The sequence below is a fragment of the Vipera ursinii genome (assembly GCF_947247035.1).
Source record: "Vipera ursinii genome assembly, chromosome: 6".
In the NCBI taxonomy this organism is placed as follows: Eukaryota; Metazoa; Chordata; class Lepidosauria; order Squamata; family Viperidae; genus Vipera; species Vipera ursinii.
In genome coordinates, this window is record NC_139515.1 from 67,693,442 (window position 1) to 67,808,623 (window position 115,182).

General features: G+C 40.6%; 3 protein-coding genes across 9 annotated transcripts; 2 read left to right on the forward strand and 1 right to left on the reverse strand.

Annotated features, from left to right (window-relative positions):
• Positions 1-14,218: 14,218 nt before the first annotated feature.
• Positions 14,219-45,806, forward strand: ALDH1L2 (aldehyde dehydrogenase 1 family member L2; the record flags this gene model as incomplete). The annotated part of the gene is made up of 23 exons (XM_083365697.1): positions 14,219-14,269; positions 17,411-17,555; positions 19,103-19,337; positions 20,204-20,369; positions 21,905-22,006; positions 23,479-23,568; positions 24,140-24,274; positions 24,506-24,631; positions 28,614-28,705; positions 29,232-29,379; positions 30,307-30,426; positions 33,927-34,054; positions 35,516-35,666; positions 37,018-37,088; positions 37,209-37,314; positions 38,009-38,096; positions 38,366-38,459; positions 38,907-39,006; positions 40,182-40,280; positions 41,583-41,748; positions 43,005-43,110; positions 44,016-44,215; positions 45,722-45,806. 23 exons carry the CDS (start codon positions 14,219-14,221, stop codon positions 45,775-45,777), a joined length of 2,775 nt encoding a protein of 924 aa, XP_083221823.1. The 3' UTR covers positions 45,778-45,806.
• Positions 29,172-53,990, reverse strand: NOPCHAP1 (NOP protein chaperone 1). 6 transcript variants are annotated; one of them, XR_014492840.1, is made up of 7 exons: positions 53,583-53,969; positions 52,538-52,624; positions 50,931-51,067; positions 47,877-48,037; positions 43,024-43,193; positions 41,564-41,691; positions 40,794-41,488 (listed from the first exon to the last, which is right to left on the reverse strand). XR_014492840.1 is itself a non-coding variant. In XM_083365706.1 (5 exons), exons 1-5 carry the CDS (start codon positions 53,650-53,652, stop codon positions 29,220-29,222), a joined length of 507 nt encoding a protein of 168 aa, XP_083221832.1. In that variant the 5' UTR covers positions 53,653-53,990; the 3' UTR covers positions 29,172-29,219. The 6 variants fall into 6 exon arrangements, 3 of the variants coding, with proteins under 3 accessions (XP_083221832.1, XP_083221833.1, XP_083221831.1); XR_014492841.1 differs by having other exon boundaries at positions 40,794-41,691; XR_014492842.1 differs by having other exon boundaries at positions 40,794-42,351.
• Positions 53,991-68,992: 15,002 nt separating this feature from the next.
• Positions 68,993-112,136, forward strand: SLC41A2 (solute carrier family 41 member 2). 2 transcript variants are annotated; one of them, XR_014492839.1, is made up of 12 exons: positions 68,993-69,271; positions 81,226-81,932; positions 85,856-85,963; positions 88,843-88,914; positions 91,800-91,944; positions 93,124-93,270; positions 95,491-95,638; positions 99,252-99,331; positions 100,892-101,023; positions 101,911-102,059; positions 104,649-104,742; positions 107,052-107,238. XR_014492839.1 is itself a non-coding variant. In XM_083365699.1 (11 exons), the coding sequence occupies exons 2-11, from the start codon at positions 81,375-81,377 to the stop codon at positions 107,235-107,237; spliced, it is 1,725 nt and encodes a 574-aa protein (XP_083221825.1). In that variant the 5' UTR covers positions 68,995-69,271; positions 81,226-81,374; the 3' UTR covers positions 107,238-112,136. The 2 variants fall into 2 exon arrangements, 1 of the variants encoding a protein (XP_083221825.1); XM_083365699.1 differs by lacking the exon at positions 104,649-104,742 and having other exon boundaries at positions 68,995-69,271; positions 107,052-112,136.
• Positions 112,137-115,182: the final 3,046 nt, after the last annotated feature.

The window sequence follows — 115,182 nt, forward strand, 5'->3', positions numbered from 1 at the left end:
AAATTGATTATCTTGTGACTGTCATCTTTGGTCTCAAAGAAGGGGAAAGTTACGGTTCTCGTTATTAATAGTCAACCCTCTGTAAAATATGCAGTTTCATATAAATAGTCAAAAATAACAAAAAAAAGCTTCTTTCAACATATAAGAAAAAAGAAAAAAATTAAGGAAATGATTGGTCCATTAGTGGGGGAAAGTGGCAAGAAGGTGACAAGCAACAGGGAGAAAGCAGAACTATTTAACTCGTTTTTTGCATCTGTCTTTACACAAAGGGAAAAAACAGTCCAACCTACCAAAACCAGTGCCATAAAAAGCAGAATAGAAACGCAAGTTAAGATAGGCAAGAAAATGGTAAGTGAGCACCTGTCCAGCCTAGACGAGTTGAAATCACCAGGACCAGATGGATTACACCCCAAGGTTCTCAAGGAACTGGCAGACGTGATCTCAGAACCACTAAACTATATTTTTCAAAGATCCTGGAGCACTGGGGAACTACCAGAGGACTGGAAGAGAGCTGATGTAGTTCCCATCTTCAAAAAAGGGAAAAAAGCAGATCCAGGAAACTACAGACCTATCAGCCTGACCTCAATACCTGGGAAGATTCTGGAAAAGATAATCAAACAACAAATCAGCGAACACCTTGATGCAAACAAAGTTATCACTAAAAGTCAACATGGGTTTGTCAAAAACAGATCATGCCAGACAAATCTTATTGCATTCTTTAACCAAGTGACAAAACTAGTGGACCAGAGGAATGCTGTAGATATAATTTGCTTGGATTTCAGTAAGGCATTTGATAAAGTAGATCACAACCTACTACTTGATAAGATAGAAAAATGTGGGTTAGATAGCATCACCACCAGATGGATTCATAGCTGTCTGACAGGCCGTACTCAGCGTGTGGTCCTCAATGGAACTGCATCTACATGGAAGGAAGTGTGTAGTGGGGTGCCCCAGGGCTCTGTTCTGGGCCCAGTGCTCTTCAACATCTTCATCAATGATTTGGATGAGGGGATAGATGGGGAACTCATCAAATTTGCAGATGACACCAAGCTGGCAGGAATAGCCAATACTCCAGAAGATAGGCTTAAGATACAGGAGGATCTGGACAGACTCGAACACTGGGCACTATCTAACAAAATGAAATTCAATTATGAAAAAGTAAGGTTCTGCATTTAGGCAGGAAAAATCAAATGCACAGGTACAGTATAGGTGGTACCTTGCTCGATAGTAGTAACTGTGAGAGGGATCTCGGAGTCCTAGTGGACAATCACTTAAATATGAGCCAGCAGTGTGCTGCAGCTGCCAAAAAAGCCAACACAGTGCTAGGCTGCATTAACAGAGGGATCAAGATCGCATGAAGTACTAATACCACTTTACAATGCCTTGGTAAGGCCACACCTTCAATACTGCATCCAGTTTTGGTCACCACGATGTAAAAAAGATGTCGAGACTCTAGAAAGAGTACAGAGAAGAGCAACAAAGATGATTGGGGGACTGGAGGCTAAAACATATAGGGAACGGTTGCTGGAATTGGGTATGTGTAGTTTAATGAAGAGAAGGGTGAGGGGTGACATGATAGCAGTGTTCCAATATCTCAGGGGCTGCCACAAAGAAGAGGGAGCCAAGCTATTCTCCAAAACACCTGAAAGCAGGACAAGAAGCAATGGATGGAAACTAGTCAAGGAGAGAAGCAACCTAGAACTAAGGAGAAATTTCCTGACAGTTAGAACAATTAACCAGTGGAACAACCTGCCTCCAGAAGTGGTGAATGCTCCAACACTGGAAGTTTTTAAGAAGAGACTGGATAGCCATTTGTCTGAAATGGTATAGGGTTTCCTGCCTTAGCAGGGGGTTGGACTAGATGACCTCCAAGGTCCCTTCCAACTACTACTACTTCTTCTTCTTCTTCTTCTTCTTATTATTATTATTATTATTATTATTATTATTATTATTATTATTATTATTATTATTATTGTGTCAGTTTATAATACAAGGTTTGTGTCTGATTTAAAATGAGCCTAATCCCCTCCTCGTGCATTAAACAATTCAAAATTCTCAGCTATTATATCCTGCTTGGCAAACAATATACACTGGAGAAAGATAGCAAACCTTGACTAGATCTTAGTAATAATAGTGATTTCCCTCTTTGAGTTATTAAACCTTTATCAAATAAATATTTGATACAGTTGACTACAAATGTTTGTTTGGTAGGGAAAGTGATATGTCAAAGGCAGTAAATGGAACATGTGCTTTAAATGTTAGTGTCCAAGAAAAAATGATGAGAAGCTGTGAGAATGCTGAAAAATGATTGAAGGCTTCTGCAACAAAGGGAAATTGTTTAGTAGTCTAACTGTTGCTTTCCTGCTTTTTTGTAATCAGGTTTTGCACCAGAGAAATTTCATGCAAGCTTGGGAAACATCTACATGGATGGGATTTACTGAAAGAGGGAATAAGGGAGTGTACAAGAATGATTGATGTCTTTCTTATGATGTAATGGCTCTGTTGTCTGATTTTCATTGGCTAACAAAGTTTATAAAGCAGTGCTACCCATTTTCTATGCGTGGTACTTCGGGATGTAACTCTGCCAGTGTTCCAGATCGTTGGCCACCCAGCTGCTTAATTTGATCAAATAAAGTGCTGTTTGATCAAGAAGTTTCTGCTTGGGTTATCGGATTAGATTGATATGGTATCTCAAGTTCAAGTAAAGGACTGGGACCTTACATTTCTGGCGCACTGAACAGGGACTTGAAAAAAGTTTTTTCTTCAAGGTTGTTTTTCATTAAAACTCCCTGTGAATGAGTTCCGTTGTAACTCACAACTTTCAGGCATAACATACAGGAAAACTGGCGTGGCCAAAAGATAAGGTCAAGAGCGCTCCCAGACTTCGTGTCTGGTGGCTTTTAAATTGGCCAGCCCAGCAGACCTGAGTTTGTCTGAACCCTGAATGTTTACGGAGACTTCCATCTCATCCCAGTGAATGTAGGAGGAGACGAGAAAACAGGAGAAACTTGGTAAGTAAAAACAAGCATTCTGGAATTAGGGGGAGTGGGGAGTGCTGTTTGCATGAATGAAAAATGAGATGGAGAAATTCCTGTTAGAGGTCTGCTCCAGAGCGACAGGGAAAGTGCTTGTTGAGTTTCAGGCTGTTATCAGGCAGGGCCTGTCCGAGAAAAAGGGGGGCCTTAGCTAGCCTTGATCTTGATAAAAAGACCAAGGAGAGTGACAACGAGAGAGGTGACAATTCCCGAATACAGGAGCACACGGACGGATGCAAGGCAACTAGAAGTAATACGGCCAATTGGGGTGGGTAGACCGGTAACTCGCTCAATGAGCAAAGTGCAAAAACAGCCGATCTTATAAGCAAGCTTCCAAACCTCCAGCATTTTACTCAAACAACATTGGCAGTTAGCCGACAAAAGCTAAGTTTATTAAACAGTTGGTTTATATTTATCCTGGTGTTCAACTATTTCTTTCGTAACATGGATGTGTCCAGGATACGTATTTTTAATGTAATACATACACACACACACACACACACACACACACACACACACTGAAAAATAAGTTTTTTATCTCTTTATGAATGTTGATTCTGGATAGAATTACAGATAAAGGTTCAGCCTGGTTGTTTATGGATAGACAGTTATGGCAAAGTTGATAAGAAAGAGACGTGGTGGATGTGGGATGGGGAGAAGAGAATGTTAGGGGAGCCTGGGAGGGGGGCTTTCCCTCCCTGTAGTTCTGGGTTCTGTGCCAGGCTAAGAAGGAGAAGAGACACGGATAGTTTGGGATGTTGAAAAGAAAAAATAATAGTAAAAGGGAAAAAGTTACTCACGTAAAGTTGAGAGAAGAGAACGCACATGGGAGGCTGAAGGCAGGTACACGAAAGAAATGGATGTTGAAGAGGGGAAGGAGTTATGTGTTTTGTTTTTGGCTGAAGTTGTGGATGGTACACAATGGCTGGACAGGTTGTGACATCTAGTGGTGAGGCCATTTCAATACAGGCCTCAACTCTGGAAAATTTGCCTTGCCTGTTTGAAATGATGGATGGGAGTTGCACGAAGGTGTTCAAGAATGTCAATGAAGAAGAGAAGAATGTTACTCAGTATTTGCATAATCTGGCGCAGGTTTTGTCTTCTATTCCAGTACAGGCCCAGGCTGCCCTACCACCTGTCTCTGACAATTGTTCCTGGAGAGTGGGTTCAGGTGAAAGAAACTATAACCCTATAACTTCCAGTCCTGAGTGGCCCCAACCATGCCAAGCCTTCTTGACCTCAACTGCAGTGGGAGTTAAGGAATGAAAGCATGAGTCCATGGAAAGTCCCATCATTCCCTCTCCAGTGACAAACTCCTCAGCTGGATGGCATGAAAGTGAAATTTCGACCTGCTTCGCCTGTTGAACTGTTCCTATCTAACTGTTCTGTACCAGCCTGCTACCGGCCCTACAGAAAAGGCAGGGACAACCCCTTTACAAATGGCAAGAGGCTGGAATTACGCCTGCCAAATTTATAGCTACAAAAACAAGACACGAACCAAGAAACAGGAGCTTTAAGAAACACGAACTATCCAAGCGGTTGCCTTCAGCAAACCAGCCCTCCCCACACATTCCCCTTATATAGAGTTCAGGGCGTGGCTTCTCTCTGCCTCCTTCTGAGAAGCCCCATTGCCTTCCTCTGTTTACTCCTAATTGACTGCCTCCTGCGTCGGGCGTCCTTGAACAGGGCCAGCTGTGGGTCATCTTCATCCACGCTGTCAGGCTCACACAGCTGGGTCTCCGTGGTGACCAAGTGGGAGGGGCCTGGCTGAGGGCTCTCATCAGCAAGATCTTCAACCCCCTCAGCAAGGTCTTCAACACCCCCCTCCTCCTCCTCTGAGTCGTCCGACCCAACTGCCGAACCCACAGGCTGACCCTGAATCACAACACTAACTAGGAGAAAAGCTTCAATGGACTGGACTACCCCAGAACTTGGGTTCGTAATATCTAGACTGTGTATTGCTACATTTTTGTTGCTGCTGTTTCCCTTACACCTTTCTTCAGACCATGGGTCCAGTACTTAAAGGAATAAAAGGGAGTTGTGTCCATAACAAGACTACGTATTCCACTTGCAAAGTGGGGGATAGAGTCATTTGTTATGCTCCTGTCAACACAGTAAAGCCCTACCAACAACTTCAAACCTGGACATATGGGGGGACACACAGACATTACCTCTTTTGAAAGAATAACATGAGACTTATGGACAAGTGCCAGGATCTCTTTTGAGATATGTACAGCTATTGACTATAATCAAGCTAAATAAACTAAGTACAGAGACAGGCTTACTCATTTAATACAAACTACATCCTACCCAACCTGGCACAGTCAAAGAAAATTCAATATGATTAAAGGAATCAGCACATAGTGCAACTCTGATTCCTGCAACCTGGTGTCTTTCAAGATAACCAGACCAGCAGACTTCTCAGCATCATTTGGACCAGCTATCCATTAAACCAGGCATAATTATGGGTTCAACTTGACACTATTATGCCAGTGTCCCAAAAACATTTTCGAGTTTTTCATTCTTTTTACGATGAACTGGAAACCACAACTGAAATTCTCTCAGCAAAAAAGAAACTTTTTATTGATCTGGCCCAAAAGAATTGCTTCATCTCTAAATGTGACTAACTGTTATATGTGTATGGGTACTAACATGGGTGAACAATGGCCTTGGGAAGCATGTGAAATAAATTTTACTGCCATGACTAGTCAAAATCTCACTGGGAAAAGCCACCAATAGACCCAACGTGTGGACTCTGTCCACTTCCATAGTGGGAAGCCTCTGTTTTAAAAAGAGAAGGTTCTGGTAAAAACCTTGAGGAGATTTAGGTGTGAACACCTCTTGTAGGTGAGCACCTCAGTATCCTTTTGGTAGATTACCACCGATTTGGCCTAACCTCCAAATCCCAAGGCAAACATTACCCAACTGTCTACCTCATGGACCAATCTAACAGATGCCACCCTCAACTGGACTGCCCCAGATGCACCTATTACGCGGCAAGAAGATGGAATGTATAAGTAATAGGACTCTTGTTTATATGCTTAATAGAATTGTTAGACTGCAAGCTATATCAGAAATAATTACAAATCAAGGGCATTTAGAATAACATAATGCTGTTTTGCTTCTCTATACTATGCTTGTGCAGGAACCTCCATTAGCCCGAGGCGAGAAGTACACATTGTTGTTGTTGTTAGTTGCGAAGTCATGTCCGACCCATCGCAGCCCCATGGACAATGTTCCTCCAGGCCTTCCTGTCCTCTACCATCTTCTGGAGTCCATTTAGGCTCACGCCTACTGCTTCAGTGACTCCATCCAGCCACCTCATTCTCTATCGTCCCATTCTTCTCTTGCCTTCAACCTTTCCCAACATTAGGCTCTTCTCCAGTGAGTCCTTCCTTCTCATTAGGTGGCCAAATTATTTGAGTTTCAACTTCAGTATCTGGCCTTCTAAAGAGCAGTTAGGGTTGATCTCCTCTAGGACTGACCGGTTTGATCGCCTTGCAGTCCAAGGGACTCGCAGAAGTCTTCTCCAGCACCATAGTTCAAAGGCCTCAATTCTTTGGCGCTCAGCCTTTCTTATGGTCCAGCTTTCACTGCCATACATTGCAACTGGGAAGACCATAGCCTTGACTATATGCACTTTTGTTGACAGGGTGATGTCTCTGCTTTTTAGTGTGCTGTCTAGATTTGCCATGGCTTTCCTCCCCAGGAGCAAACGTCTTTTAATTTCTTGGCTGCAGTCCCCATCTGCCGTGATCTTGGAGCCCAGGAAAATAAAATCTGTCACTACCTCCATTTCTTCCCCATCTATTTGCCAGGAATTGAGAGGGCCGGATGCCATGATCTTGGTTTTCTTAATGTTTAGTTTCAACCCAACTTTTGCATTCTCCTTCTTCACTCGTAACAAGAGGCTCTTTAGTTCCTCTTTGGTTTCTGCCATTAGAGTGGTATCATTTGCATATCTTAGGTTGTTGATATTTCTTCCGGCAATCTTAATTCCAACTTTTGATTCATCTAGCCCTGCCTTTCTCATAATGTGCTCTGCATATAAGTTAAACAGGCAGGGTGACAGTATACAGCCTTGCTGGACTCCTTTCCCAATTTTGAACCAATCAGTGGTTCCGTGTCCAGTTCTCACTGTTGCTTCTTGACCCACATATAGGTTTCTCAAGAGACAAATAAGATGGTCTGATACGCCCATCTCTTTAAAAACTTGCCACAGTTTGTTATGATCCACACAATCAAAGGCTTTAGCATAGTCAATGAAGCAGAAGTAGATGTTTTTCTGGAACTCCCTAGCTTTCTCCATGATCCAGCGTATGTTGGCAATTTGATCTCTAGTTCCTTTGCCTCTTTGAAATCCTGCCTGTACTTCTGGTAGTTCTCGATCCACATACTGCTCGAGTCTAGCTTGTAGGATTTTAAGCATAACTTTATTAGCATGTGAAATGAGTGCAATGGTGCGATAGTTTGAACATACTTTGGCACTGCCTTTCTTTGGAATTGGAATGTAAACTGATCTTTTCCAATACTGTGGCCACTGTTGAGTTTTCCAAATTTGCTGGCAAACGGAGTGTAGCACTTTTACTGCGTCTTTTAAGATTTTGAATAGCTCAGCTGGAATACTGTCACCTCCAGTAGCTTTGTTGTTGCTCAGCTTTTCTAAGGCCCACTTCACTTCACATTCTAGGATGTCTGGCTTGAGGTCAGTGACCACCTCATCGTGGTTATCACGGACGTTAAGCTCGTTCTTGTATGTGTAATTTTGCCACCTCTTCTTAATCTCTTCTGCCTCTGTTAGGTCCCTGCCATTTTGGTCCTTTATCATGCCCATTTTTGCCTGAAACATTCCCTTCATCTCTCCAATTTTCTTGAAGAGATCTCTAGTCCTCCCTATTCTATTGTTTTCTTCTATTTCTTTGCACTGTTCATTTAAGAAGGCATTCTTATCTCTTCTAGCTATTCTCTGGAATTCTGCATTCAATTGGGTGTATCTTTCTTTTTCTCCCTTGCCTTTCACTTCCCTTCTTTCCTCAGCTATTTGCAAAGCTTCAGCCCCTGGTCTTGTTTTTACTCACTGTATAGAGCTTCTCCATCTTTGGCTGCAGAGCACATAATCAATCTGATTTCTGTGTTGACCGTCTGGTGATGTCCATGTGTAGAGCCGTCTCTTGGGTTGTTGGAAAAGAGTGTTTGCTATGACCATCGTATTCTCTTGACAAAATTCTATCAGCCTGTGCCCTGCTTCATTTTGTACTCCAAGGCCAAACTTGCCTGTTATTCTGGTTATCTTTTGGCTTCCTACTTTAGCATTCCAATCCCTCATGATGATAAGGACATCATTTTTTGGTGTTAGTTCTATAAGGTGCTGTAGGGCTTCATAGAACTGGTCAATTTCATCCCCTTCAGCACTGGTGGTTGGGGCATAGACTTGGACTACTGTGATATTGAATGGTTTGCCTTGGATTCGAACTGAGATCATTCTGTCATTTTGGGGATTGTAACCCAGTACTGCTTTTCCTACTCTTTTATTGACTATGAAGGCTACTCCATTTCTTCTGAGGGATTCTTGCCTGCAGTAGTATACCTGATGGGCATCTGAATTAAATTCACCCATTCCTGTCATTTTAGTTCGCTGATTCCTAAGATGTCGATGTTCAGTCTTGTCATCTCTTGTTTGACCACGTCCAGCTTGCCTTGATTCATGGATCTTACATTCCAGGTTCCTATGGAGAAAAAATCTTTACAGCATCGGACTTTCCTTTCACCACCAGACATATCCACAGCTAAGCGTCCTTTTGGCTTTGGCCCAGTCGCTTCATTTTTTCTGGCGCTACTAGTACTAGTACTAGCACTTCTCTTCCCCAGTAGCATATTGGACGCCTTCTGACCTGAGGGGCTCATCTTCCAGTGTCATATCTTTTTTCCTTTTGGTACTGTCCATGGGGTTTTCATGGCAAAGATACTGGAGTGGCTTGCCATTTCCTTCTCTAATGGATCACATTTTGTCAGAACTCTCTGCTATGACCTGTCCGTCTTGGGTGGCCCTGCACAGCATAGCTCATAGCTTCATTGAATTACGCAAGCCCCTTCGCCACGACAAGGCAGTAATCCATGAAGGGGGAAGTACACATACAGAAAGATAAATAAAATTAATTGGTTAAAATAACACTACAAAAATAAAGGGGGGTATGGCTTTCCTTTTACATGTTGCTACCTCTTTGTGTGGAGGAAATACACCCAGCTTTTTCAGAAACCTGGACAGCTGCCATGAAAACAAGCTGGTTTGGAGACATCTTTGGTGATTGGCGAAGGGAAAATTTTCTGGTTATGTTAGCATTTAGAGTCTTTTGATTTTGCCAACTTTGATTCCTGTTATCCAAAGAACAGTTACTTCTACCATCTCGGGGATGAAGGTCATAGCATCTTCTGTAAGTAGTGATAAATCCTGTAAACCAACCAAGTTCCTGATTATCAACGCAATAACAAAGGAATATACATCGTTGGTCACCAAGTAACAGAAAGCATTCTGTTACAAAAATAAAGGGGGGAATGAAGGGTTCTGGAACAAAGGGAAATTGTTTAGTCTAACTTGGGGGTAGGCAACTATAGGAATTCCAGGAGTTGAGTCATAAAAGAGCCAAGGTTGCCTACCCCTGGTGTAACTGTTGCTTTCTTGCTTTTTGTAATCAGCTTTTGCACCAGAGAAATTTCATGCAAGCTTGGGAAACATGTACATGGACGGGATATACTGAAAGAGGGAGTATGGGAGTATACAGGAATGATTGATGTCTTTCTTATGATGTAATGGCTCTGTTGTCTGATTTTCATTGGCTAACAAAGTTTATAAAGCAGGGGTGTCAAACTCAATTTCATTGAGGGCCGCATCAGCATTGCGGTTGCCCTCAAGAGGCCGGGTGGGTATGGCCAGGTTGGGCATGGCCTACTGGGTGGGCGTGGCTAGAGTGCGTATGGCCTACTGGGTGGGCGTGGCCAGCTCTACATCGTTCGCATCAAGGGTGCCTATGGGGGCCTGGGCAGGAGTGGGACAGATCTGAGGGTCTCTGGCAGAAGGAGGGTCTCTGGGTCAGGGCCAAGGCAGTGGGGGCCGTTCCCTCACTGTTTCCAGGATGGCTTCACGGGCCACATGAAACCACTTCACGGGCTGGATCCAGCCCCCGGGCCTTGTGTTTGATATGTCTGTTATAAAGCAATGCTACCAATTTTCTAATGTGTGGCACTTCTGGACATAACTCTGCTAGCATTCCAGATCGTTGGCCACCCAGCTGCTTAATTTGATCAAATAAAGTGCTGTTTGATCAAGAAGTCTCCGCTTGGGTATCTGATTAGATTGATGTGGTATCTCAAGTTCAAGTAAGGGACTGGGATCTTACATGATAATGCTAGTCCTGAAAAAAGTGTTAAAATATGAATGAATTCTTATGGGAATAGAGGTTTCACATATATAAAACTGCATTTGTGCCGGACGATTGGAAAAGTTATGCTGTTGTTGCTGTTAGCAAGAATGAATGCAAAAGTTAGAGGGGGATTAGATGAAATATATGAATGTGAGAAAATTTATAGTATAGTTGCTGAAAAGTTAGAAAAAGTTTCTCTAATCCTTAATGCATCATTTTGCAATAGCTCGGACAAAAATACAATAACTTTAATTTAATTCCTCAAGAGGGGACAAATGTTGTCTTTAGGAAATAGAGGTTGAAAAAGGCCAAAGTGTTGACTACAACTGTATATACAAATCCCCATTTCTCTTTATATGTGTCGCGTATGTTGCCTATTTTAAAGGGGGGAGAATGATTTACCCACAGTGGATGACTGAGCCTTAATTCCAAATGAGGTTTTCTAATTAGACTTTGAAATAAAGTATTTTTACTGATATCTGAAAACAGTCGTTCACCTACAATTACTGCTGCTTTTCCTGGATATTTTTTTTTCTTAGGAACAAAATACACATTCACATAGTTTAGGAAATAAAAGTAGAATACCTACACCACACCTTTTAATTAACAGAACTAGGAATTGTGGGATTCTTTAGGGTAGTCAACTTCCCTAAATAATTTCTGTTTATAGCTTGCTTTTTTTATAAAATAAAGTTCAAACATCTCATATTAAGCAGTGTAAAGGAATCTTAATTGTGATTAAGACCCCTTCTTGCACTAGAATCCAAAACTGGGTAATACAATTCAGTAGGTAATTCTGCCTCAGCATGAAGTAGAAGTTTAAGGTAATAAAAATAACTTGGCATGAGACAAAGATTAATGTGGTTTTTAATTCAAGTAATAATCTAGATAATACCAAACATCAAGTAATACAAAAACTACCACAATGGGGGAGGGTGCAAATTCTTCGTTGTGCAACCCAAGTGCAGTAGAGCAAAAATAAATAAATAAATAAATCAGAACTAAAACAAGAAAAACAAGCTGCCTGTGAAAACTTGCTTAAAAGGCTTCTCCCAATGGTGGGAAAAATACTATTATAGTGGATTGTCAGAAGATTAGTGAGAAATCGTGGTAAACTGTTTTACAGAGTAGGCAAGCGAGATATCGCATTCACACTGTAGGTCTAAAGAAATGTTCTGCAGGGGAAGACCACCATGTCTTGTAGTATTCCCGGCTTTCTCCAAGCTGGTACATTCCAAACATATTGCACTACACAGGTAGTCTACAGGTAGTCCTCAACTTACAACCATTCATTTTGTGACCATTTGAAGTTACAACAGCACTGGGAAAAAAGGTCTTATGACCATTTTTCACACAGTTGCTAAAGGAAGCAGTGCTAAATGAGGAGATACTGATGGGCTGGATGCCAAAACAAAGCAGGATTAGGCATACACTTCAAAAGAGTCCAGGAAGTCTGTAATTGGGGAGTTTGTCTGGTAAGAACAAAGAATGCTTATTCACAAGGAATATGCAGGTGTAAAGCTTGTAACAATTCTGGGTGGTTAAAAAGCTGATAAAAGTAAAGACTTAGGCATCTTGCAAGCTCAGCTAAAAGTTAGGAATAGAGATGGCCTGGAGCAAATAGGATGTGTATTAGATCAGGGGTCCTCAACCTTGGCAACTTTAAGACTTGTGGACTTCAACTCCCAGAATTAAGCTTTGCTGGCTGAGGAATTCTGGGAGTTGAAGTCCACAAGTCTTAAAGTTGCCAAGGTTGAGGACCCCTGTATTAGATAACTCCTGAAGCATTCATTAGCCAAGGCTTAGGAATAGGGATGGCTAGAGACCAATACAATAATTGTTAGATTATTATTGAAATGTTTATTAGATGATATTTCCTATATATTCTGCCTTATCCCACCTTCTACTTTAGTGAAAATGTATAAAGTTTCTTAATTCTGTGGTTCTTGGTTCCTTGGCATTTTGGCCAGGATCCCTTTTCTTGGAGTGCTTCAATAAAAGACCACAAAACCCGCACCTCGTTTCTGGTGTTCTTCATCGGCCTCAGCACCAGGCTCAGACCCAAACTGGGGACAATTGCTCTTCAGGGTTTTTTTGAGAAACAGGGACAGGCTACATGGTGCCTTTGGGTAGACCAGATATTTAAGTATTTAATTAATTGGTATGGAATTGCATTGGAATCTATGCCCCCCCTTCCCTTGTCCAGAATAGAGGACAAAGGTAGGCAGGAATTGTGTGGAACATTTTTGGTCAAAACTGGGAACGATCTAACCAGTTTGTTTAATTAACTGTTCCTATAAAGACCAAGCAAACTTTTTTCCTCTCTGTTTTGAAGACAGGAATAATATCTGCCCTTCTCCAGTCCTCTGGCAGCAAGATATCCTCTGTGATTTCTCAAGTAATAACCAAAAAAGACACCAAGGTGACATCTGTACATTCCTCCAAGACTCCCTGTTGTAATAGAGCAGGGGTCTTCATAAGTGGCCCTTTGATGACTTGCGGACTTCAACTCCCAGAGTTCCTCAGGCAAGCATGCCTGGCTTGAGGAATTCTGGGAGTTGAAGTCCACAAGTCATAAAAGGGCCAAGTCTGAAAACCCCTGTAATAGAGGGAGCGTATTCATGATATAGAGCCTTGGTGGAGCAGTGGGCTAATGCCTCCTTAAGTAACACCAGCTGCCTGCAGTTAGTGTAGGTTCGCATCCCACCAGGCTCAAGGTTGACTCAGCCTTCCATCCTTCCGAGGTAGGTAAAATGAGGACCCAGATTGTTGGGGGCAATTAAGCTGACTTTGTAATAATGCCGCTTGTGTGTGTGTGTGAAAGCCCTAATAAGCAGGCATATACATAGAATGAAGGCTACTGCTAAGCTTGTAAGCCGCCCTGAGTCTTCGGAGAAGGGCGGGATATAAATGGAATAAAAATAAAAATAAAAATAAAATAACCAGGTTCTCCCTAATTAACTCTTGACTATGTTGACTTCTTCCTTTTGTCATAGCTAGATCCAGATGTAAAAAAAAATGAGCAGAAAAGTAGATCTTCCCCATCTGTAATCTGCACTATGCAAATCTAATAACAGCTCATTCTCTCCTGCATCTTAGGCACTGGGACCGTCAGAGCAAGAAAAGCCAGGCCTTAGAGCAGCGTTGCCCGCTTGCTGTCCTCCAGATGGATTTCATTTGCACACAATTCCTTCCACCCCCAGCCGGCCCGACTCAGTGGATGAAGAAGATGGGGATAGTCATCTATCCTAGTAAGAGGATGCTAGCTGGGAAAACTCTCCCGCCACCCGCCGCCCCTAGGCAGAAGTAGGTGAACAAGACTGTGCTACATCATTGGCCTCTCTTGGTAAAATCTGCACCTGTTGAAATTCTGCTCCATGATTCATTCCCAGCCGAGCCTAACCCAGGTTCGGAGGCAGCCTCCCGGCTCTAAAAAGGCCGCGTTCAGACAAGCGCTTCCCCGCCCTTTGTTTCAGATTCAGGTGGTTTTCGGAGAAAGGCCTGGCCGCCACCAAGCGCGCCTCCGCCTCTGAATCGCGGGCCCCCCGTTTGCGCGTCCCCGCCAAGCTCGCTTTTCTCTGGCTCGGAACCAAAGGCAGCCCGCTTGGGTTGCATCAGACTAGCTGCTGCCGCCGCCGCCGCCGCCGCCGCTGCGTCCCTTGCTCGCCCAGCCTTTCAGCTCAGGCTTGCGCTCCCTCTTCAGGTGATCGTTCGTTCCCGCTGGGGCAAGCGGGCGGCTGGTCCTCGGAGCTGCTCTCCTGCAAAATGCTGTCCAAAAGCAACCACTTGCTTAGGAAATTCTCGACCACAGCCAGGGTGAGTAGGAAGGTGGGGACGTGGACAGGGGGCTTCGGTCTAAAGGGCAGAAACGAAGGATGCTGTCCACTCCTCTTCCTCCCCTCCTCTCCCCCTTGCTGCCCGGCTGGAGAAGGGGAAGGCAGGTGTTTCTCAAGAGGCGGAATTTTGGTTTGCCAGAGGATTGGAAAGGGCAAAGGATGGGAGGTGAGGCAGGAGAACTGTTGTAACGTGAACAGACCGTATTTTGTTTGGCTGCTTGGTGTTGTGTTAACAAAGAAGAAATTCAGCACAATTTGGATGCTGGTCTCGTTCCAAGGATTGCCAGAAAGTTTCTGCTTATGTAGGACGCTCTCAGTCTGAAAAAATAGCTCAGCATCATGACTGTTAAGGATAATCCATCCACGGGGATAAAGGCCATTACCTTAGACTCCCTGGGAAAGATGGGATGGTTGGATTTTTTTTCTGTGGGTTCTGTGTGTGTGTGTGTGTGTGTGTGTGTGTGTGTGTGTGTGTGTGTGTGTGTGTTTGTGTGCACGTGCAGATGCATGCAGCAAGTAATCCATTCCCATACATGTGTCCTAATTCCTGGAAATGTTCAGGAGAATTCCTGCTTTAGACCAGAGATGTTCATTTTATGTCTAATTGGTCATTTAATGTTTCACTTAAGCTATTTATCACATTGTATCCCCACCATTCTTCTTCAAATTGCACAGGGTCCTTCACATCAGCCTTGTGAAAGAGATCAATTCAGTATCAGCCAACGAGTTTCATAGTAAAATCTGCCTTTCTAATAATTCCCCACTTTCTGCAATTTGAGGCCCTAGAGCAGTGGTGGCAAACCTATGGCACGCGTGCCAGAGGTGGCACTCAGAATCCTCTCTGTAGGCATGCACGCACGCCATTGTTCCAACCCCGCCTCCCCTGCAGCCCCCTCCTCCCCAACAGCCCCTCCGGAGGAGAGTCGTGCCTTGGCACAGCCCACGCAAAGCAGTGCAGCTAAGGACATGGCAGCTGGGCAGCAGGGACAAGACTCCGCCCTCGCGCCCCATTGCGTGCAGTTGAGGCTGCTGGGTTTCCTGGGCGATCTGTGGCTGGCTGTGGAGGCGGTGAGTGGCCCTGCGGGTGGGCAGGGGCAGGGTGGGTGGGGGCATAGTGGGTGGGACCAGGGGTGGAGCTGGGGCAGGGCAGGTGGGGGCAGAGTGGGCAGAATGGGGGGGCAGAGCGGGGGCCAGGTTTTTTGGGGCACTCAGTCTCTAAAAGTTTGCCATCACTGCCCTAGAGAGTACTGGGGATTAGAAATCTCCCAATTCCACGCTGTCTTGACCCCTTCTGACTGGGAATTATGGATCTCTTTCCAAATTGGAAAAAGTTATATTATACTGTACTATTTTCTTACTGGTTGTGGAGTTAACTGTTCTATTTTCTCTTAGCATGTTAAAGCATTTTGTTTGGAGCCTGAGCATTTTCCAAGTGTTTTTTGCACAGAAAACACTTTGATCCAGATGTTTTAAATATTGTGTGTGCATGAGAGATGAAGTTCTACCATCACTATTTCTTCTGGAGACATACCATGCAGTATGATATTGTCACAGAAAATTCAATGGTAGAGACATGACTGATGCCCTAAAATGTAACTTCTAGTCTGCTTGTGGGATTTACACTGAAAGTCCCTTTAGTTCTTTTCTTACTAGATTCACAAACTTAGCCAAGTATCTCTTGCTTTATTGGAAGTGGCGTTGCATATGTGCTCGACAGCAATGTTTAGTGAACTGCCAGCCTCCTAAATTAAAAAAACAAATCCACATTAAGGAACGAATATAGTAAGAAGGCTTCATACGAGCTGCTTGGATTGCATCAGCAATGTTAAATATGAGAATGAATGACTGACGACAGCACGTTGCCTCTGGATAGACTTTACGAGCTTTCCAGCTATAAGCAGAACAGCCAGCAGACGTGGAAGCGATCACATGTCTTCTTTTCAGATGCTTTAACCGCATAAAGACTCTTCCAAACAGCCATATATTGCAGCCAAAATTCTATATACTTAGCTATGCACTGGAATTCTACTTCCAAGAATCACAGTATAAGCCCTTGTGCTTAAATTTGGTTTCTTAAGACTGCTGTCCAAAAGAAAAAGTCTTAGTTTGCTTTTTTCCCCCTCTTGTGGGTTGCCTTACTGACAACAAGGAAATTAAATATGACCCACATCCAGACCCATTTAGATTCCTGACTAGATGCCTTGCCATTTCTTTATATATTCACCTCCCCACAACTCTGGCACCAAGATGCCTTGTGAGTCATCCTCTAAGGACATACCTGTAGCCTTTCCCTCATCCTTGGCCCAAGGCTAAGTTTAACTAGGAGTTTTTATTTTTACCCAATGTGGAAATGTTGCCTTTCATCATCTTCAGCCTTGCTGTGTGCACATTATGCAGATATGCCGATAATGTAATTGGCTGAGATATGTCCAGTTTCTATTGGCTACTTTGGACTGTGGCATTGTTGCCACATGGATCTGACAGGCAGGTTTTTGATGCAACTTGTCTGGTAAAGCCATGTAGAAATAATTTCAAGACAGGCAGATTATTAAGGCAGTTAAAGCAAGTGACAGTAACGCAAATGACAAACGCCGTTGGTCTAGCACAGTGTTTCTCAAACTTGGCAGTTTTAAGAAGTGTGGACTTCATCTCCCACAATTCAGCATGCAAGCTTAGGAATTCTGGGAGTTGAAAGCCACACGTCCTAAAGTTGTCAAGTTTGAAGAACGCTGCTGTAACATAATGAAATCAGGGTTAAGAGAAGCGAACATAAGCTACACTCACAAGGTAAGAGCTCATTTATGATTCGGGACCTGAGTTCCAGGTTTTGTTGTTGTTTTTACTATGCAGGGTTAATGCACTTGCTATATGTACTGTACAGGCATTTGCTTGTCCTGAAAGAATTTGTTGACCATGTCCACGAGACCACTGGACAGCCACTTGCCAGAAATGGTATAGTGTCCCCTGCTTGAGCAGGGGTTTGGACTAGATAATCTACAAGGTCCCTTCCAACTCTGTTATTCTGTAAGAACTGCTGTAACTGGAACAGAATGGTTATAGGGAAATTAGCTGATCTTTGGAGGGTTTTTTTTAACTGAATTTGTTTTGCTTTTGTCAATAGGACTACTATCAAAATAAACTAAAGCTAGCTTTAATAGGCCAGAGTCTGTTTGGACAAGAAGTCTACAAGCATTTGCAAAAAGAAGGGCACAAAGTGGTTGGAGTGTTCACAGTCCCAGACAAAAATGGAAAAGCTGATCCTTTGGGTAAGTAGATAATCTCTAATGGCTACAGCCGTGGTGGCAAACCTATGGCACGGGTGCCACAGGTGGCACGCAGAGTCCTAGTCCTTCAGCTGGGTGTTATAAACCCTTTTTGCTTTAGGCCTCCGCCACCATGTGTAAAAAAAAAAGGTTCAATCAATCAATTTCAACTTCTTGCAGGGAAAAAAAAAGTTGTCGCAAAGTTGGAATTGATTGATTTAACTTTTTAGTCCCACCCAGTCTGCCATTACCACTGCAGCCACGCCCACCCAATGGGCCACGCCCACCCAATTGGCCACTCCCACCCAAAGGGCCATGCCCATCCGGCACCTGACGATACATAAGTGGGTTTTGGGTTGCAGTTTGGGCACTCGGTCTCTAAAAGGTTCGCCATCACTAGGTTACAGTATGGGCCAGGCAGCATTTGAATGCAGAATCAATTGTACTTTTCTTAAGATCTACTTTATGTTCTCAAACCAACCTCATCAACTATGCCTGAACCCATGTGGCTTAGATATCTGACAGTAAAGGCCATTGTGGTGTTAAAATAAGATGATGAGAGTGCAAGCTTTCTTGGCTATAGTGCTACTGTAATATCTGAATGGGCTGCTGATATGTTCCTACATATGTTACTAACATCTGTTTACTCAGTTGAGAATTTATTGCTGCAGGAGTTCAGGCATTAAGCTAGAAGCAAGGAGACCATGAATTCTAGGCACAAAGCCATCTGGGTAACCCTGGACCAGTCATTCCCTCTCAGCCCTAGAGATTGAGAGATTGAGATTTATTAAATTTATATGCCGCCCTTCTCCCCAAGGACTCAGGGTGGCTCACAACAATAAAAAATTAAAAAACATAAAGTACAAAATTTAAAAAAGAATTAAACAATGTATAATAAGTATTTATTTATTTATGACAATTTAACCCAATAAAAGCCAAATTTAAAATTTAGAAAGGAGATGCAAGTAGTCCTTGACTTACAACTGTTTAGCAAACATTCAAAGTAACAACAGCCCTGAAAAAAGTGACTTATAACAGTTAACAACCATCGCAGCATCCCCACTGCCATGTGATCAAAATTTGGGTGCTTGGCAACCAGCATATATTTACAATGATTGCAGCATCCCAGGGTCATGTGATTGCCATTTGTGACCTTCCCAGCTGTCAAGCAAAGTCAAAGGAGGAAAGCTGTATTCACTTAATGACCACAAGATAACTGCAGTGATTCAATTAATAACCATGCTCAAAAAGTTGTAAAATCGGGCATGACTCACTGAACAACCTTGTTTAGCAGTAGAAATCTTGGCCTCTATTGTGGTCGTAACTTGAGGACTATCAGTAATGGCAAACCTCTTCTGAAAAACCTTGCCAAGAAAACTGCAGAATTTTGTTCAGGCGATTGTCAGGAGTCAACACAGACTTCAAAATACACATAGACACGTACACAAATTTGTTAAATGGCTTTTATGACAGTCGTTTCAACTCCATGCTGCATGTTATATTTTAGTTCTGACATCAAGAAAAATACTGACAAGCCATTTTTTCCCCAGCCTCAGCTGCAGAAAGGGATGGGACTCCAGTGTTCAAATTCCCAAGGTGGAGAGTTAAGGGCAAACCTATCCAAGAAGTTCTTGAAGCCTATAACTCAGTTGGTGCGGAACTGAACGTCCTTCCATTCTGCACCCAGTTCATTCCAATGGAGGTTATTGACAGTCCAAAGCATGGCTCTATTATTTACCATCCGTCAATCCTTCCTCGCCACCGAGGAGCATCTGCAATCAATTGGTAAGCAGGCTCAATTATAATTTATCTGACAGATGGAAGGTCAGAGAGAGGTAGTGTCTGAGATGTCCACAGTCCATATTACCTAACAGCAGTGCTTTTTTTGTAAAAGAAAAAGGTGCTGGAACTCACACACATCATACAACCCGCCTCACCTACCCTACAAGGTTCCATCCAAAAAAGGTGCTGGAACTCCATTCTGAGCGTTCTATGAGAAAACAAGCCCTGCCTAACAGTAAGGCCAATGTTGTGACCTTGGTAAAAATAACTATGCTCAACTCCAATAAAGTTTCCTGACAAAGGTTTCCCTCTGTAATTATTTTGCCTTGTTAATGGAATTTTATGGGGAAGAAGTTCTCCAGGTTTCATCTTTTCATCTGTAACTTTTCCCAGTTTCCATCTATTAAAGGAAAAACATGACAGTTGTTGATTTAATAGTAGCGCAAGTGATCTAGCTAGGAAAATGCAATGTTTCCCCCCCCAAGCAATATACACATGTAGTAAGGAATAAACACTGCAGTATTTTTAAATGGAACATTTAATACAAGAATGAAAAAATAATAATTGTTCAAAAGATTCAAATCTTTTGCCAAATTTGCAAAGCTAATACATTTGCTTTATAAAAGTAAAGACTCACTAAGTCAGGTTCATCTCACAATGACTATATCCATGTAGTTTTATTTGTCAAATTTATGGGCATGCCTTGAGTTGCCTTCTTTTGGGTTTGATTGCTCTGTCTAGTCTACAGTCCTGGAATCCAGATCTTAATCCAGATTAAGGCAGTCCCTGATTAATCTCTGAAATCAGGCAAAATTGACCAAAGTAATGAAGAAAGCAGACATTTTTTATTACGTTTTACTTATTTTCAGGACTTTAATTCAAGGAGATCAGAAGGCTGGATTTTCAGTTTTTTGGGCAGATGAAGGTTTGGACACAGGACCAATTCTTCTGCAGAGGGAATGCGATGTTGGCCCAAATGAAACTGTTGATGACCTATATAATCGTTTTCTTTTCCCAGAGGGAATCAAAGCTATGGTGAGACATCTTGACTAATCATAAATAGCTAAAAGGTTTCACTGTACTGAGCTGTGGAGAAAAGCAGTTCAGGAAGTGAGAGCTTATTTAAACAATCTCTCTGCTGTGTGAGGAGGGAACGAAAAAGGATAATGTACTAATTGACTGTAATGGTGAACAAATGACTGAGAGAGAGATACTACAAAGGTTGCAAATGCAGCCATTGGTTGCAAAATTGTTTTTGCATCACTATCATAAGTGCAATTGGCCATAGTAATGTCAAGTAATCATGAAACGTGTGCTTTAGCACATCTGAAGGCATCTAGTTGGGGAAAACTGCACTAGAGGCCTCACCTCTGAGTCTGGAACTAAAGTAATTTTTAATCCTGTAAAATATATTGAAGGTTAAATTGACAACTGAATATGAGATTTCTTAGAGTACATTTATAGAAATATGGGCATGAATCTTGGAATACCACTCGACCCTGTTCTTATGACATTGCAGCCTTTCAACAGCTGTTCTGTACCTAAATCAATTAGTAGGAAAAATAAACCCCAGTTGCCCTTTGAAAAAGCAGCTTTGGGACAACCATGACCTGGATGACTGAGAATCTCCACAGACATTTAGATAAATGAGCATCTGTGTGGCATATGAAAAGAGGAAAGGGTGTTTGGCAAAGACGGGGATGTGAATAAAGTCTGTCTCCCTTTCCAGCAGTCCCATGTTTAGGAAGCTGTGTTGGGAGCTAGAGTTTGCAAGGTGAGGAATGTTGAATATGTCAGTAAATAGCTACCATGAACACCATGTATAAGAACCGCAAAGCAACATTTCCAGTAAGCTGCGGCAGGAGAAAGCATAGTTGATTTTAAACTTGAAGGATGTGAGAATCCTGCTAGGGGTAATCAACTGTTTATAGAGGCTTCTTTCCTAATAAAGAATAAAGATTCTTTATTAACCATACCATGTGGCTAATACAGGTAGTCCTGGATTTGCGACTTCAGTTGAGCCCAAAATTTCTGTTGCTAAGTGAGACATTTGTTAAGTGAATTTTGCCCCGTTTTACGACTTTTCTTGCCACAGCTGTTAAGTGAATCACTGCAGTTGAGTTTGCTTGTCAGAAGGTCACAAAAGATGATCGCATGACCCCAGGACACTGCAACCGTCATAAGTATGAATCAGTTGTCAAGCATCTGAATTTGATCACATGACCTTGGGAATGCTGCAACAGTTCTAAATGTGAAAAATGGTCGTAAGACACTTCTTTCAATGATGACGTAACTTTGAATGGTCACTAAATGAACTGCTGTAAGTCGAGGACAACCTATAGTGAAGCTGCAGTCAGGGTTAAGCCAGTAAAGGGAGTGGGGCTGACAGTGCTTATGGATGGATATGCAGATTGTATGGCCATTCATATCCTAGTGTTGTGTATTTCCAAAAATTCTACAGGATTCAAGAGCTCACCTAATGTCAGCATTTCTTCTGACCTGTTAAATAGTTAAGAAAATGTTTGTTTTCCTAGATCAATCAAAGCTGCTTTTTCATTGTTGTTGTTTAGATAGAAGCTGTGCAGCTAATTGCTGATGGCCAAGCTCCTCGAATACCTCAGCCTGAAGATGGTGCTACATACGAAGGCATCCAGAAGAAAGAAAATGCCAAGGTATATTGAGCAACAGAACACTGTTCTTTAAAAGCCAGGCATTTCATGAAGGAGGAATGGGCTACAACACACTGGCTGGTTTAATGCTTTGCACTAAGTTTTCTCTGTTGAACAAGCAAGCCATGATTGGCAGAATATGCTAATCTGCAATGTTTGGTTTTGTACAGCATTCCAAGCCCCCAAACGAACCTCATGTTGGTTTACTGGGATGTAGGTTATTTGTCTTCCAACAGACTAACACGGTTATCCCTCTAGAGCAATGTTTCTCAGCCTTAGCAATTTGAAGAAGCGTGGACTTCAAATCCTAGAATCATCCATTCAATGAGAGTAGTGTTTTTCAACTTTTCTAACTTGAAGTTGTGTGGACTTCACACATCTTCTTCACACATTGAGGACTTTGAGTTCAAGTCCTCAAAATTCTCAAATCAATACAAACGAGTTTTCATTTTAAAAAAAACCCATCTATTTGTATTAAGGAGAAATACCAGTTTGTCCACGATTTCTCTGCTGGTTTTTAACTGTAATAGTAATTATTTATTAGACAGAAAAAATGTTTTGTCTTTTTATTCATGTTTTTGAGTGAAGCATAGTGACCTGCTTGGCATTTCCAATGTAGGATCAATTTCTATAAAATAGCATATCTTTCCTATAACAAGGATCAGCTGCACAATGCATATAGAATTTTATTTAAACATTCTTCATGTGAATTTTTAAAATGTAATTTTTAAACCTGCATACCAGTAATAATGTAAACATTATGGCACATTTGCTTCAAGTGATCACATTTTAATAAAGGAACTATTAATTTACATCCTCCCTGTATCAATGTATTCATCGTTCATTACCATCCAATTTTCTGTGTATTCAAAAACTGAAATTCTGCATTTGTTTTTGCCTGCATTTTTTCTGTCATATATATTTTGGATGCACATTGCAGGGAAATTTCTTTATAATGATGCTGTATGAAACTTTCCATATTATATGCTTTTGATTTGTAGATAACTTTTCCAAATGTAAATGGTTCATAAACAATCTTAGGTGAAGAAATCCAGACCCTTGTGGGTATAAAGTATTATTGCTGTCCACGCTGTAAAAATTAAATTGGCAAAAGTTCAGTATTTCAGATGAATGTAAATAGTGATTGGTGTTAGCTATGGTTTGTTGTAATCAACCGACTTTAAACGATGGTTTGAAAGCAGATTGTTATAAACAAATTATAAGATGCACTGGTACCTAATGCATTGTTTGAATTAATAATTTGTTGTAATAATAATAATAATAACATATTAAATTCATATGTCACCCAACTCCCAATCATAAGCCAGGATTTGTCTTTCAGACAAGCATAGAAATGATCTTTGTGAGGGGGAGATAAGGGGGGTCGAGGTTGTTCTGTCTTGTTTTGTTTGTACTCTAAAAGCCACTTATGTATATAAATAGGAAGAGACCAACTTTGCCTCTTGGTTTCCTAGATTTCTTGGGATCAACCAGCTTTATCTTTGCATAACTGGATCAGAGGACATGATAAAGTACCTGGAGCCTGGGCAGAAATCAATGGCCAGGTAAAACATTACAAATTATAAACTTACTTTATCTACCTTAGTGATAATGTAAAGGTCATGGGTCCTAGTTATATCAAATAATGATCAGAAATTCATCATCTTACTATGTTATTATTGGTAGTATTGTTTGTTAGATGCATGCTACATTTCTTCAGGAGCAACAGCCCTTTGTGATTGATTTAGTGAAAGAGTGACTGTCTCAAGGTCACATTCCTGACGGTGGGCTTCTGATCAGATTTCATTGCACAAACTCAAAAATAAATTACTAGAAAATGAAGAATAATTTGATAATATAATGAGATAAATTTTAGTAGTAAAATATGCTGATGACCAAAAAAAGTCAATAGTATGCCTTTTCTCTGGAATCAAACTTTCTTCTATAGGACTTTCATTTAAGATGTAATTGGCTTTTTAATGTGCACTTTCAGTAACAATTTAAAGTCGCCTTTCCATTCCAATTGAAGGAAAGAACAAATATTTTACTTCTATTGAATCTTTTCACTTGCACAAAGCTATTCATTGCTCCTACTGTTTGCTAAACCATACATAATAAAGATTATCTTCTTCATAGATGGTTACTTTCTATGGCTCATCCATTCTTGATGGCTTAACATCTCCAGGTGAAGAGCTGGAAATAAAAAATGCTGCAAAACCTGGTCTGGTAACTGACAAAGGCCTGGTTCTCTTTGGCAATGATGGAAAGATGGTAAGCTTTTAAAGATGCAGTACTATTGGACTGAAATAAAAGATGCAAACCAACTAACTCTATAAAGATTTTCTTACAGAATGTTTCTGTACACAATTTCTATGGGCCTCTTGGATAGGGCCAAAGCCTCGACTAAGTTCATGATAAGAAATTATGCTGAAAGTATTGAAATGAAGCAGTAGCCCTCATTTTTTCCACTGTTGCTTGCTTTTTCTGTTACTTATTCTGCAGTTGCTAGTAAAGAATCTTCAGTTTGAAGATGGAAAAATGATCCCAGCATCTAAATATTTCTCTACCGATGAGGTAGCTGCAATAGAACTTACTGAGGAGGAGGAGAAGTTGGCAGAAAATATTAAGGTAAAGATTTGATGGGAGAAAAATACAAGAAAGTGAAACCTATTTTAAAATTGATATCAATTTATTTTAAGCCTGTAGTGAGGGACTACATTCGTTTATGCTAAGCATCACTGGATGCTGCACATTAAAATATGCTCCATTTTTAGTGTTGTACATTGCAACTCAGGGTTGCAATTTAGGATGGACAGCCATACAAATATGTTTAATAAAGTCTTTATTTTATTTATTAATTTTTTATGCCAATTGTCTCCTCTATAAGGTGGCTCTGGGTGATATACAACTTAAGTCATAATATATGATAGTATTGGCATACCTTGCATCTCATCTGCCAGTTAGTATCATTTTAGGACCCAGGAAAGGTAACCTTGCTGTTTTCACATCTGCCCTCTGGAACTATCTCTCCTTGAGGTCTGAATAGTGTTAGTTCTGCTGTCCTTCTGAAGACTCATGAAGTCACAACTCTTTCCATTGGCATTTGGACTGGAGCTGTGTATGAACATTCCTCTGGCATGATTGGCTTTTATTTTTATTTTTTATTTAAAAAGTTTTACAATACATTTTGACTTTAATCCCCCCCTCCCCCACCCCTATCTAACCCTCCCTATCCCTCTCCCCCTTCCCTCCTCCCCCCCCGACTTCCCAGAGCTAAATACAGGGTATAAAATCGAAAAACAAACGTAAGCACCCCTATGTTATCAACAATAAACTATTAATTCTATCTCCCTCTAGCTCATATAAAATGAATACAAACAATATTAATATTACAAATAAAGTAAAAAAGAAAAAGAGGAAAGCAGAAAAAGAGCTTTACTCAGAGTAGATTTTCTTAATCCCAGTCCTTATTCATATTAATTTCAAAAAAAAAGAAGAAAAAAAACTTTCACCTGCTATTTGCATTCTCCCACCTTTCTCTAGTTTCTAAACAAATTCTCAGTTACGCGCCAAAAGCGCCTATCTCTGTTAACCTTAATAATCTCCGACCAAACTAAACTATGATCAAAAATAGTTCTTGCATATATCACGCCAAATGTCTCACAGTTCCAAATCATCCTTGAGTTCAAATAAAAAGAGTTAAAAAAAAAAAGGTTTAGGCAGTCTCTAAGACAACTTGTTGTTAATTAGGAGCTTGCGTACCCATTCTTAGTTCAACACATACTTTTAGTCCATAACCCTAATATACTTTTCTAGCAAGCAAATAACATCAATCTTAAATTGTGTTAAATATTAAAAAAAACTTTCTTTCTCCTCTATAATAAATTTACTCCATTGACATTCTAATTTAAAAATTTAATCAGCAATCTTGACGCCCCAAAGCTTTTGGAGCACGTCTGTCATGACCCCCAAAACTTCTTTAGACCGCTCCCCTCCCACATCTTCACTGTAAGCACGCTTTGGAGATTCCATAACTTTCTGCTGGTCTTGCTCTTGCTCTCGTCTCGCTCTTCTTAGGGCGGCACGCGTAATCTTCTGGCCTCCTGCAACCACCGATGAGACTGTGACTTGATCCCCTCCAACACCATTGTCCTCTGTCTGTCTATCTGCAACATCTTGAAGCTTTCCCTCAGCGTATCCCTTCCAAAAATGATAGGGGGGTTGCTTTTAACACATTGCTATAAAAGTCACGTGCTTGAGCCACAGTAACCAAACGATGTCTTTTACCTTCGTGCGTCACCACCAGTCCAACTGGAATCTCCCATCTAAACTTAATATCACGTTTCTTAAGTTCCTGTACTAGAAATGCAAAATCTTTCCTTCTCCTTAGGATCTTCGGAGGAATCTCTTTTAAAACCAAGACTTCTTGCTCAGCCACTACCAATTTGGTATCATAAGCAGCTTGAATGACTTCATCTCTAATTACTCTCTTTGTAAAATAGACCACCACATCTCTGGGTAACTTCCTCTGTCTTGCAATCCATGAATTTACACGAAAAACTTTGTCCATATTTCCCTCAATTTCAGATGCTGGCTGGCCCAGTACCCCTTCCAGAGCCTCAGAAATCAGCTGCTTTAAATCATCTTTACCATTCTCCTTTAAACCCCTGATTCTAATAGCATACTGCATCTGATGATACTGAACAAGGCTCAATTCTCCGTCCATTTTATCCCTTATATTTTCATTTTCTAATACTTTTGCTTCTAATATAGAGTTCTTTTGACTGAGATCCTCCACTTTTACATCCAGCTGTTGCACACATTCAGCTACGGATTCAATCATAGACAACATGTCCACCCTCATTGCTCTAAACTTCTCTTCCATCTTCTTCTCCAATTTCTCCATTTTCTCCTCCATTTTCTCCTCCAGCTTTTTCAACTTTTCATCCATCATATCAGACATCAATTATGAATGCTTTCCAAGAGCATCTTGTAAATCCTTAAGCGTCAATACCGGAGGAGATGCAGGAGGAAGCAAAGCTTGCAATGAGGTCTGTTGCACCAGGGAAGACCCCGCATTCCGAAGAGCTTTAGAAGTTTTAGCCGCCATCTTCCCCCACTTTCACTTATTGCGCACTTTTACTTTAAAGCTATAAAATCCATTGACCTAGAGAGTAAAGATAAGAGTCCACATCACATTGACCTCCTGTACCGCTCTGCCTGCATCTTGATAATCAAAGGTATTTCCTTTTGGCAGGGGTGGTTGCTAACGCCTGGCTCTGCTCCAAAAATCCCGGAGCAGAGGCGCTGCGCAGCTCGGAGCAACCCAGGCTTCGGGGGGGCTCATCCTTCAGCCGCCCAAACTCTCAGCTCAGGCGGCCCCGGAGAGCTCAACCCCTACCTGGGGCCTCACCCCCTCCTCTTTTCCCGAGGAGGGGGCTTCAAATCCATCTAAACAGCTGATCGGCGCTGTTTACGATGGAAATACACAGCTGCGGAGCGGGCAGCCCGAAAACGGCTGTCTTCAGCGTCACGTCGCCACCGGAAGTCCCACATGATTGGCTTTTATTGTGTATGATATAGATATTATATATAATATAAATATAATATATCATATTGTTTAATAAGCTACTCAGAGTCATCTTGTAGGGAAGATGGGCGGCATAAAAAAATTAATAAAATAAATATCATTTGTTTTGAGTTCTTGTAAACAGTATAGATTTATATGCAAGTTGGCAACCATTCAGACTGGATTGTAAATATAAGAAACTAAATATTTTAAAATACAATGAACCATAGAGCTAGCTAGGAAACATATTGGCATATACTTTAAGGAAATGGTCTTCCAAAGAGGTGGTGACATCCTAGAACAACCTGATTAATAAAAAATGATTGTCCACCTGAGAGGAACTTTCTTGGGATAATACATTCTCTCAGGTTTTTAATCTTTGTAGAATACCTAGAAAAAAAGTTGCTTTCCAAATAAATCAATTTGTTAGGAATTTGCAGCACCTCAGATTTTATCCCCCCCAAAATGCTTTGAAGTCTGCAAGAACATAGATGTAGTACCTGTCTCCAACACACTAAGGAAGTGTGTGTCTTTTCCTGCGATTGTGCAGCTGCCTTAAGATGCAATTGGAGAAAGATATTATTATATCATGTCTGGGAGATCAAATCTATATATACCCTAGTATAGATAGATACTAGTTCAACCCTAGTATCTATAATAATATATTCTAGTTGGATTAAAAAATAATTGGAGATAACTGCAAGCACCACATCTTTTGATGGTATATTTCACAGTTACTTGTGCTGTGTGAAGAAAAATATTCTTTTCTCCGTACAAAAGAAGTTCAGGATTACTTTTCAAAGTTTTTTTTTTAAAAAAATTGTTCAGATATCACATCTTTGGCCTGACATATAGTTATGAATCATCAGTCCAACCCTGTTTTTCATCTTCATGCTCCTCCAGCTTCATGGTGAGGAGTGTAGGTACTGTAATGCAAAATAGGGAGATCAAGGTTCTTTGATGCTAACCTTAAGGCCATGTGCCTTATTAGTAACTTGGGTTATTTGTGTCATTGTCTCGGGGAATTTCCATCTTTTATAGTCCATTTGGAAGGGAATTTTGAGCAACGTGGCTGAAATTGAGGACACCACTGACTTTTTTAAAGCTGGAGCAACATCGATGGATGTGGTTAGGTAAGTCACTGTTCTCTAAGACACTGAAGAGCATATAAGCATCTCACACAGCAAAATTTACTTTTCATATTATACCTTATGGAAGAGAGATAGTGATATCTTGGCTACAGTATTTTTAACCTGAGCAAAATGAATCAGATGACTCAAGCCAGAAACTCCTGTATTGCCTGTTAGCCCTGGATGTTGTGTTCCCAGTAAGCAATTTTATCACTCAGAACAAGCAAAATTGTTTGTTGACTCTGATTAATCTGTTAATGTTTTTATTTAAAACAGTAATGTTCCAGAGTGCCAATTCAAAGACATATGCTGTAGAGAAAAAGGGGAAGGGGTGGGAAAACCTCGGTATACATTATCATCCCACAAAGTTTTCTGCCAGATCAATGTTAGACAATTATCTATTAAAGATTCTTTAATTTGGATGATTGCATGGAGCAGAATTATTCCATTCTCACTCTGTGATTCTTTGACTCTGTCCATTTCTGCACTTGACCAGTTTTTTCCTTTTTCAATGTCTTTATATCTTAAGGGTGATTGAAGAGATCAAGCAAAAATGTGCTGGACTTGAACTTCAGAATGAAGATATTTACATGGCCCCCAAATTTGGTGATTTTGTTCAAATGGTAGTCAGAAAGCACAGAGGAGAAGACAAGGAAGAAGAATTAGTGATAGATTATGTGAGCTGGTTTGTAAAATGTTATAGTTATGTACATTTGGGTAAATTCTATGCAGCAGATTGGTAATAAATAAGATAAAGGTAAAGGTTCCCCCGCACATGCGTGCTAGTCGTTTCCGACTCTAGGGGCCGGTGCTCATCTCCGTTTCAAAGCCGAAGAGCTAGCGCTTGTCCGAGGACGTCTCCGTGGTCATGTGGCCGGCATGACTAGACGCCAAAGGCGCACGGAACGCTGTTACCTTCCCACCGGAGTGGTCCCTATTTTTCTACTTGCATTTTTACATGCTTTCGAACTGCTAGGTGGGCAGAAGCTGGGACGAGTAACAGGCGCTCACTCTGCTACGCGGCACTCGGGATTCGACCCGCCAAACACTAAATAACTTCATCATAAGCAAAATCACAGTACTTTCACTTCTGTGATGTACATATTTGTTCAGTGGTTGAAATGTGTTTTAATATTAAGCCATCAGATATTCGTGTGTGAGTGCATGCATATGCACGTGCATACCTTTGAATCAGTTTGACCCTTGGTGACTTTCTGGTGAAGGCCCTATAGCTTTCTTAATAAGTTTTCAAAAATGATTTGCCATTGTTTGCTTCCTAGGGCTGAAAGAGAGCGGCTGGCCCAAGGTTACCCAACTGGCTTTATGCCTAAGACAGGACTAGAACTTCAGGTCTCCTGGTTTCTAGCTTGATGCTTTAACCACTACAAATTGGTTCATTGATATTTGCAGACAGTACAATACAATAAATTAGTATTTGTTATTTGCCTTGTGATGGAATCTAAAGATTGCCTTCAATACAATGACTTGAGCTATAATCAGTTGGGAGGATCTTCAGGACATATGCTTGTTACGCATCATGTTTTCTGTAGGAAAGCATTGTTTCTATGATACATTGCTGAACAAAATCGTTTGTTTTGTCCTAGGTTTCAAAATATATTAACCATATGACTATAAAGATGCCATGTCAGTGCTTTATCAATGGGAAATTTGTAAATGCTGAAGGTGGAAACACATATGACTCTATAAATCCAACAGATGGATCAGTGAGTAAACCTCAGTACAGTAACACTTCCCCCCACCCCCGGAAGCACTCGTATTTGTAGCAATCATATCATGCTGTTGATGAGTTTACCAATGTGTTCAGGTTTTTTTTTTCAAAAGCAGAATATAAGCAAGCAAATGTTGCTTAAAAAGTATCAGCATTTTGGTGAATTGCATTGCGTTGGGCCTTTCTTGTGACCTTTAGAGCAGGGTGTCAAAGTGGTGGCCCGTGGGCTGGATGTGTCATGTGTAGGCCACGCCCACTCCAGCTCTGCAAAGGCAAAAAAATGTCACACTGTCATGTGACATGATTGAGTTTGACACCTGTTCTTTAGAGTGTATGACAGAACAACGGATCCAAAATTTAATAACTTGCAAAATAACCATCTTTTTCTATTGAAGATAATGCCAAATTGTATATTACAATGTTGCCTGCAAGTATGTAAGGGACAACTCTGCATACTGATGTTGTAGTGACATTTCATCTCCCTCCTATGGATACACTATGCAAAATCAGATTGACAACCTGTCACCATCAGGAGCATAACAAATATGTGATAGAAGGAGTGTTTTTTCTATTATGAAACTGGTGGGGGGGAGGGGAGTAGAGTAAGGCTCAACTGTTTGCTGATAACAGGTGAGCACATCTTGGTTGAGAATTTCTTTGCCCATCAATTGGTCAGGAAGGACAAGCTAATTGATCACTGATTGCCAGGAATGCAAGCTCACCACCACTGTAAATGTACTTTTCCCATAGAATTCTGTAAACTTAAAACAGAGCAAATAGTTTGATGATGGCTTGGACCATGATAAAGACTTGGGCAACAAGGGGGAAAAATGATCATCTGAAAATGGCTCTCTTCCAGTTCTTGATATTACACTGCCACAATTTCCAAATACATATGTTGATAATTGATATCCCAGCATATCATAAGATGCGGCTGGAAAAACTTGATATGTACCATTGCAACTAATAATAGTTAATATCCAGAAATTGCCTGCTCAGCCTGTTTGAGAGATTAATTGAAGTCCTAATAATAATTTATAGGAAGAAGTAACAAATATTCAACACCCTTTTGTTTACTTGATTGTATTTTAAAGATCAAGGTTAATTAATTCATCCTAATACTGGCCAGTCTAGGAAATTGTAGCCTGTGTTAAAAGTATAAAACATATTTTTGCATAATTTTTGCAAAAAAAATTGTTATAGAATCAGAGAACTCTGGCAGTATGAACTGAACAAAACATGTTGTTAAAGCCAGCAGCTCCGTTCAGACGTCATATTTAATTTCTTTAAAATTTTGGCTTAATCATAGAACTCAACATGCTTTGACTTAGTTTTTCTTTGCAATCAAGAGCAATTAAACAAACATTACCTGCATTTTCCTTGGTTTATTTAAAGCTACCTGCAAACTCAGACATTTGATTCCTCTGAGAAAAATAGGCAGATTTCGTAGTTCTCTCTCACGCTCTTTCTCTCTCACACACACACATACGCATACGCACACACACTGCTAAACAAACCCTGGAGTTTATATACGGTAAATGCTCCTACAAGATGGAGAAGCCAAGCGTGAATAATCCAACAGCACAGATCCACATGTCTTACATTTAGGATTAAGCCAGAATTCTAATGAATGAAGGTGGTGAGACCCCTCCTCAAGAAGCCTGCCTTGGACCCAGCAATATTAAACAACTTTCGTCTGGTCTCCAACCTTCGCTTTCTGGCGAAGGTTGTTGAGAGCGTGGTGGCGCAACATTTCCCTTTGTTCTTGGATGAAGCTGATTATCTAGACCCGTACCAATTGGGTTTCAGGCCCGGGTACAGCACGGAGACGGCATTGGTCGCGCTGGTGAATGATCTCTGGCGGGCTCGGGACAGGGGTTGCTCCTCTGTGCTAGTCCTTTTAGACCTCTCAGCGGCTTTTGATACCATCGACCATGGTATCCTGCTGCGACGTCTCAGGGGGTTAGGAGTGGGAGGCACAGTTCTCCAGTGGTTCTCCTCCTACCTTCTGGGACGTTCGCAGTCAGTGTTGGCAGGAGGGCAGAGATCGACCTTGAGACCTCTCATTTGTGGAGTTCCTCAGCGATCGGTTCTCTCGCCTCTCCTGTTCAACATCTACATGAAGCCACTGGGTGAGATCATTCGTGGCTTTGGAGTTGGGTATCATCAATATGCTGATGATACCCAGCTTTTTATTTCGACCCCAAACCACCCCAGTGATGCTCTCGACGTGATGTCCCGCTGCCTGGAGGCGGTCCGGGTCTGGATGGGGAGGAACAGGCTTTGACTCAACCCTGACAAGACTGAGTGCAGGCATCCCGGGAAATTCCGATTATTCCATCTCTGGCCATGGGGGCCATGGGGGGTGAGCTATTACCCCCCGTAGATAGGGCTCGCAACTTGGGGGTCCTTCTAGATTCACAGCTCTCTTTTGAAGAGCATATTGGAGCTGTGACTAGGGGGGCCTTTGCCCAGGTTCACCTGGTGCGCCAGTTGCGGCCCTATCTAGACCGGGATGCCTTGCGTACAGTCACTCATGCGCTCGTGACTTCTCGTCTAGACTACTGCAATGCTCTCTACATGGGGCTGCCCTTGAGGTCCACCCGGAGACTTCAACTGGTGCAGAATGCAGCCGCGCGAGTTGTCTTGGGGGTTTCCCGATACTCCCATGTTACACCTTTGCTCCGCGAGCTGCATTGGCTACCGGTTGCTCTCCGGGTGAGGTTCAAGGTGTTAGTGATGACTTACAAAGCCCTTCATGACATGGGTCCGGATTACCTACGGCAACACCTGCGGCCGGCGTCAACTTCCCTCCGTCCAGTGCGCTCCCACAGAGAGGGCCTCCTCAGGGTGCCTCCGATCAAAGAATGCCGATTGGTGGCCCCCAGGGGGAGAGCGTTCTCTGTGGGCGCGCCAGACCTATGGAACTGCTTACGGTTGAGCTCCGGATGGCCCCCGACCTTCGCTCCTTCCGGCGCGATCTCAAAACCTTCTTTTTTGAACAAGTTGGCCTGGTCTGACAGGAAGGGGTTGGGTTTTTTATAATTAGTTTTAATTTTTAATATGTATCAATTACTACGGGCATAGTTGTTTAATCACTTTTTAATTTTTGTATCCTGTTTTTTATTATGTATTGCCCTGTTCACCGCCCTGAGTCCTTCGGGAGAAGGGTGGTATACAAATTAAATTATTAAATTAAATTAAATTAAATTAACATGTCAGAACATGATCAGTGAATTGCTATCTAACAGTTTTATCTATTTTTATTTTTTGCTCTCATTTTCTTTTTCCTCTTCTTTTTACTTTTGTCCCTTTTCCATAAAAATTGTAACAAAACATTTATACTTCATGTACTATCAATCTAAAAAACCAAAGATGGAAGGAAGGAGACACAATGGAATGAATGGAAAAAAATGGGAGGTTTGTAGTTGAATTAGTAAAAACCGATAAAGCGGTTGTTGTTTTTAAGTTAGCAACTTCTTATCTTTATGTAAGGTGATTGCTAAAGTGTCACTGGCTACAGTGAGTGATGTTGACAAAGCGGTGGCAGCAGCAAAGGATGCCTTTGAATACGGTGAATGGGGAAAGATGAATGCAAGAGAAAGAGGGCAATTAATGTACAGGTATGGCAATGCAGAATATCTTACATTCTTACTTTTACTTCTGTTCACTCTGTGATCTCTTAATATGTCCATTTGATAGTGCAAACGTATTGAGAAAACAGACAATATAAATATGACTTTTTTATTTCTTTTTGTGCTGTTAAGTTAGTTTTTGAATCTGGCAATTGCCTGAACTCATCCTTGCAGTAGTTTGGAAGTGGTTTGCTCTTGCTTCCTTCCTTCCTAGGGCTAAGAGAGAGTGACTGGCCGAAGGCCATCCAGCTGGTTTTGTCCTTAAAATGGGATTAGAACTCATGACCTCCCAGTTTCTAGCCTGGTATCTTAACCACTATACTAAACCACTTCTAAACCCTGAATATCATGTAACCCCTCCCTCAAATCCTGTATACATTTATTTCAAAGATGTAGATAGCAGTTTTCAAACTAAGAGCCAAGCTTGACTTCTGAGCAGCTCCCAGACAAGAAGGGCAGAAGATGAAAGCAACTAGGCCAGGACAAAACTAAATTTGATTTGACTTCATGTATTAGTTTAATTATTTATTTTATTTTTTATTTTTATTACATTTATATCCCGCCCTTCTCCGAAGACTCAGGGCGGCTTACAAGCTTAGCAGTAGCCTTCATTCTATGTATATGCCTGCTTATTAGGGCTTTCACACACCCCCAAGCGGCATTATTACAAAGTCAGCTTAATTGCCCCCAACAATCTGGGTCCTTATTTTACCTACCTCGGAAGGATGGAAGGCTGAGTCAACCTTGAGCCTGGTGGGATGCGAACCTGCACTAATTTAATTAAATATAGGCAATGTCCATTTAAAACATTTCCCACATCTCTGATATTAAAATGTGCCAATGTCCTTGGAAGTATTCTTGAGAGCTGCATCCAGGACTTTGGGACAGGTTCATGTTGCAAGTCAATGGCTAAAATGTGATGCTTATACTTGAATGTACTAATTACTTAAATTATTGGAATACTAATTTGCCTCTAAGGAGGTCAAGATGATATACTGTGAATTCTACACCCTCAGAAACATTATCTTTATAGCAATCTTGTAAGCTTCAGGTTACCCAGATTTAAAACTTCCTAGGTTTTTCCAGATAATATCATATAGTTGTTGTTCTTTCCCTATGTTTCTTAGGAATTACATTCACATTAAACTGATTTTCAATCATGGTTAATTGTAAGACATAATAACTGACAGATAACACTATGGTAAAAAATCAGTCAGCCACATCATGACTTATTGCAGTGTACAAAGCAGGCTTATGAAAGCTTTTTCCACCCCTGATTTCCAAACTATTACATAATAATGCCCTGATTTTCCAATCACCCACAATTTTCATGTGACTTAAATTCAGTAAACTTACTTTCCAGACTAGCAAGTTTCAGCATGAATTCCAACATTTAAAAACATGTCATGTTGTCTTTTTGTTCTACCGTCTGTATGATTCTATTGAAAGACTTGCGGATCTGATGGAAGAACATCAAGAAGAGCTGGCAACCATAGAGGCTATTGACTCTGGAGCTGTGTACACATTAGCTTTGAAGACCCACGTAGGAATGTCAGTGCAAACATTCCGATATTTTGCTGGATGGTGTGACAAAATACAGGCAAGCTAATATTTGAGTTGGTGTCAAATCTTCAGTATTGTATGTGACATTATTTAGACAATTCAATTAGTACAGAGCACAGTAAAAATGCACTTCTTAAGGTTTCCTCAAAGACTGATTATCTTGCAGAATTATTATGTGGGTCAGACCTAATTCTTGCTAAAGATAAAGGCACCCCAAACCAAAACTTAGAACAATAGCAGAGTTTCTCAGCATTGAAAGGGGTGACTTGTAGCTGAAGTCCATACTTCCTTGCTTTATGCATAGCTAATTTCACAGACATATGAATTCATTTCTGAGAAACCAGGAGCTATCCTTACGTTAAGACTGAACAACTTTATGATAGCAAGCACTTCACTTAATGGGATTGTGGGTAAGTATCCCAAATGGCAGAGCTACATCACATACTGGACAGAGTTGAAATCTCCAATGCTTTGTACTTGTGGGCTAGTTTCTGCAATCCAGGGAGATATTTATAAAGTGTCAATTTTTAAAAACTGCTTAAAGGTGGAAAACTACAGTATATCCTCAGTTGTCAGTAGTAATGGTCGGGTGTGTGTGTGCGTTGGGGTAATCATAAAAGGGGGAAAATGCAAGCCTGATTTATAGTTTACCAACTCCTGTCTTATGTAGGCAATTGTGTGTGAAATGGTTATAGGTAATCCTCGACTTACAGCCGTTCAGTGACTGTTCAACGACATTGAAAAAAGTGACTTATGACTGTTTTTCACACTTATGATCATTGCAGCATCCCCACGGTCATGTGATCAAAATTCAGATGCTTGGCAACTGACTCATACTTATGACGGTTGCAATGTCCCAGGGTCACATGATCCCGTTTTGTGACCTTCTGACAAGCAGAGTCAATGGGGGGGACCAGATTCACTTCACAACTGTATTACTAACTTAACAACTGCAATAATTCACTTAACAGCTGTGGCAAATAAGATGGTAAAATGAGGCAAAACTCACTTAACAACTGTCTTGCTTAGCGACAGAAACTTGGGGATCGGTTGTGGTTGTAAGTCGAAGACTACCTGCATTACTTTTTAAAATAAAAATATCAGTTCGACTTTTTTGTTTAATGAAAAGAACTCTGCTTTCAAACTGATTCATATGCAAGGTTATCAGTGAAAAAAGCAGCCCCCCCGAAGAGATACAGATAATAGTAGATAATGTCCATGTATCTTCCTCACTACCAGTATTCATGTATATTTATCAGCATATGGGATGTTGTAGGAGACATTCTGTAACTGCTAACAGGTTATTCAGACACATGTGATGATACAATTGATGCCGCTTTCGTCATGACTGTCATTTAAAAAAAAAGGATAAGTGTTTTTTCATTTAGGGTTCTACCATTCCAATAAACCAAGCACGACCAAACCACAATTTAACGTTCACCAGAAAAGAACCCTTAGGGTAAGATCCATTGTCTTTGTTAATGAAACCAGACTCCGATTAATTTTACTCATAACATGTTTCTCCTGTGTTTTGAAATTCAAATTTACTTTTGTGTTTCTTTCTCCCTGGAATCTGAAGAGTCTGTGCTATTGTTATTCCATGGAATTATCCACTGATGATGCTGGCATGGAAGAGTGCGGCATGTTTGGCTGCTGGCAATACCTTGGTTCTGAAACCAGCACAGGTAACATCAAGCTGGCCAATGATACCTTGGAATACAACATTCCTTGCATTAGTAGTTTCTGCCTGGCAGAGGTACAGATGTAGAATGTCTTTTGACCAGTTGATCAATCCGTTGTGGACCTTAATGGAAAAGCACAGATAAAAATAGCAATAGCACTTAGATTTATATGCTGCTTCTTAGTGCTTTACAGCTCTCTCTAAGCAGTTTACAGAGTCAGCATATTGTCCCCAACAATCTGGGTTCTTATTTTACTGACTTCGGAAGGATGGAAGGCTGAGTCAATCTTGAGCCAGTTAGGATTGAACTTCTGGCAGTGGGCAAGGAATTAGCTTGCAATACTGCATTTTAACCACTGCACCACAACGGCTCAAATAAAAGTAGAATGTTTGTGAACAGTATTAAAGTACAATAACATTCCCAACCTGGTGCCCAGAGGCATCTTGCTTGCAACAGTAATGGGAATTTAGTTATATATTTAAGATATTTATAGCCTGACTACTCTCCAGAAGATCTTACTGTGCAATACATTCATGCAAGCAAGCCTAGGCAATAAAGCCAAAAAAGATAAGTGAATGCACATAGTAAAGTGTGCACATAATTATTGCATGGGACACTATAATGAAATTAAAATATATTCTATGAAAACATGCTTATGGTGTACCTCTACAATCTAAATAAAATTGTTTTTATTTAGGTAACTCCGCTGACTGCCTTGAAATTTGGAGAGCTCTCTCTGAAAGCTGGATTTCCTAAAGGGGTTATCAATATTTTACCTGGTTCAGGTACAGTGGGAGTGTAAATATTTATAGTCTTTCCTAACTTTTGCCCTTCAGATGTATTGGAAGTATGAGACCCAGAATTTTTAGTCAACATGGCCAACAGCTGAGAATGATGGAATATGCATTATCACGTGTCTAGAGGACGTCAACTTGGGTTCAAAGAATAGTTCAGGTGGAAAGGGGTACAGGAGCATTAAGTGACATTCTGCCTCAAAATCTCCATCTCCCAGTTTCAGTAAAATTCATAGTATTGTATCTCTTACATCATGTAGGTGGTTTAGTAGGACAACGCTTATCAGAACATCCAGACATCCGTAAACTTGGGTTCACTGGCTCAACACCAATTGGGAAACATATCATGAAAAGGTAATATTTCTCAGTGCAAGATCTTATCTTTTGCTCAGTGGGAAGTTGTGTGAATTCTACTTTACCTGAGAATCTCCATGTTGTTTACCAGCATTGTCAGAATAATACTGAGTTAAACACTGATATTGATTTGGATGCACCAAACTTGCTTGTGTGAGTACTTTCCCTGTTTTTGTATACTCCTTTCCACTTCCAAAATTTGCTACTACAATTTGGGTGACTTTTGCAAATTTAGCTAGGATCCAGTAAGAGAAAAATGTTGCCAAGATATAAATTGTAATGTACAGTAGTTTAACTATGTTTACTATTTAACTTATTTTTGGGAAATAAGTAAAATAAGTATATAATAAAGTATTTACACCACAATATGTCTTAATATCAGTAAGAAATGAGGAAAATGGTATCTGATTTTCAGGCTTCTGTCATTTATCGTTTTATTCGTTGTAGCTGTGCTGTCAGTAACCTGAAGAAGGTTTCTTTGGAGCTGGGTGGAAAATCGCCACTGATCATATTCAATGACTGTGAGCTTGACAAAGCTGTGAGAATGGTAAATAATCTTTTAAGCTCCATATAAAATTTTCTTCAGAAAGAGTATGGTTAAAATGTCCCATAATACACTGTGCCTTTTTACTAGTGTTCTAGAGAAGTGTGTGCAACCTGCATCTATCTCTACTACACTGTGAGCTTTTTAAATTTTAAAATCCCCCTCAAGCAATTGAGGCACATAGGAACACCTGCCATTTGGGCAGGAGAGAAGACAAGAAAAGAATTGGGCAGAAAGAGAAAGGCGGAGAGAGAAAGACATCTCAGAAAGGAAAATTGGTGGTTTCATCCTTTTTGTTTCTGGACCTACCCACTCTTTGCCCATATATTATTGCAGGTCCACAAATTAGTCCCAGGGGAAAGAAGTTCTCAATAGTAAATATTCAGTATTTCTATTTCAATATTCGTAAAAGATAGTATTTTGTAGGGATAAGCTGCACAGTACCTACAGACCCACTCTTTGATAATCCTCAGGCTCCTTGTACTATGTGACATTTTCTAAATTTAGTTTAGAAAATTTTAAAGGCTGCCTCAAGAATCAGATTTATTTGTAACAATACCTTCTGGCCTCACAAAACTCCCACAGGGATGATACAGAGCATCCTGAAAGGCTGATTCACTTTCTGGTAAATTAGTATTTTAGGACCACCATCCTCAGTAAGGGCTGGTTTTTCATGGCAGCCTGTCTGAATAAATAGATCTTCCATCACTTTCAAAATTCAAAAGGGACATCCAGCTTTAAAGTCTGACTGTTTTATATTATTAAATTTTGTTAAGTTACTAAATATGTATAATAAATTTATTTATACAGTACTGCATACTGTAGTCCTTCATTTATCAGTCATCAGTCATCACTTTTTTATGTCATCTACCTTCCATTATATGCAGAAGTTCCTTTCTCATTTTTGATGGATATGTTACTCTTCTCCAAGCTGGGGCTCTCCAGATGTGGTACAATTTAACCCACATTATTTCCTGACAGCAGGGAGAGCTGAAGAGCAACACATCTGGAAAACATTAGGTTGGAGAAGCTGAGCTACACAAAGAGAGACTGAGATTTAGCTTTACATTATGGTCTCATTAAAAAACTGAGTGAGTTTTTAGACAGAAAAAGATTTAAAGGCAACCATAAAAACCAAACCAAATCAAAAATGGTATATTCTTTTTCTTATGATTCAGGGCATGGGAGCAGTATTCTTCAACAAAGGAGAAAATTGCATTGCAGCTGGTAGACTGTTTGTTGAGGAATCTATTCATGATGAATTTGTTAAAAGAGTGGTAAGAAACTTAAAAAGAGTGGATGTTGAAAAATAATCCTGACGTACCAATTGTAACTTTGTACAGGTAGCCCTCAACTTACAACATAATTGGGACCAGAATTTCTGCTGTTAGACAAAGTGGTTGTTAAGTGAGCCATGCCCCATTTTACAAATTTTTATCAATTTTTTTCACCCGTGGTTGCCAAGTGGAATCATGTGGTCATTAAGAAATCTGGCTTCCCTCATTGACTTTGCTTGTCGGAAGCTGCCTGGAAAGGCGGTGAAGGCAATCACGCTACCCTGGGCTGCTGCAGCCACAGGAAATACACGTCAATTGCCAAACACCTGAATTGTTGTAAGTCACTTTTTTCAGTGCTATTGTAACTTCAAACGATCACTAAGCGAATGGCTATAAGTTGAGAACTACTTGTAGCGATAATAATTTTCACTGATAAAATGTGAGTAATGGAGTGAAGCCCTATTTTCTCAGTGTTCATTGATTTTCTGATGTGGCAGAGTTTCGGGTTTGTTTAGTTTTGATCAAGCAACTTTTATTACTTTTCAAGCTCTGCTGACCATGTTCTACAGAAGGCACTTTCTGTTCCCACTTCCATTTCATTAAGCAAGGTGACACGGATCTGCATACCAGCAAAAATTACTGATACACTAGCTTTCCTCAGCATCAGATGTTATGGATATTAAAATGTGAAACACAGCATCCAAAGTATACCAGACTGTTTCCTTGTATTTGGCTTGAGCTTTAGGAACATATTAATGTTACATTCTACAGGACTTTATATTTCTTCTTCTTCTGTGTCTAGATTGAACTTTAAACTGCCAGAATGAAGCCACCTTCTTGTCTTTGTTGCTGGTCAAAAATTAAGTTATTATTGGTACATGTTTCTGGTAGTAACCAACATATCAGCCAGAATGGGCCAGGCTCTGTGTCTTTCCACATTCACGTAGCATGTTGTTATCCACTAAGAGCCTCCACTCAAGCATATTGATTTTACATACAGTCATTCCAACTCTCAACTATTCAGGGTCCTCCAAGTAGTATAAGGGAAGTCAGATCCTTCAGCCATATCCTCCTTTAATGTTATTCCTTGCTCGATGGTCTCCTTCCTCCATCTTTTAATTCAATGATGTTCTTGCGTACCCTCAAGAATGTTCTTTCCGTATAGGGCTCTGTACAATATAAGGTGAACCAACAGAGGACAATGTCTTCTAACTTTAAAAATCCTAATTATATGATGTTATCTATAAAATTTTGGCTGATATATTACACTATTTAATCCTCACTTTCTTTGGTAATCTTTAGGTGGAAGAAACCCAAAAGATGAAAATAGGTGATCCACTTGATAGAGCTACAGACCATGGACCTCAAAATCACAAAGCACATTTGGAAAAGCTTCTGGAATACTGCCAAACTGGAGTAAAAGAAGGAGCAACTTTAGTATATGGAGGGAGACAAGTATGTAGACCAGGTAAGTAAGATCTAATATAGGACTACACAATTACATTCACATTAATTACAAGTATACTGCAATTCAAACACATGGGACATTTAAAATAAAAATTGTTCATGATGTTAAAGGCAAGAGAAAAATTAAAAGTGACAAACTACATTTTGGGGGGGAAATCCTTGCCTGTTCTGAATAGCTGCAAGAAGTGAATCTAAAATCAATTTGATTTTTATTGTTTTTATTTATATATTGGATTTGTTAAGGCTGCCCAAATCCAAGAAGACTCTGGGCAGCATGCAGTAAGTCTGCTATGCTCTGGTTCCAGAAATAATCTCCAAGCAATTGCAACAGAAAGATTGCAGCATCAGGTCCAGTTGGGTATAAATCCTAAATTCAGGATGCATCTGCCTGTTATTAGATTTTTATCACTTTTCAGTTTTGTTTGCATCTGAAGCTTTTTTTTCCAATGTAAAGAAAATCATAGTATGGCACATTATATAAAATTTGAGTAAGTGGAGAGACAAGGGAAATAATAGCAAACATACTGCGCCAGGAACTGGACCACCATAGATATGCCAGAATCTTCCTTGGCTGATCTTGTTTATCACATTTTTCCTTTTCTCTCTTTTTTAAAAATAATATTGTTATTAAACTTCGACATCAAACATTAAAATACAAACTAAGATAGAAGCAAAATGGAATAACAAATTATGTGACAAAAATACATGAAACAAATTTATAACAAAAGTGACTTCTGATTTTCGTTTTAGTTCAATTATATTCAGTTGGTGACCCACCAAAATGTATGTTGCTGTTTTAACAATAACTAATTGTTCAGTTTTATTCCTGCAGTCATGGTATTATCATAAGGGACAAGTAATTATGAAGCATGTAGAGTAGGGGTCTTCAAACTTGGCCCTTTTATGACTTGTGGACTTCAACTCCCAGAATTCCTCAGCCAGCAAAGGGCCAAGTTTGAAGACCCCTGATGTAGAGGAAGGAGAGGAGAAGAGGAAGAAGGTAACTGATTGTAAAATACACAACAGAAACTGTAAACCTAACTCAAAATGACCTCTTTTTGACACCCTCAATGTTTGGAAACTAAAATATATATTGAATGGGTGCTTTTTTAAAAATAATCAATTGGCTAAAAATTAAAGTCCTTGTTTATTAGCCAAGTTACATATAAAATGCATTGCTGAGGATTGATAACGTATGACCCATGTATCAAGATAGAAAATGCTGGAGATTGTAATTACCCATTTTTCTTTCATTAGGCTTCTTCATGGAACCTACCATATTTATCAACGTTGAGGATGACATGCATATTGCCCATGAAGAATCCTTTGGGCCAGTGATGATCATTTCCAAATTCAAAGATGGGTATGTTCTGTTCCAATTAATGCTGTTGTTGGTGCAGCAGTTACAAGCTTTTCAAACCCTGGATCCTTGCAATTAATAGTCATCTGAGAAGACAAAATGAACCTGCTTCACTCCTTTTCTCCAATGCAATTTACATACTGGAGGAAAACTTCTGCGAAGTAGATTCCACCCCTAATTTGGAATCCTGTATGAGTGTGGTGGCTCATGAGGTTAGGATGCTGGCCTGACGATCAGCAGGCTCGTTTTTGAGAGCTGGTTGCTGCCACGAGGCAGGGTGAGCTCTTACCACACAGTTCAGCTTCTGCTGATCCAGCAGTTCAGGTGGGCAATCAGAAGTAGACAAATGAGTACCACTTTGGTAGGTAACTTAACAGGGTCATGAAAGGAGCCCCCAACTGGGCATCCCCCAGGCAATGGTGATGTCACTGTCCAATTCTTTCAACCTGGAAGCGCTTCCAGCATGACTGTAGTATTTGGAATCCTATTTAATTACTACTGACATTCTCTCCCAGTCTATGACCTTAAGAACCATGCAATTTTTAATTTTGTGGATTACGTAAATATCATTGCTATATCCTTATATTTAGGGATATTCATTACATACATTCTAGCCAAGTCTCAAAAATACTTCACAAAAATACCAGATTGGATATACAGATGGTTCTAAACAATGTTGTGTTTTAATCAATTAAATTCCAATGGGAGGTTTGCAATTCCAGACAGCTATAGAATATGTTTTATAAACCACGATTCTTAAATTACATGCTTCAATTGAAATAAATTTAATTATGGCTTAGCACAATATGAGAACACAATATATGCTACAAAAATATGGAGTGCTAAATTTAGCATCTTTGGTATATTTTGTGCTGTCAATATCTTAGAATGTTTCTTTATTGCCACAGAGACATCGATGGAGTGTTAGAACGAGCCAACAGAACAGAATATGGTTTGGCTTCAGGTGTTTTCACCAAAGACATAAGTAAAGCACTATATGTCAGTGACAAACTGGAAGCTGGAACTGTTTTTATTAACACTTACAACAAAACTGATGTGGCAGCACCATTTGGTGGATTCAAGCAGTCTGGTTTTGGAAAAGATTTAGGTAAGCTGCATTTCATGTTTTCTCTCTAGACTCCAATTATACTTGCAAAGTGACATGTATTAAAGGTAAGAAATTTATCACGTTCCAGAACTCTTTGGCTCCTATTTTGAATCAATATCGTGAACAACCATGAATGATGGGTTTTGAAATGTAATGAGAGAAATTATTGTTATAGACTACTTGTTCTCTAAAACCCTAGTAAGACCACACCTGGAATACTGTGACCAATTTTGGTCACCATACTACAAAAAAGATGTTGAGACCTTGGAAAAAGTTCAGAGAAAAGCAACTAAAATGATCAAAGGCCAGGAGACTAAAACATATGAAGAATGGCTGCAGGACTTGGATTTGGCTAGTCTAAAGAAAAGAAGAAATATGGGTGACATGATAGCAGTATTCTAGTATTGAGGGGCTGCCACAAAGAAAAGGGGGTCAAACTATTCTCCAAAGCACCAGACAGCAAGACAAGAAACAATGGTTGGAAACTGATCAAAGAGAGAAGCAATTAAACTTCCTAACAGTGAGGATAATTAACCAGTGGAATAGTTTGCCCCCAGAAATTGTGGGCACTCCATCACTGGAGATTTTTAAGAAGAGACTGGACAGTCACTTGTTTGAAATGGTATAGGTTCTCCTGATTCCTATCCTATCCTATCCTATCCTATCCTATCCTATCCTATCCTATCCTATCCTATTCTATTCTTTCTAAATCCTATTCTACAATGTGATTTTTGTAATGGAGCAATTGTCAAAATGCATTTGAAACGAAGTAGTAAATAAAGTTGTGCTATTTTACCCTTAAAATCAGAGCACACTGAGCTTGTCGATCAAATGGTCGGCAGTTTGGCTGGTCGAATCCCGAGTGCCACGTAACAGAGTGAGTGCCTGTTACTTGTCCCAGCTTCTGCCAACCTAGCAGTTCAAAAGCACGTAAAAATGCAAGTAGAAAAATAGGGACCACTACAGTGGGAAGGTAACAGCGTTCCGTGCGCCTTTGGCATCTAGTCATGCCGGCCACATGACCATGGAGACATCCTCAGAGAAGTACTGGCTCTTTCGGCTTTGAAATGGAGATGAGCACCGGCCCCTAGAGTTGGAAACGACTAGCATGCATGTGCGGGGGAACCTTTACCTTTACTTAACCCCATGTTAAAAGAACATGCAATTTAGAACCTTACAAAATACAGGATTCTTTCAGAGTAGAGGCAAGCAATCTTTTAACATGAGGATGAAGGTTCATTCTCTGAGCTAGTGAGTTGGTTTCCGAATATTTCATTATAAGGCTAGGTAACATCTTCAACAAAGTTTAGGAGTTTAGTTTAGTTCCCCTAAACTCCATATCAATCTGTCTCTTGTATTGCATTTTATTCAACCAATCTCCATTATACGGAGGGTTTCCTTGGTTTTGAGTTCTACCTTGCTTTTTGCAAACGCTCCCACTGTGAGGAGAGCGTTTGGAGACTCCTTGGAGACTCCAGCTACTCAAGACTTTCTTATTCCTTTTAGGTGAAGAAGCTCTTAATGAGTACCTGAGAACAAAAGCTGTAACTGTGGAATACTGAGCAGCTCAGCCAAGAAGCCCCATTCTTCCTCTGACCCACAGCAACTACAGCATTACAAACAAACGACAAAGTAAAAATGCTTCCTGGCATGAACATGCCAACCAGTGTCTCAGTGCAATGATCCAATTAAGCACATTTGCATTTATTCACAATAGGATTCCTCAAAGGAGTTCAACACTTGCTACAGATTACTGTGATCATAAATTCTTCCTTCCTATAACTATCATGTCCATCTGCTGACATTTAGGTCTATCTGAAGGCGAGACAGAAATCTAGAAACCATCAAATTTCTCATATTTCGTCTCTGTGAACCCTTTACTTAAGTTGGAAACGTGCTATAATTTTTTATTTGTCCTAAGTCACCATGTGGGTCTTGGCCACGTTACACCAGCATCATACTTTTTTCCTGCAATAAACATTTTGCATATTTGAACTAACTCAGAAAACCAGTATACCATAAACATGGTTTATGTATCCAAGGAAGTGCACTTACTATGAATCTGTACAATAGAGAATTGAACATCTGTGTTATTCCCCTAAATACAAAAAAGTTGTAGAACTATTTTGTAATTTGTTTGCTATTGAGTTGTATGTAATCTCTAATTGTGGGTGCCAATTACATTAAATAAATGCTTTTTTGATGTCTTGTAATATTTCATGACCTAGTATTACATCTGTAAGATCACCTCTCGCTCTCGCATACATACACAATGCTTTTAAGTCATACCGCACATACTAAGTTTTGACTCACAGAAAAAGTCTAAATACAACCATTCTGAATTATTAAACAATTTAAAGCCATGGATTAATGCAATTTGTGAAGACAACCATGCCAGGTTTTGAATGTATTTACTACTTGCAATTGCAAAATATTTATTGAAAACGGCGTACAACATTGTGGTATAAAATACGATGAACAGAAAGATAAGACTATAGCAGTTTTTGTCTAAAAAACAGTATTGGAAATTATGAACAGAAAGATACTTTTCCCTTTGTATCTTGCTTTCCAGGAATATACTAGAAAACCTTATTGTACCTAAATTTTATTTATATTTATGTACTACAATTATCAACTCACATCAATTCATGAAAGATGGTCCTCTATGAATGTAGGTTATGCACCATAATCTACCATGTATAGTATGAACTATTAATTATTGCTACTTCCAAAGTCTTCAGCCTATTTAACTTTTCATGTCAAACATTCCTGATTTGCATCCAACCCTGTTTTCAAGTAAGCAATAATAGCTCAAAAATTATTTATTTGGGAATAAAGTCTTATTCAGTGAATTGTACGCTCCAGTAATAATGCATAAAATAAAACTAATTTCAGTTCAATTTGACATGTATCTTGCAAGTTGATGCCTTTTACAGTATAAAACAAATACTGTTCATCTAAAAAAATCTTTTTTATTTAGCTTAAATAAACTTTATGAGAATACAAGGCATATTGTAATTTCAAAGATGTAACATGTGATCTCACACTGGCTGGGATTTGATTTGTAACATATTTTGGACATTAAAAATATACCAGATTCCCAATGGCATTCCTCATTCTCCATTATGAATGCTTCTTATCAACCAAAATATTTCAGTCTAACACAATTCTTTCACCCCTACTGTAAAGGACTATTCAAGCAAGGTGAGTAACCTTTGGCACAAACAAGCATGAATCCCAACCAGACTTGGGAGTTAGGAATTAGTTCATTTGGGAGGCCACTACTATATCATAAAACAGCGAGTCACCAGTCCAAATACTTCGTAATTGAAACAATCTAGAGTAACTGATCTTTTTTACAGAGACACTGTCATTTGTCTGTATGTAACCCAAGAGTTGGTATTAATATGTAATGTTATTACAAATTAACTCATAAATAGTTCATAGCTATTGATTCTTCTGTTTCTGTCTGGTCCAATTATTCTTTTGCTTTTCTCTCAATTTTACAAATGAAATCCTCAGCAATTTCTTCTGACTTGATAGCAGACCTACAAATGATTTTTATACACCTCTCAATCTATGAACTTTCCAAGAGGCCTTGAAAAAATGAGGATAACATCTAGATATTGAAATGGCAGGAAAATAAGGCTAATTCACCTACTCGGTTTTACCATCCAACATTTCTATTCGTCCTTCTCTTTTTGATAAAGAAAACTTAATATTTTCTTCTGTAACTTCTTCACAAACAGAGCTGTCCTCACATTCGGAATCATCTTCTGATTCTGTTGTATCACAGTCATTCAGTTCTACTAAGGCCACATTCTGTAAGAATTTAATAATGAAAGTAAGATACTATTAAGTGCACAATGAGAATGCAGAAGTACATCAGTTTCAATGCTGGACTATGAAATCAAAAACAGTCAATTTTAAGTTTCAATGACCATTATCTTAGACTTAGAAAATATCTCAACATCAGTTCATTAACTATTCCCACCAGTACCAGTGAAAATGAGTGCGGAGTCCCAACCTACCAGATCCAATAGGCATGCTCAAGGTTCCCTTTATTAAAATGTCATTTTGTAGGAACAAGGAGATTTGCCTTCTCTGTTGTGGCCCCTGACTATGGAACAGCCTTCCCTGATCTTCTTGGTTTTCTAGAGAGCCATAAAGACCAGGCTTTTCCCCAAGTATTAGGCCCATGTGTTAAGGGAGCCTAATATACAGATGTATATTTGGTGAATTTGTTAATGTTACCTCCATTTTTCTTTTTATTGGATTTTTTAAAAACTTAGTTTTTAGTTAGGGCATTCTATTTATAGGTGGTCCTCAAATTACAACCATTTCTTTAGTGACCAAAGTTACAGCAGCAATGAAAAAAGTTTTCACAGTTATGATCATTGCAGAATCTCCAGTCACGTGATCAAACTTTGGGTGCTTAACATCAGCATGTATTAACAATGGTTACAGCATCCCAGGGTCTTGGGATTATCATTTGCAATCTTCTATGGGAGCTTCTGGCAAGCAAAGGCAATGGAGGAAGCCACATTAGTTTAACGACCCCATGATTCATTTAACAGCTTCAGTGATTTACTTAACAAAAATGTTGCAAAATGTTGGCAAAAATGTTGCAAAAAGATTCACTTAACAACCGTCTTGCTTAGCAATGGAAATTTTGGATTGAACTGTGATCAAGGACTAAGTGTATACTGGTTTTAGCAAAATGATTGCTTTCTGCCCTGATTTACCTATTTCAGATGGTCAACCATCTAAGATCGTTGGCCACGTTGTTGTTGTTGTTAGTTGCGAAGTCGTGTCCGACCCATCACGACCCTATGGACAACTTTCCTCCAGGCTTTCCTGTCCTCTACCATCTTCTGGAGTCCATTTAAGCTCACGCCTACTGCTTCACTGACTCCATCCAGCCACTTCATTCTCTGTCGTCCCTTTCTTCTCTTGCCCTCAATCTTTCCCAGCATTAGGCTCTTCTCCAGTGAGTCCTTCCTTCTCATTAGGTGGCCAAAGTATTTGAGTTTTAGCTTCAGGATCTGGCCTTCTAAAGAGCAGTCAGGTTTAAGAAATGGTTTAAATAAAGAGATTATTTGTATGACAGTCACTGTCAAGAAAAAAATAGCCAAGAAAAAAATTAGCTGGATGGATTAATCAATTAATTGCCTTCCCTGATCAGAGGCTGAAAACACTTAGAAAAGAAATGCTGAAACAAAGCACCACAGAGCCAGTGGCTCTCTGCTGCTTAGGCAAATCTTCTGGGCTTGAGTTGGCCACCTCCATCAACAAGCAATGCAAGATCAGTGTTGAAAGGAATTTTGGAGACAAGGTAGTCAAATGTCTTCAAGTAGGGGAAGGTGCTAGTTTAGCAACCCTCCTAATTTGGGACTCTTCTGCATGTCTGGTGTATAACATGAAGAGTTTGTAGCAAACCTTGTCCCTCTTCAGGCTGATGGGTAATTTTGAGAAATACAACCCTCAAACATCCGGACTGCATATGGGAAACAGAGCTACTTTGACACTTTGCCTGAAAAGTTTTTATATGCTTAACTGAAAAGCTTTGCAATGCCCATCCCCTTGGCCTCCCAGAAATATTTCTTTTATATAGCAATGCAAAATTTTTAGCTTGTAATTTTAGTCATGATCTTATTTTTTTAATTTGTACCCTGATTTTAATACTTTGCTGTTTAGTATCTGGCTAGTTTCTGGGGGTCAAATAAATTTGATAAATAAATATTTCAGTCATAGCACAGAAGTCAATTAAAAAAAGATGGTAACATCCAGGTAATATCAACAACCTAAGATATGCAGATGATACCACTCTAGTGGCAGAAAGTGAAAAGGAACTAAAGAGCCTCTTGTTGTGGTGAAGAAGGAGAGTGCAAATATTGGCTTGAAACTTAACATTAAGAAAACCAAGATCATGGCATCTGGCCCTCTCAATTCCTGGCAAATAGATGGGGAAGAAATGGAGGTAGTGACAGATTTTAATTTCCTGGGCTCCAAGATCACCACAGACGGGGACTGCAGTCAAGAAATTAAAACATGCTTGCTCCTGGGGAGGAAAGCCATGGCAAATCTAGACAGCATACTAAAAAGCAGGGACATCACCCTGCCAACAAAAGTGCGTATAGTCAAGGCTATGGTCTTCCCAGTTGCAATATATGGCAGTGAAATTTGGACCACAGGCTGAGCGCCAAAGAATTGAAGCCTTTGAACTATGGTGCTGGATAAAACTCCTGCGAGTCCCTTGGACTGCAAGGCGATCAAACCGGTCAGTCCCAGAGATCAACCCTGACTGCTCCTTAGAAGGCTAGATCCTGAAGTTGAAACTCAAATACTTGGGCCACCTAATGAGAAGGAAGTACTCACTGGAGAAGAACCTAATGCTGGGAAAGGTTGAGGGCAAGAGAAGAAGGGGACGACAGAGAATGAGGTGGCTGGATGGAGTCACTGAAGCAGTAGGTGTGAACCTAAATGGACTGCAGAAGATGGTAGAGGACAGGAAGGCCTGGAGGAACGGGTCCATGGGGTCGCGATAGGTCGGACACGACTTCGCAACTAACAACAACATCCAGGTATTATTGTGGATAACAGTTTTTGAAGAGGTCTAGACACTAAAGAACAAGTTTTTCTTCTTTGAGTGTACCATAAACATGAACGTAATGCTCCATGCCAAGGAATTAATTAGAAACAAAAATATATTCACCATTTCAATTATCTTTTCCATCGAAGGATCTACATTTTCTATGTCAAACTCTTGGCCAGGCTTGCTGTCCATTTCTCTTCTCAGTTGATTATTTGCACTAGCCATCTGGGGTAGAAAATTCTGCACCTTATCTAAAACTAATGTACAGAAACATGTTTATGAAGATATTAATATGCTTCAAAACATGATTTAAAGAATTAAAAAACCCACCACTGATTAGGTGATAGTATAGGAAGAACATAAGGACGGCCAGCAACACCCCACATATAGGAATGAAAATAAACATAGAAAGTAAATATAGAAATGTGCTGTTAATCAACTGCCATATTGCAAGATAAAATTATTATGAAATATTTAAACTTAAATCATTAGAGGAGTTAAGACAAGAAAACATTAGCTACTCTTGGTTTCAATATACCCAATTGAAAGCTAGGTGGAAGTCAGATCAAAAGATTGCCATCACAATTACAAATCAAAATGTAGTAAAACAAATTAGAGATTTAAATTGTGCACATATAAAGAGGATATATAATGCTTTAATTGAATTGGATTCGGAAACGGAACTGGTTAAAGACTGTATGATAAAGTGGTCACAAAATATTCAGGAACCAATTTCGTTGGACACTTGGGAGATAATTTGGGTTAGAAATGTCAAATTTACTCAGGCTCAAAATTTAAGAGAAAATTTTTATAAAATGTTTTATAGATGGCATCTGGATCCCAAGAGGTTGTCTAACATGTATCCTAATTTACAGTCTAAATGTTGGAGGTGTGGTAGTTTAGAAGCTACCTATTTTCACATGTGGTGGACTTGTAGAAATATAAAAGCTTTTTGGATCAAAATTTGGTGGAACATTCAAAAGATTTTTAAGAGAAAGATAAAGTTTTCTCCGCAATTGTTTTTATTGGGTATTGTGGTAGATTGTGACGTTAAAGAAACTAACTTGATGTTGAACATGATAACAGCAGCACGGTTACTGGTGGGACAATATTGGAAGAAGGATAGTTTGCCCACTATAGAAGAATGGGTGTTTAAAGTTTCGAATCTTGCAGAAATGTCTAAGATTTCTGCTTATTTGAAAGATCATTCACAGGAAAGATATATTTCAGTTTGGAGGAGATGGATAAATTATATTCGGAACAAATATGGGACTAAAAAGTTCCAAAAATATACTTCATGATATTTAGTTTAACCACTACTAACTGTTGAGTAGTAGGGAAACCAATTTTAATGTTCGCTCTCTGCTCTGCATAAATAATAGAAAATGCATGGTTCTTTTCAAAGATCTCCACATATATTTAAGCTTTAAATCCTTTGACATTCCTGAGGATACAGCCCCTTCCCCCCAAAGGCAAGACTTTATGATTCTTATTTTATAACATACATATAATTCAGGAAAGACACAATCCTCTAACTCAGTGTTTTTTAAACTTGGCAACCTTAAAATGGATGGACTTCAACTTCCAGAATTCCTCAGCCAACACACTGAGTAGAGAATTGTAGCAGTTGAAGTCCACACATTAAAGTTGCCAAGTTTGAAAAACACTGCTCTCAAGCCAGGGCAGTACTCTTAACTCACTGGTAATATATATAAATATATACTTACGGTTGCTCCTGGGCAGCCTAGTTGTCTGTAAGGTTGTGGCTTTCTTTTTAGCATGTTTTGACCTGAGCAAAAGTGTTTCACTGATACCTAGAAATCCAGAAGTCCTGCTTCAGTTGAAAAGGCACATACAACTGATTTTACTAGTACAGTATTTCTCTTTATAGGCACTTTGAACTCTACTGCAGATTAGTTGATGCAAAGCAGTTTATTCTAATAGCTACATGCTCTACTGTGAGAAGCATGGCACTTTTTTCAACTCCATGCACTACAAAAAGCAAATATGATAATATTGTAGAGACATGCTATAAAACTAAGCAAAACGTTTTAGGCTATTGTGCATTTCAAAAGTGGAAGGCACCATTCTCATCGACATTTAGGCAAGCATTAATATGTAAAAAACTATGAAATCAGAGGTGAGAAAGTCGAGATAGAAAGGAATTTTTTTTCAGATGCAAACTTTCACTAATTTTAGCAGGCAAGTGTATTAACATTTTCTTAAAAGTTTCCAAAAACGTTGCACCTTATTTTTGAGAATATTTGTACGTGATGTTTATTCGCGCAAGATCTCACGAACACCATGTCCCTACAGGACTTTTATATATATATACTGTATTTTCCTTTTGGCAGTTACTGTTCAAGCCTACAGATTTTGGAAGCAACGCAAGGAAAAAACAAGTTACAGGTATTGCAGCGTTTCTCAAATTTGGCAATGTTAAGAGGTGTGGCTTCAACTCCCACAACTCCCGAACCAGCCACTGGGAATTGTAGGAGTTGAAGTCCACACATCTTGATGTAGCCAAGTTTGAGAATCACAGGTTAGTGCAGGGGTCTTCAAACTTGGCCCTTTTATGACTTGTGGACTTCAACTCCCAGAATTCCTCAGCCAGCGTGCCTGGCTGAGGAATTCTGGGAGTTGAAGTCCACAAGTCATAAAAGGGCAAAGTTTGAAGACCCCTGGGTTAGTGGGAAAAGACGAGATCAGGAAACACGACATTCGTTCCTTGCCCTGCGGCTGCTCTCTTTGAACACATTCATCGCCAGTTACCTCCGCCGCCGCCCACGGAAAGAAGCACCCGAGATATCCCCGGATCCGCGTTGATATCCTTCTCCGCCATTCAGCTCAATATGTGCCCTACTCGCGGTAGCGACGCATCCCACCTCCAAGAGGAAGCCGGAACACACGGGAGGGAACGGCCAAAGCCAGAGTGGCTTCGCGAGCGTAACAGCGCCCCCTGGGAGCACAGAAGACCTATACTAGGCTCGACAGGACTTTATAGGAAAGCTGTATCAGAGTAAATTCTCATATATATATTCACGTTTTAAGTTCCGGTAGCCGTAATTTTCTTCTTGCAATGAGATGAACCTTTATTGTCAAAGTACAACTATGTGTACATTGAGATTAGCTGAGCCTCTTTTATAGATTCCAAGTGGCAGTTTGGGGTCTCAGTTACAAGCGACTACACATTTCCTGTCCTGCAAAGTTATTACAATGGCATTCTATAGATGATCCATGCAATGAAATAAATTATTGATAATTTTGCATTATCAAAATACCGAGGGTTTTCATCAAGCCCCCAAGTATTCCCTTCCTATTTAGATTTCTTTTTTTAAAAAAATCGGACAGTTTAACCAACCATTTTGTAACAGTTCTAATAAAGGTGTTATCTTACTGATAATTCTCCCAAAGATTCAGGATAGGGAGAGTATTGACACTTTTGAACTTTGGTCTTGGAGAAGACTGCTGAGAATACTATGAACGACCAAGAAAACAAACCAATGGGTTGCTGAACAAACCAATCCATCCCTTGAGGGACAAAGCACCAGGTTCAGACTATCCTACTTTGGACACACTACGTGAGGACCAAGCTCTCTGAATTTAATTTAATAATTTAATTTAATAATTTAATTTAATAATTTAATTTGTATACCGCCCTTCTCCCGAAGGACTCAGGGTGGTGAACAGGGCAATACATAATAAAAACAAGATACAAAAATTTTAAAGTAATTAAATAGCAATGCCCGTAAAATAATACACATTAAAAGTTAAGATCGATTTATAAAAACCCAACCCCATCCCATCAGGCCAGGCCGGATTGTTCAAAAAAGGTTTTGAGATTGCGCCGGAAGGAGCGAAGGTCGGGGGCCGTCCGGAGCTCAACCGGCAAGCGGTTCCATAGGTCTGACACGCCCACAGAGAACGCTCTCCCCCTGGGGGCCACCAATCAACATTCTTTGATCGGAGGCACCCTGAGGAGGCCCTCTCTGTGGGAGCGCACTGGACGGAGGGAAGTTGACGCCGGCCGCAGGTGTTGCCGTAGGTAATCCGGACCCATGCCATGTAGGGCTTTGTAAGTCATCACTAACACCTTGAACCTCACCCGGAGGGCAACCGGCAGCCAATGCAGCTCGCGGAGCAAAGGTGTAGCATGGGAGTATCGGGAAACCCCCAGCACAACTCGCGCGGCTGCATTCTGCACCAGTTGAAGTCTCCGAGTGGACTTCAAGGGCAGCCCCATGTAGAGAGCATTACAGTAGTCTAGACGAGAAGTCACAAGCGCATGAGTGACTGTACGCAAGGCATCCCGGTCTAGATAGGGTCGCAACTGGCGCACCAGGCGAACCTGGGCAAAGGCCCCCCTAGTCACAGCTCCAATATGCTCTTCTAAAGAGAGCTGTGAATCTAGAAGGACCCCCAAGTTGCGCACCCTATCTACGGGGGGTAATAGCTCACCCCCCATGGCCAGAGATGGGATAAGCGGAATTTCCCGGGATGTCGGCACGAACAGCCACTCCGTCTTGTCAGGGTTGAGTCGAAGCCTGTTCCTCCCCATCCAGACCCGGACCGCCTCCAGGCAGCGGGACATCACGAGGGCATCACTGGGGTGGTTTGGGGTCAAAATAAAAAGCTGGGTATCATCAGCATATTGATAATACCCAACTCCAAAACCACGAATGATCTCACCCAGCGGCTTCATGTAGATGTTGAACAGGAGAGGCGAGAGAACCGATCCCTGAGGAACTCCACAAATGAGAGGTCTCAAGGACGATCTCTGCCCCCCTGCCAACACTGACTGCGAACGTCCCAGAAGGTAGGAGGAGAACCACTGGAGAACTGTGCCTCCCACTCCTAACTCCCTGAGACGTCGCAGCAGGATACCATGGTCGATGGTATCAAAAGCCGCTGAGAGGTCTAAAAGGACTAGAACAGAGGAGCAGCCCCTGTCCCGAGCCCGCCAGAGATCATTCACCAGCGCAACCAATGCCGTCTCCGTGCTGTACCCGGGCCTGAAACCCGATTGGTACGGGTCTAGATAATCAGCTTCATCCTGAATAGAGCCTTGGTGGAGCAGTGGGCTAATGCCTCCTTAAGTAACACCAGCTGCCTGCAATTAGTGCAGGTTCAAGTCCCACCAGGCTCAAGGTTGACTCAGCCTTCCATCCTTCCGAGGTAGGTAAAATGAGGACCCAGATTGTTGGGGGCAATTAAGCTGACTTTGTAATAATGCCGCTTGGGGGGGTGTGTGAAAGCCCTAATAAGCAGGCATATACATAGAATGAAGGCTACTGCTAAGCTTGTAAGCTGCCCTGAGTCTTCGGAGAAGGGCGGGATATAAATGGAATTAAAATAAATAAATAAATAAATCCAAGAACAAAGGGAGCTGTTGTGCCACCACGCTCTCAACAAACTTCGCCAGAAAGCGAAGGTTGGAGACCGGACAAAAGTTGTTTAATATTGAAGAAGGCTCTACAGCTGGGAAAAGTGGAAGGAGGAAAAAGATGACAAGCAGGTGGATGGACTTAGTTACAGTGGTGATGAGTGCTTCATTGGAAGACCTGAAAGACCAGATTAAGGACAAATAATCATGGAGAAAAATTATGTGGTGATCAAGAGTTGACAAAGATTTTAGTGCCCTTTAATCAAGCAACCCTCTTGAAATGTGTGCTCTACAATTAGAAGATTGTAATAGTGTGATTGCAAGCATTATGTAAATCTTTTCCATTTATTTTTTTTCTATAATATTTCAATAAGGTCACCATTATCTTGTCAGAAATTATTTTTCCTTTCAAATTTATATTTAATAGACAAACTTGCTAGTCAGTTTAGACGTTCCTTTTTGTTTCCATGTTTAACATTGCTACTTTGTGTGGCTGTGGGGCTGTTGGAACTTCTTCCCCATTCCACCACTGAAATGTAGAGTGTATAGGATAAGCAGGTAACTTCTTCCCCGGTCTTTACATCATCCTCGTGGTCCGTTTCTTATGGCATTTTATCCTTCTTATCAGCTGTCTGCTCTTTCTATGTGGGCACATGGAAGCTATTTCTTGAAAGAGCCTGTCAACCAGAACAATCTCTTCCACCTCTCAGACTACAAGTTCCCCTAAGTACACACATTCCAATTGTAGAGAATGGACCGATTCAGTACAACTGCTTCTAGCTCAGGGGTAGGCAACCTCGGCACTTTTATGACTCATGGACTTCAACTCCCAGAATTCCTGAGCCAGCTGCCTCAGGAATTCTGGGAGTTGAAGTCCATGAGTCATAAAAGAGCCGAGGTTGCCTACCCCTGTTCTAGCTGCTTCCAGCAAATGTAAGATCTGCATAAAAGAAATAATGATTTGATATTAACACAGTCATAATGTTTTTATTATTCTGCTCTGCAATGCTGTTACTGTTGTTACTCTCCCTTCATTTCAGACTGTTCTTAATTTTGTTTTGATGATTACTGCTGTGCATGTCAATCATGCTGAGCTTGAATTTTATGGCAGAAAAGCAGTCTTGCTCAAGGAGGGATCCTTTTGTCACAGCCCTTATCAGTATTTATTGTCTTACAATATTTAACCGATTTTTATTCTACATCAGCCAAAAAAGGAGTCTGATAGTTTGAAAAAAGTACAGTGATTAAAAATAAACAATGCCATTTCATAATCCATTGGGGAAGAATAAAAGCCAGACTCATAAAATATGAATGTAATATATCCAAGGTGTGAGTCATAGTCCAGCATTCTACAGGGCCTGTCAGGCACACGTTATGAGTGGTTAACTTGCAAAACCAGTATTTCCTGAATTTAATCACAGATAAAAAATATTTGAACAAAACATGACAAGTACATTTTACTGCTCAAATAGTGTAACTGTACACAGTTGCAGAATACGTTTGCTTAATAAGAGCCATCAAATGAAAAACAATGCAGGTTGTAAAATTTAGCTGTTGTTAAAAAATGAAATAAATTTACCCAATTAAATATGACCAACGCTAAGTTCATATTCCCCTTCATGGATTACTGACTTGTCATGGCGAAGGGGCTTGCGTAATTCAATGAAGCTATGAGCTATGCCGTGCAGGGCCACCCAAGACGGAAAGGTCATAACAGAGAGTTCTGACAAAACGTGATCCACTGGAGAAGGAAATGGCAACCCACTCCAGTATCTTTGCCATGAAAACCCTATGGACAGTACCAAAAAGCAAAATGATATGACGCTGGAAGATGAGCCCCTCAGGTCGGAAGGCGTCCAATATGCTACTGGGGAAAAAAGCAGAGGGCTAGTACTAGTAGCGCCAGAAAGAATGAAGCGACTGGGCCAAAGCCGAAAGGACGCTCAGCTGTGGATGTGTCTGGTGGTGAAAGGAAAGTCCGATGCTGTAAAGATTTTCTCTCCATAGGAACCTGGAATGTAAGATCCATGAATCAAGGAAAGCTGGACGTGGTCAAACAAGAGATGACAAGACTGAACATCGACATCTTAGGTATCAGCGAACTAAAATGGACAGGAATGGGTGAATTTAATTCAGATGACCATCAGGTATACTACTGTGGGCAAGAATCCCTCAGAAGAAATGGAGTAGCCTTCATAGTCAATAAGAGTAGGAAAAGCAATACTGGGATACAATCCCCAAAATGACAGAATGATCTCAGTTCGAATCCAAGGCAAACCATTCAATATCACAGTAGTTCAAGTCTATGCCCCAACCACCGGTGCTGAAGAGGATGAAATTGACCGGTTCTATGAAGCCCTACAGCACCTTATAGAACTAACTCCAAAAAATGATGTTCTTATCATCATGGGGGATTGGAATGCTAAAGCAGGAAGCCAAAAGATAATTGGAATAACAGGCAAGATTGGCCTTGAAGTACAAAATGAAGCAGGGCACAGGCTAAATAGAATTTTGTCAAGAGAATACGATTGTTGTGACTCAGGGCCAGCCTGTGGGCCCGACAGCCGGGTCCGATGTATCGGAGGACTCAGATGTGGGGGAGGAGGGAAACGAACCGGCTGATGATGATTTGGAGACTTTGCAGAGTCCTCAGCCGGGAACCTCTTCTCAGCTGTGTGAGCCCGAGAGTGCGGAGGATGATGACCCACAGCTGGCCCTGTTCAAGGACGCCCGACGCAGGAGGCAGACGAGCAGGGACAAACAAAGGAAGGCTATGGGACTCCTCGGGAGGAGGCACAGGGAGACCACGCCCTGAGCTCTCTATAAAAGAAGTGTTTGGGGAGGGGCTAGTTGCTGAAAGCAACTTTTTCTTTGAGAAGTCAAGCTCTTGTATTTTTGTAACAGGGTAATTAAAACTTGGCAGAAGCCTTTTGATCTTGGACGCTTTCCAGACTCTTCCTTTGATTAGGGGTGCGAGAAGAGGGCTGGTTTAGAACAGTTTGCTTTCAGCCACCCACCCCTTAATACTACGATGGAGCAGCTTCTTGCCGAGAATGTCCAGCTCAACCAGCAACTCACCTTGCTGGCCACTCAGGTGGCACAACTGCAGGCTCAGGTACATGCTGCCCCCCCACCCAGGAGGAAATGTCAGATAGCTATGCCGGATAAATTCGCTGGTAATCCAGAACTGTTTCCTGCCTTCCTGGGACAATGCCAGCTTTATATCAGCGTGAAAGCAGCTGATTTCCCCACTGACCGAGATAAGGTGGGATTCGTGTTGAGCCTTCTGTCGGGAGATGCAGCTCGTTGGGGCACGCCTCTGTTGGCACAGCCTAGCCCTTTGTTGGATAACTTTGGGGGGTTTTGTGACCATATGCGCCTCATGTACGAGGACCCGATTAAGGCACAGACGGCCACCCGACGCCTGAAAGCTTTGAGGCAGGGTCAGCGCCCTCTACAGGCCTATATCAGCGATTTCCGGCTGCTTAGCCAGGATTCCGCCTGGAATGAGGCTGCGCTCGTGGATGCCTTTCAGGATGGCTTGTCAGAGGAGATGTTGGATGAGCTGGCCCGCGTGGACATTCCCTCAGACCTGAATGGGCTGATCCATCTTTGTCTGCGGATCGATGCCCGGCTGCAGCAGCGTAAGAGTCGCCGTGCCACCCCACAGACCCCTGCCGCCCCTGTTGTGCGTGAGCCCCCGGTCCAGAGGGAGGAGCCAATGGAGCTGGGTGCCGCCAGGTCCCGTCTATCGGTGACGGAAATGGACAGACGACGATCGGAGGGGTTGTGTTTTTACTGTGGGGACCCTGGACATTTGGCTGCTTCTTGCCCGAAGAAGCGTCAGCGGGCGTCAGTGACCAAGCCTGCCCTGAGAAAGTCCCCTGCTTTGTTATCGGGAAACGGCCCGAGCCCGATCTAGACGGTGTGAAAGATCGGGCGACCCACAACATCCACTCCGAGCGACGCCGTTCCAACGGTGCCTGTGAACCTCCACGGCATTTGATTTTGGAGGCACGTCTGATCCTCCCTGGCAAGTCAGAGGGGATTCCAGTCCATGCCTTAATTGACTCTGGGGCTACCACTAACTTTATGGATTCGGCCTTTGTGGCCAAATGGGCTGTTCCCCAGTGTCCAGTGGATCCGCCCATGCTTGTGGAGACCATCGATGGTCGAGTGCTCCTGTCCGGGCCTATCACGGCCGCCACGCAACCCGTGTGTATGGCCATCAGTACCCATGTGGAGGCCATTCAGTTCTACGTCACTTCGGATCTGCACTTCCCCGTGGTCTTGGGACTGGCGTGGCTCCGGGCGCATGATCCACAGATCTATTGGTCTCAGAACTTGGTCACCTTCCCAAGTTTGCAGTGCGTGGACCACACCCGCCATATCTGTGCCGGCCAGGTGGAGGGTTCCTCAGGGGTTTCCTTGCCTCCCGAACTGTCCGACTTTGCTGACGTGTTCAGCGAGTCAGAGGCGGACCAATTACCCCCGCACAGGCCCTACGACTGCTCCATTGACCTAGTCCCTGATGCGCCTCTCCCAGTGGGGCGTTTGTACTCCATGTCGGAGCCCGAGTTGGCTGCATTGCGGGACTTCCTGACGAAGAACTTGGCTCGTGGTTTCATCCGGCCCTCGTCCTCGCCAGTGTCTGCGCCCGTGCTCTTCGTCAAAAAGAAGTCGGGCGAGTTACGGCTTTGCTGTGACTACCGGAAACTCAACGCTATCACGGTGCGTAACCGCTACCCGCTGCCCCTCATCCCCGAGCTCTTGGACCGACTCCGGGAGGCTAAGATCTTCACGAAACTGGACCTGCGTGGAGCTTACAACCTCGTCAGGGTTCGGCCGGGTGATGAGTGGAAGACGGCGTTTGGTACTCGCTATGGACATTTCGAGTACACGGTGATGCCGTTTGGCCTGACCAACGCCCCCGCTGTGTTTCAGCATTTTATGAATGACGTCTTTCGGGATCTGTTGGACCAGTTTGTTGTGATTTACCTGGACGACATCCTGATTTACTCCCCGTCGCGTGAAGCGCATCATCAGCATCTCCGTCAGGTCCTGCAGCGCCTCCGGAATCATCGGCTGTTTGCCAAGTTGGAGAAGTGCCAGTTCTACCAGGTGACCATTGATTTCCTGGGTCACCGCATTTCTCCTGAGGGCATCGCCATGGAACCGAGTAAAGTTGAGTCATTGCAGAGTTGGCAACCCCCGCGTCGCGTGAAGGATATTCAGCGACTTCTTGGATTTGCCAACTACTATCGGACATTCATCCCTGGCTTTGCTGCCTTGACAGCCCCCCTCACCCGGCTCCTGCAGAAGAAGACTCGGTTCCAGTGGAACGCCCCCGAACAACAGGCGTTCCAAGCTCTGAAGGACGCCTTCATGAAGGAGCCCATCTTGAAGCATCCTGACCCGCAACGGCCATTTGTCGTGGAGGCGGACGCCTCCGACATTGCCATTGGGGCCGTGTTACTTCAGGCAGCGACGCCCAACGGTACCCTTTTCCCTTGCGCGTATCACTCACGGAAATTGAATCCCTCGGAGCGCAACTATACCATCTGGGAGAAGGAGCTGCTGGCCATCAAGGCGGCGTTCGAGGCTTGGAGGCATCATCTGGAGGGGGCGCGGCATCAAATCGAGGTCCGGACGGACCACAAGAATCTGGAAAGCCTGCAGACCGCTCGGAATTTGAACCAACGCCAGATCCGGTGGTCCCTCTTCTTTGCGAGGTTTGACTTCCGGGTGCGGTACATACCAAGCGGGCACAACCAGAGAGCGGATGCTCTGTCCAGGAAGCCCGAGTACACCCGAGTGGAAGACAAGCTTCCGCCCAGGACCGTGATCCCCGTCGAGTCTTTTGCTGCGGTGCGGGAGCCGGTGGATATACGGGCTCGGATCCGGGAGGCGCAGCAGCAGGAGGCGTGGGTGGCTCAGCGGAAGGAAGAGGTGGGGCCAGATTCGCCTTGGTCAGTCACGGATGGACTCCTGTATTATCGTGACCGGCTCTATGTTCCAGGAGGGCCACTCAGGGGACTCGTCCTCAGCCAATGTCATGATAACCCGGCTGCGGGGCATTTTGGCCTGTTCAAGACTCTGAACCTGGTCTCCCGTACATTCTGGTGGCCCCGAGTCCGACACGATGTCCAGTCTTATGTCACCTCCTGCGTCCCATGCAGGCAGGCCAAGTCAGCGACAGGGGCCCCGCCTGGTTTACTGCAGCCTTTGCCAACGCCCAAGAGACCCTGGGGGGCTGTGTCCATGGACTTTCTGACGGATCTACCCCCATCCTCCGGCTTCACGACAGTGTTTGTGGTGGTGGACATGTTGACCAAGATGGCGCACTTCATCCCCTGTCGCGGCTTACCGTCAGCTCGCGCCACTAGTCGCATGTTCATCCAACAGGTGTTCCGGCTGCACGGCCTTCCCGATAGAGTCGTCTCCGATAGGGGGGCCCAGTTTACAGCCCGCTTCTGGCAGGAGTTGATGCGGGCGTTGGACATTAAGGTTTGCCTCTCGTCCGCGCATCATCCTCAGACCGACGGGGGTACCGAGAAGGTCATCGGCATTTTGGAGCAGTATCTGCGCTGCTACGTTAACCTGCAGCAGGACAATTGGGTGGACTATTTGGCCATAGCCGAGTTTGCCTTTAACAACTCGCAGCACACCTCCACGCAGATGACACCGTTCTTGGCCAATGTGGGTTATCACCCTCGGTTTTTCCCCCTTTCTCCCGTGGACTCACCGGAGCCGGCAGCGAACGAATTCATGGCGGAGTTACAGGCGATCCATCGGTTGGTGCGACGGCAGCTGGAGAAGGCCAAGGCCGACTACAAGAGGTTCGCCGATCGGTCGAGAAGGGATACGCCTCCATTATCGGTGGGGGATCGGGTCTGGCTGTCCACCAGGAACCTACCATCCACTCGGCCGGCGAGGAAGCTGGACCACCGTTACCTTGGACCGTTCCCAGTCGAGGCCGTCATCAACCCGGTCGCCTATCGTTTAACTCTGCCACGTTCCCTGCGCGTGCACCCCGTCTTCCATCGGTCCTTGTTGGTCCCCGAACAACCGGCTTGTCCACTTCGCCAAGCGGAACCTCCCCCATCAGGACCTCGTGATGGCGACAGCACCCCCGAGTACGAGGTCGCCAGCATCAGGGATTCCCGCTGGCTGAAAGGTCGCTTCCAGTACCTGATCGAGTGGAAAGGGTACGGGCCGGAGGACTTCACATGGGAAGACGCGACCGCCGTTCATGCCCCTGCGTTGGTGACTGCTTTTCACGAACAGTTCCCATCCCGACCGCATCCGGATCGGCAGACCCGGGGGAAGGGCCCTGCGGTGCGGGATAGTGTTGTGACTCAGGGCCAGCCTGTGGGCCCGACAGCCGGGTCCGATGTATCGGAGGACTCAGATGTGGGGGAGGAGGGAAACGAACCGGCTGATGATGATTTGGAGACTTTGCAGAGTCCTCAGCCGGGAACCTCTTCTCAGCTGTGTGAGCCCGAGAGTGCGGAGGATGATGACCCACAGCTGGCCCTGTTCAAGGACGCCCGACGCAGGAGGCAGACGAGCAGGGACAAACAAAGGAAGGCTATGGGACTCCTCGGGAGGAGGCACAGGGAGACCACGCCCTGAGCTCTCTATAAAAGAAGTGTTTGGGGAGGGGCTAGTTGCTGAAAGCAACTTTTTCTTTGAGAAGTCAAGCTCTTGTATTTTTGTAACAGGGTAATTAAAACTTGGCAGAAGCCTTTTGATCTTGGACGCTTTCCAGACTCTTCCTTTGATTAGGGGTGCGAGAAGAGGGCTGGTTTAGAACAACGATAGTCATAGCAAACACTCTTTTCCAACAACCCAAGAGACGGCTCTACACATGGACATCACCAGACGGTCAACACAGAAATCAGATTGACTATGTGCTCTGCAGCCAAAGATGGATAAGCTCTATACGGTCAGTAAAAACAAGACCACGAGCTGACTGTGGCTCAGACCATGAGCTTCTCATTGCAAAGTTTAGGGTTAAACTGAAGAAAGTAGGAAAAAACACTAGGCTACTCAGGTATGAATTAAATTATATCCCTGTTGAATATACAGTAGAGGTGACAAATAGATTTAAGGAATTAGATCTGATAGACAGAGTGCCTGAAGAACTATGGACAGAGGTTTGCAACATTGTACAACAGGTAGCAACCAAAACCATCCCAAAGAAAAAGAAATGCAAGAAAGCAAAATGGCTGTCTGAGGAAGCTTTGCAAATAGCTGAGGAAAGGAGGGAAGCGAAAGGCAAGGGAGAAAAAGAAAGATACGCCCAATTGAGTGCAGAATTCCAGAGAATAGCTAGAAGAGATAAGAATGCCTTCTTAAATGAACAGTGCAGAGAAATAGAAGAAAACAATAGAATAGTGAGGACCAGAGATCTTTTCAAGAAAATTGGAGAGGTCAAGGGAACGTTTAATGCAAAAATGGGCATGATAAAGGACCAAAATGGCAGGGACCTAACAGAGGCAGAAGAGATTAAGAAGAGGTGGCAAAATTACACAGAAGAACTATACAAGAATGAGCTTAACGTCCCTGATAATCACAATGAGGTGGTCACTGACCTCAAGCCAGACATCCTAGAATGTGAAGTGAAGGGGGCCTTAGAAAAGCTGAGCAACAACAAAGCTAGTGGAGGTGACAGTATTCCAGCTGAGCTATTCAAAATCTTAAAAGACGATGTAGTAAAAGTGTTACACTCAATTTGCCAGCAAATTTGGAAAACTCAACAGTGGCCACAGGATTGGAAAAGATCAGTTTACATTCCAATTCCAAAGAAAGGCAGTGCCAAAGAATGTTCAAACTATCGCACCATTGCACTCATTTCTCATGCTAGTAAAGTTATGCTTAAAATCCTACAAGCTAGACTCCAGTAGTATGTGGATCGAGAACTACCAGAAGTACAGGCAGGATTTCGAAGAGGCAGAGGAACTAGAGATCAAATTGCCAAAATACGCTGGATCATGGAGAAAACTAGAGAGTTCCAGAAAAACATCTACTTCTGCTTCATTGACTATGCCAAAGCCTTTGATTGTGTGGATCATAACAAACTGTGGCTAGTTCTTAAAGAGATGGGCGTACCAGACGATCTTATTTGTCTCTTGAGAAACCTATATGCGGGTCAAGAAGCAACAGTGAGAACTGGACATGGAACCACTGATTGGTTCAAAATTGGGAAAGGAGTCCGGCAAGGCTGTATACTGTCGTCCTGCCTATTTAACTTATATGCAGAGCACATCATGAGAAAGGTAGGGCTAGATGAATCAAAAGTTGGAATTAAGATTGCCGGAAGAAATATCAACAACCTAAGATATGCAGATGATACCACTCTAATGGCAGAAAGTGAAGAAGAACTAAAGAGCCTCTTGTTGCGGGTGAAGGAGGAGAGTGCAAAACGTGGGTTGAAACTTAACATTAAGAAAACCAAGATCATGGCATCCGGCCCTCTCAATTCCTGGCAAATAGATGAGGAAGAAATGGAGGTAGTGACAGATTTTATTTTCCTGGGCTCCAAGATCACTGTAGATGGGGACTGTAGCCAAGAAATTAAAAGATGCTTGCTCCTGGGGAGGAAAGTCATGGCAAATCTAGACAGCACACTAAAAAGCAGAGACATCACCCTGTCAACAAAAGTGTGTATAGTCAAGGCTATGGTCTTCCCAGTTGCAATGTATGGCAGTGAAAGCTGGACCATAAGAAAGGCTGAGCGCCAAAGAATTGAGGCCTTTGAACTGTGGTGCTGGAGAAGACTCCTGCGAGTCCCTTGGACTGCAAGGCGATCAAACCAGTCAGTCCTAGAGGAGATCAACCCTGACTGCTCTTTAGAAGGCGAGATCCTGAAGCTAAAACTCAAATACTTTGGCCACCTAATGAGAAGGAAGGACTCACTGGAGAAGAGCCTAATGCTGGGAAATGTTGAGGGCAAGAGAAGAAGGGGACAACAGAGAATGAGGTGGCTGGATGGAGTCACTGAAGCAGTAGGCATGAGCTTAAATGGACTCCAGAAGATGGTAGAGGACAAGAAGGCCTGGAGGAATGTTGTCCATAGGGTCGCGATAGGTCAGACATGACTTCGCAGCTAACAACAACAACAAGTTCACATTTCATTATGAAATACTCCAGCAAGTCCATTCACAGGAATAAAACTAAGTGAATGTATCATATGTAACACCTGGGACAAAAACACATTGCCTTTAAAAGCATGGCAGCACTGAATTGCATTAAATGAATATGTAATATGCCGAACACTAGCAAACAGATGACTACCTGTTATTTTTTTAAAACTTCTGCTAATTGTTAGACCTGGCAGGTGCCTCTGAGATTAAAGCATTTCCCTCAAGGCATTCACATTATCCTTTACTAAAATTACTCATATATTATAGCTTGTTCCTTCTGCAGACTAGATAGAATTTCCTCTGTGCTTTTGATTGTTACAGATATTTTTATACAAGAAGTGCACCTTGAGATCAGGAAACATAAGTGAGTAATTTAAGAGATAACAATGAGAAGTGACACTTCTCATGCAAAGTCCAATCCACATCATAGTGTTATTACAATACTCTCTGAATATCGTATGATGTACACATTTGGATTGTGATGAATCCTGTTAGAATAAACAACAGAATGGAATCCAAGATTTCAGTCCACCTTTTCTTTCTCAATCCCTGCAAACCCTTGCTTCTATTTTTATGCATTATAGGCCAGGAAAAGTTTGGTAAAAAGCAGCCTATATAACTTTAAGGGATTTTTTTTCTTTTAAATTAATGCTATGTTTTACAAAACACTATTAGTTATTTATTTATTAAACAAATTTAAGAAATACATATTACAATTAACATAACTATATTATATAAATTTTATACAGACACACACACACACACACACACAGAGATACACTTAACAAACAAATATAACTGTCCAACTCACACATAAGTTATTCCAGGCAGCAATTAAACCTGCAGCCTAATTCTTTATACATGAGAATACAACCTTGTATAAGTCCAATTTGGAGACATTTGATAAAATTATTCAATCTAAACTTGATTTAATTTGGAAAGTTGATTAATTTGATCAAATTATATTCATGTTATATTGCTTCTCATCCTTTTGATTCAGATCAAGAGTATAATATTGCACACCTCTATTATTTAGTGGTTTTATAGTCTCCTTTTTCTCTTTTCTTCCATTTTTTTATCATCTTATCTGATGAATTATAGAGTACTTGAAAGCTTTTACAGGTAGTCCTTGACTTATGACCATAATTGAGCCTTTTAATTAGAGTTGTAAATCATTTATTTAATTGCTGCCCATCTCTTTTCAAAGCAACTCTGTGCACCTTACATTAAAAGCATTAAAATCATAGAAGATATTTATAAAACAAAAAATGGAATTTAAAATCAAAAATAGAATTATAGTTAAAAGATAGAGAGGGAAGGAACAGGATAATAGTCATAAAGCAAATGCTGCGGTTGTTAAGCAAACCTATTGGTTGCTATGGGAAGTTTTTTCCCCAGAAACTGGAAAAATGTCATAAATCATGGTCACATGAACCCCAGGTACTACAAACGGCAGTAAATGCAGTGGTTGCTGGGTGCCCAAAATGCCATCCTGTGACTGCCAGGGGACAGACGTCATAACTTTGGAACCATGTTGTAAATGCCTTTTGGTTGGACCTAACATAACATTGAACAGCAGTTAAACGGAACACCCCTTGTTATCTCTTTTGTGATCTTGAATTGTTCTAATATGTGTTTTGGAACTTTTTTTAGCCAATGTGGCTTCCTGCTTTTTACAATAAAGCTTATAGTTATATGCTAAACATTGAGAGAAGCATAGGTTGCTACCACTATGAAGCAATTCTTTTGCTTTAGGTACTGTGCAAAAAAAGAGAAAGAATGAGATTAAAATATATTTTTATTATCTTCTTTGTCCTTGTTACAGCTGCTTACAACTGCCTTGCTGCAGAACTGAAAGAAGGCTTTGTTTGTTTCTTCAAATTATGGTTATTTTGTGATTCATATTATTGTTTTGCACAGTAATCTCTAGTCACTTGATACAACTTAAATGCCTTGGATAGTCTGAATAGATCGTGATCTAAGGGCATCATGGCAGCTTTAGTTCTGTCTCTGTTATTGGAATGAATAAAAACATTCACAAACATTTTTACTTATCTTTGAGAGGAAAAAATTGCTCATCGCTTGGTTCTTATTTTGCCTCCCACTTGTTCTTCCGAGAGCAAAAAAAAACACATTACTGTAAAGAAAGCAGATTATAGCTAGTTTTGCCTCCCAGCTGTGAATTTTGCCACAGTAATAATTACCCGGGCTTGGCTTTATATCTCTGCAGCTAAGTAAGCAACCTGAAAGCTTATCATTACTGCCTTCTGTGATTACAACGTGCACTTTGGCTGCCCTAAGCCATTGCTGGGGGAGACCATCATGCTGGCGTGCCCCCTCCAAACTCCCTTGCGTGCCATCCTGATGCATTGGCTCAGTCGAAAGAATGCAGCATGTCAGCCCCCTTCCTTCCCCAGTTCTCCTTGAGTTCCTCCAGATAGGTCCGGCCTCAAAGGCTGCGCTAGCTGGGGATTATGGGTGCTGAAGTCCAACTCAGTTGGAGGGCCCCGGCTTTGGGGAAGCTGGGTCGACCAGGTGGCTGCCCACCCCGCCTCCTACGGAGGCTCCCGTCATGACCGCGTGGGAAAGCGGCCAATTGGCTGGACCAAGGGCTGGACGTCGTCGCCCTTTTCGGCCCCCCGCGGGCGCCCGGTCCCCGGAGGCGGCATCGCCGGCGAGCACCGGCCACATCACCCGGGCTGGGAGGGGGGGTTCCCGGCTAGACACGCCTCTCGCCCCCGCCGAATTTGGCCGCGCCTGCTCAGTGGGGGCGGAGGCCCCGAGGAGCTGTCAGCAACTCCGCGGCCGCCGGGCAGGTTCTTTCTTCCTGGGAAGAGCGGGCAGCTTTTGGGCTGCGCCCGACGGAGGATGGCGAGCGGCGGCAGCTGCTGCTGCGAGAGGCTGGGGCCAGCCCCGCTGTCCCTGGTCAGGTAGGTCTGGGACCGAGGAGGGCAGCTGGAGATGGGCGCGAAGGCGGGAACCGGAGGAGGGGATTCCCTGGCCTGGCGGGTCCCAGAAGGAAAGTAAGGCAGTCGTGTCGGTCTTGGCTAGGAGGAAACTTGCCTTTCGCCTCCGTCACCCGGACTGGGGCTTTCCCCGCTCCCCACTCGGAAACCCCCTTCCTTTCGGCTCTCCCTGCCCACCCGAGACAGTAAAAGGTGGCAGCTTTCAGCTGCCCTCCTTTTCTTTCTCAGTTCCCACGGATGGCAGATGCATTGAGACCTTCCTCCCGCGGGGCTTGGGTGGGTAGCCCCAGGGTCTTGGATAACGTTCCGGGTGGCATTCCTCGGGATCCTAAAAAGTAGGTCACTTCTTCCCTTCAAGAGTGCTAAGTCTGTGGATATTTCAACCTGGCCCACCTCCACCCGCCTTTCCTTGTTTGCACAAAGGAGCAAGTTCTACAATTCAGCTTGAGTGTCATAACTTAGTCATAGTAAGTTATGGTATGGTTACATTAGGGATATGCGATACCTTTGTAATGTTTGTGTTGGAGAAGAAAAACTCGAGGAAGTTCAGTAGAGAGCTCTTTAAAAGATCCTTGGCAATTCCACAATTCAAGGCCAGGCATATAACTTCATAAAGGTCATTGGGTATTTTTTTAATTTAGTATTTTTTGTTATTAGCATAAGTATGCATTGGTTTAGCAATTCTTGCTTATAAAAGATTGACCTGAAAGTATATGAAAGTCAGAAAAACAAAAAGTTGGTTATTTCTTCATTGAAGCAGTAGGCAATAAACAATTGGTTTAAAAAATAATTAACAGATGATATTACTTATGGAGAATAAACTAGAAACAGATTAAAGATTAGAGATCACGGAGAGCATACTGGAAACATCAAGAAAAAGTAGCGTGAAAGTTTTCTGTGTACTTTATTTTCAGTTTTTACTTGAAGATTAAATATCTGGGGGCTGGGGCCTTCATCACTGATTTGATTGTATGAAGTTGTATCTGTCTGGTTTTAATCTGGTTACCAGAATTTGTCACAAACTATAAATTCTACACCACAAACATTTGCAATTCAAAACTCAAGATTTTCCACCCAACAACTCTGGCATGTTGGCTGTTGTTAATCATTGAACAATAGGTATCTGAGACCAGGGGGAAAATTTTCATCAACTTTATTTCTAAATAATTTCAGTTGATTATAATTCCTACTTGGGAAGCTTCTATTATTGCTGTCTATTTTCTAGGTGGGATGCAGCAAAAAGCTTTGGAAAAAAGAGGTAAATTTAAAAAAAGAAAAAAGATGAGTAGAGGATGATGTGGTTATGTCTAGTATGCAGATGCTAAGATACTTTCTCTAAGGAGCAAAGTTCCATTGATGAAAAATGCTATCACAAACCTCTTTTAGTTGCGGCATTTTTTCTTATTTGTCTCTGCCAAAATGTTTGCCTTGCCCATTGTTAAAATGCCTGTGAGGACAGGGAAAATAACTTCTGCTTGAGGCATACGTGTCAGACAGCTTATTTGCCATGAGCTGTCAGATCGTTAAAAAAAATCAAAATCTGGATAAAGTTTTGGGTATTGACTACTTGTCAGGTGTTAGCTGAACACGTCTGCTTTTTACCATTGCTTTTGTTCAGTCTTCTTGAATTCTATTGCATTTCACCCCTTATCTTATTTTCTATTTCCTTGTAAGATGAAATGTTTAGTACCCTTGGCCCTGATCGAGAAATTCCACTTTAAGATTTTGTACTAAATATATTTGGCTGTTCTGCAGATACTGGAGTTCCCCCAAACCTGTTGATGCATAACTGTTTTGGTATAATGTCTTGTCAAATTGCAGTTTCCTGTTGTCTGATAAACCGAAATAGCAAGCCATGTTTAAAGCAACCTTTGACTGTGTTTAGTGTTTTAACACTGGATTTGATAAACCATTGGTTTGCTCCTCCCCAAGGCTGCAACATCATCGAAATTTATGTAGTGAAAACATTTGAACATATAACAGTCAGCATGATTTATTCAGTAGCTGTTAAAAATAATGGACATTCACTTCATCCCACAATTTATATGTGCAGTTGAAAATGTCAGCAATGGATTGGATTTAAAACTATGGTTTGATTTGACATTTGAATTGATATGTTCAAAGAGAGGCCCTTCAGATATTGCTGTCTAAATTCTAGCATTCCTTACTGGACAATGTGAGTGGGGGAGATGAAGTTTATGAACATTTGGAAAGAAAGGAAAAATATATTTTATATGTAGAGCTATTAAACAAATATATTCTAAGGAATTGCAGAAAATGGGGTCAAGGAAAAGAACCTTACCTGAATCATGAGACCCTGTGCACGGTCGTTCATCGGTTGGATTACTGCAAAGCGCTGTATATGGGCTACCCTTGAAGAGTATTCAGAAGCTACAGCTAGTGCAGAATGGAGAATGCACACAGTTCTGGGTGCCCCTAAGGTGGCATATGAACACAGCTACTGCGCAAACTGCATTGGTTATCAATTTGCTTCTGCGTCCAATTCAAGGTGTTGGTTATTACCTTCAATGCCCTATATGGCATGGGTCCAGAGTACCTGACCCAATGGGACTAGCCTGCTCCCCTTGCTCCAGCGGAAGTGGCCTGCTACAGGCCCCATATGCTAGGTAATTCTGGGAGGTGGGGTCAACAAGAAAAGCCTTTTCCACTGTGGCCCTGGTCCTGTGGAACTCTCTACCAGTGGACAGAAGTGCCTCCACTTTTGGACTTCTGGAAACTGGCTTTGTTGGTTGGCCTGGGACCCCAAGGAGGCACTCACCATTGGAGGTAGCTGACAGTTTAAGAAGACCTCATCCCCACCTCATCTGTCTCTTAGTTCTGATTTCAGTGTAATTTTTAAAGTTTTAATCTATGTAGTTTTAATGTTTTAATTATTTTTTTTACTTTTTTTATAAATTGTAAACCGCCCAGAATCACCTTATATAGGGGAGATGGATGGCAAAATAAATAAATAAATAAAAATATTCAAATTGGATATAATAATGCTTGATGGGAATAATGTGATCTGTATCTGTTTATAAAATCGGTGTAGTTCTTCAGATCAAGATGCAGATTCAGTCTCATTCTGCCCACCCATCTCTCCATGATTTAATTTGCTGTGCAGTTAAGTTTAACATTGAGTAATGAAAGGATACTACTGTAAAATAAAGTGTACTTTAAAGATCAAGAAATATTTTAGCAAATCAAAATAAAATTATTTGTCTTATAGGTCTGCCCATTCCCTAACATTTTAGCAAGTAATTTTGCTGAAAATCCTGGTATTATGAATTTTCTATGAAGCATCAGGAACACTGCATAAAACTAGAAACCATTATGCTCATAGGATGCACTTATTTGCTAAGCTTGTAAGTGCACGAACAGGCTGTTAATTTGGCTAATCAAAATAGTTTATGATCTGAGTCATGAGGCATACCTAATGCAGACAATGTAATTATCAGTAATCCAATTTGGCAGTAAGAGTGAAGAATTAACAGGATTACTAATCATATAAAGATCTGGCAGGAATTTAAGTGAAATGTAGTGCATGGTAAAAATCACTGGATGCTTCAAGTCTATATTCCTTGCAAGAGTAAATCTGAACTACAAATCTCATGGCCACAAATGTTACCTAATATTTGTTCTTTTATCATTATTATTTCCTCCTCCTCCTCCTCCCCCCTCCTCCATCTCCTCCTCCTCCTGAACTTAAAAAGTTTAGATAAGACATAAGAAAATTTTGCAAGTTTACATCCTGTCATTATATTCTATAGAAGTTCTTAGAAAGTTTGTTTTGAAGTCAACATCACTAAATCAATGCAATTTTATACAATGCATCTATATGTAACATGTCATTTCATATATAATTAAAGACAATTTTTACAAATACAGAATTATTTCTAATGACTATGCAACTGTTTTACTCTAAGAAAATTTTACTCCAAGATTACGAGTAATGCAAAAGGATGATCTTCCTCGTTATATATAGCAAGCATATCCAAGATGTATTGTTTGTTTCTCAAATACATCAAGTCTTTTAAGTGTAAAAAGTAAAAAAAAACTGTTTCTTTCATTATGTATTGCTTTTTTCATTATATTGGTGCCTGATCTCCACTTAATTAAACATTGACTGCATAATTTGGCTTATAAAACGTATTAAGCATTAACAAAAGCTCTTCAGCTAGTAACTTTTAGTTTTTAATTAACAATGCAAAGAACACTGTGAAAAAAATATTACCATTTAAATTGCTAAAGTGAAGTTGGAATGCCTTCAAAGAAAACAAAATGCACATTTGGTTTTACTGTTTTTCTCATGCATTGATTTCTTTAATCACAATCAGTAGTAAAATTTTTTTTTTGCCGGCTCCGAAGATGGCGGACGCGCTGGGGAGAGCTCCGTAGCCCCCAACAGTAAGGCGTCCCCCCAGGAGCCCCCCAGGGACGTCAATGGACCCCTGGGGTGGGGCAAGAATTTCGGGCAAAACAGCTGGGTAACTATGCCGCCCGCTGCCTCCCGGAACAACTGCAGGGGTGCCAGGACACCCCTGCCCCGCCGCCTGGGCCGCTGGCGACCGTTATAACGGAGCCAGCACCCTCCGCCCTGCCTCTGCCGCTGTCAACTGTCAACTGTCAGCCTCCAGCACATTCCCATCAAGAGGCCCCTGATTAAGTTCTTAGCTAAGTTTTTTGTGGGGTTAGGGAGGGGGGAGGGAGGAGACTATGGTTGCGCGGGAAAGGCACACCTTTCAGCCACCATAACGCATGCCAGGCCCACGGCCGTTCGCGACGGCGTACAACGAGGGCCAGTCGCCGATAACACCCAGTGGCGTACTGACGAACGTCCCATCCCTAGGATGGTGGGGAATGGCAGAAGGTGCACAGACAGAGGGCCGTATCGTCACCGGGAGTGTCATCTCCGCTCTGTAAAGGCGGTGAGACGCTCCGACCCTCTGTTCTCCCCCGGAGGACCCGGGAGCAAAGGTGCGCACCCTCCCATGCTGAGGCTGGTCTACCTGAATGCAAGGTCCGCAGCCAACAAAGCTCACCTCATTCGTGACCTATTGGAGAGTGAGCATGCGGACCTGGCCTGCATCACGGAAACCTGGCTGGGCCCTGAGGGGGGTGTTCCTCTGGTTGACCTCTGCCCGCCAGGTTTCCAGGTACTGCACCAGCCCCGGGCTCATGGGAGGGGCGGGGGAGTGGCAGTTATCATCAGGGAATCCCTTAGCCCGCGAGAGACCACCGTCCCTCGGATGGTCGGGTGTGAGTCTCTCCTACTGAGATTCGGCCCAGGGGCGCAGCTGGGTCTGCTGCTGGCGTACCTACCACCTAATCGCGCAGCGGCGGCCCTACCCGAGCTACTCGATGTCCTCTCAGGGTTGGTGGTTGAATTCCCAAGACTCATGGTCTTGGGCGACTTTAATCTACCGTCCCTGGGAGGATCGTCCGAACTGGCTCGGGAGTTCATGGCTTCCATGACGGCCATGGACCTGTTGCAAATAATTTCTGGGCCGACTCATGAGAGAGGCCACAACCCAGACTTGGTGTTCTTGTCTGGACGGTGGCGTGATGATGTCGGTGGGGGTGCCACAACTGTTACACCCCTGTCATGGACCGATCACCACCTCCTGCGGCTAGACTTCCCCCTTGCCACCCCCCACCGTGGGTGCACGGTGCCAGTCAGATGGTACCGCCCTAGGCGCCTAATGGACCCTGATAAGTTCCAGGCAGCGCTTAGGGACTCGCATGCACCCCCTGCTCACAGCTCGGCGGAAGCCTTAGTGGAAGCCTGGGAAAAGGCAGCCACGGAGGCTCTGGACCGAGTTGTACCCTTGCGGCCTCTGACCCGGCGCAGATCCCAGCGAGCCCCATGGTTCACCGAGGAGCTCCGGGAGATGAAGCGTCGGAGACGGGGCCTAGAGAGCCGTTGGAGGTCCAGTCGATCCGAATCCGACCGATTGCGACTAAGAATCCTCACCAGGTCTTATCTCGCTGCGATAAGGGTGGCAAAATCCAACTACTTTTCCACCCTCATCGCGTCCGCAGATAATCGCCCAGCTGCCTTGTTCAGGGTGACTCGCTCCCTATTAAACCAAGAGGTGAGGGAGGAACCCTTGCAGGGTCGAGCCGAGGAATTTGGTCAATATCTGCTGGATAAAATCGCTCGGATTCGAACTGGTCTGGACTCCAACTGGGCTGAGATGGAAGAACAAGACATGGACAGTCTTGTCAACGTCATCTGGGAAGAATTTGATCCTGTAACTCCTAAGGAAGTGGACAGGATTATGAGAAGGTTAAGCTCCTCCACATGCTTACTGGACCCGTGCCCTTCCTGGCTGGCCTATGCAGCTCGAGAGGCGACACGAGGCTGGTTCCTAGCGGTCATCTCTGCTTCTCTGAGTGAGGGTCACTTCCCCACCGCCTTGAAGGAGGCGGTGGTGAGACCTCTCCTCAAGAAGCCCACCTTGGACCCATCCTCTTTGAATAACTTTCGTCCAGTCTCCAATCTTCGCTTCCTTGCGAAGGTTGTTGAGAGCGTGGTGGCGCACCAACTTCCTCAGATCCTGGATGAAGCGGTTTATCTAGACCCGTACCAATCGGGTTTCAGGCCGGGCTACAGCACGGAGACGGCATTGGTCGCTCTGATGAATGATCTCTGGAGAGCCCGGGACAGGGGCCATTCCTCTGTCCTAGTCTTATTAGACCTCTCGGCGGCTTTCGATACCATCGACCATGGTATCTTGCTGCGACGCCTCAGGGGACTGGGAGTGGGAGGCACGGTTCTGCGTTGGTTCTCCTCCTTTCTCCAGGTTCGCTCGCAGTCGGTGCTGACAGGGGGACAGAGGTCGACCCCGAGGCCTCTCGCTTGCGGAGTCCCTCAGGGGTCGGTCCTCTCGCCTCTCCTGTTCAACATCTACATGAAACCGCTGGGTGAGATCATTCGCAGTTTTGGAGTAGGGTACCATCAGTATGCTGATGACACCCAGCTTTTTATCTCAACTCCAAACAATATCAGTGATGCCCTAGACGTGATGTCCCGCTGCCTGAAAGCGGTCCGGGAATGGATGGGGAGAAACAGGCTTCAACTGAACCCGGACAAGACTGAATGGCTGTACGTACCGGGAAGCCAGGAGATTCAGAACGTCCCACTGCTTAACATTGGGGACAAGTTACTTCCCCCTGTTGATAGGGCCCGCAACCTGGGTGTCCTCCTAGACTCGCAGCTCTCCCTGGAAGACCACATTGGAGCTGTGACCAAGGGGGCCTTCTCCCGGGTTCGACTAATTCGCCAACTACGGCCTTATCTGGACCTGGATTCCTTACGTACAGTCACCCATGCCCTTGTGACATCTCGCCTAGACTATTGTAACGCTCTCTACATGGGGCTGCCCTTGAGATCCACTCGGAAGCTTCAACTGGTGCAAAGTGCGGCGGCACGGACACTCTTGGGAGCCTCCCGATACTCCCATATCACACCTCTCCTCCGTGCGCTGCACTGGCTTCCGGCTGCCTTCCGTGTGAAGTTCAAGGTGCTAACGATGACTTACAAAGCCCTACATGGCATGGGTCCGGACTACCTTCGGGAGCACCTTCTGCCGATGTCAGCACCCCACCGTCCTGTGCGCTCCCACAGAGAGGGCCTCCTCAGGGTGCCACCGCTCAAGGAATGTCGGCTGGTGGCCCCCAGGGGGAGGGCATTCTCAGTGGGTGCGCCAGCCCTCTGGAACACCTTACCAACAGAAATCCGGATGGCCCCTGACCTCCGTACCTTCCGTCGCGACTTAAAAACTTTCCTGTTTCAGCAGGCTGGCCTGGCATGATAGCGTTAATTGGGGTCCCAGTTTGTGTTCATTAGTGTTTCTTATTATTTTTATTGTTCGATCTGTATACCTTCCTTCCTCTGTACACCGCCCCGAGTCCCTCGGGAGAAGGGCGGTTTATAAAAACTAATAAATAAAATAAATAAATAAATAAATAAATAAATAAAATTCAAAGTATCAGTATAATTCCACTGATTTGTTAGGAGGATTTTCCAATACTTGGTGCATTGGCAGAAGATATTGTATTTTGAGCCATTAGAAAAATATTATCTCAGAGCTCTGATTTCTTGCTTTGCAAAAGACTTGTTTGCCAAAATTATTTTATAGCTTGAAACAGAGGCCCAATGTCACCGTCCTCTGCTTTATATCTGATTTGTGTGTCTTTTAGCAAGATTTCTTTTATGGTGGTGTTTGTGACAAGTAGAATTGACCCTTTGTTGTGATTGAGGATTAAGGAGATGAAGGAGTTTTCTGACTGCCAGTGCTAGTCAGAAGACACATTGAAAACTTCTTCATCTTACAACATAGGACCAACTTAACCATAGTTTCAACTGGGAAACTGTGACATCCTAGACTAAGATAATAATAATAATAATAATAATAATAATAATAATAATAATAATAATAATAATAATAATAATAGAGTTGAAACGGATCTTGGAGGTCTTCTAGTCCAACCCCCTGCTCAGGCAGGAAACCCTATACCATTTCAGACAAATGGTTGTCCAGTCTCTTCTTAAAAAACTTCCAGTGTTGGAGCATTCACAACTCCTGGAGGCAGATTGTTCCACTGATTAATTGTTCTAACTTTCAGGAAATTTCTCCTTAGTTCTAGGTTGCTTCTCCCTTTAATTAGTTTCCATCTGTTGCTTCTTATCCTGCTTTCAGGTGCTTTGGAGAATAGCTTCATTCCCTCTTCTTTGTGGCAGCTCCTGAGATATTGGAACACTGCTATCATGTCACCCCTCGCCCTTCTCTTCATTAAACTAGACATACCCAATCCCAGCAACCATTCTTTATATGTTTTAGCCTCCAGTCTCCTAATCATCTTTACTGCTCTTCTCTGTACTCTTTCTAGAGTCTCAACATCTTTTTTACATCGTGGTGACCAAAATTGGATGCAGTATTCCAAGTGTGGCCTTACCAACTGGTTATAAAGTGATATTAACACATGATCTTGAGTCTATCCCTCTGTTAATGCAGCCTAGCACTGCTTTTTGGGCAGCTGCAGCACACTGCTGGCTCATATTTAAATGATTGTCCACTAGGAGATCCCTCTCACAGTTATTACTGTTTAGCAAGGTACCACCTATACTGTACCTGTGCATTTGTTTTTTCTTGCCTAAATATAGAATCTTACTTTTTTCACAATTGAATTTCATTTGTTAAATAGAGCCCAGGTTTCAAGTCTGTCAAGATCCTTCTGTATCTTAAGCCTATCTTCGGGAATGTTGCCTATTCCTGCCAGCTTGGGGTTGTCTGCAAACTTGATGAGTTCCCCATCTATCCTCTCATCCAAGTCATTAATGCAGATGTTGAAGAGCACTGGGCCCGAACCGAGCCCTGGGGTATTCCACTACACACTTCCCTCCATGTAGATACAGTTCCATTGAGGACCATGTGCTGAGTATGGCAGTCAGTGAGCTACGAATCCATCTGGTAGTGATGCTGTATAACCTACATTTTTCTATCTTATCAAGTAGTAGGTTGTGGTCTACTTATCAAATACCTTACTGAAGTCCAAGTAAATTATATCCACAGCATTCCTCTGGTCCATTAATTTTGTCACCTTGTCAAAGAATGCAATAAGATTTGTCTGGCATGATCTGTTTTTGACAAACCCATGGCTTTTGGTTATGATTTTGTTTGCCTCTACATGTTCACTGATTCATTGCTTGATTATCTTTTCCAGAATCTTCTCAGCTACTAAGGTCAGGCTGATAGGTCTATAGTTTCCTGGATCCACTTCCCCCACCCCCCTTTTTTGAAGATGGGAACTGTTTTCCAGTTCTCTGGTAGTTCCCCAGTGCTCCAGGATCTTTGAAAGATATAGTTCAGTGGTTCTGAGATCAGATTTGCCAGTTCCTAAAGAACCTTGGAGTGTAATCCATCTGATCCTGGTGATTTGAACTCGTCTATGGTGGACAGGTGCTCAGTTACCATTTTTTTTGCCTATTTTAACTTGTGTTTCTAATCTGTTTTTTTACTGTTTTTGATAGTTTGGACTTTTTCTCTTTTTGTAAAGGCAGATGCAAAACACGAGTTAAGTAGTTCTGCTTTCTCCCTATTGCTAGGTAATTCCTGGAAGGTTGGTATTTAGAGTAATCAGCTATCAGTAGAGATAAATCACATTTACACACCATTCAAAATGGACAATTAAAAAAAGATTAGAAGGAAACAAAAATATCTGAATGCATCTTCAGCAGCAAAAACCTAGATCAGCAGGGATTAATACTAGACAAACAAGCAGAAGACAATAGCCTAATTAAGAAACTACCAAGGAGTAAAACAACACCCCCAACAACCATATAAATCAACTAGCACTAATGATTTTTCGTAGTTGGATAATGAAACATATGCAAGCAAACAAGTTTAGAGAGCATCAAAGATCAGTGCAATTGAGTATATACAGTATTCTCTGAATTTATCATTGTATGTTTATATTTTTTTCTCAATTTGTACTCGTGTAGAGGGTTTGTTGTTGTTAGTTGCGAAGTCGTCTCCGACCCATCGCGACCCCATGGACAATGTTCCTCCAGGCCTTCCTGTCCCCTACCATCTTCTGGAGTCCATATAAGCTCATGCCTACTGCTTCAGTGACTCCATCCAGCCACCTCATTCTCTGTCGTCCCCTTCTTCTATTGCCCTCAATCTTTCCCAGCATGAGGCTCTTCTCCAGTGAGTCCTTCCTTCTCATTAGGTGGCCAAAGTATTTGAGTTTTAGCTTCAGGATCTGGCCTTCTAAAGAGCAGTCAGGGTTGATCTCCTCTAGGACTGACCGGTTTGATCGCCTTGCAGTCCAAGGGACTCGCAGGAGTCTTCTCCAGCACCATAGTTCAAAGGCCTCAATTCTTTGGCGCTCAGCCTTTCTTACGGTCCAGCTTTCACTGCCATACATTGCAACTGGGAAGACCATAGCCTTGACTATACGCACTTTTGTTGACAGGGTGATGTCTCTGCTTTTTAGTGTGCTGTCTAGATTTGCCATGGCTTTCCTCCCAAGGAGCAAGCGTCTTTTAATTTCTTGGCTACAGTCCCCATCTGCAGTGATCTTGGAGCCCAGGAAAATAAAATCTGTCACTACCTCCATTTCTTCCCCATCTATTTGCCAGGAATTGAGAGGGCCAGATGCCATGATCTTGGTTTTCTTAATGTTAAGTTTCAAGCCAACTTTTGCACTCTCCTTCTTCACCCGCAACAACAGGCTCTTTAGGTCTTCTTCACTTTCTGCCATTAGAGTGGTATCATCTGCATATCTTAGGTTGTTGATATTTCTTCCGGCAATCTTAATTCCAACTTTTGATTCATCAAGCCCTGCCTTTCTCATGATGTGCTCTGCATATAAGTTAAATAGGCAAGGCGACAGTATACAGCCTTGCCGGACTCCTTTCCCAATTTTGAACCAATCAGTGGTTCCATGTCCAGTTCTCACTGTTGCTTCTTGGCCCGCATATAGATTTCTCAAGAGACAAATAAGATGGTCTGGTATGCCCATCTCTTTAAGGACTTGCCAGAGTTTGTTATGACCCACACAATCAAAGGCTTTAGCATAGTCAATGAAGCAGAAGTAGATGTTTTTCTGGAACTCTCTAGCTTTCTCCATGATCCAGTGTATGTTAGCAATTTGATCTCTAGTTCCTCTGCCTCTTCGAAATCCTGCCTGTACTTCTGGTAATTCTCGATCCACATACTGCTGGAGTCTAGCTTGTAGAATTTTAAGCATAACTTTACTAGCATGAGAAATGAGTGCAATGGTGGGTTTAGGAGTAATATAACTCAAGGATGTAATTGTATTGCTAGAATGCAAAAATATTATAAGTCACTCAGAAAAATATCAAATATTAGAAATAGAAAAATTAATTATTTTTTTCTATTTTTCAGATTTAAACAGGGTTATGGAAATGTTCAAGACCAAAATGTGATGAACACTTTCTACATAATAGGCAAAAAAGCAGTTTCTGTGTTCCTGTATAACTACACAGTTTGTTGAGAGCTGAAGTGACTTATCAAAACAATATTTCCAAAACAGTATGACTAATTGTAAAGGAAGATCTGTCAGCAAGAAAAGAAATGATAAAGCCTATAATGGAAAAGTGTTTGTAAATTGGACTATAAATCTAAATGCAATTCAGTCTGATAAATTCTTGAACTTACTGTTGAGTATGGTTCCCATTGTTTACCACAAAAACCAAGAAGAGAGACATAAGAAAGTAAATGGTCTCTGGCAAGATGGATTGCAGCCATCAGGACATAATTTCAGTGTTAGGACTGATCAACACATGGATTATCATCACTTTTCAGAATCAGTTTATCACGGGAGTAATGGACATAATTCATCAAGCTGTAGCCCAAAGTATGACAACTTTGCAAGTTACAGTTATTCAGATGGGACTGACACTTCAGAAATGGATGCTATGCTGCAGGACAACCATTTATCTAGCGACAGTGATGAAGCCTCTCCCATTGTGGAAGGAAATAGAAAACAGCCGAAAGAATCTAGTAGCATTATGGCATTACAGATACTTGTACCCTTCTTGCTAGCAGGATTCGGAACAGTGTCTGCAGGGATGGTTCTAGATATTGTTCAGGTAGGTATTGTACTTGCTTATCATACAGTTCTCTAAACATGATGCTTCTGGACCAGAGTTTTAGATAGTGTCATCTTTATAATCCTTCCATGGTTCTCCACAATTTCTGCTTTTTTCCCACTTGAAGAATAATCTAATAGCAGTACACTGGCAGAATCTAACATATACTTTATATTTTTTTTAAGCAATTACATTGACTGCAGTCAAAGTCTCTGAAGTTTTAATACATGTAGGTGAGGATAGGAAAAGAACTATTTTCTCACAAGTTTATTATTGTAATTTAAAGATCCACCCAGTCTAATTAGTAGAACTAAGAACTGTAGATTCAGGAAAACCCAAAGATACTTCTTGATGGATTTAACTGGCATTTTATATATATATTTAAATATACTAAGGATGAGGAGTGCCTTATTTATTACTAAGTCCATGTTTTCTGGATGGGCTGATGAATTGTGGGTTTTTTTGAAGTATGTTTTTGTGTACCATCTACTCTGCGCACATTCCTAGTTTCAGTAACAATACAGATTTGTTTGAATCTCTCCAAGTTTTGATTAGATTTCAAACTTCTAGTTATGTTTAACCAGAACTGTCTACTGAAGATGAATGAGAGAATTATAGCATTGTGAGGGTTACTTGGACTACTCTGTGCAATCCCTATTCAGTGCAGATATCTAAGCTCAAATATCCTAGATAGATGGTTTGTCTAGCCCAGGGGTAGGCAGCCTTGGCTCTTTTATGACTCGTGGATTTCAACTCCCAGAATTCCTGAGCCAGCATAGCTAGCTCAGGAATTCTGGGAGTTGAAGTCCACAAGTCATAAAAGAGCCAAGGTTGCCTACCCCTGCTCTAGCCTCTGCCTGAAGCCATTCTGTGAAGAGGAGTCATCTCTTTTCTTGATAAATAATTTCACAGTAAAATGTTTTTATTACTAGATATTTCCTTAACATTCAATTAGAATATCCTTTCCTGTGACCTAGGGGGTGGCATGGTGGCTCAGCGGTTAAGACACTGGGCTTGTCAGTAACCCTGGTTTGAGACCGAGCTCCACATGATGGGATGAGCTCCCATCCTCACCCCAGCTCCTGTCAACCTAGCAGTTTGAAAGCATGTAAATGCAAGTAGATAACTAAGGACCACTTTGGTGGAAAGATAACAGCTCTCTGTGACATTCAGGGTGGCCACATGACCATGGAAATATCTTCAAACACTGTTGGCTTAAGGACCTTGGAACAGAGATGAGCACCGCCTCTATAGTTGGCAATGACTAGCAGAATAAAAGGGAGTCTTTTACCTTTCCCCCCCGTATAACTTAAATTCATTATTCATTATGTCTCTTAATCAACACATAGTGCGGAATAGCTTTTATTATGTGTGACATCCTGTTAGGCGTTGAGGTTGCTGTCATAACTTCCCACAGTCTCTTCTCTGCAAAACTAAGCACTTCCTATTTGTTGTCTGCCTTCGTAGGAGTTTTAGTTCTTAATTCCTTATTTATCTTTGTTAATCCTTCTCCAAACCTGTTTGTTTCAGACTTGACAAGTAGTCTAATAGTTTATTTGGATTATTTTAAAGTGGGTTTCTGTTCAAAGTTATTCAGTTTTAAAAATGGCTGGTCTGCAGTTATTTTTTTTCTTTTTTAAAATAGGCATAACATCTACCTTCTACAAGGCATTTGGCGCTTCACTTGTCTCCAGATTTTCTTAAAGATAATATATGAAAGTTCAGCCAGGCCACTAACATGTTATTTTAGTATTTCACAATACAATTAATTCTGCTCTAAACAATTGCTTGGTGGAGCATGTTCTTGTTAGACCCCTTGGGTCCAAGAGCTGTCCTTTCTTTGATTTTTGCCATCTTCACAGAGGAGATAGTTTACTGATATTTTTTCCTCTTTTTTTATTCTGCACTTATTTAAACAAGTATATGCTATTATTTTTAACATCCTTCAGCAATCTAAGTTAATTCTGAGTTTTGGTTTTCCTGTCACCATTACAACAATTTTGGGCCATTTGTACTCTTGTTTTTTTCAAACTGTTCCTCTTTCATTCATTTTCAGCTTTTAGGATGTCTACACTAAGCTCTTTGTGTAGCCATATATGTTGTCTTCTACTTTCTTCCATGCTTTCTTCTTACTGGAGTGGTTTACAATTGTGCTTTCAGTATTTCCATTTTTAGAAAATTTTACCCATGTTGACCAGAATCTTTCATATTAATTTCCCATACCACAGAATTTTCATTGCTTTGAGTTTATTAAAACCTGAGAAGTCCAAGATATCAGCGTAACTACGTTCAACTTTACTTTCCCCAAAAAATCAAGAATTCCAGCATTACAGTATGACTTTCCAGCAAAATTCCTCTTCTTCCCACCTTCTTGACGAATTCTGTTCCATTGGTTCATATCAAGTCAAGAATAGCTGATATTGGCTGGACCTTCTTCCATCCTTTGGAGAAGAAAGTTATTAACAAGGCAAATAGAAATATCCAGGAAGTAGCATGCTTGGCAGAGTTTAAGTCCCCTTATCATCCTTTCAGGTCTGTTAGGAAAAAATATATTTATTCAGTTTTAGAAAGCATCATCTGCATATTATCCTTGATTGAGTAGGCAATTCTAGATATTAACAGTAGCACTATTGTTTTTATTAATTCTCCACCTATTTTAATGCAAGGGCCTAACTATTGCCAAATGATTTTCATTGGGTAGGAGCAGCTGCAGTTGTAGTTTTTCTATGCTATATCATAGAAAGTGATAATTGCTGGTGGAATTGGAAAATACAGAAGCTATTCAGTCACATTTTTAGTAGACAGCATACTTTCTTGATGGGTTAGATTGAGGCAGATTTGTTTTGGTTCCTCATCACTAACTTGTGAAATGCTCATATCTTTGCCTTCTTGCAGAGTCCAAGAAAAAAATCCTTCTGCCCTGATCAGTGTCTGCTATTCTTTCCCTGAAGGCTTAATGCTATTTTTCTTTTGCAAGGGCCTGAAACTGTTTCTGAATTCCAGAGATACATATTGTTTTATGTGTCCATCTATTTGCCACTCTTGACCTTCGGCTTGCTTGATTGTCCCTTACGGAGAATTGGTCCCTGTTTCAGTTTTTATTGCATTGCCTACTTTTTTTTAAATAAATCTTCATAGAGAAGCCATAGACGTTGGCCACTACTTATTGCTAATTATCAGCCCTTCTACTTTTTTCTTTCTTCTACTTACTGCAAATCTATGCCATCTTGTTCTAAGTGAAGAGCATAAACACGTAACAAGTATTACAGGAAATGTCTGTAGAGTCTTGCCTATTTATACTCATGTTTGTCTTTTGAGATACCACTAATAAAAAGCTTTTGTTTCTTGTTTGGTTAACTAAGTGCGTCTTTCATAAATTTGTAACAGAACCTGTCAGATCCCTTCCTGAAATAACCACCTTCTTTCCCACCCACCCCAACTCTACCTGAGTTCCAGTTCCAGGATTGTAGCTTTTTCTCCATGTGAATGAGTTCCTTCTAGGTAGGTACCTATGCTGCTACCACCTGTTCTAGAATAGGGAGATGGTCAACTTTTCACCCAGATTCTAGATGGCAGAGAACAGGAGCTATTCCTCCCCAGAAGCAAGGTATAATTAAATGGCTCCATTTAAGTCCCAATTATCAAATCCAAGTGGTTTTGGAGACCATGGTGTTAGTATGAATCCAACACAAGAGTAACAAGAGGTTGACTATTTCATTTCATTTGCATTCTAAAATGAGAACCAGTGGTATAAGATTATTAACCTCTGTCCGCCATTAGTTCGAAAAATAAAAAGGCCTAATACTTTGTTAAAGCAGCTAACCATTAGTCGGTAAGAAAAGTTTAACAATGTGACAACTTCGCTTGGGCAATATAGCTCCCACAAATAACAATAAGTAACAATATTTATTATTGTTGAATAGCATTGGGAAGTGTTCCGAAACATTACCGAAGTTTTCATCTTGGTTCCTGCATTACTGGGCTTGAAGGGTAATTTGGAAATGACTTTGGCATCTCGACTATCAACAGCAGTAAGTTTGGGTAACATTTTGGGGTTGATTTTGGAGTAGCTGAAAAGAAATCTGACCTTCTGACATCTACCTCATATACAAGTAGTCCTCGACTTACAACAATTCATTTAGTGACTGTTCAAAGTTGCAACGGCAATGAAAAAAGTGACTTAAGACCATTTTTCGCACTTATGACCGTTGCAGCATCCCCAGAGTCATGTAATTTACGTTCGGATGCTTGACAGCTGGTTCATATTTATGACAATTGCGGCATCCCAAAGGTCATATGACTTTGCTTGTGACCTGACAAGCAAAGTCAATGGGGAAGCCAGATTCACTTAACAACCGTGTTACTAACTTAATGACTGCAGTGGTTCACTCAACAATTGTGGCAAGTCGTAAAATGGGGCAAAACTCACTTAACAAATTTCTCACTTAGCCACATAAATTTTGGGCTCAGTTGTGGTCGCACACCGAGGACTAACTGTAGTAGATCTTTTTAGTAAATTCTTGTCTAAGGGCAGGTAATGTTGTAGGACCTCATTCATAGTTATGACAGCCATGCAACGGGTGTGTGGTTGTGTCCTAGAGGCCCTGTTTATGTGACTGCCTTTCAGACAGGTGAGCTTTATGACTGGTCGTGGCATTCTACATTCGCGTGTCTGCAATCAATTTCTGGCCAAAAATGCCCTTTAAAATGAATTAGTTTGCTTAATGACTGCCGCATTTGGTTAATAACTGCAGCGTTTGCTTAATGACTGAAATGAGAAAGGCCAAATAATTGCTTCCGGTGACATGGATGCCTTGGTTTATGACTGTAATAACTTATGACCGTAATTCCAGATTCAATTGCAGTAATAAGTCAAGGACCACCTGTCTCATTTAGAGATTACTGAACTGTACTGTCCCTGAGCATAGATTGTCAGCTAAATTGTTAGCAGAAATTCTTTTAGAGTAAGTTTGACTGTCTCATTAGGTTCATATTCTAAAATACATACTCACGGTTAAGATTCTATTTTAGTTTGCCTTAACTTCTCTGTCTGCCAGTCACACTTTGAGCAGCAGCCATACTTTGTGAACAGCTAAGCAGTTAAATACTTCTGGGATTTAAAAAAGTTTTATAACTGTATTTTAATAGTATTTACAGGTTACCTTGGCCAATATCTCATATGAAAACATAAGAATGAGTTTGGGCTACCAGCATTTCCACTACAGCAGTCTATATCTAGGTGATCAGTCAGAAGGTCACAGGTATATAAAAGAATAGCATTTTTCAGTTCAGGTTTTCTAATAAGAACTGGGAGGCTTACCATCTCCATGGATAGATGTATATGTCCATCATCATTAATAACGTGGCCATTCATGAATTTGCTTAATCACCTCTAAAGGCAACTAAGTTGCCTTTAGCTTGTAGCTTGTAGTTATTTTATTAAGAGTTAAAGTGCGATAGAATTTAATATTTTATTGCTGTTTGCATATTTTAGATTATGTTTGTTTGTATTTTTATAGCCTGTATTTAGCTCTGGGAAGTCGGGGGGGGGGAGGGGAGGGGAGAGTTGGGGAGGTTTGGGGAGAGGGGAGGGGGAGGGGAGGGGTTTTGTATTCAAAAATGTACTGTAAAACTTTTCAATAAAAAAAAGGCAACTAAGTTGATGATTGTGTATCTCAGGGGTGTCAAACTCAATTTCATTGAGGGCCGCATCAGCATTGCGGTTGCCCTCAGAGGGCTGGGTGGGTGTGGCCAGGGTGGGTGTGGCCTACTGGGTGGGCGTGGCCAGGTCTACATCGTTCGCGTCAAGGGTGCCTATGGGGGCCTGGGCAGGAGTGGGACAGATCTGAGGGTCTCTGGCAGGAGGAGGGTCTCTGGGCCAGGGCCAAGGCAGTGGGGGCCATTCCCTCACTGTTTCCAGGATGGCTTCGCGGGCTGCATGAAACCACTTCGCGGGCCGGATCCGGCCCCCGGGCCTTGTGTTTGACATGTCTGGTGTATCTGAAACACTTTTCCCAAATAATTATGTATTGGATGAAGAAATAGTTCCTTTTTTATTATTTCCCACCATTTAGTTTCACCTGCCTCTGGCCTTTCTCCACAAAATAATGTATGGTTTGTTTGAATATGATTGTTTTATCATAGTCCCCCTTATTTGCTTTTTACCTATGCTAAATACCTCTCTGGGGGATATTGCTCCAGCATTTTAGTCATTTGGGTGATTTATCGTTTAATCAGCTACTACCAAGGGGGAAGCTACATTCCCACTAAAACTGACAGAGCGAGCTAAATGCCAAACTCACTCACACTAATGATGCCAACTAGTTAGAAAATGAAATGCCTGCAAGCAAACAACCCAAATCAGACAGTGCCAAGAACTCAACAATGTATTAATTGAAATCTATAATACACTTTCTAAAATGCTATAAGCAGAACTGCATTAATAAGCTGATTTTTTGCACCATGGATTTATAAATAATAATATTGATTCTCATGATATGTTGCCATTTTTTCATGCATCCACATTCTGAGCTAACGTTTGTACTAAGGTAACCAGGACCACCCCAATGAGTAGCATTTTGATTGGCTACTCATCATTCACCACTGTACATTTGCTGACAATGTTTATTTGTCCCTTCCCGTAGGAAATATGCATCCTCATTAACTCCAGTTAGTCTTGTGGCATTTTCATACACAGAAATATCAAGCCCAGCTTTTTCACACTGAAGGTGTGCTCATTGTCTCCATTTTTGCCTTGCATAGAAGCACTCAGCTAGCGCCCTGCTGAAAAAGCTTGATGACATTAGGAAAAGGGGTTATTACCAAAATTCAGTGTTCAATTCTTTTAAGTAATGATAAGGAAATGCATTAAGGTTTTTCCATTATTAAAATACTTTATTGCTTTTCATAGGTAAATATCGGGAAAATGGATTCACCCATTGAGAAGTGGAATTTAATAATTGGTAATTTGGCTTTGAAACAGGTAAGGTCATTAAGAGAAGTGATTACAACTCTGGTTCTATTCATTTTGGAAGCAAAGAGAAGTATAAGAAAATAAAGAATGGTGGAGCCCCAGTGTTGGCTGTTTTTTTTAACTTATATTAAGTAAATAATATAAACACCTTTTTCATTTGAATGGAATGAGCTCACAGTTATCTCTCTACAGGAAATAGATTTAACCCTGCCAACTATAGACCAAAGAGCTTGCTTAATACAGTGAGCAACTATATTCAACCATATACGAAGTATCTTCATTTAAAACTGTTTGACTGGGTCCAAAGTGAAAATATTCATGTTGAGGATTAGGCGGGATTTAAAGGGGATCATTCAACCTTAGACCACTTTCTGGTCTTGTACCATTTAACCCAAAGACACCTTTTTGCAGTCTTTGTGGATTTTGAATCAGCTTTTAATCTGATTCAAAGGAAGAGGCTATGGCAAAAACTTCAGAAATCTTCAATGGTTAAAAGATTGCTCCTTCTTATTCAAACTCTTTATTCTAATATGTCCTTGAGAATCAGATGTTCCCATTGGGGGCACCTATCTGATGCTATTTCCATCAAAAAAATAGTAAGGCAAGGGTGTATTCTAGCCCCCTTTTTAATATGTACATCAGTCCAGTAATTAAAGTTCTTTATCACCTAATCATCATTTCCCCAATGCTAGCAGATTGTTCAATTCCCAGCATGCCACATTCAGACAATGTAATTTTATCCGTCTTCCAGGTGGCAGTGAGGGGGAGCATTGATGGCAGTGGGTTCCAAATACCAAAAAACTTGAGTGCTAGTGTTTGCATAAAACAAGAGTAGGTTACATAAATGGCAAATAAATGAAGAGCAGCTATGAATTTACAAATATCTTAGCGTGCAGTTCTACACTTATCTTGGGCACACATTTCTCTTATCAAGCAAGTTATTCAAACGGGGTGCATTTTATTCCTGTAGCTGGCAAGGTTTATCTTGCTAAGGTCATCTCAGCTTTTTCATGGTATACAGAATTGCATTTTTTTTTAATAAAGTTTAATACCTTGGAAGCAGTCCAGTCCAAATTTATAAAAGCAATGCTTGCATTTCCAAATGCATCAAGCATCTTGGTATGGTTTCCATGGATGCCAAAACCTGGTAGTATCTCCTCAATTTTGACATGAAATTGATATTTTCTCTTGTGGTCTCCACTGGTCTCAAAGATTGTTTTAAATCAGGGGTGTCAAACTCAATTTCATTGTGGGCCGCATCAGCATTGCGGTTGCCCTCAGGGGGCTGGGTGGGTGTGGCCTGGGTGGGCGTGGGCTACTGGGTGGGCGTGGCTAGAGTGCGTATGGCCTACTAGGTGGGCATGGCCAGCTCTGCATCGTTCGCATGAAGGGTGCCTATGGGGGCCTGGGCAGGAGTGGGAAAGGTCTGAGGGTCTCTGGCAGAAGGAGGGTCTGTGGGCCAGGGCCAAGGCAGTGGGGGCCGTTCCCTCACTGTTTCTAGGATGGTTTCGTGGACCACATGAAACCACTTCGCGGGCCGGATCTGGCCCCCGGGCCTTGTGTTTGACATGTCTGTTTTAAATCAACCTGGCTAACAGAAACTAATAGTAAACTGCAGACCCCAGACCTCTCTTTGGAAAGTCTGTCCATGGGGGTTTGAAAATGCCAGAAGTTACCTCAAACAAAATCTGAGATGCTTATTTTCAAACCAGTGTAAACCTGATATCCAACCCCCGCAATTTATGGATTCTTACTACATGAATCTGAATCATCATTTGATCTTCTCTTCAGTTCTGATTCTGAAATTTCACTGGGTTTTTACTTTGACCAGCTGGATGTATTACCATCTGCAGTTTTGTGGAAGATGTATAAAAACATTGGTTTTCAGAAGCGCTGATGCCATGTAGAGATGGTTCTGTGCAATCCATATGTGCCTTTGATATGGTCTCTAAACAGAACCTTGGAAGACATTTTTTTTTACCCGAGTAGAGAACACAATATCTGTTAGTGCTTTTTCTAAGCAGGAGCCTAATATCTCTTTCAAGGTCATCTGATTGTGCCACCATTTCTTGTATGCATCCCTACTACAGTTGAGGTTTGGCACAAATTTTCATGATTGCCACTCCTATCTGTATTGCAGTTACTTTAATAATGTTTCTTATGTATTTTTATTGCATTTTATCTTTTTAAAAAAGTTTTATTAATCATAATTACAGATTTATCTATTTTATTGTGGGCTCTCTGGCTTAATGGCCATAGATGATAATGATGGTAGAGGTGTAAGAAACACTGGTATTTTCTGACAGTGCTATAAATGCTAGTTGTAGCCAGCTAATCCAGGAGAAAGGTGGAGCCCAATATTCCCGATTGTCCGTTAAAACTGAGAGTATATCATTTTCAACAATTGCACCACAACATATATTTTATCAGTTGCATCAAGATGTACTAGCCCAATTGACAGAAATCACCTGGGGTAGTTTAGTTACAGTGAATTGGGTCCGTTAAATGCATGTGCTGTTCAATTTGTCCATTCTATCTGAAGTCCACTAAATCACCACTAGTAAACCAAGGATCTAAATGCTAGCCTCAATTTTATACAGAACTATGTATAAACTCCATTGTGTTTATAGGGAAGCATACCTTTTCTCACGTTAAACGTTAAACCTATCTATTTGAACAATCCGGCCTGGTCTGATGGGTTTGGGGTTTGGATTTGATTTTAACATAGTTTTAATTGTTGTATTATATTGGGCATAATTATTTAATCTTTTCTAACTTTTGTATTTATATTTCGATATTTATTGCCCTGTACACCGCCCTGAGTCCTTCGGGAGAAGGGCGGTATAAAAATTCAATAAATAAATAAATAAATAAAATAAATTGTTATGCTGCAGGTACAAGCAACAGTAGTTGGCTTTTTGGCAGCTGTGGCAGCAGTCATATTGGGCTGGATTCCTGAAGGGAAATACCATCTTGATCACTCGGTTCTTTTGTGTTCTAGCAGTGTAGCAACAGCCTTCATAGCATCACTTTTACAGGGTAAAAACATTTTAATATTTTAATTTTGACATTGTTAATATTGTGCAACTTAAAAAAAGAGCAAGGTTAGGTTCCATTGACTCATATCTAATGGTAGATAGCATATGGTAGATGGCTCTGTACATTTAAACAAATTACAATTGTATTTTGAATTTATAATATTTATTAATTTCCTTCATAGTCATTGGTTTTTATTTGCCCACCTTTGTCATTGAACCTATATACCATAACTCTAGCCAACTAACAAATATAACTCCTTTTTATTAATCAAAATTAATTAATTAATTGTATTACTTTTTATTAACTGAAACATTTGAATTTAATCAGAGCCTACCAGCACTTTCAAAATATTTTTCTTTTTGGCTAATAGATTAATTATTTTTTGTTATTATTGTTTTGTATGGTATTATTTTATTGATAATATGTTATTATCATCATCAGAGTTCACTGCAGTAGGTGACTATAATAATTTAATACCTGTAATAATTATCACTGTTACGTGGATGATAGGTTCACATCTGAGTGAATGTACAATCTAAACTTCAACATAAGAATATCAAGCAAAAGATAGGACAGAAAATCTGATTAAAGATTATGGTTTTATTTCTATTATAGAAATTTAGAATTTATTTAAAACAATAGAGAATTAGTAGTGTTTGTATATTACTGGTACAAGAAGTAGTCATTCTCTTTATGTGGCACTTTCATAACTAGTCTAAATTATCTTTTTAATGGTTTTGCTATAAACATGTTTAATGGCATTATTAACATATGTTACTTTGATTGAGAAGTGATGCTATAAATTTTTGGGTTGTTAATTAATAATAATTAGTTAATAAAAAAGACACAGTACCTTAACATTTGAATGAACAATACATTAAATACAGTTCAGCTATGCAAATGCATCCAAAGCAGAGATGACTGTTAGTGGAGTCATTGTTTAATAACTTTACCAATTCTGAGTTTTATCTGTACTACCTCTAAAATGATTATTAAAGCACTTAGAATAAAGCAATATTTCATAGTAATATGTGATTTTTTTAAAAACAGAGTAATGATAAAGATGGCAATAAAATAGCCCATAACTGAATTTAGAAATAAAGATTTTTATTTGAACTCTTCTAAAGTTTTCTTATATAGAGTTACAGATTGACCTACTTTCTATTACAATGGTTCTAGGCATAATAATGGTTGGTGTTATTGTTGGCTCCAAGAAGACTGGCATAAATCCTGACAATGTTGCAACACCTATTGCAGCCAGCTTTGGAGACCTAATCACGCTTGCCATTTTGGCATGGTTAAGTCAGGGTTTATATAATTGCCTTGGTAAGTATTCTTTTTTTCAATTTTTTTTAGAAGAACTAAGTTGCCAGTTCCAAGTATCTGAATTCCCAGCCATCTCCTTGAATATATTATCATTGAATAGTATTTCAAAAGGATAGCTTTAAGAGGAGTTCACTTACTTGAAACTAAATGTGTTTCCAGATCTCAGATATGTCAACATGAGATTAAATGACATTAAACTGAATCAATTTTTTATATTGTTATTGTGCATTTTGATAAGGAAATAAGAAAAATGAAGAAATATCTGGAAGACACAGAGATTATAAATGAAAGACTTATGAAAGAACAAGACAGGGTGATTGAACAATAATGTTGAAAATATTCAGTTAAATTGTTTTTATACTACAAGTAGTCTGCAACTTACAACTATTCATTTAGTGACTGTTCGAAGTTACAACATCACTGAAAAAAGTGACTTACAATCATTTTCCAGACTTATGACCTTTGCAGCATTCCCCATAGTCATGTGATCATAATTTGGATGCTTGGCAACTGGCATATATTTATTACAGCTTCAGTGTCCCCGGGTCATGTGATCACCTTTTGTGACCTCCTGACAAGCAAAGTCAATGGGAAGCCAGATTCATTTAACAACTGTGTTACTGACTTAACAACTGCAGTGATTCACTTAACAAGAAAGGTTATAAAATGGGGCAAAACTCACTTAACAACTATCTTGCTTTAGCAATGGAAATTTTGGGTTCAGTTGTGGTCGTAAGTTGAGGACTACCTGTATTTTCTTTTAATATCCTTTTAAACCACTAGAGGGTGCTGTTGGGTTGCAGTTTGAATATCTTTGGAAAGCTTTTGTAGACAGTAACTACCTTATTAAATGCATTTAAGATTAAAATATAAGCTAATATAAACATAGAATACATTTAATATTTTTATTTGTAATTGTTTTAGTGTAAGTACCTCTGGGAAAAATGCTCTAAATATCAATTATCCTACATTCTTTTGCACTGTTGTTATATCATAGACAATTATGTCTTTTAAAATAAATAAATAAATAAATAATGGTAACTATTTTCAGTGTCAGTTATAACCACTGATATGAACAGTTTATATAACCTTTCTTGAGTTTTCTACTTTCTAGTCTAGATTACAACCCTTTAAGCATCCTGTCTAGGTGCTAATTAGGCCCAGCCCTTTCAGCTCTAAATAAGATTTGCTGGATACTATCACCTGCTAAAATAATCCTATGATGAATCCTATTACAGAAATAGTAACCAATGTTGATAGCAAAAGAACTCTAGAACCCATAAGCATTGTGAATTTTCAATAAGAGTTCACTCTAAAAAGTTGATGATAAGATCAACTTGTGTGCTCAATAACCTTTCTTTGTTCCTTTAGCAATCCACTTTTTTTCTTCACAGTTAACTTTGATCTTGCCATGCCTGGGCTATACTGTATTTTCTTCTGGGAATTATGCAAATTGTACTATTAGTACCTGGATCCTGATAGCCAGCAGGGGTGGGTGGGGGGTGTCTGAGTTTTATCTCATTTTCTTTAGGTTATTCTGCAGGGGAATCTTACAAGAAAATAACTCTTCACCCATATTGATTAGAATAGAATTCACAGTTTTTTTACAATAAACAATTACAGAAATGGTTTTGATTGTATTTGAAAGCATGTTCTGGAGTAGGAATAAAAAAGGCAACTGTGATGTATGCCCAATCCATCTTGGATATTTCAGGAAGACAGTTGTATTGGTCTGTGGAGACCCAAAATCATAAATGTGTTAACAGGCTCCTTCTAATTTTTGGCTTTCATCTTGGATATTTAAAGTATAGCCAGAAGATGCAAAGATTACAAAAAGAACAAATTTTCAGTTTGGTAATGATACAAAAATAAAGTAAGGAACAATGCAGAGCAAAAGCAATATAAAAGTTTAAATAGCATTAACTTTAGATATCAGAAAAAGATAAAAAGAGGATAAAGAAAAAATGCTTAGAGTGGTTTGTCATACGTGTTCCAAACCAAATGGTATCTATAGTTATTCAGGCATAAAATAGTGTTTCTAATCATGACATATATGTCAGCAGTTAAGCCTTATTAATAACAAAGGATGTTATAATTAATAATTTTATTTATAATGGAAAATTACAAGAAAGGTTTCAATCTGATAAATAAGATATTTGTAAAAACTCGTAATTTCCTCAGAAGTTTATGATAAATCCTAATATTTTGTTTTAATTCTAGAGAACTATTATTATATATCTCCTTTAGTTGGTGCCTTTTTCTTGGCTCTAACTCCTATGTGGATTATAATTGCTGCTAAGCATCCAGCTACAAGAACAGTCCTTCATTCTGGGTGGGAACCTGTTATAACTGCAATGGTCATTAGCAGGTAAGGAGTTTCTTGTCATTTAGAAAATGTTTAAAAGGGATCCAAACCACATAAACTATGATACTTTATGTGCAAGAATACACAATTACCCAAGCTTATTTTTTTTTAAGCATACAGGTGAAACTCGAAAAATTAGAATATCATGCAAAAGTTCATTTATTTCAGTAATGCAACTTAAAAGGGGAAACTAATATATGAGATAGACTCATTACATGCAAAGCAAGATAGTTCAAGCTGTGATTTGTCATAATTGTGATGATTATGGTGTACAGCTCATGAAAACCCCAAATCCACAATCTCAGAAAATTAGAATATTGTGAAAAGGTGCAATTCTAGGCTCAAAGTATCCCACTCTAATCAGCTAATTAAGCCATAACACCTGCAAAGGGTTCCTGAGCCTTTAAATGGTCTCTCAGTCTGGTTCAGTAGGAATCACAATCATGGGGAAGACTGCTGACCTGACAGTTGTGCAGAAAACCATCATTGACACCCTCCATAAGGAGGGAAAGCCTCAAAAGGTAATTGCAAAAGAAGTTGGATGTTCCCAAAGTGCTGTATTAATAGAACATTAATAGAACATTAATAGAAAGTTATGTGGAAGGGAAAAGTGTAGAAGAAAAAGGTGCACAAGCTGCAGGGATGACCGTAGCCTGGAGAGGATTGTCAGGAAAAGGCCATTCAAAAGTGTTGGGGACTTTCACAAGGAGTGGACTGAGGCTGGAGTCAGTGCATCAAGAGCCACCACACACAGACGGATCCTGGACATGGGCTTCAAATGTCGTATTCCTCTTGTCAAGCCGCTCCTGAACAACAAACAACGTCAGAAGCGTCTTACCTGGGCTAAAGAAAAACAGACCTGGTCTGTTGCTCAGTGGTCCAAAGTCCTCTTTTCTGATGAGAGCAACTTTTGCATCTCATTTGGAAACCAAGGACCTAGAGTCTGGAGGAAGAATGGAGAGGCACACACTGCAAGATGCTTGAAGTCCAGTGTGAAGTTTCCACAGTCTGTGTTGATTTGGGGAGCCATGTCATCTGCTGGTGTTGGTCCACTGTGCTTCATTAAGTCCAGGGTCAACTCAGCCGTCTACCAGGAGATTTTGGAGCACTTCATGCTTCCTTCCGCAGACGAGCTTTATGGGGATGCTGACTTCATTTTCCAGCAGGACTTGGCACCTGCCCACACTGCCAAAAGCACCAAAACCTGGTTCAGTGACCATGGGATTACTGTGCTTGATTGGCCAGCAAACTTGCCTGACCTGAACCCCATAGAGAATCTATGGGGCATTGCCAAGAGAAAGATGAGAGACATGAGACCGAACAATGCAGAAGAGCTGAAGGCCGCTATTGAAGCATCCTGGTCTTTTATAAGACCTCAGCAGTGCCACAGGTTGATAGCTTCCATGCCACGCCGCATTGAGGCAGTAATTGCTGCAAAAGGGGCCCAAACCAAGTACTGAGTACATATGCATGCTTATACTTTTCAGAGGTCCAATATTGTTCTATGTACATTCCTTGTTTTATTGATTGCATGTAATATTCTAATTTACTGAGATTGTGGTTTTCATGAGCTGTAAGCCATAATCATCACAATTATGACAAATCACAGCTTGAACTATCTTGCTTTGCATGTAATGAGTCTATCTCATATATTAGTTTCCCCTTTTAAGTTGCATTACTGAAATAAATGATCTTTTGCACGATATTGTAATTTTTCGAGTTTCACCTGTAGACTAGAAGGCACATCTTCTCCAATTACTATATACTGTGTTTCCCCAAAATTAAGACCTGGTCTTATATATTTTTTTTGCCTCCAAAAGAGGCACTAGGTCTTAATTTCAGAGAATGCCTTACTTTAGGACCACCACAGCCAGGCTCCCACACCCTGACACCTGTCATGCCGCTGCTTGACTTCTTCTGCGGCTGCTTGCTGCCACTTGCGGCCAGACACCATGTGGCACATTGTGCCATTGCCGCTCCTCCCGGCAGGATGCTGCATGGTGCTTTGTGCCATTTCTGCTGCTCGTGGCAGGATGGTGCGTGGTTATTTGGGCTGTTTCCGCAGCAGAAACAGCCTGAAGCGCCACATGGCCTCCTGCTGTGAGGAATAGAAGTGGCCCGAAGTGCGCAAGCAGTGGAAGTGGCCCATGCATCCTGCTGGGCAGAGCGGCAACGGCGCAATGTGCCACATGACAGCCACCCACAAGTGGTGGCAAGTGGCTGCAGAAGAATTCAAGTAGCAGTGCGAAAGGTGTTGGGGTTTGGGAGGCCTGGCTATGGAATCAGCTACCGGTTGAGCTCCGGACGGCGCCCGATCTTCGCTCCTTTCGCCGCGACCTAAAAACATACTTTTTTGAACAAGCTGGCCTGGCCTGATGAGGGGATTGGGGGGGGGTTGTTATTGTTATTTTATTGGGGTTTTAAGATGTATTTTAGTATATGGGCATGTATTTAATCATTTTCTTAACTTTTGTAATTCTGTATTTTTATTCTTGCCCTGTTCACCGCCCTGAGTCCTTCGGGAGAAGGGCGGTATAGAAATATTATTAAATAAATAAATAAATAAAAGGTAAGCGGGACACATGGGGCAGCTTACAAATATCAGCATATTGGCCCCAACAATCTGGATCCTTAGTTTACTGACCTCAGAAGGATGGAAGACTGAGCAAAATTTGAACCGGTCAGAATCAAACTGCTGGCAGCTGGCAAAATTAGGCTGCAATACTGCATTCTAACCACTGCACTACCAGGCTCAGAGTTGATCTATGACATTTATTTAACTAAGATATTGCAAATTTGTTATCCAGAAAGGTTTCAGGGCAGTATATAAAATCATGACAAAAAGTAGTTATTCCACTATAAATAGAATGAACAAGAAGAACAAAAATTCTGAAAGCCACAAACAGCCACAACACTGATGTATAAAATCCACTGGTCAATAAAGTGAGAGGACATGCTTCGTTTTGAGTTTAAGATGTATGAGGCTGTAAAAGTGAATATGATCTTGGGTGGACTTCTGCGGGCACAAACTTACATTTTATCCATTTAGATTCAGTAGACTTCAGTGGAGTTAATTTTTAAATTTATTGTATGTTTTATTTTTTGCTAGGTACTGATCTGAAAGGTAAAATTAAGTAGTAGATTATGTTTACTGTTGGTAGAAGTAGATTTTACAATAAAACATATGTAAATGTTTTATTTATTACATTTGTTTGTTATCCATCTTGTCACAAATAAGTACAGTATGTTCAAACTCAACTTTTCTACCACAGCTCAATATTTTATAGGTATGTTAAGAGCAGTGCTTTTTTTGTAAAAGAAAAAGGTGCCGGAACTCACACATGTCCTACAACCTGCCTTGCCTACCCTACAAGGTTCCATCCAAAAAAGGTGCCGGAACTCTGTTCTGAGCGTTCTATGAGAAAAAAAGCCCTGGTTAAGAGTATTTCCTGGTTGTGTTAGATTGATTCTTAGAAACAATATGGCAAAATGTGTACAGGCATACATAGCTTCCAAATTATTTCTGTTTTGTTTATAAAGCCACAATATTGTTCTATGCATTTAAATAGCTTTGCTGTCTGACTAACCCTGTCTGAAATTTCAAATTCTTTTTCAGTATTGGTGGCCTTATTCTGGATACAACTGTATCTGATCCTAATTTGGTTGGGATTGTTGTTTATACTCCAGTAATCAATGGTAAGGGAGACATGGAATTTCTTAAAATTGCTGTGGCTTACTACGTGCCAGTTAGGTAAAATAATATTCCAGACCAAATTGAGACATAAGTGGGTGGGTATGTACTACTGTAAAGTCACACTGTAATTTTAGAGTAAAAACAGTTCCTGGTTTTCTGTTGTGAAAAGATAAATATACATTCAGAGATCAGATGGGAATAAAAATATACTTTTAAACCTCACATAGTCTATATATTTAGATATCAGATGCAGATTTTAAAACATTGTCTTAGACATTTCTATGTACTGCTGTATAAAGATTTCTGTGAACATTACACAGATACAGACACAAATACACACATAGTAATAACTCTGTAATGTTGTAATAATCAGTATGGATGCCTAAGTGATTATATTTCAGTCCACTGATTTCTTTCTATATAGTTTGAAGTTATAGTATAATTTCCATATATACTTAATGTACAATTGTTAGAATGAGAAAACAGAGCAGAGTGTTAGAATTAGCAAAATTTATCTGCCCACCCACGTTAATCAAATAACTGTGGGTGGCTTACGTGTTTACAAATAAAATATACATATGAACATACTAGGTAAAAATAATCATGCTGTCAACCAGCACAGCAAAACATCCAAATTGGACTCCATTAACATCCTGGTCCAAAAGCCTGAGGGAAGAGCCAGGGTTTTAAGAGCTTTGGGTGGATGGGTGGGTGTGCCCATGCATGCTTACACAATCATGAAGATACGTGGAATACTACATACAAAAATCACCAAAAACATTTTGTATCATATAAAGTTAGAATTTTCACCAATCATATTCACCGCATAACATCAGCACTAGTTTCTACTTTTAGCATGTTTGACTAGGATGTTTTATAAATACGATGCATTCTTAAGTTGATACTCCTAGTATAGTTTCCCTCTTCCATGCAGCTCCGACTATACCTTTACCATACATAAATATGTTGGCAATAGTAATAAGCTATTGGCTAATATGGGTAATTCTCAATTTACGACTACAATTGTGACCAGAATTTCCATAGTTAAGCAAGGAGGTTGTTGAAGTGAGTTGTGCCCAATTTTATGATCTTTTTTTTTACTATAGTTGTTAAGCAAATCACTGCAGTTGTTAACATGAATCACATGGTTGTTAAGCAAATTCAGCTTCCCCCATTAACTTCGCTTCTAGGACCTGGCGGGGAAAGCCACAAATAGTGACCCTGGGACATTGCAACTGTCATAAATATATAAATACATGCCAGTTACCAAGTGACCAAATTGCGATCACATGACCATGAGGATGCTGCGAGAGTCAGAACTTCAAGGACTGGTCATAAATGACTTCTTTCAGTGCCATTGTACCTCAGAATGGTCACTAAACAAATGGTTTTAAGTCGAGGACTACCTTTAATCATGAGGCAATAAGACACAGTCATGTTTTGAATATAGCAGCAATAAAATATTAAGTAAGGAGACACACATAAAAGTGTTAGATCTATTTCTAAGCCTTATTGTGTAATCATGAATAAACAATAGTATTTTTCCTGCCTGTTCTCCATAGGGATTGGCGGTAATTTAGTAGCAATTCAAGCCAGCAGAATTTCAACTTATTTACATTTACATAGTGTTCCTGGAGAATTACCAGAAGAAGCCAAAGGCTGCTATTATCCATGCAGAACATTTTTTGGCACAGGTACAAGCTGTGTTGCCTTGTCTTTACATTCTGATATTTCTTGCCCATATATAATTTATAATACTTTAAGCAAATATTATGATTAAAGATATTGGTAGCCATTTCTTGAGATTTACAGATTACATTGTACATGACATTCCTTTATTAGAATCAAGTGTTCAAACAAAAACACTGAATAAATGCCTCTATTTCATTTTTCCTATATGCATTGTTTCTCAAGGATTGTATGTCCACCATTAAAAAAAGCAGTATATGTAATTACTGGCATTAGTCAGAAACTGCACTTAGTTCCATAATCAAAAAAATTTCATTAAAAAAAATCATTTTTCCAAAAGTGCTTTCCAGAAGGCAACAGGACGTTCTTGGGGATTTTTTTTCTTGAAAACATTTCGCTTCTCAAAACTGAAGAAGATTCGTGGATGAAAGTGAAATGTTTTCAAGGCAAAAAATCCAAAAAATTCCAGTTGCCTTTTAAAAAAAACCTTTGGGACAACTATGACCTGGATGATTGCGAATCTCCATAGACTAAAATATTGTTTGTTTCATTTCTTAAGTTCTGCAGTGTGTATAGAAAAGTCTTTACTGGATTTTTTTCATGACAGTAAAACAGCATTTCATCATTTAAGCCCAGGATATTTAAAGAAGTCAGTTTCTTTGATTTTCAATATGCTGCAAATGATAATGTTTCAATCATTATTTCATATTAAACCAAATGTACCTAGTCATTATTTGTGACTTTTTAACTCACTGGTTTATTTTATGTCTGTTATGTTTTATTTCCTGTTATTTTTTCAAAACCGCAGAAACTAATGAACTAATAATGTCATCCTATTACCTAAAGAAAATATCAGTAGCCTTCTTATTGTGTTATTTATTCTCATTTACAGGAGTAAATAATAAATCAGCTCAAGTTCTTCTGCTGTTGGTGATTCCTGGGCATTTAATATTTTTGTACACTATCCATTTTATGAAGAGTGGTCACACATCTTTGACACCCATCTTCATTGTGGTATATTTGTTCACAGCTCTTCTACAGGTAAGGCTAAAACATTTTTGAAATATTACTTATAGATTTATTTTCAAGCATTGAATGCAACAACTCAGCCCCCTTTTCATTCACCACTGCTCAAAATGGTATCTCAGTGATACTTAATGACAGTGACCCCCAACCTAACAGAGTTACAGATTTCGAAGGGACCTTGTAAGTCTTCTAGAGCAGTCGCTTGTTCAAGCAGGTGACTGTGCTATTCTGGATAAATGACTGTCCAATCTCTTCTTAAAAACCTCCAGTGATGTTATGGTGTACCCACAACTTCTTGAAGGAAACCCGATTTAATGAGATTCTTTCAAATAATAGAAACAATAGGAAAATAATAGTGACAACAACAATGTATATTTTCCTTGCACAATATTCAGGGATTTTAAAGTCTTCATTTTAAGATTTGTCAGTCACATAAAATTGAATACCAGACAGCAATAACCAAGCCATCCATTTCATGATTCAGAGTTTGTGACTTCCAAAGTCTGCCCCATTTTGGCTAAGAGTTCTCTGGAATGTTCACATCCTTGTGAGAAATCTCAGAACACAGTTATGTTAAAGCAGTATTTTTCAACCTTGGCAGCTTTCAAAATGTATGGACACTGGTTGAAGAATTCTGGAAGTTGAAGTCCACAAATCTTAAAGTTGCCAAAATTGAAAAACACTACGTTTAATTGGACTGGAAATAAGTAATGGGGAAACTTACCCAGAAATTGTCTATTTATTTAAAATCAGAATTGTTCCTCAAATTTTCATGTAAACTAGAATTAATTAGATTAGCTGTTGATCCTTTCTTTCTAAGAACAGTGATCCAAATGTTCTTGTGGGAATATATATCTTCTAATGTTAGCTAGACAAATCTGACTTAAAGCAGTAATTCAACAATACGAGATTTTGAAAAGAAAAATTAATAAAATGATAACGTGAGCATATGCCTGATGGCCTTTCTTGATGTATTAGCATTGTAAAAGAGGCATAATCTCTAAACAAATTGTCATTATCAGATATTTATGAAGACTAACAGAAAATTGCAGAGATCTGCAAGTAAATAATTCACTTTAGCAATCAGATCCAGGCACTCTGAAATAAAAAAAGACTGGCTGATTGGAAAATTGTCATCTAAGTAATGGGAGTGATTGTGTATCATCAGATGTCCCCAGAGCAGCAGCAATGCTGGTCTTGAGCATAATATTAGTATTTCTTTTGGGGGCTTTTTAAAATATATCATACTCATTGGATATGTAGAGTTGCAAAGACAAATCAGCAGATAGCATTCAGCTTTCAGAAACCAAATACGGTATTCTTCTCCAACACAATATAACATCATTTATTTTTGATAGTAGACAAGAGATAAGATAAGAGATGATAGTCCTTGTTGAGAAATGATTCTGTAGTGTAAAACTCAAGGTCGAGTGGGAGCTCAGATATTTATGGAGGGATATAGGCTGTGTCTCTGTGTTGTCAGAATTTATAGAAAGAGCAACGGATTAGCTCAATTAGCATCAGACCATGTCTCAGTGATTGTAATGGCTGTATTGATCTATATTTATTTGTAACATAAGCTGTGATAATCAGCATGCTTAAAAAATTATGTGATATCTAAAGACCTTCTTTTCATTCAAACTAACATGACCATTATTTGTCATGTCCCAGGCATTCCCATTGAATAAAGGTCTATAAGGCGTTTTGAACATCCCTATGTTATTTTAGTTAGATTATATTTTATATTTTTAATCTCCTTTTTTCCATTCATACTTTCAGACATAAATGTTTAATTCCTCCTGTCACATCTGATTATCTGCTTTTGAATATTGGCCCTTTATCACTCCTTGTACTCCCTCACTGCTATACGATTAGCGTTGAGACATAGGCACAGAAGTTAATCCTGACCTATTCAGGTTAGTGGAAGGGGAAAATATTCGTCATGCTATCCTTAATACTGGCTTCATAGTCAACTAAAATAATACGTACGGTAATAACATCCCATATTTGGTATGAAGTGACAGGAGATTGCTCATATAGAGATGAGTGCTGTTAGTGTGTCTTTTGTGGGGTTCTTGAAAAATCAGAGATTAACAAATTTGTGCATGAAGTTTTAAATGGCCAGGGTGGTCTGTCTTGGAAAAAAGAAGAGCTGTCTCAAAAAATCCTATTCCAGGGAAAAGAGAGGCTTTCAAATATATTTGTTTGGATTACAGAATAGCACACCTAGCACACATATAATTAGCTTAGGCTCACACCTAGCACACATATAATTAAATTAGACTACAGAGTAGCTTTTTCAGTAAAGATGTTTATCTAAATAAATAATGCATGGTCCTTCTATCATGGAAAAACTAGAAAGAAACTTGATAATTTGAAAATTGTGTAGCCATATGGATATTTTCCTTTGCAGCATAAAATCAAAGGTTCTGTGTTTTTAGATGTATTAAATTATTTCAGGGTGCTTAATACTAAATATGCTTCTGATTTGGAATTTTGATTATTTAAATTATTTTTAAAGAAATATGAAATTTCAAACTGGTCTCTTAACATATTGTGTCACATACAAAGTTTGCAATTTTTTGAATTTGTTTCTGCCTGTAGAAATCTATGGAACTCTTTAGGTTGAAAATATAATTTCCCAAAGGATTAAATTAGTTGCAAGTTATAACTTTGCACGTTGATTACTTAGTTTAAGGTAAGGAACAAGGATATTATTATTGTTGTTGTTGTTTATCATAGAGTCAGCTAGATGTTTAGACTGGATTTGGCGTTTTTAACCACCTGTTGAGTTCTTACCAGGGACATGGGATATTCCCATGTTGTTTGATATTATTAAAGGTATCAGCACAGCTGTTCCAAGTAAAGCTGTCTATTGCAATTGACTGATGGTGATTTTGTCAATTTCATTGCCATTGGTGTTCACGTGGTACTCCAGTTGTTTTGGGATTGCACCCAAGGCACCTATATACAACAATATGAAATCACAGCTACCAGTTCTTTTTCTGGTATTTGGCCTTCATACACGTCAAGTTCTTATCAAGAACCTAGGAAGCTGTGATGTATACCAATGTAATATACATGTGGCCAGGGCTTTTTTTCCCATAGAACGCTCAGAACGGCGTTCTGGCACCTTTTTTTGCACACATACACAAAAAAAGCTGAAGGAAACTGTTCCGGAAAGCCAAATTCTCCTCAGAAGCACACCAATGAGGCAGCCAGATTGCAGAGCAGCAGAATGTATCGCAGCGACAGGCTTCAGATGGCTTAAATTGAAGGAAACACATTCTATATGGGCTAATTCAAAAGTGGGAGGGTAAGAAGGGCCGAGTGTGAACAGGCAACCTGCTTAAACAAACTTTCAGCTCCTGGTGTGGGATGCCTTGCCTTTTTTAAGCTGGGAAGTTGAAAAAAATGCTAAAAAGAAGGCAATAGAGTGCTATCAAGGAAAATGTATGGATATAGCTAGCCGACGTTTAGGGAACCTTTATTTTTCATACACTGTTTAAATTTTGTTTTAATGCCATGTTGTTGTTAGTTGCGAAGTCGTGTCCGACCCATCGCGACCCTATGGACAATGTTCCTCCAGGCTTTCCTGTCCTCTGCCATCTTCTGGGCTCCATTTAAGCTCACGCCTACTGCTTCAGTGACTCCATCCAGCCACCTCATTCTCTGTCGTCCCCTTCTTCTATTGCCCTCAATCTTTCCCAGCATTAGGCTCTTCTCCAGTGAGTCCTTCCTCCTCATTAGGTGGCCAAAGTATTTGAGTTTTAGCTTCAGGATCTGGCCTTCTAAAGAGCAGTCAGGGTTGATCTCCTCTAGATTAATGCCATGGTGATACACAATCAAATGTAGTCAGTCTTTTTTTAAAACCCCAAAGCATCTGTTCATTAAATACAGTATAACAAAGTTTTAGATGATGGAATTATTTTTATCTAAGGATAACTAATGATAACAGCTCTTAAATCTGTTAATTTTTCATTTTTGCACAAAGAAATTGTATAATTTGCATTTGCATTCATTTACATTTAGAATATGTTGTTAAAATGTATTGGTGTTGAAATAATTAGTGCACACATATACCTAAAACCAGTTTATTGCATTTGGCAATTGTACTAAAAAAAATCTCATTGTCAACCAATATAATTCGTTTAATTTGAAATCAAGTGAAAAATTGATTTAAATTATTTTATTAAAACAAATTAATGGCAATTCTTTATAAGAAGTTGCCTCAAACAAAATGAAATTTAAATACATTGTGCATTGTGAATGCTTTCCGTTGCGTTCCTTAAATACCATACTTATTCTTATGCCAAGAGACCTTGAGTATTTTTATGGTGATCAATGTACCAGGAAGATAAGGAAGAATGCTTTGGAAGCATAAGAACATAATTGCATTTCTAAATGTCCTATGGTCATGCAAAGGAATAGTGCATTAAGGAGGAATCTGATTTGTGATGTGTGCCATGTGTTCAATTAATGTAGCTTGCACAGCCCCGCCGTATAGAGCGGGCCCCACTGCTCCTACAGCATCAGGCATGCCAGCTCCGGCCCTGGGGGGGGCAGCCCACCACAGCAGCGCCGCCCCCCCCACCGCCTCCTGTGCCCACCAAGATGAGAGTTCCGGCACCTTTTTTTTAATTTAGAAAAAAAACACTGCATGTGGCCTTTTGTAATTTGCAGAAGGAAACCACCACACCTGGTTTATGTTTATCTTTCAGCTTCAATTTTCAAATTTTTATACTTTTGATCTTTTCCACTTCTTTTATTCTACAATTCCTTGGTATTGCCACATCAGATTTCCACAGTTTCTTCTTTTCAACCACAGTTAAATCTTGTTAAATCTTTGAGTTGTGATTCAAAACTTATATCAGTTTGTATTTGAAAATCTGACAATATTTTAACCTGCTCATTTTCAACTACTTTTTCAACTATATGTTTCCATCAAAGATTTGTTGCTGTATAATTATGTTTAATCATGTCCCTAACTATGTTATTCTCTCATAGGTATTTATCTTATTAGGGATTGCTGACTGGATGGTGCACCACATCTGGAAAAAAGGGAAAGATCCAGACAGTTTTTCTATTCCTTATCTTACTGCACTTGGAGATCTTCTTGGAACTGCCTTACTTGCGATGAGTTTTCATTTTCTGTGGCTGATTGGGGATAGGGATGGAGATGTAGGAGATTAATAAATTAATAATACCTAATTTATCCTATTAGCTGAAGATATGAGAGTAGGGACCACTTGACTTAGCATTTCATATGAAATATATTAAGAGAGTAGTTGGGTTTCATTACAGTAGCTTCAGTGTTGACACTGATATTAAACAGCCTTAACTTTTTTAAAACAATGAAAAAGTAAAATAAGAGGCTTCAAATATTTTCACACTGCAAAGGTATATTTGGGGCTGGTTGACACCATCTCATCACAGAAAAAGAAAGTTGGCCAGTGTTATGTCAGTAAATAAAATATAGTTGATAGGTAGCAGAACGATGTGGTTTAACCACTGATGTATCTGCCTAATGAAATGTAGCATGCATTTCATTAGGCAGTCTGGCTATGCATTTGAAGTCATGCAATATAATGGGTTCTCAACATAAAATAGAGATAATACAAAAGATATTATTTTTGCATATCAATAAGAAAAAGATGCTCAAGTAAGATATTCAGCATGGCGTTCACTTTATTTTAGTTGCTGGCAAAAAAAGAATGGAACACCCTCTGTTCTAGAAAATTAATCAGTTGAAATAGGAAAGATGTTTCTCATAGAGATAATATAGTATGATCATGCATGGACAATAATAATGTTACATTAATGGCTGTAACTCAAAAGATACATTGACACTGTTTTCAGACATTCAAGTTTAGTCCTTTATTGTGATGTATAAAAATCAAGATATTTAAAGAAGAAGAAAAACAGCTTTTGATATGTATTGGGGAAACTACAATATAACTTCTGAAATAATAGGTGGATGTTTTTATTTTTTATTTTTAGAAATACTTATTAGAAATTTTAGTTCATCTTAGAGATTTTTTTATCAAGCCACCCAAAATTGCTTTGGAATCAGACATTGCCGAAATCTAAACCAGTCAGTCAATCAATCCATTCATGCCAATTATATACAACCAATGTTTCCTGATATGCTGCAGTTCAAAATTTTAAATTTATATTTAGAATATCATCTCATTTTCTAATGAGAAGTTGTTGCACTGAAATTAATTGCTTGTTTCTGGGAAAACATTTCCCATGTCCAGAATGTTAATGCTTGTTGAACGACTGCTCTGTAGAGTATCTTTATGATTGTCATAGGTACTCTTTAGATAGTTTCCGTGGCACATTGATGTGGAGGAGGCATCTTCCACTACACACCATTCTTCCACTACACACCATTCTGTTATTTACACACAAGAAAATCAGTACTTGTTTAAACTGTTTTTTATTTGAATGTTTAAAGATTTTTTTTCCTTTCGATTTTGGAGAAAAGAAAAAGGTTGTAGAAAGAAGCTTTAGCATGTAGATTATTATAAGTTGTAGATTTCCTTCAGTTGTCCTGTCATTAAAAATTAATATTCAGTCAATCCTTGGCAACACAGTTTCTCACTCCCTGCACTGGAAGCCACCAGTGAGAATTTTACAATTATAATTTATAATTGTTTAATTTTCTACTAAAATCAATTACATTTGGCATCTAAGTATTTTCATTCAAATTACGTGGGAATCTAAGCTGCAGAGTGATGTATTACATAAAACTGTGGTGGTAGATAAATGCTTGGGCCCAAATTTTCAGATATGGACACTGCTGTTAATACAAACACTCTTGGGCCTAGTACAGGGGTAGGCAACCTCAGCTCTTTTATGACTCGTGGACTTCAACTCCCAGAACTCCTGAGCCAGCCATGCTGAGGAGAAAGGGAGAGGTTTCCATGCTGAGCCATGCTGACTCAGAAATTCTGGGAGTTGAAGTCCACGAGTCATAAAAGAGCCGAGGTTGCCTACCCCTGGCCTAGTATAATTTCTTGATCATTATCTTCATCTTAATAATTCAAAATACTGGCAACTATTTAGCTTGCTAATTGAAATTCTGTAGGTAATTTTCCCTTATTTTAATGATGCAATTTTTTCATGATGACTGGCTTGTTTATTTCTGCACTGTAGCTGGAAAGATAGGACAGAAATAAGCTTTTAGAAGTGGGAAAGAAAATTAGACTGTCCTCCTTGGTTATTTTTGGTGCCCTTAGGTTATAATCCATTACATACTTTTCAGGAAGTAGGTGAACTCTGTGAGGCCTACTTTTCAGTACATATGCGCTGTTATCATAAAACAACATTACATACAAAAACAGTTGATGATAACCCAAAAGACACTTGGATTTAGCAATGAAGGTTTTCATTCTGGTTAAACATTTTCATAAGGATTCATGGTCTGATGCAAAATATTGCAGTATTTGAAGAATATACAGTTCCAGGAATATATATCCTTGAAACCAAGAAAAATAAAAATAAAATTTCATCTGTTTTCAATGTAATACCCTGAATATAATGTGTGCATGCTATTTTCACTTGCTTGCCCTAGTTTTTACATGCCCATCTTAGGACTTATTGAATCAGACCAAGTTAACTATAATTAGACTATGTTCTAATTACACCAAATTATAAGGGGAAAAAAGCAGTAATCAGGATGGAATAAAACTCATATGTGTGTACATTATGTATGAGGCAGTTCATTAACTTGAAAGATGAAAATGGCCCTGTATGGCTAGCTATAAGATAGTCTCAGATGTTTGCTGGAATCGTTATAATCCTTCCATTTTGATGATCTCAGTTCAGAAGGTAAGCTCACCACTCAGAGTCTCTCTTGTATAGATAGGGGCCCTGTGGCCCTACAATTCTACAATGGGCAGAAGTCATATACTAAAGAGGTACATCCTAAGCTCTAGAACACAGCCATAGTACTGAGCAGACCTCCTCACCTGACATTTATGGTATTAAGAACCTTCTGCATAAAAAACAGAGGTTCTTTGGTAGATTACTCTCCCTCCCCAACAAAGAACCTGAGTGTTAATATTTTGGATAGCAAAAATATAAGTAAAAGGTAACGGTTCCTCCTGTCCAGTCATGTCTGACTCATTTCCATTTCCTAGCCAAAGAAGCCAGCATTTTCCGAAGATGCTTCTGTGGTCATGTGGCCAGCATGACTATTACTGTGGATAGGACTTCTCAGGCAAATATAACAAATGTTGCTAGGCAAAGCACTGGGACAGTCATAAGCACAATTATACATTTGTTAAAAGCTAGGAGAAAAAGCCAGTTTGGCACTAGATTTTTTTCAATGATTTTACATATTTTTTTCAATTTCACCTATAATTTCAGAATTTCATTATATAATATGGTAGTGCTTCAGTTTGAAGAAGACACACAGTTGTGCAGATTATCTGTAGACATGGGAATGGCTTTACAGTCTTAGTCTGGAAGTGCTGAGTCTAGCACAATGGAGTCATTGGAAATCTGCTGTAGCAATTGAGTGTTATTCTGGGTGTTATTCTCATGGTTTTCTAGAGGTTTTTGGTGGCACATGTCTTCCATGTTGTTGGAGACTTGTCTGGGGGTTTTGTCAGCAGTTGCAGCTTCCAGTTGGTTTGGCTGGATATTACCGTAGCACACGGTTTCTTTCAGAGTGTCTTTGTAGTACTTCCGTGATTGATCTTGAGATCTCTTAAGAGCAGCTGGTGAAGCATATCACAGTCATCCGTTCTGACAATGCATCCCTCCCATCTCATCTGAGCTCTGATAATCAGAGACGCAGTCCGAGTGAGTTCTACATGATCTGAAATCTCCAATGTATGCCAAGGATGGAGCATGCATGTGAAATTTGTCCAATGGTTTGAGGTCCTCTTGGTACAGAGTCCAGGACTCCCAACATATAGGAAGGAAAGTATATCCACTAACAAAGAAATTTGACACTGTAAATGAGAGATTCTTTAGATCATCTGAGACATTATGGATGCTTGAGGAAATTTGTGACATTGATTCAGCTACTCCATGATGGAATGATAGGACAGGTGTTTTTTTTAACAAAGGTGCATTGGCTACATTTGCCACTTTCAATGGGGTAAATTAGGGTTGTATGTTAGTGCCAATCCTACTCAGTCTGTTCTTGTATGTTGTCATATGCTGTCCAGGATCTGAAGGAGGGAGTGTATATCGGGAACCAATTTGGCTAATTAGTTAGTTTTGACCTTTGCTGCTTGTATGCAAGGATGAGGTGCCTTCATACAGTCATTCATGAAACCATCTTTGCTGATGACTGATCTCCTGGCGCAAAAAACAGACCTACAAATTCTCTGTTCTTCAGCCCGTCAGCTTGAACAAAACTGTGCTAGCCTATGCCAAATACCAAGCCAGTAGGACCAAGAATCACTGGTGATGACAGCCAACTGACAAGTATAAATAGCTTCAAATCCTTGGGATGCATCATCTTGAGTGATGGGTCTTTGGATCAGCAAGGCCAGCTGGTCCTTGAGGTGGCTGCATACTAGAGTGCCTAATCAACACAGCATCCATATCTCCACAAAGGTAAAAGCCTACAGATGCCCTCATTATAGTTTATGGAAAAAGAGGAAAAATAAACTGGGTAAGAGACATAGGAGATCTCTATCTTAATCATCCAGAAAATAGAATGCATTTCAAATAAAGCATGCATAATTGACTAACAGTCTATTTTAACTGATTTAGATTAAGCAGACACAATTGATACTTTCTGTCTCATTACTTCTGGAGTGCAAAACCATGGCTTTCCAAATGGATGGGTAGGCTATGAGTGAATTATAGTCCCATTAATAGGGACAAAGGAAGTATATACAGTGTTCATTGTAGAGTCGGTTTAAATTAAAATATAACTGCTTAAAATAATAAAATAGAACTTATCACTGTCCACTTGGTCATTTATGGAGTAGGAGTGATAGCCAAATACTATTTCTCCTCTATATTTTAGATGCTGTTAATGTAATAATACAAAGTAATTATATTTAAATGGGAAGTTCCCCAACCTACTGGCTAAGAATTCTAGGGTTTGCAGGCCAACACACTTGAAGAAACCAGGTTGTTATGTTTACTCAATTGCCATGTGCAAATAGAGCATCTGTAATACAACCACATATATATATATATATATATGTGTGTGTGTGTGTGTGTGTGTGTGTGTGTGTGTGTGTGTGTGCAAATTATTCAAATAGCTAATAAAGAATTTGGGAGGTATTTGAATAATTTGCACAAATAATGAGCTGTCATGTTGACTAGTTCCTGTGGATAAGCCCTGAGCCGGGCCAAAACAGGAATGAAAGAGTTAATTAGCAAGGTCCATTCAAAAAGCCTTGACAAATACTTAAACATATATATATATATATATATATATATATATATATATATATATATATATATATATATATATATATATATATATATATATATATATATATATATATATATATATATATATTTGAAGTATATTGTTAAGATGCTGGACTTATAGACCGAAAGATTGGTCTAAGTATGATGAGTGAGCTCCCTTTCTTGCCCCAGCTCCTGCCACCCTACCAGTTGGAAAGCATGTAGATAAATAGGTACCACTTTGGTGGGAGGGTAACAGAGTTCCTCTCCACGGTGTGTATAGTCATGTTGACCACATGACCACAGAAGCATCTTTGGAAAATGCTGGCTTCTTTGGCTAGGAAATGGAGCTGAGCACTACCCCTAGACTCAGACATGACTGAAGAGGAGAAACCTTTACCTTTTACTTATATTTTTGCTATCCAAAATATTAATACTCAGGTTCTTTGTTGGGAAGGGAGAGTAATCCACCAAACAACCTGTTTTATTGCAGAAGGTTCTTAACACCATACATGCCAGGTGATGAGCGCCATCTCCTGGGAATCACTGTTAGTCAGAGCAACCTGTATTAGATTAAATAGCTACTGAAGAGCATTGAAATCGTGTTCAGCTGTTCCAGTCTTTAAAGGATGTACAGTATTGTTTAGTACAATGTATTTGTAGTGTAGAAAATTTATTTCAGACAACTTTTTACAAACAAGATTGCCCACCCCCTTCCATCCCCCAATAATTCAGCTGTCTTAAAGAAAACTCAGCCATTTACTCATACCTTCTAGTTTCCCCCTATCTTGTGGTAATTCTGAACATTAGCCTGACAAACACTTGATCAAAGACCCTTTTAATCAGAGCAGGAATTCTACTCCCTTTTCAGTCACAATAAATAAGACAGATGAGAAATGTAAATAAAAGAATTCAATTTATTCTCCCCATAGTATTTTTTTCTCCTGTCCAGTGAAACAGCTTTGTGGATAAAAATCACTCTGTTGCATCATAAATAGTCCTCTAGTAGTTGCTTACCCAGTTGTGCATCTCGTAAGTAAAAAATAAAATTGAAATTGCAAACTACCATAACTCAACATTTTGCAGTGCCATTCATCAAAGATATTTTTTTTCACCTTTATTGTAATGAATCAATCAATCAGGCGAATTGGTTTAAAACAATTTGTAGTCCATAATTTACTCATTTTGTCACAATTTGCCAATTCAGACCAGAGAGAGACAGACAGAGAGAGAGAGAGAGAGAGAATGACTACCATCAGAAATTTGTCATCCGTGGATGGATTAGATCTTTTATCACACTTCAATAGAATATTAATGTGATAACAAAAACCAAATATTTCAAACAAAAGTATCAATAAGCAAGGTTTTAAATAGGCATTGATTTATGAACACCTGATGAAAATTCTGTAGGAAAGATAAAAAGAACCTTTCGTTACATAATTCATTGAATTCATTTCCTCATTATGTCTTCTAGGTTAGACATGCTTTGCCTATAATTCAGAAGAACTGCTTTGAACTTCACAGAAACACAGTATCTCTCTGTCATTCATTAAAGAATGATATTCATTAAAGAGATCCCTTCCAGCCCTATGATTCTATGCTTCTAAAGCATCCACACCTTTTGTAAGCAACCTGAGAACCTGGGGGAGCTACTGTTTAATGAATAACAGAGATTTTGCAATTGTGCCTGCACATGGTTCAAAGCCATTCTTCTGAAACATTTTTGAAACTTATGGAGTACCATCTTCAGGAAAAGCAGCTGTGTTCCTCTGCATTATTAGTTGCTTGGTATAAACATGGGAGAATGCTATTACTCCCCTGTCCTGCTGGGAGAGTAAAAGAAATGTAACATATGCTTCTGTGCAACAGACACTAAATTGGATTTTCAGGAATCTTTAAAACTGGTTATTTTTACTGCTTTAAAAATTCTAAAATCAGCATATTACATTATGGCCAATATTTTCTAAATTGGAAGCAAGTAAGGTAATATCTTCCAGAGGTCTTAGACTTCACTTCCAACCAGCACTTCAAGAGGTCTTGGAGCTGTAGCCCCAAACATTTGTAGAATCTTAGATTGTCAAGTCTTGACAATGTCAAGATATGTAAGAGGAAATGCTGAAAGGACGTTACTTCTGAAGGATCTCAAAATCAGCAACTGCATTCTAAGAATATCAACCAAGCTTGTCTGAAGACAGTTCTCCCCAAGTTTGTACAGTATGTGCAAGTTCCCATCAGAGGGAAGAACACTTTAGACCACGTGTACTCTAATCTGAAACAGGCATACAGAGCATTCCCTCTCCCCCACCTGGGTACATCTGACCATCTTTCACTCCTGTTTTGCCCAAAGTATGTCCCTCTCAGGAAAAGAACTTAGGCAGCCACGAAAAGGGTCAAAACCTGGCCAGTGGGTGTTCTCAGTCAGTTGCAGGACTGCTTTGAAACCACTGACTGGAGTGTATTCGAAGATCAAGAGCTGAATGCATACACGGATGCCGTGGTCTCTTATATTAAAACATGCACTGATAGTGTAACAACAGAAAAGTGCATTAGAGTTTGCGGGAACTGGAAACCCTGGATGACTGCAGAGGTATGAACACTCTTGAGAGCCCAGGATTCTGCCTTTAAGGCAGGGGACAGGGATACATACAGAGAGCCCAGGGCAAATCTCAGAAGAGGCATTAGGATGGCGAAACAGCAATATAAACACAAGGTGGAGAACCACCTAGCAGACAACAATCCGAAGCAA

Excerpts from the sequence above, each read along its gene's own strand:
- NOPCHAP1 (XM_083365705.1), bottom strand. The coding sequence starts at position 53,652 with ATGGCGGAGAAGGATATCAACGCGGATCCGGGGATATCTCGGGTGCTT. Across the intron at positions 51,068-52,537 it reads TAGGCTGCCCAGGAGCAACC|TTTTAGATAAGGTGCAGAAT; the intron begins GTAAGTATATAT and ends TCTGTACATTAG. Across the intron at positions 47,764-47,876 it reads ATGTTGGATGGTAAAACCGA|GTCTGCTATCAAGTCAGAAG; the intron begins GTAGGTGAATTA and ends AATCATTTGTAG.
- SLC41A2 (XM_083365699.1), top strand. The coding sequence starts at position 81,375 with ATGACTAATTGTAAAGGAAGATCTGTCAGCAAGAAAAGAAATGATAAA. Across the intron at positions 81,933-85,855 it reads TGGTTCTAGATATTGTTCAG|CATTGGGAAGTGTTCCGAAA; the intron begins GTAGGTATTGTA and ends ATTGTTGAATAG. Across the intron at positions 88,915-91,799 it reads GTAATTTGGCTTTGAAACAG|GTACAAGCAACAGTAGTTGG; the intron begins GTAAGGTCATTA and ends GTTATGCTGCAG.